General features: G+C 48.3%; 3 protein-coding genes across 3 annotated transcripts; all 3 read right to left on the bottom strand.

Moving 5' to 3' along the window:
• Positions 1-12,752: 12,752 nt before the first annotated feature.
• On the bottom strand, positions 12,753-23,275 carry DNAL4 (dynein axonemal light chain 4). The gene is made up of 4 exons (XM_063076209.1): positions 23,196-23,275; positions 15,859-16,068; positions 14,159-14,242; positions 12,753-13,095 (listed from the first exon to the last, which is right to left on the bottom strand). The coding sequence occupies exons 2-4, from the start codon at positions 15,925-15,927 to the stop codon at positions 12,931-12,933; spliced, it is 318 nt and encodes a 105-aa protein (XP_062932279.1). The 5' UTR covers positions 15,928-16,068; positions 23,196-23,275; the 3' UTR covers positions 12,753-12,930.
• A 19,234-nt stretch (positions 23,276-42,509) lies between these two features.
• On the bottom strand, positions 42,510-81,599 carry NPTXR (neuronal pentraxin receptor). The gene is made up of 12 exons (XM_063115626.1): positions 81,539-81,599; positions 81,341-81,448; positions 81,030-81,126; positions 79,720-79,893; positions 79,233-79,442; positions 76,189-76,224; positions 62,198-62,597; positions 61,329-62,084; positions 48,258-48,483; positions 45,936-46,183; positions 43,167-43,346; positions 42,510-42,806 (listed from the first exon to the last, which is right to left on the bottom strand). The coding sequence occupies exons 1-12, from the start codon at positions 81,597-81,599 to the stop codon at positions 42,582-42,584; spliced, it is 2,721 nt and encodes a 906-aa protein (XP_062971696.1). The 3' UTR covers positions 42,510-42,581.
• Positions 81,600-82,134: 535 nt separating this feature from the next.
• On the bottom strand, positions 82,135-88,510 carry CBX6 (chromobox 6). Its single transcript, XM_063075870.1, has 5 exons — positions 88,432-88,510; positions 88,211-88,254; positions 87,997-88,062; positions 87,792-87,858; positions 82,135-83,133 (listed from the first exon to the last, which is right to left on the bottom strand). The coding sequence occupies exons 1-5, from the start codon at positions 88,498-88,500 to the stop codon at positions 82,135-82,137; spliced, it is 1,245 nt and encodes a 414-aa protein (XP_062931940.1). The 5' UTR covers positions 88,501-88,510.
• Between the last annotated feature and the right edge of the window lie 44,522 nt (positions 88,511-133,032).

Raw genomic sequence — 133,032 nt, 5'->3', positions numbered from 1 at the left:
GCGCCCCCTTCTGCCTCCCTCCCTAGGTTCCAACAGTCCCCTTTGGGTGCCCTCAGCACGGCAGCACCTCCTCCTCCTGGCCAGCCAGGCCCTCTGCCCCCGGCCTCTTCTTATGCTACTGTCTTCCCGGCCAGCCCTAGCTCCAGAACTTAACTCTGGGTGATTCCTGCAGATTCCCAGCTGCCGCCTTCCCTCCCCTCTGCTCCAGCCTCCACAAAGCTGCCAGGGGCTGGACCTGGTCACCTACCTCCAGCTATCACCCGTCCATGGCTCCAGCACCCTCATGACCAAGTCCACGGCCTAGAAGGTCCCCTGTGATGTAGCCTCTATCTGTCCTTCCAGCCTTGTGGCCTCCGCTCCCCTCCTTATCCTGTAACTGCAGAAAAGAATGAAGTAGCAGACGTGAGGAAAAGGCCTGCTTGCCAGGCTAGCCCTCAGCTGGCATCTGGGAAGTTGGATTTCGGGGGGATTCCCACTATTCCCTAATAAGATGGGCCCACTGCACCAGAACCATTTGTACAAATAACGTGCATTATGACAGACACCTGCTCTCCTCCTGGGATTTTGATGCATGCCAGGCAGCAGGTGCCCACGTGACTAGCTCCCAGTATAAACCCTGGGCACTGAGTCTTGACTGAGCATCCGTGGTGGACAGCATTGCACATGTGTTGTCACAACTCACTGCTGGGGGAGTTAAGCCTGTCCTGGGAGAAGATTCTTGGAAGCCTGTGCCTGGTTTCCTCTGGACTTGGCCCATGCACCTTGTCCCTGTACTGATGGTGAATCATGGAAACTGAAGGTGGTCTTGAGGACCCCTGACACAATAGCCCTTCCTCAGATGATCCATAGACATTCACTCACTCTGAACCTTTGGTCACGCTAGTTCCGCCACATGAGCTGAACTTCCTCCCTTGTCTGCCTGGTAGACCTGCAGGCCCCAGGGCAAGGCCACTTCCTCGGAGAAGGTGGAATCGGTGGCTCCCTCCACTGAGCTCCTGCAGGCCTCTGCCATGGCATTCGTGACCCTGTGCCACGGGCAGTGGTTGACAGGACTATCCCCACTAGTCTGTGCTTCACCAGGGCAGGGACTGCACTCATCCACGGAGCACACACAGGGAGTGATATGAGGCCCTGTGAAGATCTGAAGACTTGACAGAGACATTTCAAAGCTGCAACAGGGGGCCCAGGATTGAGGGTTCCCTATCCTAATTCTTGGAGTCTCTTGGTAGAGATGGGGGACTGATTTCCTGCTCCAGGAGAGCCAGGATGGAGAACTTGTCACCAGAGCATCGGCCAAAACTGCCCAGCAGAAAACAAGGCCTATCAGTGGGGATATGGGCTTGTGGAGGGGGGGATGTGGTATGGGATGGAGGGTTGGGGGGCCTCCAAGGGTCTGAGTATGGCCAGAAGAGCCCACCCTACCAGTTGCTCCATGAAGGGCACAGGGGGGCCCAGGCCCATGCTTGTCTGTTATGAGGATCCATAAGTCTTTAGGGGGTGGTCATTCCTTTGTCAAAGCTTCTCTATTTGCCCAGGAGAGTAGAGGGAAGGTCGCCCCTCTTCTCACATTGTCTGTCATTAGCAAGACTCTCAAGCATATTATAAACGAATGACTGATTTTTGCACAGTCTTTTGGGGGGTCCTCCTGTCCATGAAGCACGGTGAACCTGGGGGTCAGGTGGTGACAACTAGCAGGAGACCTGTCCTGGTCCACGTCTGGGTGACAACACTCTGCACTGGACAGGGACTGGGGACACCCACTCCTCCCATGCTCTTGAGCGGCTGGCAAAGATGCTGGGCTGGGCCACCCAGCCCACTGGAGGGAGAACCCGAGAGGGGCTGAACACCACCCTGGATTGGGCTGTTAAAAATGCCTCCTGCCCTCTAGTCCTTGGGCTGGTCACTGCTGTTCCAACCCTCAGGAGGGAGGTCACGAGGCTTTACCCTGGCCTCGCTCTAATGCCCCTTTGCCCCAGGGAGCACTAGAAGGAGACTGTCCCTGCAGCAGAATGTTACCTCCAAGCCCACCCAGCCAGCCCCACAAGCAGGGTCAGTTGTGGGGAGCCCCAGAACCTGCCATTTGCTTGTTATGGGAACTTGTCAAGCTGGCTCCTCTCTCGGAGGACAATAATGGTTTGTAGGGTTATTGTGAAAGTTAAATGAAATGACTTTTATTTCAAATGGTTTAAAAAATCATTAAAAATGTTATGAATGAATTAATGAATCTGTGCTGCACATTTTAGATCAAGGAGGGGTGGGCTGTGCATCTCCTGGGTCCCTCCTAGGTCTAAAACTTGGCATCTGTGTCTAAAGTTCCAGGAACCTCAGTTGTGGTGGTTCACAGCCGATTCAGAACACAGATGGCGACAGAGGGCAAAACACCCCGGGGACGGCCCCCACGTGCTCTCTCAGCACTTGGGAGAGAAAAAGGGGGCTTCCATTCACCTCCAGACGTGCACACAGGCACACAAGGCACACAGAGACACAGACACATACAGAGACACACAAAGACACATATGGACACCACAAACACACAGCCCCCTCGCCCCCCCAGTCCTGAGGAGCACCTGCTCATCCTGGCCTCACCCCAGCTGCTGTCCAGGTGCAGCAGAAAGTCTCAAGATGGCGCTGGTCTGGTTTCCCTGAGGTGGGAAATATGGCAGGGAGGAGAGAAAGGATCTCGTGAGGGCTCTCTCCTTGGAGCTCTGGAGGTTCCTGGGGAAAAGGTAGGAAGGACCTGGGGGCAGGGGCTTCCCCAGGCCATTTGCGGTAACAGTGGGTGGGGGGGGGTTGCCCATTTAACCCTTGCAGCCACTGGCAACCTGGAAATGCTCAGGTTGGGGAAGGTGCTCTAAGCCTGGGTGAGGGGGCCACTGGGGTTATAGCAGGGGCCTATGTATGCTCAGGGATGGGGAGCCCACAGGGCCTACCCACTGAGCTGGGAGTCAGGGGTCCCGGATCCCATCCAGTGCTCCAGGGCAGGCTTGGAGGTAGGTGGTGCTGGATGCCGCCAGGCTGACCAGCTGCTCAGAGCTCAAACCTCTCTGAGTTTCACCGGCCCGCGTACGGGAGGAGATGGCCAAGACAGCAGGCTGCTAAAACGTTCCCTAGGATCCGAGGAGGGGCTCCTCGGCAGCCCTCCCACTCTAACTCGAGCTGCTCTGCTCTGTCTGTTTGACCACTGGGGTTCCCTGGACCAGTTTGTTTGAAAAAAAGGAATTCAGCTGCCAAAAAAAAAAAAAAAAAAGGCCCAGGCCAACTGGCCTGCCCAGACACCCTGCAGCCCCGGGCCCTGCGGCCTGCTGCCTGCATCCAGGACGGTCATATCAATGAGGCTGAGCAGCGCGTCCTTTGGACCCGGGCACAGTCGTGTGGGTCTGTCTCCCACCTGAGAGGGCAGCCCAGAAAGGGGAGGGCAGAGCTCGGCTGAGCAGCTCCACGCCCACCGCAGCACTAGGGACATGGCCAGGCCAGGCTGGGCTCAGGGGAGGAGGGCAATGACTCACAGGCTGTGGTGTCATGGGAAGGGCTGAGGGGGTGTCAGCAGACCTGGCCCCAGTCCCACTTGTGCCCTTAACTAGGGGAAGGATGTTGACTCTGTCCCTGTCCCTCTCTGGGCCTCAGTTCTCTCCCAGTAAAGGGGGTGGCCATTGACTAGTTCAACTAAGTTGTGCCACGCATGGGGCTTCCAGGGAGCAAGACCCACGGTGCCTGTGCTCCAGCGCTCGTCCTCTGGTGGGGAGCTCAGAACTGCCCTGCCTTAGGCAAACCTTCTAAGTGAAGAGTCCAGAGGGGCCTAGAAGGGAAACGTCAGTGCTCTCGGGGTCTGCGAAAGCCTCCTTCTGTCAAACACTTCCCAATTGGATTCCATCACCTTCACCCCGGGGAGTAAATGGGAGTCAGTCAGCACCAAAATGGCTCCCAGAGGAGGCGGTACAGCGTGGCGGGAGGTTCCAAAGTGCTGGCATTCTGGTGTCCAGGTGGGAGCCTGTGGAATTACCTGCTGGAAGAAGGGGGGGCGGAGTGTGGAGACAGGGGTGAGCAGGAGGAGGAGGTGGGTGGTGACCTTCCAACAGGGTCCTCAGGTCCCAGCTTTCTGCCCTGGATCAGGTCCTGAGCACTTTCACCTCTGTCCTCACGGCAACCCTGCGAGGTCAGGAGGATTGAGCTGGCCACGTGGCACTCAGAGCCTGAATGGAGGTGGGCAGCCTGGCGGGACGGCACTTCAGTGCGGGTGGGGACCTGGCCACCTCAGCACCTACACAGCGTGGGCACACAGTATGTGCTCAATAAATGTTTGTGACTGAAGAGCAGAAGGAAGTCAGGTCTGACTGACTCAAAACCACAATACCTTTTCCCAGTTGGGCCTGATGCACCTGAAGAGGTGACTTGTGGCCCACTGGGCCTCTGAGAAAGTCAGGGTAGACCCTCCAGCCAGCCCTCCTACATGCCCGCTCCGTCCTCCCAGTCCTCCCAGTCCAGCCCTCCAGCCCCATCCCCCCAGTCCTCCCAGTCCTCCCAGTCCAGCCCTCCAGCACCCTCCCCCCAGTCCTCCCAGTCCTCCCAGTCCAGCTCTCCAGCACCCTCCCCCCAGTCCTCCCAGTCCAGCCCCCCAGTGCCCTTCTGCAGGCCCTGGCCTGGGAGGCACTGGAGAGCCATGTTGTGCCCACATGTGACCACGAGAGGTCGCCTCCCACACTGCTTGGGTTGAAACAAGCCATTCATCAGGAGGTAGAGGAAGCAGCTCATCTTGGAGAAATAGCAGGATTGAGCCAGGGCAGGACTGGAGATTTGTATCATCCAGGGGGTCAGGGCTGCAGGGAGCCCCAAGAGCCAGCTGAGCAGTGCAGCACAAAGGGGGCCCTTGGGGCACAGAGGAGGGTCAGGCCCAGAGAGGGAGTGGCTGGCCCTGGGGGTACACAGCTAGCCAGTGGCAGGGCCGTGAGGGTCCCCTCACCTAGGTCCTCACCTCCTGGGCTTGAAGAGGGCCTGCCCATGGTTGGGGCACATCATGGTTAACTTCAGATTGGTCTCCCAGACCTCTGGACTGCAAGGTCCAGAAGTCAGAGAGGGCAGGAAGTGTGGGTTGTGAACACAGGGGTGGAACTGGTGGTACCTGAGGCCACAATCTCCTCCCCCATTAGGGTAGGCCCAGCAGATCATGCCGGGCACAGCTCATCCTGGTTGATGTGGAGGTGGAGCCAGATGGGGGAAGTAGCCCAGGGGGTCTGGCTTGGTGGCTCTGCCAACTTGGCTTGGACCTTGCTGATCCTGGGACTTCAGATCTGAGGGTCAGAGCTGGCCCTGGATGCACGGGCAGCTGGGCCCTGCTGGGAGCAGGACATGCTGGGCCTTGCAGGCCAGGCTGAATGGCTTGGTTTTATTCAGGGACAGTAGGGAAAATTTGGGGCTGGGTGTTGAGCCAAGTTAAGCAACAGGGTCCCTCTGGTTATGCTGGCAAGATGCAGGTGGGGAGCAGGGAGAGCAGGCTGCTGCCCTCCCATGCCCACGGCCCAGCTTGAGGCCTATCTTCATCCTGACTAGCACAGCAGGTTACTGGCCGTCAGAGCTAACAAAAGAGGCCCAGCTCTATGTCACCACTTTCCTGCAAGAAGCCCTATCCTGCAAGAGGTGGCTCCCTACTGCTGGTCCAATGACACGTGTGCCCCGTCTTCAGCTCTGCCCACTCTCCACCATGGCTCCTTTGGCTGCAATGTCCAGACCTCTCCTCACCTCCGTGGGGGCTACCGAAATCCCTTCCAGGCCCAGCTCAAATGTCGCTTCCTCTGAGAAGCCCTCTCGGCCAGTCCTGGGCATTGAGGACTCCCCTTGTTTGAGCTCCCTGGCACCTCCAGCCCATGGGAGCTCAATGCTCACCACATGAGTTGGGTTTGTGGTCAGGTCCCTCATAGGGAGGGAGCTGCAACTTATGGCAGGGACTGGCCCTATCCCGCTATCGCAGGGCCCAGTGGCATACGCAGCATCCAGAGAGGGATGGAGAAGGAGGGAAAAGGAGGACTTTGGGACAGAGGGGCCCCGAGGGCATAAGAAATCAGCAGAGGCCCCATCCTGGAGTCCCTGAGTGTCCAAGCTGTGTGGGCCTCATAAGCCCCCTTACTTCTCACTCAGGTGCGGAGGCGACAGCAGCTTGCTGTCCAGCCCATTTACACAGCACCAGGCCAGGGCTGGCCTGCTCGCCCCTTAGCAAGGGAAATCAGTAACAGAATGCTGCCCTGCCCTGCCCCAACATCCAACGATGCTGGCCCATCACCAAAGGGGTGCTGCCCTCTCCCAGCTCCTTGGGGGCCCTTAGCTGAAGGTGGGGAGAGAGCAAGGACCACACAGCCCAGGACTGGATACCCTCCCCTTGCATCCTCGAGGCCCTCTTTCCACACCAGCATTCCCAGCATTGGATGGGTCACCGCACACTGCCACCTCCCCTAGTTCAGCACCCCTCTCTCTGTCCTGGTGCACCCCCCAGCTTGCCCTCCATGGGGCAGCTGGACCTGTCATGTGGATGTTGTCACCTCCTTCAAAACTGCCCATTCCCAGTCCTTACCTTGGCGAATGAGGTCCACAAGGTTCTGGCCCCCGCCGGCCTCTCCGGAGCCATCTCTCATTATCCCCTCACCAGCTCGGCCCCCTCAGTCCAGCTTCCCCACACGGTCCTGTTTTCTGAAAATGCCATGCTGTTGGCCTCAGGACTGTGCACCGCTCTGAGCTCCTCTTGTTTTCTTCCTCTCGGTCGAACTCCCAGTTCCTCATAATGATCCAGTTCAAATGTCCCTCCTCTGGCCTCTGCCCACTCCTGGCACCCTCTGACCCCTGAATATGGCACCCTGCACACACAGCTGTCCTTGTTGTCTCCCATGTGTGCCTAACTGCAAGGTTCTCACGGGTAGCCACCTTGTCACATCATCCTGTATGCCTGGCCTGAAAGGTTTGATGAATGAGTAAATGGATGACAAGGGTATTCACTCAATAAACATTTATTGAACACCAGCTGTGTACATAACCCTGCACTAAGCCCTGTAGAGGGATACACAATGCAAAGCCCCTCTGCTTCGGTGAGTGCTCCAGACTTCAAGAGACTTCAAAACAGGAGGTTCTGGCCCCCACCCTGATGCCCCCCGGGTGATCAGGGAGGTTTCTGAAGCCTTCACAGAGGGCTGCTGCTGCGAACACACTCCTGAGCATCTAGCTGCCTGGCTTCCCCATGGTTCTGCCTGCATTCCTCCAGGAAAACCCGAGGCAATTTGTGATGGGCCTGGAAATTTGGCAGAGGGCAGCAGAGATCAAAGGACAAGGTCCAGCCCCTGCCGCAGGCATCATTGATGTGCCTGCTGTCAAATGCCCTGCTGCTCATGGAGGGGTCTTTTCCACCCTGCCATCCATCTTTCCATCCACCCACCCACCCATTCTTCACTCACCTGCTTGTCCAGGTGCATTCTCGATGCACATCAGGCCCTGTGCTAGGCTTCAGGGATGCACGGAGAGTTAAGACACAGTCCCAGCCATTGAGTAAAGTGCAGCAAGTGTAGGCAGCATGACAGAGACATGGCACAGTGGGGACACAAAGTGACTATCTATGTGGGGTATCCAGAGGCTACAGAGGGAAGGTGTTCTAGAAGAGCAGGTGTCACTCCTGCCATGTCTCTGAGTTACTGGTGTGCAGGAGAACCTTGGCCCAGGGCCAGCTGCCACTCTGGCACGTCACAAGTTCTCTGTGAAGCCACTTCCCCTCAGTTAGGGTAGGGAGGATCCTCAGGAACCCACCCAGCCCACCTCACTGGGCCCTTCTGAGTCTGGAAGGACAAACACAGTGTGGACCCTGCTTGGTCAACAGCAAAGGCCTCAGACACGCTTGCTGTTGGGATTGTCTTTCCCAGCTCAGGATGAAACGACGGGGTCTGGCTGCAGCTGTCTGGGGCCCTTGGTCACTGGACAGGGTGTGTAGTCACCTACCTCTCCTGCTTTGGCTCTGTAAGGCCCAGCTGCCTCCAGGGGCCTAGAGGCGATAACCTACTTGTCCCGCTCAGCCCCACCTCTCTGACTTCCAAGCCTTGTACCAGGAGTGGGGACCCGAGGTGGGCCTCCCCAGACTGGCCCTGACCCAAGTCCTTGATCGGCCCTGCCAACTTTAAAGCCCTTTCACATTCACAGCCACTGTCCCCCTGGTGCCTTACAGTAACTCTGAGAAGGAGGCAGGGCAGGAGCTGTGAGTCCTGCTTGCATGTGAGGAAACTGAGATCTGAGAAGCACAGTGGCTTGTCCAAGCTGGCAGGCAGAATGCTGGAGAGGCTCTGGTGTCACAGGCCTACAGTAAATCTGGCTCTGCCACTTGGTCGCTGGGCCTCACCCCTCATTTGTAAGGGGGATACAAACAGTACCTGCTCCCAGAATGAATGTAAGAATGAAACAAGATTGAGTTTGTAAAATGCTTGATGCAGTGCCTGGCACACTTGGGGCTCCTAATAGCTTGGGGATATTAATAATAATTCAAATCTTGTGCCTCCTAGGCTCCCTCTCTCCAGCCCCCACCGCCTTTCTAAGGTTGAAGACAGCAGCTGGCAGTGGGCGGTGGTTGCTTTAAATATGAGATGAGGAGAACAAAAGGAAAATAGAACAGGGAGGTGGCCGTGGCTACACTTTCTCAGTCCCCTTCCCAGGCTTGGGGGAGGGTCTGGAGGACACGATCAGAGTCTGCCTGCTTCCTGTTCTTAAGGAACTGAGCCTCTGCTTTGCAGCCTAGCCACTCCTGTGGGGTGTGCGGGGTGCTGGGACCCCTCAACCCAAGGAGACACCCCCTGCCTGCCTGTAGTGTCTGTCCTCTGGAGCAGCAGGAAGTAGGTTAAGTGAGATCCTGGAGTTTTCTCTGTACCTCTTCCAAGGCAACATGAAATATTCACCAGAAGATTTCTCCACAGGTCCCACAGAGGGCTTCGAAGGCAGCCCTTTGTCGCCATGGGGTCTCATTACCAAGTCCTGCCCTTCGCCTCCTCATGCCCACAACTCGTGCCGCTCACCCACGGCCCCCGCTCTGGGTGAGGCTTATGGCTCTGGAGTCTGTGTGGGGCAGGGTTTTCTCCTCCCCGGCCTGGCTGGGGCACTCACGGCTCTCTCAGGCAGAGGGACAGGGCCCTGTGGCCTCCTGATGTGCCCCTACAAGGTAGCCGACTCCCCCCACTCTGACTCCAGCTGGGCCAGCAGAGGGGACTGAGGTGTCAGTGGGGTGGCCCGGTTCAGGCCTGGGGCTGCTGCGTCTGAGCAGAGGGCAAGTGAGGCCTGAGGAGGCAGGAGGCGGCTAGGGATGGAGGATTGAGGTGCCGCCAGGCCGTGGGGCCCAGCTCTCTACGGGTGGGAGGGAGACAGAAGGCCTGAGGCTGTGGGTGCATCTGGAGGAACAGGGATGACAGAGGCTGGCAGCCGGGGTCGGGTCCCAGCTGGAGTCGCTTCCTAGCTGGACCCTGGGCAAGATAGCTCCATCCTCCCAGCCTCAGTTTCTCCATTTGGAAATGGGGACAGTGAGTCCTACCTTGGAGGTCTGTTGAGGATTATACGACATCATGGTCCTGAGGGAAGGGGCCCAGTGCCTGCCAAGTGAGGGGCCTCAGCAGAGGAAAGCTGCTTTCCTCAACCCCAGTGACGCCTTCACCCTCAGCCCCATTCTCTCCCTCTCGCCTCTCGCAGCCACACCACCTGCTCCACTCCCCTGAATGCCTCCTGAGCTTCCTCGAGCCACGCTCTGTGCGGGCTGTTGCTCCCTCAAACCATGGTGACCTTCCCCCTCCCCATCCCCTCATCCCTCCCTGGAAAATGCCAAGGCCTAGTTCAATGCCACCTCCTCTGGAAAGCCTTCCTCAGTCCCCTAGGCAGTGACAGATGCTCCCTTCTCTGAACCTGCCTTCTTTCTTCTAGCAAATTACTGCACTGTTGGGCCTGTCCCCTCCACCGACTGTGAGCCACTGGCTGGTAAGGAAGGTGCTTTCTTTTCTGTTAGGTCCCTCTTCCTCTCAGCCCATCAGCAAATGCTTGTTGAAATAGTGACCATGAGCAGTGAGGGCCCCGAGAGGAAGGCCAGGGTGACCATGGCCGGCACAGCCCCCAGGGAGTGGAGGGAAGTAAAGCCACTGGGGCCAAGGTAAGAACCGCTGGGAAACACACACACGCCATTGTCCCCAGTCACCTGATCCACACAACAGTGACCATACCACCCTCTGGGAGCAGGAGGGGCAGGCTGTGAATGATCCATTTCCGGAAAGACAAGTGAAGAGGAGTTTGCTGCAGTGACAGAAGTGACTAGGGTGGGAGGGGTGCTGCCTGCCAGTGGCACCACTCCCCGCATGTGGTGAGGGCCAGCACTGCACAAGCCGGGTTGCGTAGCATCTCCACCCAGGCCTGGGGAGTCAGCTGTCAGCACCCCATCCACAAGTGGCAAGAGAGGAGTGCTCAGCAGTGATACAGCACACATCTCTGGGGTGTCACCTGTTCCAGACACGGTCTTAAGACTCCCCCCAAAGCTGGTGCTTTTTACCCCCATTCTACAGACAGAGCAACTGAGGCCCAGAGAGGTTTGGAAGAGCAGGGCTGGACCTGATGAGATCTGTGGGCCTCGGAGCCCACGCTCCTACCCGCCACCCCACCACCGTGTCTGCAGGCTGAGCCAGCCTCACTTTGGGCACCCACGTGCAGCAGATGAGAGGAGGAAACAGGTGCAGAGCAGGCGGCTAATGGAGCGCTGCTATTCCAGGCCAGGCGCCCCTCTCTACCTCCTGCACCACCCCCGCTCTCTCCTGCCGTTCCCATCTGCGCGGCTCGCCGATCTCTGGATCTCTCCTGTAGCACCTGGTGTGGCACAAGGCTCTGTCCAGGGCTGGCCCAAAGCCAAGGAGCTGCCCCACCCAGCAAGGACTGGAGGGCCAGGACCCGCTCTGAGGTTAGATCCTCAAGCCACCCGACCAATGGCCAGCCTTGGTCCAGTGGCTGAGACTTCTCGTTCTTTCCTTCGTTTGTCCCACTGCACTCAGCTCAGGAGCCAGCACATGGCAGCGATCTCCCTCCTCGGCCACAATGGTCTTTGCCTGAGCAAACTTTATCTGCCTGACACAATGCCACCAAGCAGATCTCATTATAACCGGACACTCAGGCTCAGAAGTGTGGGACTGGGCCTCGGGGCTCCCAGGCCTGAGTGTCCTGGGTGGGCCATCTCAGGAGGGCCCTGTGAAACTGGGGGAGACAGGCTGCCCAGCATTTTTCAGTCTGACACTTGGAATCCAGGGCCAACCCCTGTGCTGAAGGGGCTTCTCAGTCCTGCAGCGTACCCCCCCCCCACCAAACCACCTCTTGTCTCTGTGCATTTACTTCTATTGTCCCTTGGCTGGGAGCAGCCCACACCTCTAGTAAAATCCCACTCTTCCTTCAAGTGTTGGCTTTCAGACCTCACCCCACCAGAGCCCCCCTTATTCCCTAGGCTGGGCTTGGAGCCCCTCCTTCCCTCTCCCAGAATGTCCTATCTTTTCTCATGTCACTTTTCACAACTGGTTGAACCCGAGTGTTCCTCCATAGTAGACCGTGAGCTCACTAAGGGCAAAATCTGGGGCTTTTCTATCTTCAGATCCCCAGCTCCTGGGCCCTGGCACTCAGTAGCTGTTCAATAAACATCTGCAGAGCTGAGCTAAATTACATGGGCCTGAAAACGTCTTTATAGTAGCGCTATCTGGCCACCAAGCTTATCTCAGCGTCCACATGGACCCTTCCAACTTCTCTTGGTCCCCAGCTGTGATGTAGTGGTGAGAAGGGCAGGGCCAGCCTGAGTGGGTGGCACCCAGGCCTGTGGCTTCCTGCAGCCTCACCGCCTCTTGGCTCCCAGGGTCCACCCAAGACAGAAGACACTGATCGTGTCTTCCCCTAACCTCAAGAGGCTGTAGATCAAGGTAATTTTTTGGTCATTTTAATTGTAAAAACCAAGACATTTATATAAATAAGACTGCTGTGTAAAATATGATTCACCCTTCTACTAAAACCCTTCTCCCCACACTCAAAAAGAATATAGAAAAGCCAGCAGAGAGATAAGAAGTACAAAGTAGCATGCGGTCCCTGATGATAAGTAACTGGCAGGCCAGGTTTCCCTGCTGAAGCGGCCTCGGGGTGAGAGCGCTCCTGGCCCAGGCGTCTCACCGGAGGCTCAGTGACACCTCGAGAAACTGCATCGCAGCAGTTCTGCACCCCAGCCCCTGGCTCTCAACTGCGGGTCGAGGCAGTGTCAAAGGTTCATGTGGCCTGGTGGCTGGGGAGGAGGAGAGGATGGGGGAAGGCTGCTTGGTCCTCATGCCAAAGCTGCGGGCTGTGGGGCTGTGGGTCCAGTGAGATGCGGTGGTGTTTTCAGCCTGGGTCGAGTTGGGGGAAGGGACTTGGAGCAGGGAGTATCAGTAATTCCCCAGAAGACAAGGAGAGAAGCTGCCTGTGTCCCTTGAGAGGAGAGGCTCCTTCACATTTTCATGTGGCCACTAATGACAAGGACAGCGGACACATCCCAGCAGTGCTGGGGACAGAAGGGCAGTGGGGCTCCCGGGATGTGAGGGGAGAGCAGCCCTCGAGAAAGGTAGGACTGGCACGTCCTTATGAGAAAAATCCCATCTCCCCACCTCCTCTACCCTGTCACCCTTCCCTACCCACCCCTATGGAGAGACTGCTGCCTGCTGCCCCGCCAACACCCTGGGACTCAGAGTGAGATGACAGAGAGCCTAGGAACAGAGATGTCAACAAATTCACACACTGGGCATGGCTCAGGAAACTGGCAGACAAGGACAAAAAGAAAAGACCCCAAACTCTCCTGGGAAAAACCAGGACCTGCCTGGGGCTGCTTCCCACCCCACGAGTGGCAGGAACAGGCCCTGCACAGGATGGGGGGCAGGGGCAGGGGACAGAGTGTCAGGAGCACTTCCAGACACATACAGCCAGGGTCCCCCCAAAGTACAGGTAGAGGAGGTTCTTCACCTCATGTGTGATCTCAAACCCAAAGCCCTCGCCGATCACCACGTGCCAGGAGGAGCCGAACTTCTTGTCCATGGTCTCTTTGATCATCTTGGCGGCACTCTGGAACGGAGAGGGGAAGGAGCGGGCAGGGGTCAGTGCCCCGTCTGGGAAGGAGAGGTCAGATAGCGAGTCTTGGCAAGAGAAAGGCCTGCTGTCTTATTATTATTGTTCTCCTGTTCACGGAACTGTCAAGAAAGGATTTCCAAGCAAGCACCTCCTGCCGGGGCTATTCCACAGGGACAGAAAACTAGCCATCACCTCACTGGAAACTGGCTACGGTGGGAAAAGCAAGCCGTGGGTCTGAAGACAGCCCCAGGTCTGAGGCTCGCTTGGCTTAGTGCGGCTTCCTGGGTCAGGGTCAATTTCCTCAGCTGTAAACCAGAGAAAGGGTGCACGAGGCTGCGCTGGGGACTAACTAAAGGAAATCACAGCCGTGAGGCACTCTGCAGGCTGTGAAGCACTGTCCCTCCCTAATGGGTCAGTGGTCTCCAGGGAGAAGCCAGACTGCTTCTCCCAGTGATGGCAGCAGCCTGCTCCGTCCTGTGCTCGCTCTTTCAAGAAGCTTCCCCCAATGTGAAGAGGAGTCAGGAGGGGTTGGGCGCCTGGCCTTTGTAGGGTGAGTCCCCTGCTCAGGCATCTGAGGCACCAGCAGCACCCACCGCTGCTGCAACACTGACTGCCTTCTTGCTCTCCGCCAGACTGATGGAGGACATTCCTGGGTTGATGCCTACTGGCCATATCGCCAGCACCCAGAACAGTGCCTGGCACAGAGATGGTTATTTAGTATCTTTCCTGAATGGATGAATGAATACATGAATGAATGCCTGGGCCATGGGGAAAGGTGCCCTATTCAGGAGCCCACTTGAGGTGGGGAACATGGGCAGAGGCGTCGTGGAGCCCCCTCTGGCTTTTCTCCCTCAAGGGCTGGGTGTGACCATCAGTACTGGAGTCAGCACCAGCCTCTCTTCTCACTGGCCTTCCCCAGACCATGACTGCTTCCAAGGAAGGCCCCAGACTAGTCCCAGCAGGACTCTCTGGAGCTGGCTGCAGGGCACTGAGAGCATGCTATTCACCCACAGCGGTCACCAAAAGCATGAGGGGCTGCCTGCACTGATGGCAATACCTCGTTGTTGTTGGAGAATTTTTCACAGGCTGTGACACATAGCTCCATGGTCTCCACTCGCATCTCCTCTGGCATGTCCGAGTGCTAGAGACAGGGCAGGTGTGACAAAAAGAGAGAGGCTTAGCCCATGACCTGGCCTTCCTGGTGGCCTCTCTGTCCCAAGCTTAAGGCATGGGCACCATGTAGCTTCCCTGGCACAGCTAGGCCTTCCTGATGGAGGGCCTGCAGTTGGGGTGAAAAGGGTGTGGAATCAAGCTGTATCCCAGGAGCTCTCAAGCCTGGGCCTCTCTGCAAGGGCACAAGGCTTCACCATCACTATGTTCCAGCTAACAGGCATGGGAAGAAGGTGACCCAGGCATGGAGGGAATGCTGGCTATGGAAACAGTTTATAAGCGAATCTCACCCGAGAGACCTAGAGACGGCACGGCCACTCTTGAGGGCTCCTGGTCCTCCTCCTGCCTCTCTGGCTGCTCTTTCTCGTGGATTTACTGGATCCCCCGCCCAGCTACTGGAGGGTCCCTCTCCACCCTCTTTCTTCTCCAGCTATTCCAGCTCCAGGGGATCTGCGCACTTTTTATCTGCGGAGGGTTCCCACATTATCACCTCTGGCTCTAACCTCTTCTTTGGGCTCTGGGCTCCTATATCCAACTGTACATTTGACAGCCTCACTTAGATGTCTAGAAAATACCTTCTAATTCTCCCAGTAAACCTATTCTTCCTCCATCTTTCCTTTCTCGGTAACTAACATCATTTTTTCTCCCACCGTTCAGGAAAAAACAAACGCTAGGAGTCTCCTTCCTCCATACCCAGCATCCAGTCTGTAGGTGAATCCTATGGCCTCTACCTTCAAGGTACATCCTGAATTGGCCCACGTCTCACGCCTCCCCTCTAGGCTTGACCCAGCCATCTGCATCTCTCTGGGCCTCCAGAATAGCGTCCTCACTCGTCTCCCCATTTCCACTTTTCCACCCTAAAATCCATTCTCCTCACAACAGCTACAGTGATCTTTTAAGAACATAAAAGAGACCACATCACTCCTCTGCTCCCCTTTGAACTCAGGACAGCATCCACATCCTTTACCACCTGCTTCGCTGTGACCAGCCAGGCCTGCAAGGTCTGGCCCTGCTGTCACTCTGACCCTTGCATCCTGCCACCTCTCAGCACTCCATTCCAGCCACACTAGCCTTCTCTCTGTTCCTCCAAAATGCTAAGCTCGTTTCCCACCTCAGGCCTTCTGTGCCTGCTGTTTTCCCTGCTTGGAATATTCTTCCCCAGATCTTTTTGCAAGTCTTGCTCTCTAACTTTACACAGGTCTCTGATCTGAGAAACCTCTCCAGGAGCTAACCTCTGCTCTCTGGCCCCTTACACCAGCTTTATTTTTCCTTTATAGCACTTAGGCCTGCAATTATGTTCTTTAAACATCTCTTTCATTGAAGCCAGGCCTTCATCTGTCTTGCTCACCATCTCCACAGTGCCTAAAATAGCACCCAGCATACAGGAGGTGGCCTAAATAAGTACTTGCTGAATGAATGAATGAATGAATGAATGAATGACTATCAACTCCTGGATATCTAGAGCTGAGTCAGCAGGGCCCTTCTTAACTTCTTCCCACTGCCATCCTGCAGTAGATGAGCTCCACCCACCTCTCTGCAGGCTGGGTGAGCCCTGCTGGTGCCCTGCCTCCCTCCCCTGGGGCTTACCCTGACCAGAGGGAAGGTCTGCAGTCGCTTATAATCAGCCTCATCTTTCTTCCCTTCTGTTTCTCCCATGATCCTTCCACTGTGACCACTGGAGGAGAGAGTGGGGCTTTCAGGAGATGCTGGGACTGGCAATTAAGACACACCCAGGAAAGTCAGGAAGCAGGCCCTGCCAACTTGGTGGGAGAAGAAAATGTCTTTCCCCAAGGGGTGCTGTGGAAAACAGGAAAAGTAGGAGAAAAGAGTTGGCTTTAAAACCATACATCACAAATTAAGAAATGTCTCAGTAACAATTTGACACCTCCCCGTCTTAACTCCTCCGCATCCTTTTCCAAATGGCCAGCAAGTCTGCAGACAGGAGGATGAGTCAATGTGAGATGCTGGGACCCGGTTAAGAACACACTGGTATGATGCTGCAAGCCCACACTGTCATTATCAAGACAAATACTGACTGCGGGCCAGGCCGGGGATGCAGCCTTGAGCTAGCAATTAACAAATGCAGTTTCTGTGCGTGCCCACTACCTACATGGTCCTTACGTCCCAGCAGACATGGTTAGCAAGTTAAATGTTCAGGTTGCCGTTGACAATTTGGGTTTATTGGCAGGCAAGGGCCTCCCTCTGCAGGCCCCTGATCTGCAGGAGAATAGGAACAGCACTACCCCGTGCCCTCCTTGGCACTCCAGGCTCCCTGGCTGTTCCTGCTACTCCTTCTTGGCCCAGCTGGTTCTGTCTGGCTGTCCCAGGAGTTGGGAGGCCTAGGCACTGGTGCCGGTTCAACCACTCACCAGCAGTGTGACCTTGGGCCTCAGATTCCTCACTAGTAACATGGAGAGAGTCCCATCTATCTCATGAGGCTGTTATGAGAATTCAATGAGACAACATATGTAAAGCAACTAACACAGAGCCAGGCACATGGTAGGCGCTCAATAAACTGTTGTTCCCTCCCTCTGGCTCCCAGGGGAATCAAATGAGAGGATGCATGTGGGTATGACTGGAAAGTTACAAAACCTTATATACATGTAAATGTCCCCCCCCCCCATCTAGTTATCTAATAACAGATGGGGCTTTTCCTAAAGAGATGCGCCTGGATCCTAAATGGCTGGGGGCATACGGCTGGGAATCCTGGTGTTTCTCTTTTATCCTACAGTTCAATTTATCCTATAATTCAAAGGCTTTTTGTCTCAGAAGTACTGATATAAATGAATACAAAGCACCACATTGTTAAGCCCTTTTTAACAATCTATATTGGGCAAATACAGCCAAATAATGTTATTCTGGAATTTCTCACGTTTCCAAATAAATTGACTTTCATTGCACAAACACTGACACCCAAGATGCTTAGCACAGTAACTACTGGGCAGGTAATGACAGGTGATGTTTATTAGGTTTCCTGTGTGCCAGCCAGTGTTCTAAGCGCTTTGTGTGCATTTATGCAGCTCATCACTGTAACCACCCCAGCAGTTAGATCCTGTACGAACAGAACCACAAAGCTATTATGTTGTTGGCCTTAGGTCACTCAGCCATTAAGCAGCAGAGCTGGGGTGTGAGTCCAGACACTGCCCCTGGCATGGGCACTCCTAACTCGAGTCATACGGCCTCCTCACAGACACACAGTAGGCACTCACGACACATTTGTGGAACTGATCACTAGTGTGGCTCATATGACCACAGCAGTGAGACAAATGTTTGATCTTCCCTTTCAGTCGCTGCTGTTCTAATGTTAAATTGACCCCAGTTTGGTCAAGCACTGAGCTTTCTGTGCACTTTTCCCGCATTGTGCTCTCAATTTTATCGCCCTCTCAGATGCTTCAGAAGACCTCAGTGCCACTATGTTTGGTCGGCTCCCTTGAGCGAGGCTGGAAGCCTGGCACAGACTCCACCATCCCACACTGGTATTTTCTGATTTCCTGGTGGACAGATGGCTCTCTTATCTCATCAATTCTGGATACTTGCACCATTCAAGATATTAGTAGTTTTTGTTTGTCGCTACATATAAGCTGGCAAATTACCAAGCACAATCTCATTGTACTTTCTGGTCAGGTTTCTTATTTCACAAAAATCCAGTGGATCATGTTGTCTTTGCTTATTAATGTTGAGGCCCATCTCCAACTCCATCCTGTCCTAGCTTTAGTAACGGCCACTTTATTGCCTCCTCTTCTACATTCATCAAGGTGTGACAGAAGGTGGCAGCTACACTGATGATAAAGGATAAGGGCTTTATGATTTGTTTATATCTGTGAATTTCAAATGGGGACAACTTAAAATGTGGAAGCAACTGCTTAGGCACTTTCTACCTAAATATTTCGATTTGATTCAATTCATTCATGAGGCTAAAAAGTGCAGGCATGTAGGAGCCTGGAAGGGAGTTGAAAGCCAATTGTGCACATGCCACCCTTTCAGAGGTCAGGATCTGTGACAGCTACTTAAACTCTGCTTAAACATACCGAATCCCTCTGAAATGGCACCAGGTATTATCAAAGCCTGAGGTATTATCAAAGCCCGTTCTTCAGGAACAAAGGGGAAAAAGGCACTGGGACAGTTGTCAGGGAACTGTGAAGGACTACAAGCCAGAATATTTAGGCATGAATACCAGTTCTATGACAGAAATGACTTCTGCTCATTTCCTTGCTTTGTAGCCTTGGGCAAGTAATTTAACCTCAGCTGTGGCTTCCTCCTCGATGAAATGGGATACTAAATCCCATCTTGTCATTCTCAGAAAGCTGTTGCAAGCACCAAGCATATGCACGTGAGCATTTTGAAGTTTTAAAGCTCTCTGCACGATTATCAACACACTATCGCCATAACATCTACTATTGCCATGTTATTAGCCAGGACCTGGTCAACATTATTCAACCAAGTTTATTAAGGACCACAATAGCAAATAGCTTTTCCTAACCACTACATATACTCCTGGGGATCCAAAATGGATGAGACTTACAGAATAAAAAAAATTAGTTATAGATGACGTGTTTCCAAATAACGAAAGGTAGGAGAATTTTTTATGATGTGGTGTCATTATAGTACAGCTACATTCATTCAGCCACGATTAAAAAACCCTGCTGAAAGAATGCTACCAAAAATAGCAGAACTAGAGGTTCTAATAACCTTATCAATCTTCTATGCAAATGAGCATGTAGCTAAAAGCTTCAGGCCAGAAAGAAGTCGTGTCGCGCCTGAAAGAGCCTTTTAATAATGTAAGTGTAGCCGCAGCCATGGTACATGAATCTGCCGGGTACCGAAGCTCAACCCATCCCATCTGCCCTCCTGCTGCACAGAGCCAGGGGCAGCCTTGCTTCTCTCCCTCTGCCCTTTTCCTTCTCCTCACCCAAGGCCCCTCTGCGTGTACAGATAGACAGCCTCGCCCACATCTGATGTGAGGCTTCTCCTAGGCAACAGGGAGCACAGAGAGGGCTATTTATCTCATTGCCTTGTCAAAGCCAGTGGCCCTTGTCATTTTGTCCCTCATCCTTTTGTGGCACTGACCTCAGTCACTATTTATTATTTAGCTTCTTAAGCATTTAAGAAGAATCCTTAAGAGGGATAGAGTATGTGGGAGGGATGGGGAAAAATTAATCAATTTGGGGAAATAAGGCCAAAAGGGTCTGCCAGTGCCCTGGGGGGCTCCAGCCACTCAATGCTTGGAACATTCCTGGCCCTTAGATCATGGCTCGCCACCCTTTACAACCTGCTATGCATCTGAGAGGTTAGAGGACACACTAGGAGCACATCATAGCAGTTCTGAGAGCAGACTCCACAGACAGATCTGAATTCACATCTCGGTTTTGTTCCGGACAAGTGCTTACCTCTCTGAGCCTTGGTTTTCTCATCTGGAAATTGAGAATAAAAATAGGATCTACCTCACAGTAAGTATCAGCCCCTTTCACTGGTGTAGTAGGAAGGAGAGCTGCAGTATCCCAGTTCTCAGACAAGGAACCTAGAGCTCAGAGAGGTTTTGTGGCTGGCCCAAGGGTGCACAGCCAGCAACGGCAGAGCCAGGATCAAACCCACATCTATTTTTCTGACTCTACCTCTGTGCTTTTCCCCTTGGCACAAATAAGTAGGAGACAAGACAGTAACACAAATAACTTCAATAACTGGCATCCGCCAGTCCAGCCATCTGTCTAGGCCTGCCTCCTGCTTCCGGCCACGTCGGAGATGCACACTTGTGCACCTCAATCATCCCATGCCTTCTAGCAAACACATGAAGAGCAAAGCTGGCAAGGTGAAGAGAAAGGATCCTAAGGACTTTGTCGTATTCATCCGAAATGTCAGTAGAGAGGTCAGGAAACGATGCAGAAGATGAGGTTTCCCAAAGGCCTGGGTTTATTAAACCAGTTTAAAATGGGGGGAGCAAACACAGGGTTGCCATTTAAAAATTTTGCTAAGTAAGAGCATTAAAAAACACATCTACCATAAAAGAGGAAAATTTAACAGTAGGAAGGAGAAAATTGCAGAATAAAGATCAATCCTTTTCAAGAAAAGACAGTTACCTTGCATACACACACACAAGGATTTTTTTTTTTTGTTTGTTTGTTTGTTTTTTTACATGGTCCTTATTGTTTCTCATTTTACTGAGGTCTAGTGAAAACTTGATATGTCTTAGGCCATAGGGAGGGAGGGAGGCAGGGAGGGAGAGAGAGGTGGGAAGGAGAGAAGAGAGATGTGTTCAGTCTAGATATGCAATTCTCAACATTTTCTTTGTGTCTACTACCATGTGATAAATGACAGCGACTTGCATGGACATCCTCATGGACATATCCAAGTTTGGATGAAATCCCAAACATTTTTGTCAAGATACAAAGTATAACAAAAAGTCATAACCATCACAGCTATTAGCTCTCCACAAGAATAGCTGCTTACTACACACAGCAGCTTATGCAATCTCCCACCCCACTTCATTCCCCCTCAAGAGAACAGATTTGAACATAAGGGACTGAGAATGACATTATCACAGAAATAAATTGGACTCAGCACTGATTTATTTCATAAAAACTCATTCACAATTACTAATTACTGGTGATATCTCACAACGGATCATGACTTAACCGTGTGTCACGAGTCCAGACAACCTCCTGGGGCTGAGGAACTTTATTCTCCTCTAGATGCCACAGAACACAAAATCCAGTGTCTGGCATATGGCAGAAGTCCAAAATAATATCCAAACTGTAATGAAATTATACTTAATTTGCCCCTGGGAAGGGAGAGAATCTATCAAATCCATTCCAATAACATTTATTGAACACTGATCTTGAGCCAGACACCAGGATAGGTGTTCTACATACAGGATCTCATTTACTCCCCCTAATGACTCAGCCAGGCAGGTATTGTTATTTTACTGATGACTACACAGTCTAAGAAAAGGAAAGTAACTTTCTACCCAGCTAATAAATGGTCCGCCTGGATTTGATTCCAGGTATATTTGACTTCAAAGATTATGCTTTTCCCAACTACTCCACTGTAAGCAAGAGATAGTCCCTACCTCCAAGGAGCTTACACTCTCACATGGAGACCAATACACATACACAAGGAACTAACTATGGTTCATGGCAGGAAGTACTAAGTGCCACAAGACAGATGTAGAGATAGAGGAAAGAGGAGAATTCTGGCCAGGGTGAGGAGGGTAAGAGAGGACATCAAGAGAAGCTTGGTGGCGGGCACGGCACTAGAGTCAGGCCTTGAAAAGTGAGTGAAAATCCTGACAGGGGAGTGAGGTGAGGAAGATCTTCCAGGCAGAAAGGTGAACAAACACATTTTTTACCATGGCAGAAAACTCAACGCATTTTCTGGGAAAGTCCACCAGTCCAATTTGGCTGGAGGATAGAATTTGGCAAAGAAGGGAAAAATAAAGCTGGGAAAAAAGGCTGGGGTTTGGTTGTAGAAGTGTAGAAGGGCCTTAAAACCCAGGCTTAAGAAGCGTGGATATTTTTCATGGGGAATGGATAACCCTTTGGGGGTCTATTGGTGGTTGGTGACATAGTTGTATGTTAGGAAAATTATTCTGGTGAGCTGGGTTGACAGGAGGAGAGACTGGAAACTACACCAGTCAGGAAACTACAGCAATGGCAAAGGTGAAGGCATTAAAGACTTGATCCAGGGTGGTGGCTTCAGGAGTGGAGAGAATGTGAGGTCCTCACGGAGACACAATCAAAACAATGTTAAAACTGTGTGAGTGGAATGGGCATGGAAGAGTGACATATGATGTCCCAGGAGAAGGATGCCATTGACAAAGAGACAGGGAAAACCAGGTAGGACAGATGGGTAGGTAGAAAAGCAGGCCAGTTTGACTTTAGAACTACTGTGTTTAAAGTTGCTGGTGAGATATGTAAATGGAGGTAACAATTCCAGAGCAGGACATCACCAAATCATGGATTATCAGGGACAGAAGAGAAGCCATTGAGTGTAACTATCACATCAATATATCAATCTCTACCTGCCTCCCCGGCCACCCATAAGTATCACTAACCCTGGAGGCACAAGAGAAAGATCAGAGCTGGAGATACGGGTCTGAGAGTCCACTAGAGAAATGACAGCTCATGCTAAGGGTCTGGTTACACTTCCCAGAGAGGGAAAATGCAGGGAAGAGACAAAGGAAGTAAACTAACAAATACTGAATCCACACTGGACTGGATTTTTGTACTTCAATTCATATTATCCTCAGAATTCCCAAAGGAGATGCGCTGTAGTATACTGATTTCATATATGCACAGACTGGAGCCCTGGGAGGTTACATAACTTGCTACGGTCCTGCAACTGAAAACACAAATTAGGTTTGCCAAGTTCTTCTCACTACAAAGGATACATCCCACGGGGAGCACATCCTCGGGGAAGTCTACAGTTGGGTCAAAAAATAACAACATCCTACAACGTCAGAGTCGAAGAGGTCTTAGAGATCACTCAACCGAACTTGTCGTTTACAGATGGGGAAACTGAGGCCCCCAAAGGGAAACGATCAGCCCCGAGTCCCAGTACGTCGCCAACTCTCCAAGCCAAGCTGTCTGAGCTGAGGCAATGACGACCACCGGCCCAGCCTCGGGAGGGAGGATTACTCTGCGAAAAGTGGGGAGATCAAGGTGCTGGGGGGAGTCAGATCGGAGAGGACGCGGGAGCGCCAAGCTGGACTGGGCCTCGGATGGGTGCGGAGTTGCGATGGCGAATTTATCACGACGTAGCTCGCAAGTCCCCAAAGTGGGGGTGGGAGGACCTGGGGCTGGGGAACAGCGGACAGGAGACTGAGGTGGGGCCTCGGCTATGGGAGAGGCCTCTTCCGCCCGCGTTGCCTCCCGCCCTCCCTCTGGGCCGGCCCTCCCCGCCTGGCTGTCCGCCGCGCCCCGGGGCCTCACCTGCTCCCGCGGGGGCCAGAGCCGGGGCCGCAGCCTGCGCACCCCAGCCAGGGTTGTCAAGGAGCGAAACAAGAGTGTCTTAGCAACCAGCAAGGAAGTTCTGCCCCCTCGCCGGAAGTTGACGAAAAGTTTACTTATTATTGGTGGATATAAGTGTCAATCAGCTTTGAAAGACCCTACAAAGCAGGGTTTGCATGGAAGGGGGCGTGTTTTAGAGGCTAGGGAGGCGGGGCTTCACTGATAGTCGTCTTAAGTGTGCCGGAGGAGCCGGGGATATACTGAAGTTCTCTTTTTAGAGAAACAAACTTCGAAAGCGGTGTTCCTTCTGGTCATTTGAAATGACAAATGCAATTTGTTGATGTCGTGACACTGAGCTGCTATTTCATTAGGATCTCAAAAGCCTGACAGTAACTAGCATTTATGTAGGGCTTTACCGTTAATATCTCATTTGATTCTCACCATAGTACTTCTAGGTAATAGGATTTGTACTCTCACCTGAACTAAAGTTCAGAGAGGTTAAGTAACTTGTTGAAAGAAAGAAAGGTAAAGCCCCTGGAGACAAAAAACCAGGTGCTCTTTCGCTGCGCCACACCAAGTACAGTCGCCTGGCCCTAGTCGCCAGGAGACATTTGTACCATCTACTTAAAGATACAGCTGTCCAAAGTCTGCCTTTTCTTCCCCGTGGAAGGGAAAATTAATCTGAAAGTATTAGTAAAACTGGGGAGAAGGGAAAGCGGGAGGGGGAAGAACCAGCAGATTCCATTATTGGGTTGGTGGATGAAAGGGTCAGTGGGCTACAACATAATTTAAACTTTTATTTTGTGATGAGTACTTGGGTGAAACCCCACTGCCACGTTTACTGGCCCCTAATGGGAGCTCAGCCCTGGCCAGGTGCTAGTGGTTCAGAGAGGAGTAAGATGAGGTCCTTGATCCCAGGGAAGGCACAGTCCAGTGGGGAGACAGCCACCTGAACAAATAAATACAGAATAATTCATTCTACCAGTGCTATATTAGAGGTGAGGGCAAGATGCTGGTTCTCTCCAAGGAGGGAGTAACTAACTTCCAGAGTGTGGTTCTTGAATGGACTGTGTCTAAGATGACCAGCAGACTAATGAGAGTGGGACAGCACAATTCACTGGGGAACTGTTGGTGGCTCCATGAGGCCTGGGTGAATGAGGTGTAGGTGGGAGGTGATGGGGGTGAAGATGCAGAGGGAAGTAGGGATCACAAGAATCAGAAGGGTTTTAAATGCCAGGTTCAAGGACTTGAGTGTGTCCTGGGTTGAGGTGAGAATGGGGGATGGTAGCTATTGGAGGATTTCAAGGGTAATCACATTTGCTTTATGGAAAGGCCACTCTGATGGTGAAGACAGTGCACTGGACTTGGAGTGGGTAGACAGAAGGTAGGCACAGTGGGTTTAGTTTTGAGACTTGGCAGTTTGAAGTGTGCCAGGCCCTTGCCGATTCCCAACTCGCCTCCCTGGTGCGTTCGAAGGTTCGAGGAATGTCTGACTCAGCCTCCAGATTTCCTTAATCCTCTTTGCCAGCTTTCTCCAGGGGATGGAAGGTGGCCTTTGAGGGGGATGATGCTCTCGCCTCCGCCTCTCTTCCAAACTTCTCCCAAAAGGGGTCCACACTTGCTGTCTTCTTTTTCTCACCTCCCATTCACTCTTCAGCCCACTGCAATCTGGCTTCCACTCCCACAACACCACCGAAATTCCCTCTTCCATGGTTACCGGTGACCTCCAGAGCAGCAGAATCCAATAGACCCTGTCAGTCTTTATCTTGTTGGACCCATCCCCTCTGCTGGCAAGAGACTGTTGATCACACCCATCTTCATGAAATTCTCTACCCCAGAGGTAGGTACCTGTAGAACTCCTTGCAATGTAGATTCCAGGCCCCACTGCACCCAAATGGTGAGGCGCAGGAAGGTGTATTTTTCATAAGCACCCCTGCTGCACACGACAGTTGGGAACTGCTGCTCTGTCCTAACACCCAGGGCAGCCCACTGTCCTGCATCTCCTCCAACTCTCTTCCATTTTGGCCTCTTTCTTGGGCTCTTCTTCCATTGCTCTCTGTGCCTACTGTGACCCTCTTCTCAACAACGGTCTCAAATTTCTTCCTACCCTAGGTTACGTCCTCATCAGTAACAGTGTTTCCCTCAGTCTCCTTCTCTGGGGTATTTACTGGAATTGAGGGTGGGGTATGTACTTTAGAAAAGCTCCCTGGTGATTCTCAACACTGTCAAGGAGTTATGCCACCTTGTGCATAACTTGTTGAGAACTGCTGCCTTAAATACAGTCCCTTGGGGATCTCATCCACTCCCATGATTTCCATTGTCAATATTCTTCTAAATTCTGATGGCTCCTGCATTTCTCTGTCCAGATTAGGCCTCTTTCTGGAGCTCCAGAGTGAAATATCCAACTGCCTTCTGGCTATCTCCACCAGAATGTCCCACAAGCCCTTCAAACTCAATGTGTCCCAAACTGAATTAATCAATCATCACCCTCCAACATGCTCTCCTTGCATTCCCCATCTCAGTAAGTGGCGTCACCGCCCACCCAGGTGCCTCCATCAGAAACCAGGGAGTCGTCATTCTCACTTCTGCCTACCACTGCCCACCTCTAGCCTGCCCATTCTCACTCCCAATTGCCTCCTGACACAGCCCTCCTGGCATGCTCATGTCATTCCCCATGTGCATAACGCCACAATCCCATCTGTATTGTGGCAAGAACTTCCTAATGGGACTCCCTGTCTGCAGTCTTGCCCTTCTCTAATCCATCCCCCATTACACAGTCCATGTGATCCTTCTAAAACTCAAATCTCACACTGCATTCCTCTGTTTAACAACTCCTTCCCTCCCACCATGGTTCCCCATCGCCCACCAGGTGACATCCATGTGCCATGACCTGTCATTCAAGGCTCTCCATGGAGTGGCCCGTGGGCTCTTCCATCTCCTTCTCTCTGCTCCTTGCCCTGTACTTCATGCCCCAGCCACGCCAACTCACATGGCTCCCCACACGCTCCAGGCTGTTTCCACCTCCCTACCTTTGCTCGCTCGTCCTCTCTGTCCACACTCTCCTTCTGCTCTTTCTTCCTCCCTGCTGTTTTTATGAGCCCACAACTTTTGGCCTGAGCTTGTGCACTTTGGGATTCCATCACTTGCAACCAGGAGAGTCCATTATGTTCCCATTTCATCTGGTGCGTGCTCCTGTCACTGCCCTTCTCCACAGTTTTGTACTTGAGTTTAATTCTCCGTCTCCCTCTGTGAGCTCCTGGAGATCAAGGACCCTGCCTGTCCTATTCATCTTTACATCCTGTGTTCCACACAGGACCGAACAGAGTAGATGCTCAGTAAATGTTTCGTGAACGATGTATGAGTGAATTAATGAGGGGGATAGTGCCCACCCCTACTTCCTCAGACTCAGCTCCTGTCAATCCCCAAGACTCAGCCTGTGCTCCAGCTGTGCACCTTTATGTCCTGCTCCTGTTGTTTAGAACGGTTGATGGTGGTCACCCTGGAATCAGTTAGCAATTGGATCAGCTGCAAGTAACAGATGGGAAAAATAGTGGTTTAAACAGTTCTAAGGTTTTGTTTTTCTCATGAACAAGAAGTAATTCAGGGCTGGCTGGCGTGGGTCTCAATGACCTCATCAAGGACCCTGCTAAGCCATCACTGGTACACTGCCAGCTGGTACACTGCCAGCATCTCCCTTGCATTCCAGGCTGGAAAAGGACAAAGGACAAAGGGCACGCCAGTGATTACCAGCTAGGTCACTGCCCTTTAAAAGGGACTTCTTCTCTCATATTGGAGGTCAGAATGTTCTCTGGCTGCAAGGAAGGCTGGAGAATCTATTTTTAGCTGGGCATATTTTTGCCTCCAATAGAATTGGGGTTCTGTTTGTAAGGAAGCAGAGAAATACAGATATTGAGTCCGTCCACCCACCCAACAGCCATCGCCCCAGTATTGTTTGCTACAAGAGTTGCTGTCGAGTATGGGTATTGAGTTGCAAGCACTCAGGGAAGGCGGGCCCAGCTCCAGCGGACGAGTCCTGCCTAGCTTAGACAGTCCTGGCGTTCCCACTCCCTTTGCCTGAGATGGTTTGGCGTGAGCATGTGACCTACTTCTGGTCAGTGAGACATAATTGCCTGCTGGGAAGCTTCTGGGAAAGTTTTCCTCCCTCACAGAAAAAGAGGCGAGACAAGGTAATCGTCTCCCTTTTTTTCTGTCTTGAACACAGTTGGGTAATGACGTGATCCTAAAATGACCTCGGTCAGAGCCACAGGGAGCCCAGGTGCTGAGGATGGCAGAACGGGAAGATGGGAAGATCCTGGCTTCTTGAAGTCTTTGAGTGGCTGAATGGACCAATCTTGAAACTGCCACTTCCAGACTTCTGGTCTAAGCCAAAGTGTAGTCCTATATTCTGTTACTTGCAGCTGAAAATACCCGATATGTGCCGTTTGCCTGTCTACACCCCTCCCTTTGGGGAGTAGCACCTCCTCTTCTGGGAACTTCTGTCCTCACTCAACCCTGGTGCTCCAGAGGGGGATGGTAGTCATTGTACCCCATTCTCCTGGCCACGGGGGAGGACGCCTGAGCCAAGCTGGATCAGCCAGAATCCTTCCCTGAGATTTCGTTCTTACACAAAAGGGTAGATGTGAGCCTCAGAGTGGCCATTGTCCATGGTTCTGGACTCTTAAAGAAAGTCAACCTGGGAGGAATGCACTGACAGTCAGAGAACAGGACAGACAAGGACTGAGAGTCTCACTGGAGGTCCCGAGGCCAGCTGTTCCCATAGGTTGCTTATGAGAGCTCACAGATGTCCCCCTTTGTCTACACTAGTTCAAGTTGACTTTCTGTCACTCCTGACCCACACCAGGGCCTGAACCTCCTTCTTCTTCTACCTAACTCCTTTCCATTCTTCAAATCTCCACTTGGTCACCTTTTTTTGTTTTTTTAAAATGAATTCCTGGCTGGAGTCAGCTGCTGGGGGACACAGGGATAATTAAGACTCAGTCCCACAAGAAAAGAAAGAAAAAAAAAGACTCAGTCCCCCATCTAGTATAAGGAAGACAGATATAAACAATCACGATGCCATGGGGTAAGTACTACCTGTCAGGGAAAGCTCAGGCCAAGACGACTGAGCCTGATTTATTTTTAGAGCTCCAGTGCCTTGCAAAGGGTCTGGCACAGAGTGTCGGCTTGATGAATAAATGAATGAATTTGATGAGAGAAGAAGCCCTTATGGTCAATGCTTTCATCCCTAGGGACTTGTTCTGATCCTCATGACCCAAGCAATTATACTACCATGTCCCCATCCCAGGCAGCAGGATGGAGGAAGGGAGGGATGGAAGGGAAAGGGCATGCCCTCCCCTTAAGGATTCAGCTAGGAAGTCACACGCATCATTTCTGTCCCTCCCATTGTCCAGAACTTAGTGGCTGCAGGGAAGGCTGGGGAATGTATCTTTATCCTGAATGGCTACGCTTGTGCCCAGCTAAAAACAGGACGTGTGGGGTTGTATTTCTATGAACGAGACAGGAGAGCAGATGTTGGTTTCCAACTAGCAGCTCTGCCACAGCGCAGCTTTGGAGTAAGGCAGACTTGAGTCCAAATACCAGCTCTGTGATCTTGGCAAGTCACTTGACCTCTCTGAGCCTAAGCCTCTTCCTGTGAAGTAGGAATTGCTGTGCAGAGGTGTGATAACTTGCAGGCAGCATGTAATGGGGGATTAAATGTTCATCTCTCTCCTCCTCTTCCTCCAGGGCAAGGACTCATGCCTCATTCTAGCCCTGACCGTGCCAGTGAAGCTCTGTGTGGCCTGGAGTCCCAGGTCTTTTCACAGGAGCAAGGTATCCAAGGCTTGGCTGGAGGATCACATAGCAGGAAGCTGAGACGGAGATTCAAGCATCACATTGGGGGTTTGACTCAGAGATCTAAACCTGAGATTCTAGGCACAGGTTCTTGACGCCTGCAAGGAGTGTGTATTGTTTATGGAGCTTCTCTGCAGTCAGCCTACACACATATGGCCCTACTCAGGACAAACAGATAGACTCAAAGTTCCTCTGTTCAGGTACTGTAGGAACATACCCACAGTCCCACGACTTGAGTGTCACCTATTTGCGTATAGGTGCCTCTTATATGGCTTATTTGTGCATCTAAACGGCTGCCTTGTCCTAGACTGAGAGCTTCTTGGAGGCAAGAAAAATAATTATATTTATTGAGCAGCTGTTATTTGCCACTTTTATTTTCTTGTTTAGTCCTTACCACCACCCAGCAAAGCGGTTTTATTGTTCCTATTTTGCAGATGGGGGAACTGAGGCTCTGAGTTTACCAGGGTCACCTGCCTCTCAGTAGCAGAACCAGGATCTGAGCCCCAAACTGCATCATGACCGAGTCCACGTTCTCTCTCCCACACCTTGCTCGCATTGCGTCTTTTGTTTCCAAATCCCCAGCTCTCAGTACTGTTTCTAGAGCACAGGAAATGTTTAATGAATTTTTAAAATAGAGAACCTTACATGGGGCTATTGTCCTGAGCTGAAGTTGAGGGGTTAGGGGCAAGGTGTTGGGCCCTTGTACCCCATCCCTTGGGGACCTCGGGCTCTAGGGCTGACCCGGCAGTTCTCCACACCCCCTCGTGGTTTCTCCGTGCTTGGCCTGCATGACCCAAAGGTGGGGAATGTGATCCAGCTCTGGCTTTGGGCTCTGTGACAAAGTCTCTGTCACAACTCCCTGTGGCTCATCCTTGGTGGCTCTCCACGCTGGTCAGTCCCTCAGGTAGCCTGCTTCATGGTTCCCAGAACTTTTTCCTTGCCTTTTTCTTCTTTCCACTTCACTGAAACTTACCCCATCCTGAGTCCTTGTTTCAGAAAGAACCAACTTTTGGCTTTATTGGTTTTCTCTATATTTTTGTTTTCTAGTTTATTAATTTCTGCTATGATCCTTATTATTTCCTTCTACTTTCTGTTTTGATTTGCCCTTCTTTTCCCCTCTCCTTGAGATGACTTAGTCGACTGCCAGACTTCCTTCTTTCCCAGCTATACATTTAAGGCTATAAACTTCCCTCTCAGCACAGCTCCAACTGCCTCTCATATTTTGCTATTCCATATTTTTATTATCACTTAATTCACATTATTGTCAAATTGTTGTCTAGTCAAAGATTTCTTCTTTGATCCATGAGTTATTTAGGAGTGTATTGCTTAATTTGTAAACATTTAGATATTATCTAGTGTTTTAAAAAATTATTTCTGGCTTTATACTCAGTCTGCTTTCATTCTCTAATATTCATTGATATTTGCTTTTTTAAAAAAAAGATGACTGGGGGCCAGCCCCGTGGTGCACTCGGGAGAGTGCGGCGCTTGGGTGCGCAGCGGCGCTCCCGCCGCGGGTTCAGATCCTATATAGGAATGGCCGGTGCGCTCACTGGCTGAGCGCAGTGCGGATGACACTAAGCCAAGGGTTGCGATCCCCTTACCAGTCACAAAAAGGACAAAAAAAAAAAAAAAAGATGACTGGTAAGGGGATCTTAACCCTTGACTTGGTGTTGTCAGCACCACACTCTCCCAAGTGAGCCAACCGGCCATCCCTATATAGGGATCCGAACCCATGGCCTTGGTGTTATCAGCACTGCACTCTCCCAAGTAAGCCATGGGCTGGTGCTGATATTTGCTTCTTATTTAAGTACATGATCAGTCATTGTATTAGTTTCCTATTGCTGTTGTAACAAATTACCACAAACGTGGTGACTTAAAACACACACTTGCTATCTTACACTTCTGGAGGTTAAGTCTGGGCTAAAATCAAGGTGTCCCCAGAGCTCCTTTCCTTCCTGAGACTCTAGAGGAGACTCTGCTTCCTTTCCTTTTCCGGCTTCTAGAGGTTTCCTGCATTCCTTGGCTCGTGGTCCTCTCCCATCTTCAAAGTCAACAGTGGCGGGTTGAGTCTTTCCCACACTGCCTCCCGCTGACACTGACTCTTCCGCCCCCCTCATCCACATCTAAACAACCTCGAGATGACATTGGGTCCATCCAGATCATGCAGGTTAATCTCTTTATCTCATGGTTATCTGATTAGCAACATTAATTCCATTTGCAACCTTTTTTCACTTTGCCATGTGACTTAACATATTTACAGCTTCTGGAGATTAGGATGTAGGCATTTCAGGAAGAGGCATTATTCTGTTTACCATAGTAAATTTGGGTAAATTTTTCATGTGTGATTGAAAAGAATGTCTATTCTGTAGTTGCTCTATTAGGTCAAATTCATGAATCATTTTGTTCAAATTTTCTGTACCACACTGAATTTTTTGTCTGCTTTTCCTACAAGTTATTAGGAGAGGTGCATTAAAATATCGCACTATGATTGTGGATTTGTCAATTTTTCCTTTTGGTTCTGTCAATTTTTACTTTATATGTTATAAAGCTATGTTGATATGTGCATACAAATATTTATATTTATAATTGTTATATCTTCCTAACAGATTAACTTTTTATCATCATGGAATGTCTCTTTTATCTCTAGCAATGCTTCTTGCCTTAAAGTTTACTTTAAACATAGTATATATTTTTCTATCCTTTTAATTTCAACCTTCCTATTTACTTACTTTTAATCTAGATTGACAATATTAATATTTTAATTGGAATATTTATCATTTTGTATTTAATGTAATTACTCATTTACATTAAATTTATGTTTGAATCAGCCAACTTACTATTTATTTTCTATTTATCCTGCCCTTTCTGTGCTCCTTTTTCTCTTCTTCTTTGGCCTTCTTTTGAATTATTTTTATTAGTCCATATTTTCTCCTGTAGTAGCTTGTTAATTACAAGCTACTTTTACAATCCTTTTAGTGATTACCCTAGGAAAATATAACGTTGATCCTAGACTATTAAAGTTTAATGTAAAGTTAACACTTCTACCACTTCCAGGACAATGCAAGGACATTAGAAAATTTTACCTGCATTTGCTTCTTCTCACCTTTTGTTTCTATCGTTGTCATGAATTTTAAGCCTCACAAGACATAATTCCTTTTATTTTTTCCAATCAAGATTAACTTAGATTTATTCACATATTTACCCTTTCTAATGTCCTTTGTTGGAATCTCCATTCTTCCTTCAGGGATCATTTCCCTTCTCCCTAAAGCACTTCCTTTAGTATTTCCTTTTGGGAAATTCTGTTGCTGACAAAAACCTTGGTGATAAATCCTCTCAGTGTTTTCTTTGCCTGAAAACATCTTTATTTCATCTCCATTTCTGAAGGATGTTTTCACTGAATATGGATTCTGGGTTGGCAGTGATTTCCTCTCAGTACTTTGCAGATGTCACTTTGTCATCTCCCTTTCTCCATTTCTTCTATTGAAAAGTTAGCTGTCAGTCTTGCCAATGCTCCATTGGAAGATAATGCATCTTTTTTCTCTGGATGCTTTTAAGATTTTTCTCTATCTTTGATTTATGACTATTCACTATCAGGGGCCCGGTTGTGGTTTTCTTTGCATTTCTCATGCTTGAGGTTTCCTGAGATTCTGGAATCTGTGGCTTGATGTCTTTCAATGAGTTTTGGAAAATTCTCAGATATTACCTATTTGACTATTATGTCTCTCCACTTCTTTGGGGGCTCTTTACATAATGGACCTTTTCACTATGTCCCATATTTATATTATGTTCTTTTCTGTACTTTCTATTCTTTTCCTCAGTTTTTATTCTGGACCATTTCTTTTGATCTCTCTAATAGAGTTCACAAATCCTTTTTCAGCTGTATCTGATTTGCTTCAAACCTATCTTGAATTCATAAGTTTGGTTATTTTGGTTTTCAGTTCTAGAATTTTCATCTGATTCTTTTTTATAGTTTACAGTTCTCTGTTGAAGTTCTCCTATTTGTCATCTAATGTCCTGAATATACACACATGGGTACTTCAAAAGGTTTGTGGAAAAATAGAAGATAATATGAATCTTTCCATAAACTTTTTGAAACTTCTCATATTAACAATAATTATTTTCAAGTCTATGTCTTATAACTTCACTATCCGGATCTCCCATTTTGGCTTTTTTTTAAATAAACTTTTTATTCTGGCAATTGTAAATTCACATTCAATTGTAAGAAATAACACAGAGATTCCACATACTTTTACTGAGTTTCCCCCAACGGTAACATCCTGCAAAACTAGAGTAACATATCACAACCAGGATATTAATGTTGATACAATCTTATTCAGATTTCCCTAGTTTTACTAGTACTTGTTTGTGTGTGTGTGTGTGTGTGTGTGTTTATTTAGTCCTATGCAATTTTATCAGATGTGTATTGGTCTATTGGCCTTTACATGTTTTCTCCTCTAAATTTTCAGTTATCTAGTTTGTCTCTATATACATCTGGAAATTTTTTATTGAATGCCAAACCTTGTGTAATAGAAATACAACGTGAGAGTTTGGATAATGTTGTTCTTGTTCTTTTCTTCCATAGAGAATTTACTTTTCCTTCCGGCAAGCTGTTGGTGAAGGAACAGACACCTTAATTCAGTCAATACATAAGAGGATTGGAAGCTGGCATTCTACATGTGGGAGGGCTGGAGTATTTCCAATTTGCCCTACTCTGAGAGTGTTACCCTTTGTGGTTCCACTGAAAGCCTGTGTCATCTACCAGAGCTCCTCCTCCCGAACTAAAATTTTTAGCTGCAAACTCTATTTCTATTCTACTTCTATTTTTCATCTAATTTTAAGAATGTATCAACCAGCAGGTGAAATTAGCCATTTGTTGTAAGTGGGCAGGTGCAGCACCAGAATTCAGACTCATCTCTCTCAACTTCTCTTCTGTCTGGGATCTTTGGCCCTCAACTCCAGCCTGTCCTAGTACCTCTCAGATGCCTTCCTTGGACATCTTATCTTTTTCGTGACCAGCACTCAGCCAGTGAGTGCACCAGCCACTCCTATATAGGATCCGAACCCATGGCGGGAGCGTCGCTGCGCTCCCAGTGCCGCACTCTCCTGAGCGTGCCACGGGCTTGGCCCTTCCTTGGACATCTTAAATATGTAGTTTGGCTTTTCTAGGTTTCCTCAGTGGGAGAGTTGGTTTGCAACAGAAATCTCCTGCATCAGCCTTTGCTTCTAGACCAGTGTTTGGACATCCCTGCGGGGCTAACCCCAAATCACAGTCTATGTAGTGCAGCATATGAGTGCATATTCTGGAGTCAGACTGGATTAAATCCCAGTGTTGTCACTTGCCAGCCATGTGATCTTGGTGAAGTCACCTCTCTTCACCAAGTTTTCTCACAGTACTTCCCTCATTGGAGTAGAAAAGCTAATATAGGGGCTGGCCCGTGACGCACTCGGGAGAGTGTGGTGCTGATAACACCAAGGCCATGGGTTCAGATCCCTATATAGGGATGGCCGGTTAGCTCACTTGGGAGAGCGTGGTGCTGGCAACACCAAGTCAAGGGTTAAGATCCCCTTACTGGTCATCTTAAAAAAAAAAAAGTAAATAAATAAAAGCTAACATATGTGAAGTGCTCAGAGCAGTGAGTGCCTGGAGCATAGTAAACACTCCATATGTATCAGTTATTTGTATTCAGAAAATACTTATTAAGCTCCTACTGTGTGCCAGGTGCTGGAGCAATATGGTGGTAAAAAAGACAAATACAGTCCCTTCTCTTGTAGAGCTGACATTATATTCAGGAGGACACTCTGGATGACTTACGATAAAAAGTAAGTGAACTAGATCATTATCAAAGAAAGGTGCATACTGTGGTGAGAATTAGAGAGGATGATACAGCAGGTGACCCTGGCAGGTTTGGGCCCAGGTTGAGTGGGAAGGGCTTAGTTCCCAGGTCTGGGGTAAATGGAGAGCACATGGTGGATGGGAAAGTGACCAGACAGCTACCGACCAGGCCATGTGGTCAGCAAAAACTTCTGTGATTGCTGCACGTCAAGCTGAGTCCTCAACGACAGGAAGGATCAAGTCTGCTGAGAACCGGGGGAAGGAGCATTCCAGGCTGAGAGAAGAAGTGCAAATTCCCTGAATCTGGCATGTCTGAGGGACAGCAAGAAGGCCAGAGTGTTAATGAACAAAGGAGAAGGGCTACTGCGGGAGATCTGGAAGGTGGGTAGGGGTGGGGTCGCAGATGGATTTGTAACTAAGAATGAGGTTCTGGATTTTATTCTAAGTGCATCGGGAAGCTTTGGAGAGTTTTACTGAGAGGATGACAATATTTTGATTGCACACAATCATTCTAGATGTTGTATAGAGAGTGGATTTTAAAAGAGGACATTGCAGTTGTGTAATCGAGAGACAATAGTGGCTTGAAACAGAGTGGTAGCAGAGGAAGTGGACAGAAGTGAACAGGTTCAAGATTTGTATCAGTGGTGGAGTCAACAGGTGATGGATTGAATAGAGTGGACGGTGAGCATCTGGGGTTAAGCCTGCTTATTTGTGCCTATTTATTGAGAAGTGGAAGACTAGGGTAGGGGTAGAGGGGGATCGAGAGTTTAGTTTTGGATATATGAATTTTCAGATTCCTATTAGGTAACCTGGATATGTAAATGTAGAGTTCAGGGAAAGGTCTAGGAGGGAATTAATGTTTTTTATTTGTATTATTATTATTTTTTTGGCAGCTGGCAGTACAGGGGTCTGAATGCTTGACCTTGGTGTTATCAACAGTGTGCTCTAACCAGCTGAGCTAACTGGCCAGACTGGGAGCCATAATTTTGAGAGTCAGATGATAGTTTGAGCCTTGGGCCTCCATGGGATTTCATAGGGATAGTGTCTAGGCAGAAAGAATAAAGAGACCCAGGATTGTGCCCTAGTGTACTGCAGGATTTAGAGGTCAGGGAGATGAAGAGGAACCAGAAGGAGCTCGAGAAAGAACAGCCAGTAAAGTAGAGAGCAAGTATTTCTCAAAGTGTGGTCCCAGGACCAGCAGCCACAGGGCCACCCGGCACTAGCTAGAGATGCAGAATATCAGGCCCCACCCCAGATCTGCTGCCTCAGAAACTCTGGGGGTGGGGCCCATCAGTCAGTGCCTTAGCCAGCCTTCCAGGTGATGGTGATGCAGGCTACAGGTCAAGAACCACTGGGGTGGAAGGAAAACCAGGAAAGGGTGTTTTGGAAGGCAAGAGAAGTATTTCAAGAAGGAAGGAGTGGTTAAGCATGTGTCAGTGCAGGTGAGAGTTCAACTAAGATGAGGACAGAGACCTGGCCATTGGATTTTGTAACATGGAAGTCATTGTTGGTCTTGACAATGGTGGTCTGGGTGAAGTGGTGGGGCACTTCAAACCCTGCACCTGAAAAAGACCTTGACCAGCTCCTGGTAGATAACCTCTAAGCCCTTGGAATATCCTGCTTAATGAGAGTGTCTTTGTATACTTTGGGCCATACTTGATAGTTATTGCTAATGAAGTCATTTATGGCAAATGTCTATTTTTATTTGCCTGGGGTGCTGGGTCATGCTGTATCAGTTTGATCTCTGGGGATGGGAGCTGGAGACTGAGTAGTTGAGGTCAGTCATGCAGTGCTCTCTGCCTATGTGGCTGACCACCAAACCCTGGACAAACTCTGAACACAATGCTCAGAGGAGCTTCCCTGGTTGACAGCTCTCTGCACACGTGTAACATGTCGTTGCTGGAAGAATGAAGCACTGTCTGTAGGGCCCTGGGAGAGGACAGCTGGAAGTTTGCTCCTGGTCTCTCCTGGACTCCACCCTATGTACCTTTGTCCTTTGCTGATTTTCATCTGTGTCTTTTGATGTAGTAAACTGTAACCACGAGTATAACAGCTTTTCTAAGTTCTGTGAGTCCTTCCAGTGAATCATCAGACCACATCAGACCTCATCAGAGGGTGTTCTTGGGGACCCTTGACTTATCCACTTTTCCAAGTTTTGCAGTGGAAGGAGCAAAGAAATGGGTGATAGCTGGAGGAAGGCTGTTGGTTTAAGATGGGAATTTTGTCAGGGAAGGAGATACTTGCCAAGGAAGGAGATACTTGGGCAGACTTGCCTGCCTATTGAAATGACAACATAGACAAGGATAAGTTAGTAACTCAGGAGAAATGTTCTTGAGAAGGTAAAACGGAAGGGATCCAGTACATAGTGCCTCTGACAGAAGCAAGGACAGTTCATTTAGAGTAACAGGAGGAAGCCAGAGAATATGGGGACAGTGCAGTTTTGGGGCAGACTTGGTGGGGTGGTGATGCGGGAAGACTGATCATTTGTGTTCCCTCAATGAAGTAGGAGGTAAATTCACCCTGAGTGTGCAGGGCTTGGGGTGGAGGGCTCTAGATTTGAGGTGAGAGAGAGGATATGATATGGTCATTCTGGAGAGCAAGACCTCAAACAAGGAAAATGTGCTAAGATTGCAGGCAGGGTGAATCGCCTTCTGGAGATCTGCAGCCATGATTCTAAAATGAGAGTCAACACACACCGGAAGCCTGTGCTTTTCTGCATTAGCCTTCAGCTGTGCAGGTGCTGGCATGAAGTACGTAGACAGCAGGATTCCACCAGGGTTGGACATTGCCAGCTAAGTGGGACAGAGAGAAGGTGTTTGCAAGTAAATCAGTGTAAGAGGGGATACGCAAGGCGTATTTGCCTGCAGCTGAATTTTGTTCAGTGGTAATTAAAGGTATTTTTTCTTTTAAAACTAATCTGGATTCATTCTGGAGTAGAATGAAAAAAGCAAATGAAATTTTCAGATAACTTAGCAGACTTCGGTTATGGTTTTCTTCTTGGAAGTGCCACTTCCAACTATACCTACCTCCCGGTCCTCATGGGGTGAATTCACTCTTTCTGGAAGTTTGGGAAACTTTGGAAAAGTCTGGGAAGCCCTGTGCTGCTGGTGTGATCACCTGACCCCTGACTAGCCCCCTGGCTTTTCACGGGGGTCATCTTATGACAGGATTCAACTAGGAACAGTGACAATATTGATATAATGGGATGGAGACTTTGTGCCCCTAAATGGTGCGGACAAGGAGGGCGGGGGACTAGCTCAAGACCCTTTCAGGGATGGGTTGGGCACTGGAGGGGTGGAGCAGGGGTAGCAAACCCTGACACTGGTCTGAGAGTCCAGTATAGAGGCCAAACATGTCAGGGGAGACCAGGCAGACCATAGGGATGAGAAAGGTTGAAATACAACAGGATCCTTTCCTCTTCCCTACCCCATGTCCCCAGAACCCCCCAAATGCAACAACTTGGGTCCAGGCAAGTGACTCAAACAGATTGGGTGCCAGGAAGTGAGTCAGGGACCCAGATCCCAGAACTGGGGCACAAGGTGTTAGGAACGAGGTCAAAGCCCAGTTATCAGAACTGGGACACTTTCCATGTGGGATTTGTCTTCTTTACATCCTTCCCGCATAGATCCTGGGAAACAGAGTGTCCTTGAATTTGGGACCTGGCAGAACCTGTCAAGTGTGTGTGGGGGGCATATTTGGGGTTGGGTGAGTCTTTGGGGCAGTCCAGGAACAGGCACCTCCTCTGCCTTTATGTACTGCCCTGCCCAAAACAGCTGCCTCCTTCCTGCCCAGCACCCCCCACCCCAGGGCAGCCCCACCCCTGCAAAGAAGATCCTCAGAATAAACAGCATGTTTATTTTGAACATTCAAATTTACAAAAACAAAAAGGTAACAAAAACCATGGCATGGGTCATACACACACACACACACACACACACACACACACACACACACACACTGCATCTCATGTCACTTTATGTACAAAATAGGGCTAGGAGAAGGAAGGGGGTGGGGCGGCTGGGGCGGGGCGTCAGTAGGGTGCACTCATTTCACAGTGTTGGACAACTTGACATGCTCACTCACTGCTCAGCCTGGGCCACGTGAGCCCCTTCCCCATCCAGCAGGGTCAGGGGGCAGGGTGGGAGGTGGGGTCTGGGTGGCAGGCAGCTGGAATAAAGGGTAGAGAGTGATCCCATCTCTAGGAGGAGGGTCCCTTCCCCAGTTTGCTCAGGTCAAGGGTGCTGGGCCACATAGACCAGGAGGGACCTAGTTCTGGGGGAGAGGGGCCACTGTGTCATGGAGAGAACTGAACACAGCCAGAAAGCTGGGCCTACTTGTCTCCACGTCTCAGCTGGGTGGCCTTGGGACTCCCTCACCCTCCCAGTCCTCAGTGTCCTCATCTGTTCAAGGAGGGCTTTGGCCTCCTTTAAGAACACTTCTTGCCCAAATCTGTGGTCCTAAGTCATGCACAATTGTGGCAAGGGGACATGTCCCCTTGCAATGTTGGTGGGGGGCACCACATGCCACAAAGGTGGGAAAATCTGGCAGATAGCAGCTGTGAGGCACCTGGTGCAGGGCGTGGCCCAAAGCAGGAGTGTGAGGGACAGCAGTTTCCCTCCCCGCCCCTGCCTGGGGCTCTCGGGAGGCATTCGGCTCCCTACTCCCTTTCAGCTCTCCTGGAAGACCCTCCCACAGCCTCATCAAGGGGACCCTGGCCCTGGGGCCACCCATCCCCGTGCCTCGGTTCCTCCACCTCAAGCCCTGTAGGGTGGTGAACAGGGTCAGGCACATCCCTTCAGGCCAAGGCACAGCAGGAGAAATGGTGCCCAAATCCCACTCTACAGAGTTGGGGGTACTCATCCCCTTGGGCTGAGGGCTGGGCTCTGGATGTAACCTGCTTTGGTTTGAAATTTGGGCTCCATCTCTTGCTGGCTGATTGACACTGGGCAGCTTCTGTCACGTCTGTGCCCCAGTTTCCTGAAGAACAGTCCTAACTCACAACTGTGTTGCGAGGATAAACACGATCTGGGTGCCCTCATCACTATCAGCCGGGGCACCTGGACGTGTCTGGGAGTAGCAGAAGATATCAAAACTTGAATCCAAACAGCAGGCGCTCAGTAAATGTACACAGAATGAGAAATAGATGAGGGACTGGTGAGGGCTTTGGAAACAGGGAGCTAGGTCCCTCATCAGCGACCCAGACTCAGAGCCCGCACCCCAACATCTCCAATTTGTTCCTGTTCCCTTTGGAGGGCTGAACGGGGTGACTCAGCATGGGAACAAGGCTCAGAGTCAGATGTCTCCTCATCACCATGACAAAGCATAAAGGACTCGGGATGAGGCATCTGGGTGGGCTCAAATGACCAAACGAGTTCTGTCACCTCCCTCCTAAGACCATAACCTTCTCCTAAGGCCTCCACAAAAGCTACCTCCTTCCAACAATAACAGAAACATAATAAGGCTCAGTGTCCCGAAATCTAAGTTCCAAATTCTGCCGTCACCCCAGCAACAGCAGATGTCATTATGATGAGACACTTGACCCAGCACTTGGGCTGATGTCATTGGCTGTTACCCGGGCAACCTCGATCTCAGCAGGTCTGCCTGAAGCCCACATCACTCTTTCCTCCAGGGGGGTTAGACCGTGGTGCTGAGCAATCTCTCTGTGCTCTGGAAATGGATAAAAGGATCTGGGGGCTGGAGGCAACAAGTCTTGGAGAAGCTTCCATGGCACAGAGCCCCACAGCCTATAGCCCTAAGTCATGTCTCAGGCTAAGTGGCCATGGGGATCGGAGACAGGGAACCAAAAGGGGGGCAAGAGGCACCAATGCCCACTTGAGTCAGGTGGCCTGCAGCTGCTCAGACACCTGCTGGGTGATTGGCAGGGGAGGGACATCCTCCCCTGCATCCTCCGCTCTCCATTCTACCAGAGTGCCCAGGAATCATAGCCCTCCTGTGGGTTTCTGAGATGTTTGGGTGTTGCATAAAGGAAGATGTCTCAGGCGTCAGGTTGGAAAGCATCCTGACCTCTCAAATGTCCACACTCTTAGGTGCAGGCTGGACTCAAAGACCCTCCAGGGCAGGCAGTATGGTGTGGGGGAAAGAGCACTGAAAAGGGAGTCGGAAGCCCTGGGCTTTCGTCCTGGCTCTGCTCCATTGTACTGTGTGAGCCTGTGCAAGTCACTCGCCCTCTCTGAGCTCTTCCCCAACTCTCACACGCAAGAGGTCAGCTCGAATGGCTTTTCTCAGCTCTGACATTCTTCTGCTCTCTTGGGGGAGCTGGAGAGGACTCAAGGGTGGGGACCAGGAAGCCACCCTTTAAGACATTCTCTGGGAAGCCCTTTGAGACACTCTGATAGGTAAGTATGCCAGGCTGGGGGGATCTACAGGGAGCTGGTTTTTACAATCCATGTGTGAGGTTGGTCTGCCTTGAACCTTGCTCTTGACCCTGACTCTCTGGAGCCAGCTGCTAATCCTAACCCATGCCCAGCCTGATCTCCTCTGCTGCCCAGTCCCAGGACCTGACCCTGCTAAGCCCCTGGTCAACAGGTGGGTCCTCAGGCCTTCTCCACCTGATCCACCTGAAATCACAGACCATCTCACATTCGATCTGGAGAGCTCCTGGAAATGACCAAAGCAAGGGCCTCAGCTCACAAATGAGGAAGGCCAGGCCCAGAGAGGACAGGGACTCATGGAAGGCCACAGAGCAGATTAGTAACAGGGCTGGCTAGCAAGCAAGGGCTCCACCCTCTCAGCCCAGTGCTCTGCTCACCACTCCATGCCTTTCCTCACCCTCTTAGCTTCTTCCTTCCTTCCCCAGGGCCATGCAGAGGGGTTAGGTAATGTGGCTCTGCCAGAGGCAGGGTCTCCAGGGTCATGGTGCCTCTGTCTTAGGCTGTTCCCAGCCCAGGCTGAAGTGGCCCAGGCTGTGTCCTAGGCAGGGAGGAGGAGGAGTGACCCTGACAGTGGGCCCAGCTGTGAGTGGGCACAAGGGATGACTACAGCCCTTCGGCCTCCTGGGGTTTTGGTCCTTAGTCCTCCAGGCTGGAGCCGGGGAGGGAAAGTCCTGGAAACTGAGGCGAGGCTGGGCCGGGCGTGGAACCAGCATTCGAACCATGGCACACAAATGAGGAAGGAGGAAGGAGGAGGATGCGGGTGGCGGGGTGGCTCCAGCAAGAGCCAACTGCCTTTGACTGGCAGCTGGCAGAGAGATGGAGGAGAGAGCCTGATCTCCCACACCTCCCTCATCCCCTTCTACCGCCTGTTGTGGCCCTGAAGGGGAAGGGGCCAAGCCTGCAGCATTGGGAACGGTGGAGGGTCACGGCCACCTCCACCACTGAGATAGTGGGACCTCCTCCGTATACAACCCCATGGGGGATACTTTCAAGCTAGTGGGACAGGGTGGGGTGGCATGAGAGACGACTCCAGTGTAATGCCAGGAGGGCGGCAGAGCCTGAACTCACCCTAAGCTCAACCTGTTGCCTTGAGATGCTTGTCCCCATTCAGGTGGGGTTAGGGGACACCCATAGCAGCGCATTCTGGGGATGTGGGAGGGGAAACGGAAGGCATGAGCAGGAGTGGGGCAGGAAGGAAGGCCAGTGCGTGGGCAGGCTGAGGAGAGGATGTGCCCCCATCAAGATCCCCGAAGTGGCAGGCAAGGGAGGGGCCCTGGACGAGGTGGCCCCTCATGCCTTGGCCCTCCCCTTGCAGACATCAAAGGAGGCCTTCGTTGCACCTCCAAAGGCTTCCACCAGCTTGTCTTCCCAGGGGAGCACGTTGCCCTGCAGTGGCCCAGTGCAGTTGGCAATGCCCAGGACCTGCGCAGGTGTCAGGGCGTGGTCCCATAGGTTAAACTGGGCAATGTCACCGACGAAGGCCTGAGTGGCATCAAATCGGCCACCCAGGGTATCCTGGGCCAAGAGAGCAGCAGAGAAAGGAGGGAGACATGGCATGAGGGAGGAGAAAAGACAGGCAGGCAAATTCAAGAGTCAGGTCCCTGTCCCGGCTGAAGTCCTGCCCTAAAGTTCTAGTCCCACCTCCAAGGTTCTAGCCCCACCCCCAACTTCTGGCTCCACCCCAAGGCTCCAGCCCCTTGGGCAGGTCTCTGCTATTGCTGGGCCTCTCAGTCTGCCCACCTGCAGAATGGCTGGGTCAGACTGAATGATCATTGCTGTTTTCAGGTTCCCTCTGCTCAGCCCCCCCTCCTCAGGGGCCCTGGGTGAGTGGGATAACCACTTGGCCCTCCAGCCCCAGTACCACCTGAGCCTTACCTGTTCCTGGCCCAGGATAAGGATCCCATGAGGCTTGATGGGGTGCCAGGCAGCCAGGTTCTCACCGGAGCCCCGCAGCTCCCCGTCCTGGTAGGCAGACCACAGGCCATCCCTCGTGGTCCAGGAGATACAGATGTGGTGCCAGCCACTGTCCTTCAGGCTCAGCGGCAGCTGGGCTACCTGGACACAGGTCCCCCAACCCCAGGTCAGAGGTGCCACAAGGCCCAAGGCTGGAGCAGTGGGGTGGGGGGTGGGAGACCCGTGTCCTTCCTTCCAGAGACTGACCCAAGGTCCAACCCTCCCCTTCCTACCAGCCCAGTGTCTTTCCCAACCTCTCCCTCCCCTTTCCCGTGACCTAACCAAGCAGCTTCACTCATATCACAAGGGACTATCCAGTTTGGTTTTCAACTGTTTCCAGGTAGTTTATTCACTCTCTAGCAGACCTGTGAGGTCATACAGGGTAGGAGAAGTGTCTCACAATCCTACCTGCCCTTGAACACCTCACACAGTGCCCAGCACACTGCTGGGGCTCAGAAGTACTGGCAGTGACAGAATGAGCCTTGGACTGAGAGTCTGAGCACTGGCATCTGGCCCTGGCTCTACCACCAATCCCCTGTGTGGCCTTGGGGGGGCTGCTCTCGCCTCCCTGGACCTCGTTTTCCTCATCTGTAAAGCGAGGTGTTCAGACCAGGAACAGCAAGTACTCAGTCACACCTGCTCCTCAAGGCAGACATGGCTAATCCATTATGATCCTAGCTAGACTAGCCTCAGACTCTCTCTTGTCACAGTGCTCTGGGAGGCACTGCTGATTGATTAGAGTTGGCCTGTGAGATGAAAGGTGCTTGCTGTCTGTGGATTTGGTGCTCCCAAAGGGCTCTTTCATCTAGCAAGTTCTCTGAGATCACAATTTAATGTAACATTCTCTGAGGCCTACTTGGTGCCAGGTCTTGTTCTGGACCCTGGAGACATGGGCCTGGTCCTAGTCTTAAATGAACTCAGCCTGCACAGGAGGGAAGGATTTGGGGGACTACGAGATATAATACTACAAGAAAAAATAACAGGGGCAATATAGGAGGAAGAGAGGCTGCAAAGGACCAGAGGAAGAGGGGGCTATGGGAAAAGAAGACATGGTGTCTAAACACATCTGGAAGGACAATGGAATCTGACCATTCCATTGTCATGCAAACCAAGTGGCTGGCACAGCAGGAGCAAAGGCTTAGAGGCTGGAATAAAAGGGGACCAATGAGCGGCCTGTGAGGTTGCTCCAGAGGTTCCTGGAATAGAGCTGCTCGGCGGCCTGTGAGGTTGCTCCAGAGGTTCCTGGAATAGAGCTGCTCGGCGCCCTGTCCAGGGTGCTGAATTTCTTCTAATGAGAACTGAGTAGGCAAGGCCAAGGATGACAGCCGCGGAGTGATGAAAGGAATAGGGTAGCGTGATCTAGATGGAGTCCAGCTACCCTGGTGGTCTTAGGGCTTATTGGGTCGCAAGAGAAATTCACTGCCCCCTGAGTCCATCTCCTTTCTCCTTGTCCTGCAGGACACCCATGGAAGGCGCCTCCTGCTGAGCTGGGTTGTGATGGCTGTCAACCTCTCCTAGTGGCTCTATGCGGCTGTGGGCTGGTCACAGGTGGGTGCTATATGTGGTGTCTGCATATTCAGGCAGTCTCAAAAGACCACCATGCCTGCAAGACCCAAAGCAATGTGGCAGGCAGGGGGAGGAACTTTGGGGAGGGCAATGGAAGTGATAAGATGCCCCCACCCAAGGCCTGTCTTTGTCCTCCCTTCCAGCCAGGCTGGGGGAGGGGCATGGGGGTGGAGGCCTGGGCATGGGGAAGATGGGTGGCCCAAGAGCAGAACGGGGGGGGGGTTAAGAGGTGGTTTCTGGACCCCAAATCACATCATCACTCTTTCACCAGCTGTGTGGCCAGGGTGCACTATTCCCTCTCTCTGAGCCTCAGCTTCTCCATCTGCAAATGGGGATAACGAGGGTACCTACCTCCCAGTGCCATTGGGAAGGTTAAGGGTGATAATGTAAATAAATACTTATTAGCACAGTGCCTGCCATAATAAGAACAGCTGCATTTATCGACGCTTGCTAAATGCTAGGTCTGCTCAAAGCCCTCTGCATGTATTTAAGCCACTTATTTCTCACTACAATTCTATGAAGTAGGGACTATTATCATTCCTGTTTCACAGATGAGGAAACTGAGGACCAAGGTGTGTAAATGATAGTCTAAGGTCACAGTGAACCAGGACTCAAATCCAGCACCCAGCCCCTGAGGCCTGACGACGGCAACATTCTACAGTCCACAGCGGGGAGGAGCAAAGGGCTGGCCCCAGGGGAGTAGAAGGGGTGAGGAGTTCACCAACGTTTCCTCCCCCATCTGCAGGCAGTTCCTTCCTTCTCTCGGTGTCCAGGAGAGTGACCAGGGCCCTGGGGGCAGATACCTGCAGTCCTGTCCCCATAGCTGGGTCACTGGGGAAGTCACTGAATCTCTGAGAGCTTCACTTTCCTCCTCTGCAAAATGGGGACAACACTGTGCCTCTATTGGACATAAGTCCCTCTTCAGCCAGCCCCATGTCTGGCTTGTCTTTGTATTCCCAGAACCCAGCCTGGCACAGAGTAGGCATTTAATGGGTGCTGAATATGCAGAGCTGGAGAATTAAAGGTTGCAATCCATGTTTGGGGCCCAGTGTTGCGCAGGTGCTCCTGGAAGGGTAACTGTCCCCTGCCTCCCTGTCCCTCCTGCCCTGCCCAGCCCCTGCTTACCTTGTCGTTGATCAGCAGCTCCATGGGGTCATGGCCCGCCTCCAGTAGCACAATCTCATTGGCTTGCCCGGGCACTGAGTAGGAGAAGGGGGTGCCCTGGCCAGTGCCACCTGACCTGGAGCGCAGCCACATGCAGGCAGTGAACGCGTAGAGCTCGGGCAGCGCCTTCCGCACGCGGGCGTACATGTAGTTGTTGCGGATGGAGATGCTCACCTTGAAGGCATCTGGGGGGTTGTAGGCTGAGGACCCTGCAGGGGTAGTCAAGGCAGACATGAGGGGGGTTAGTGGCGACTGACAAGGGGGGTGGACAGGGCACACTCCCAGAATGAGGGCCGGTAGCTCCTGGGCTCCTGCTATGTGCCAGGTGCCTTTATGTCCTTCTCTACTCTGCCTCTGTGTTGAGGGGCATGGTTAAAGCCCAAGGGCTCTGGACCTGAGACGTCCTGAGTTCAAATTCCACCTCCCCCTCCCAGCTATGTGACCTGTGACCTTCAACAAGTTAAACTTAACCTCTCTGGGCCTCAGTTTCCTCTCTCCCAGTATTGTGTGAAGGTTGAGTTGGACAGAATATGTAAAGGGCCCTGGTGCATACTGAATGCTCCATAAATGTTAGCTGTTATTATTGTCATTTTTCAGAGTTCTTTGCCTACTTATTTAACAAGATTATATAGTGGTTTCTATGTGGCAGGCACTGTTCTAAGAGATTTTACATACATGGTTTCATTCCCCATAATAACCCTACAAGGTAGACGCTATTATAATCCTCATTTTACTTATGAGAATGTCAAAGCACAGAGAGGTTAAGTAATCTTCTCAAGGCCACACAGCTAGTAAGTGGCAGAGGTGGGATTTGAGCAAAACCATCTTGAGACTCCCTAATCTTTAAAGTGTCTTCCAACTCAGAGTTTCTGGGATTCTGTGTCATGAATATCAGAGGACTTTCTGTAGGAGGTAGACTGGGGAGTCACTACCTCCATGGGAAGGAGATACAACACCACACCTATTACCTGGTGATTACTGATTCCTGGAGAATCCCTCTCCCTCAGCTGGTTGGTGAGGGCTCAGGGTAGTGGTCTAGGGCTGGGTATGATGGACTCAGGGTTCCCAGACCTGGTTGGGGCTTGGGGTGAAGGTTGACATAATCAATCATGGCAAGAGAGAAAGGGGCTCAGTGACCACCTCTTTAAACCCATTTCATAGAGGAGAAAGTTGAGCTCTAAGAAGACAGGTGACTTGCCCATGGACACAAAGATGTCCAGCCAGGTTATCTCCCTCCCCTCTGCTCTGCAGGTTTCTGAGAGGGCATTTCTCCTGATCCCTTAGGAGACTTGGTGTACAGCAGTGAGTGGCAGGACTGAGTAGGGATGGAGGTTGCCTCTCCTGTCCCTGTGCTCCAGCCACGATGCTGCCCTCAAGCCCACCATGCGCATCCCTCCCCTGCAGCTGTGCCCCTGCTATGGCCCTTTCACTGCAAGGCCCTTTGTTCTCCACCTCTGCTTTCAAGAACTTGCTTGAAGCCCACCTCCTCCAGGAAGCTGCGTGGATTTCCTTCTCCTAAACTCCTCTTCTTCATCTAAGCCAGTCCAGCCTACTTGCTCATGGTTTCCCCTGGTCTCCCGAACGTGTCTATAAGCCTCTTAAGGGTGGTCCTCACAAGGTCTCAAAGCCGAAAGTTCCCTGAGAGCTTATGAGTCCTAAACCCCCATTTCTCAGATGAGGAAAACTGAGGCCTGGGAAAAGAAGTGACCTTCCAAGGTCACAGACAAATCCAGTGACAGATGTCAGGTCTCCTGATGCACATACCTATATAAACACTGTCTATTATGTTTCTCTGACTCTGTGGCAGTGTCAGGCCCAGGTGTTAGACAAATGACAGAATCCTGACTGATTCATTGAAGGTGCTGTTTTGTGGTGGTTAAATGCATGACCATGGAGTCAGACAGACCCGGTTCGAGGTCTAGTTCCACCATTTATTTGCTGTGTGACCTTGGGCAAGTCACTTGACCTCTCTGAGCCTCAGTTTCCTCACCTGTGAAAATCCCTGTGCATATCGTGGTGATTAAAGCTGCTGATGTGTACTCAGCCTACTACCAGGATATATTCCAGAAAACGTAACTGTTATTAACTTTGATAATGATTAATAATATCTCCCAATTATTCTCTCCCCCTGTGTTCTGCGGCCTCCTCCCCACCATCCTGTCCAGCGTTTGCCTCTGGAGAGCATGAATGTGTTATTTGGGTGAATCTGTCCCCCACCCCCCAAGGCCACCTCTGAGACCCAAGGCCTGGCCCACTGTGCCCTGTGCGGGGCCCAGGACGCACCATGCTCCAGCTCAGCCACACGGTCCTGCAGAGCGCCCAGCTCCTTCTGCACCTCCTGCCGTTGCTGGTGGCTGCTGTGACTGAGGGCCACACGCTCCTTCTCCAGCGCCAGCACCTTGGCCAGCAGCTGCCCCTCCAGCTCATCCATCTTGGAGTGCAGGGTGGTGGGCACAGCGGGGGCAGGGGCTGGGGAAGCTGAGAAGTTCACACGGGCTGGGAGCTCCTGCTGCTCACAGGGCAGAGAAAGGGGCATGTGAGTTCATGTGAGGGAGGGAGGAAAGGCACGAGGCACCGAGATGCCCACCACCCCCACTGAGGGACCCCAGGTGAGCCTCAACTTCCCCATATGCATGTGCCTAGTGGGCTCTGTTCCCAGCACCAGTGCAGTGATGAGCAACAAGCAGAGCTGGCTCCTGCCCTTAAGGTCATCTCAAGACTCTCTGTGGGCACTGGGCAGACCCATGGGTGCAAACTGGGCAGTCCATGGGAACAGGACTTTGGTGGCATGACTGTTCCAGGTGGCGGTTGGTTAAGATCACAGATGCTGTAGTCAGACAGCTCAGGATTCAAATCCAGCTCAGAAGCCAACCTGCTACGTGGCCCTGGGAAAATCCCTTCACCTCTTTGAACTTGTTTACTCACCGGGACAATTGCACCTATTTGGAGGGCTGTGGAGAACGTTAAGTGGTAAATGCCAATAAACGGAGCCTAGTTACTACAATTACTGTCTAATGCAGAGTGTTCCAGAGCTTTCGAAGGGCATCAGTCAGCTGGCTCTCACACCCCCATCCAGAGCAGGATAAGGACAAACTATTTAGGGCCCTTCCCCCTTACCACTTCCTCCCTCCCCACCCTGCCACCACCGCCTTCTACCCTTAAGACCCCAGGGGGCAGGAGAATTGGGGCAGGAGGGGGAGTGTCATCTCTCCTTCACCCTCTTCTGCTGGAGGAAGCCCCTTCTGGGGTGGAGGAAGGCAGGTGAGACCACAAACCCAGACTCTTGGAGGGGGTAGTCTCTGGAACAGAGATGTCACAGAAGCAGCACTAGGACGTTAATAATTCAACGAGCTGCTAGGAGCCAAATTAAGCCTTCGCCATCCTCCTGGCTTCCTCCCTCTTCCACGTTCCCCACTGACGGGCGGATGCTTCTGCACTCCCCAGGGGCCTGAGCAGTTCCTGCTCAGCCTGGCCCTGGGCCCTGCCCCCAGGCTTAGGCCCCAGACATGAGCTCATTGAATCCTCATGATTCATTCACTGAACAAATATACAGTGAGCACCTACTATGTGCTGAGCACTGTCCCAGGTGCTGAAGATACAGCTGAAAGCAAAACAGAAAATCAAGGACACATTTCCTGAGTGCCCTGAGCCACGAGGGGACGGCCCTGCAGCTTGGGGCAGGTACAGGAGACCCTCCCCAGCTTGACTGGCCTAGCCCTGGGCTTGCTGGCCATCTGCTGGGGGACAGAGTGCCACTGCCATGCTCTGTGCCCGAGACCACTATAGGAGCCACCATCGTGGACAGTGATGTGACCTCACGCTGAGGAGTTGGAGGGACCAACACTTGGCCCTGCCACTGTGCTCCAAGAGGGGGCAGGTGGGCTAAACTCTCTGGTATCATTTTCCTCATCAATAAAATGGGGACTTGGAATGCCCAGTGTGCAGGGCTGTGGTCAGGACTGAATCCGGGCATGTCAGGGAAGGGCCCGCCCAAAGCCTGGCCAGAGCGAGTTCAAGGCCATGGTTTCAGACTCTTGGGGCAGGTGGGAAGACCTGCACTGGATGCTGTCAGTGCGCTCTGAGCCCCAGCAGGCATCTCATAAACATTCACTCACTGAATCTGCCTAACGTTGTGATGTAGGTTCCACCAGTGTCCCCATTTCATGGGCTGGGAAACTGGGGTCAGTCACCCAAGATCACACCAGGAGCAAACAGCAGACCCAGGATACGAACCCAGCTCTCCCATCCACGTCCTGCATCACTAGTCACATTGCTTCTCTCAGTACCAGCCCTGCAGCCCCCCTGGAAGCCCTTCTCCCTCTCTGTCCCCTCTGTCCCCAAGCTCTGCTGAGTGGCGCCCCTGGGAAAGATCTGATTTAAAAGGTCCGGGCTCTGGTACTGGCTCAAACTCCGCCTTCCCCCTCCCTCCCTCCATCTGCTAGCAGTGGGAAGGGACTGAGGATCAGCCTCCCCGTTCCAGGCTGTGAAATGGGTCAATGGGATGCAAGTCTCTGAGGCTGGCTCTAGGAGAGACCCCATGAAGCAGTGGGGGAGGGGAACTCTGACCACCTTTCCCCCCACCACGTCCATGTAAGAAGTCACAGCCTCCCATCTCTGAAGATGTCTGCTGGGCCCACCAGCCTGGGGTGAGGGCCAGGTGAGGGCCAGGTGGGGTGGACATGGGGATGGATGGAACCCACCCCCTCTTACACTAATCTTTGCTATCCTGAGGGCTCCTTCTAACTCCCAAGGTGCCTACAAATCCTGGCTCTGGTGAGGACTAACTACAAAGCCTCAGTTTCCCTTCCTGTAAAATGGGACAACAGGCCTCTGTCTGTGCCCAGGACAGATGGAAGGAAAGAGCAGAAGTGGCAGGTCCTCACACTTGCAAACTGTGAGGTTTGACTACACTAGCTGATGGGGCACTTGCTACCTCCAGAGTCTTCACTTAACCTTGATGTCCCATGGAGTGACAGGCCAGCCACCCACTGGGTTTGTGATGGCTGGACTTCCAGGAAACCTTGAGCTGAGGCAATTAGCTCACGGGTATATTCCATCTCAGGGCTGGAAAGGGCCGTGGCAGAGTCTCCTTGGCCCCCAGCACTCTCTGTCCTCAGTGCTCCACCCTCTGTGCGAAGCTTGGCACGAGAGACACACACTGAATGAGACCAGGTGCCAGGTCGGTCCTTGGCACTTCACACGTTTTTACTCATGAGTCTTAACAGCCATGCGTTGAGGTTGTGTTCTCGGTATTCCCATTTCACAGGTGGGGAAACTGAGGCAGAAGTCCTTTTGAATGGCCTACGATGATGGGGCTGGGCAAAGTTGACACCCTTGGACAACATCTCTCTCTAGCAAGTGTCCTCCCTCCCTCAGAGGGAGGAAGCCCTGCCAGGAGGAACAGGACGTGGAGGGCTCACACAGACGCTTTTTCAAGGAGAAAGCGTGCGGGCTGAGGGAGGCGGGCGCACAAGCTGTTCTTTTGTCGGATCCACCAGCTCTGCAGTGGCCAGGAAGGCCAGGGAGGGGGTGGGCTCACCGAATCGTGTGTGAGCCCCTCCCCACCCCAGACTCTGAATCAGAAGAACACGACTCCCTCACCCCCACTTCCCATCTGCTGCAGGCGTGGGCTCTGCTGCGTGGGCTCCCGGCCTGGTGCCAAGTGGGCCCCAGGCCCAAGATGGTGGAGGTGGGGGGATGATAACACCATCACCCCCTCACAGCTCCTGGTGGGGGCTCAGAACCCAGGGCCTGTCCCGCGGGAGTACGGGGTAGGGTCTGGTGTAAGTATACTGGGCCTGGAGCCAGAGCCCAGGGTTCTTGTCCTAGCTCAGCCGCTAATGTGCTGAGCTCATTAGCACTCACTAATAAGAATGCTACCAGCGGCAGCTGTCCCCATTGAGCCCTCACCGCGAGCGAGGCCCTGTGCCAGCGAACACCGTGCAAACATTTCTCAACCTCTCTCAACAACCTGGGGAAGTAAGGAGGCCCACCTTCCAGATGAGGAGCCTGAGGCTCCGAGAGGTGAAGCTGCCTGCCTAAGGTCACACAGCTGCAAAGTCTCAGAGCCAGGACCCCAGCCTGGGTCTTCCTGATTCCAGACTCTCTGCCCATTCGTTGGACCTACCTTGACAATCTGAGTCTCAGTTTGTTGGTCTGCCAAATGGGTACAGTGCCGGCTGCCCTGTCTGCCTTGAGGGCCAGCAGGAGAGGCCCTAGTGACCATGAGAAGCCTGGGAAGGTCCTGCAGGCTATGTCAGACTGTGGCGAGTGGCAGCTTCACAGAGGGGGCCTTGGAGGAGGGTCCTGCCAGTGTGGGGTGGCTGAGGCTGGGAGGATGTGGGGAAGACCTCGTGTCCACCCAGGGTCTCCTCCCTTCCTGCAGGGAGCAGAAGGCAGGTGCTGGACTTCAGGGTCAGGGTCTCACCCTCTGCACAGCCCACCCCTGCCTGGAGTAGCCCAGGGCCTGGCTCTAGGGACAGCAGGGCAGGGTGGGAATTGAGCAGAATTTGGGAGCAGCAGTGTGGGTCGCAGCTCCTCCCTTCCCCCATCCTACCATCCCACCCATCCCACAAGTCCTGAGTCTTGCCTGGGCTCATACCCTGGCTCCACCAGCTGAGTGACCTTGTTATGCAAGGTACTGTGCCTCAGTTTCCCTACTGGCATAAAAGGGTAAAATAATATCTCATAGCATTGTAGTGAGGATTAAATGAGTTAGCAGACATGATGCCCTTACAGTGGACTGGGCACACGAAGTGCTATATGAGGGTCAGCTGTTGTTATGACTAACACTACTTAAACATCTCTTGATATTATCCCTTTCTCCATCTCCAACCCTAAATATTTTTGTTAAATCATTATATTGGGGGAAAAAAGCAAGTCACAGAGCAGTTAGAGATCATCTATATAAAGTAGCACCATTCAAAATGACGTGATGTGTGGTTAAGAGCTGCACAAAGAGGGTAGAAGCACCGCAAATTCATGGGAGAGACCAATGCAAACTGGGTCCCACGGTGACCATTTGGGCGTGTGCGGCAGGGGGGCTGGGATTGGAGAGCTTTCGGAGGGCGTCAGCCAGCTGGAAACGTCTGGTTCTTGAGCCTCAGCGGGGACCTGGACGGTATTCTTTATGCCTTTTTGCTCATCTCAAATACTTCACAATAATTTTTTTTATTTTTTGGCAGCTGGCCAGTGTGGGGAATCGAACCCTTGACTTTGGCATTATAAGGCTGCACTCTAACCAACTGAGCCAGCCCAATTTTCTTTTAAAACCAGGAAGAAAAAAAAAAAAAAAAAAAAAGAGCCCAAAGCAGAGTCTCTAACGGTAGAAGCTAATCCTTCACCTGACCCGTAGCCTCGCACAACTCCTTTCCCTCTCCCTAGTCCAGGCAACTGCCCCTGGGCTGAGTCACAGCTTTGACTCTGGCCCTCCTCTACAGGGCAGCCACAGGCCACCACCTGAATGGCAAATCCGACCACGCTGTTCTCCTGCTTAAAATCACCTAATACCTCCTTCCCCCCACCAAGGAAGTCCCTGTCCCTCTGGCCTCTGCCCTTGCTACATGACCCACACTCACCCCCAGCAGGCTACAGGTCACTCCCACTGAAGGTTCCTAGCTGTCCCAACTGCCCCGAGCTTCCTCGCACCCTAAGGCCACCACAATGCTGTTCCTTCTGCCAAGAACACTCTTCCCGCCCCCACCCCTCCTCTGCCCAGTGCCTGCTCACCGTCCAGATGGCAGCTTCCCTGACGCTCGAGCTAAGATACTCCAAAGAAGGAGAAGAGGGCGCGAAGGGCTTCTCTGGTGGGGTTGCAGAGCACTCATTCATTCATTCATTCATCTGTCAGTGTGCTTCTTACCCTCTCTGAGCCTTGATCCCATATCTGTCAAATGGGGATGGTACAGTCCCATGGTTCATGTGGGATTCAATTATAAGGCCCTCAGACAGGCCTGGCGCAGAGGGTGAGCTCATCTGTGCTGCCTCTAACAAAGTGCCAGGTGCTGTGGCCCTCAAGGTGAATAAGGCCCCGTGACTGCCATAGGGGCTGCTTCCAGCTGGTGGGGGAGGCAGATGGGGCACATTGACAGCCAGAGCCCCAGGCATGGAGCTGCAGGAAGGGGTGGGTGTGGGGGTCAGGAAAGGCTTTGGAGGAGCCTGAGTGGGGAGCCCACGTCACCCCATCCTGCTGTCCTGCCTTCCTCTCCAGAAGCAGGCCCAGCAGGGCGCTCTGTCTCCATCTAACCCAGGCGGGGAGGGGCTCGCAGAGCAAGGAGCAGAGGCCAGTCTGGTTTTTATGGTCCTGGTCCCCCTGTTGCATTTGGAGATGTAATGAAGACAAGTGGGTGAAGGGGACAAGAAAGGGGGAGAAAGCCTCTCTCTAGGGGCTGGAGCAGGCCCCAGAGTGTATGTTAGGACTCCCCCAGCCCTATGCCCTCTCGCCTGTCCCTTCAAGTGCTCCCCATCAGCTGCTGCTTTGAAAAGGCCACACAGAATTTCCTCTCTGGGCCCGCCTGCCCACACACCTCTGGGCCCTAGCCAAAACTCCTCTGTAAAGACCGAGCATTCCACCTATCCCTGACCCCCACTTTTATTGGAAATCCTGGTTGAGGTCTTGGCTTAGCCTTTGCTGTGCATTGGGAAGGTTCCTCAGCCTCTCTGAGCCTCAGTTTCTCCAGGAGTAAGACAAGGGCTGTGGGGCACATAAGTGCTTCCACTTTGGGCTGCTTCCCTCAAATCCTGTCCCCACAAGTCAGTGGAGATGAAATGCCCAAGACCGTCCTGGGGAGACCTTACCACGGTCTTCACTTGGTGAGGAGCATTGACCTCTGACCTCATTCCACCTTCCACAGGCAAAGACTTCACAAAATGGCCAATAAACATAAGAAAAGGTACTCAACATCATGAATCAGCAGAGAAATACAAAGTAAAACCACAATGAGCCTGTTACACACCTACTAGAATGTTTTTAAAATGACCATACCAAGGCTGGTGAGGTTTCCGTGCAGGTGGGAGTGTAAACTCTTACAGCTGCTTTGGGAAAATGTTTGGCAGCACCTACTAACGCTAAATATAAATCCCTCCTGCAACCCAGGCATCCCACTCCTCAGGAGAAATGAGGGCTGATAGCCACCAAAGGTATCACGAGAATGTTCACAGCAGCTTTATTTGTTTTTTTGTTTTTTTTTTTTCACAGCAGCTTTATTTGTAATACCAGACACAGCCCAAACGTCCATCCCTAGAATGGGTAAATGAATTAAGGAACATCCATACAATGAAACAGCACACAGCAATGAAAAATAACAAGTCACTGATACATATAACCTGATTGGATGTCACAGACATAATGTTGAATGAAAAGCTGCCAGACACAAAGGAGTACAGAGTCCATTTGTATGAAGATCAAACACAGCAAAACTGACCTACGGTGAGAGAAGCCAAAATAGCGGCTATCCTTGAGGAAGTACTGACTTTGGGGGGCACAAGGGAGCCCCTGGGGAGCTGAAAATGTTCTGATTCTTGATCTGGGAGGTGCTTTCTTGGGTGTATCCATATATAAATTCTCATTGAGTTGTCCACTTGAGAGTTGTGTCCTTTATAAGTAAAATATGTGAGCTCTTACCTGTCTTGAATATAAGATAACCTCCCCCACCCCCCTCCAAAAGCCACACAGATAAGGCCTTGCCTTTTGCCTGAGCAGCTCCTGCCAGGCTTGGAACAGCAGGTAAGAGTTTCCTCTCCCAGAGGAAAGCTTGCCAGGGACTAGAGGCTTCAAGGGCACAGGACGACATGTCCCGTTGGGCAGTCAGAGAGAGGGGATCAAAGAGGAGAAGGAATTTTCTGAGGTCACAGCAAGCAGGCATAGCCAGTGTTTAAAAAGCCAGGTTTCTTGCTAAAACGAAGGTGCTGCCTCTGGCAGGAGTATGGGGTTAAGGGCCTGCCAGTGTGGGTGCCCCACTGTGACGTGGGGGGAGCCAGCCACGGGGGAGGGGACAGCAGGGTCTGCAGGTGGCTGCAGTCCAGCTCCCCCCATCCTAAAGCCAGCTGTCGTTCACCAAGTTTTTATTCCCTGCCAGACCCTGCTGACGGCTCTACTATTATCTCATTTAATCCCATGAAGGAGGGGCTGCTTTTTAATTTCCATGTCTCACATAGGAAACTGAGGCTGAGGAAGTTAAGCAGCTTACCTAAGGTCACAGAACTCTCAAATGACAGAGATGGAATTTGAACCCAGGTGATCTGGCCCCAGAGTCTGTGCAGGGAACAGTATTCCACACTGCAGCTCCAGAGGAGAACTGGGCAAAACCCCTCAGTCAGGGCTGGAGGGGACACAAGGGAGGGGAAGGACGCTGTGGTCCACATCCTCAAACAAAGGTCAGTAGGCAGAACATCTCTCCCACATTCTGCTGGCTCCTGGCCACTCCCTCCTCCTAAACTCCCTCCACTGCCAAAGAGGCAGGGTCAGGGGAACCAGCCCCCACTGAGGAGTAGCATCCAGAATGGGCAGCAATGTAAGAGAAAAGCAAAAGCAACCAACAGACTTTAGAAAAGGCACCAATAGATCCTCCGAGCCACTGTTTATCTGCAGATCTCCCTGAGAAATAAAGGTCTGGGAATGGGTGGATGGGGGCATAGGGGCCGCGTACACAGGTGAACCCTCCCCCCCACCCCATACAATTCCTATTCAGGAGGTACCTGCCCCAAAACTCAGAATTTAGAGCCCAAAGGGGCCAGGACCAAACGTTGCCTCTCCTCCTACCCATTTTACAGATAAAAAAAAAGCTGAGGCCCAGTCAGGGAAAGTGATTAGCCTAAAGTTGCAAGCAAGAACTGATCTCTATGCATCCCAGCCTTCCTATTTCAGAGACTATTTAGAGCTGGAAGGATGTTCAGGAAGCATCTGGCCTCTGGTCTTCTGTTTTATTTTACAGATGGGAAAAGTGAAGCCAGGGGTGGAGGGTGGCACTGATTTGCCTGGTTCTGTGTCCTTCAGACCCTCGTTGCCTCCACTTTCTCATCTGTAAGATGGGAATGCATATGGCCTTCTCCATAGAGCTGAAGACTGAATAAGCTTGTATGTATGAAAGTGCCTAGTGTTAGCTGCTGTTATTATTATCATCATCAGTAAGGGTCCGACAGTGAGCCTCCTGGTTATCTTGCCAGCCAGTAGGACAAATCTTTGAGGACTGGTTCAGAGAGGCTGAGAAACTGGCCCCAGGTCACACAGCAGGGGAGCCTCGATTTGACCCTGTAAGTGTCTGGCTCCAGAGCCCTTGCTCTTCATCATTAACTCTAGGCCCATCTGGAGGAGTCACACCTCACCCACCTTCAGGATAGTGAGAATGACAGGTGAGGGTAGTTCCTGTTGCTGGATCCTGCCCTAGGCCACCTCTGTCTGAAAGCACCCAGAGCGAGAGGGACAAAGCCCAGTCCTCAAAGGCTTGGTTTCTTTGTAAAAGGGGGATAGGCTAGTACCTCCCTTATAGAGATTTCATGGGGATTAAATGAAATAACGCACAGTGCCTGATGCATGGTAAGTGCTCAGTAAGTGTGAGCTATAATGGTTATTTGGCTCACACTCCAGGATGGGAGGTGGCAACCAGCTTGCCAGGCTGGGTTGAGGATGTGGTTTATGTCAAAGAAATGGTATTTAAATCAATCTTGAAATTTCATTGTATACATACATTAAATTAGTGCAAAAATGGAACACTGGAACATGCAGACACAACCTCTTGCCACAAAAATGGCCCTGCGCTCCTGGAAAGTGGTTCTTGGCCACAGCCATAAAAAGTCAATATCCTCTGACCCAGTAATACCACTCCTGGGAATTCAGCCTAAAGAAATAATTCAACAGACTTAAAAAGAAAAATCCAAATAACGCTCCGTATGACATTGAGCCTGCAATGAGCATCTAGAAGGAAAATAATTACAAACAATCTACATCTCCAGCAACAGGAGACAATCTAGTGAGTGATGGATGGTGGAGCTGGAGATGAATCCCAGGATATTACGGCCGTCATTAAAATGGTAATTACACAGCAACTCTGTAGCAATGGCTACATGCAGATAGGACTAAAGGGGGCTGCAACAAGGGAGAAAATGCGATTTCCTCCCCAAAACCTTTTGACTTTTTTCAACAAACAACAACGATAATAAAAATGTAAACAGAAAAGACAATTTCTCCCAAGCCCTCAAATGTGGCTCCGACTTGAGGCCTGCTGAGAGAGGACAGGCCAGCCTGCATATCCCTCCCCTTTTGTAGCTGGGTCCAGCAGGGTGGCGAGGGGGCAATGCAGTGATGTGCCTGGTAGGGATGGGCAGGGAAATGTGAGGACTGTGGGAGCATGGATGGGGATAGGAAGGGGACAGAGTATGATCAGGGAAGGCCTCTGGGAGGAGGTGTCCTCAGAGAAAACTCTTAGAAGAGGAGCAGGGGGTGGTCTGGGCAGAGGCAAGAACAAACTGAGAGAGGGATCTGGCCAGATCTGAAATGGCATCCTGGGATGCCTTAAGGAAGACCCCTGCAGCTGCTGGGAGGATGGAAGGAGGAGTGTGGCCGGAGATGGGAGACTAGCAAAGAGGCTGTCACGAGTGTGCACAGAGAGACGTGGCTGAGCAGCCCAGGAGGGGAAAGAGGAGACCAGGACGGCTTCTCAGAGCACACCCAAGAAGCAGGTTGGTGGAGGTACTAAGTTCAGGCTGGAACTCCAGAGGGAGAGGCTCAGGAAGCAGCTGGTCTATGGGTCTGGAGCTCGGGAAGGAAACGTGGGCTGGAGACAGATTTGGTTTGGGGCCCCACAGTGGAATGGGTGTTGGGAGCCTCGGGGTGTGGCTGAGGTCACCCAGGGAAAGTGAGAGGAGAGCCACAGGGGGCACACCTTAAAGGAGGAGGTCCCTACAGGGAACAGAGAGGCAGTGGTCAGAGGTGGGGGTGCAGGTGAGAAGTATCTAGAATCCAAGGGCATGGAGATCTATAGGAGGGAAAGATCAGCAGATGTCAGCGAGAGGTCCAGCAAGATAATGACTGAAAAGAGTCCTCATTCATTTGACCCACTTCGGGGACATTAGCAAGAGCACTTTTAGTGTGCCCTGGTGAGAGAGAAAGGAGACCCTGCAAATCTGGCGGCTTCTGAGGATATTGGATGAGAAGTGAGGGGAAAATTAGACAGTCACTAAAGGGTGCATGGGACCTAGCTGAGACCAGTAGTCTGACCCTACATCTGTTGGGCTCCAGACCCCAGCCCCTCCCAAAGGCCCCAAAGAGACTGGCCCTGGCTGCTGCCAGGCTCAGAAAGCAGACCTGATTGCCTAGTAGCCCCCTGCCTTCGTCTCTGCATGGCCACTGCACTCGGAAAACAGAAGGTGTACGTGGGGAAGCCAGGGCTCCCCCAGCCTGGAAGACTGACCTGTTGCCAAATCCCAGCCACCAGGATTTCCCCAACCCCAGCAGGCTAACCGGAGGGGAACCCACCCTGCCAAGTGCTATAGATGCTGGGGGAACAGGTCCAGGGCAAACCCAGCCCTGCCAGCTTCAGACATGGGAGAAGTCACCTCTGCCATCTGGGTATGGGGGCAGAGCTATGGCAGGCAAGAGGAAGTTTATTGAAAAATCAAATCTTTTTTAAAAAAACATTAATAAAATGTTTCCTAAAAGGAGAGTTTGTTCCCATTTTGATTTTTGGCTGTACTTACAAAATTAGCAATATTATAGCTTAATGGTAAAAATAGCAATCACTCAAATTGATTGAACCTACCTTTTTGTGCCAGGCACTGTTCAAGGCCCTTTACAGAGATTAATTTACTTAATCCTCCTAATACCCAATAAGGTAGGTGCTATTATTATCCCCATTTTACAGGTGAAGAAACTGAGACTCCCCTTCACTGTGTACTTGGAGCTTTTCCCTGATTATTTTCCTGCTCTCAGAAGTCTCATCCTAGAAACCCCCCAGAGCTGGAGGTGAAGAAGGGTGCTGGTCCGACTTTCCTCCTGCCTCTGACACTCACCTGAGCAGGTGCTGGGCCCAGGTGCACTCATCTGTAAGGGCAAGGGTTGGATGCAGTGGCCACCTAGCTGCGGCTCTGACACCCTGGGGTGGGTGCTGATGCCAGCACAGACTTTCTGGGGGGCTGCTGGGCCACGGGCATCCTCCCCCTTCCACACGGGCATCACCTGTGTTGCTTGCCCAGGGGTTTAACTACAGAACCATGGAAGGGGCAGGAGGGGCCTGCATTGACTTCCGGCCTCTCCCCTCCCCCCCTTGCCTGCCACACTCGGTCGGGGGGAGGCGGGGTGTGCAGGGGGCGAGGAACACAGAGGGCAGCCGGTGCTTTGGCCTCCTCTCCCCCTCCTTGCACAGATCTGATTTTGTTGCTAACCGTTCTCTTCCTTGCAGTCTGGAAATCAGTCCACGGCTGGGGATGGTCAGTGTCTTCCAGATGTTTGTCCTGCCCAATCTGACTGTCTGACTGCACTTCCGGGAACCTCAAGTTTGTTTTCAAGGAGAGGAAGGTGGCCGTGGCCATGATTTCCTTCCTCTGGACTTCAAAGGGGAAATGACTGGCCTAAGGTCACACCACAGCCAAGAGGGGGCGCCCCCCTATCAGACCCTCCTGTGTCTGACCCCAAGCCTGAGCCAGGAAAGTCTGGAAAAGGTGAGTGGAGGAGAAACTGGGATGGGGCCCTATTCTCCACCCAGCCCCCACCCCAGAGCTGTGGGCTCCTAGGTATCCGGGGCGGGACGTGAGCTGTGAGCTTCTGCCATCGGGTCTGTAGTCCAAGCCCAAGTGGGGGATTCAGGGGTGGGAGGCAGTGAGGGGCGCCCAGGTTTGTCTTATGGGGCACTCTGTCCTCCTCTCTTCAGCATGAGAGGAGGAACCCCTAGTCCCTTGGACAGCGCATCCTCTCTCCTAACCATGGAGAGTGGGTGCGGGGCTGGTGCTGCTTTGGGGTGTCTGGAAGAAGGAAATGAAAAGATATTTAATGAGATCCTAGTACGTGCCACGCATTTCCACATACCTACATTTTAGTCAGTTTCCACTACGAGTGGACACTGTTATACCCATTTTACAGACTCGGAAACCGAGGCTCAGAGAGGTGCCCGGAGAGGAAAAAGGATCAACAACAAGCCTTTCTGGCGCACCTCCCCCGCCCCCCGTGCTTCAGTCACTGTGCCAAATGCCTGCCTGCGTTCTCTGCCAGAATCCTCCCGCCTCGCCACCGAGGTGGGAACCATCGTCCTCTTTGCACAGACCGGAGGCTCGGGGACCCGCGGGGGTCCCCAAAGGGTCCCGCAGCCCGGCAGTCGGGCCGCCCCTCCCACCCGGGCGGCTCCCCCGACGGCGCGCGGCGCTCACCTCGATGCGGTCGATGCGGTCCCGGAGGGCGCGCACGGCGTCCTCCAGCTCCAGGATGAGCGCGGGCGAGTCCCAGGGCCCGTCGGCCATGGCGTCGCGGCGGGGCCCGGCGTCCTGGAGGCCGCGCGGCAGGCCGCTCTCGCAGCGGCCCAGCTTGCCGGTGAGCTCGCGGATGGTGTCCTGGTCGGCGCGGATGCGCGCCTCCTGCTGCAGCGCCGTCTGGCGCAGCTGCTCGGCCGTGCTCTGCAGCAGCAGCAGCTCCTCGCGCTCGCCGCCCGCCGCGTCCCCCTGCTCGGCCCCCGACGGGCAGGCGGCCGCCAGCGGCGTGCACAGGAAGCGGCTGAAGAGGGGCCCGGGCGGCAGCGGGTGCGCGCTGGCCGCCGGCGCCCCGGGCAGCGCGGGGGGCCCGGCCGAGCCGCCCGCGCCGTGCAGCGCGCTCAGGCTGCGCTGCGAGCCCGGGGACGCGGCGGCACCCGAGGCGGCCGAGGCGTTGTCGGCGCCGCCGGGCAGCGCCCGCGCCGGGCTGGCCGCCAGGGGCACGCTGGCGATGATGCAGATGACGGCACCGAGGAACGCCAGCATGCCCGCGGCCAGCAGCACGGCCAGGAACTTCAGCGTGAGGCGGGCGGCGGGGCGCCCGAGGCCCCCGGCAGGCGCGGCGGCGGGGTCGGGGCGCGGGGCCCGGGCGCGCGGGGCCGAACGCGGCGGGCGCGGGAGCCGGAGCTGGAGCTGTCGCCGCGGCCGCTGCTGCCGCCGCTCTGAGCCCGGGCGGCGGGAGGAGGAGAGGGCGGCGGGCGGCGGGGAGGGGAGCGGGCGCGGCGGCCCCGCCCCACTCGCTCCCCCGGGCCGGGCCTGGCCCAGCCCCGCACCCGTTCCGTGCCGGGCGCCGAGGTGCGGGCGCCGCCGGGGAGGCAGCGAGGGGCGGGGGCGGCGCCCGGGGCTTTATCTCGCCGCCGCCCAGCGCAGAGGGCGGCGACCCGGTGGGCGCCCCGCCGGGCCTCTGGGCGACCCTCGCCCCACCCCTCCTGTGCCCTGGCGCCCTCAGTGCTGGTGATGCGGAGGGCGCTTTGCTCCGCGTCGCGCTCTGTGCTGAGCCTGCTACATGCTCGGTGTCCATTAAGCCTCACCGTGGACACGCTCACAATACAAATGAGGAAACTGAGGCCCACTGAGGTCAGGTCGCTGCCCAGGGTCACACAGGTGGATGCACTGGAGCAGCTTTTGAGCTCAGACGCGTCTGCCTGGACCCAGACGATGGGATGGATGGAGCTGGGGTGGGATGGTCAGAGGAAGAGGAGAGGCCAGTGTTGGGGTGTGGGGAGGAATTGACCTAACCTCAATTTTTCCTGTGCCTGTCACCCCTCACCGCCAACCTCCTGAAGGAGTAGAGTTCACTCTCCTCCACCCCCAACAAAACAATCTTGTGGTCTCAGAGGTCACAGAAATTTCCTCCCCTGAATCCTCGGGGCCACAGAACATCAGAGGTCCCAGAGAAGACGCCGCCCATTGCAGCCTTCTAGGGTGGGCAGTAGCAGAACCCAGGTGGGCGTGCGAGCCGGCAGCGAGGAGCAAGCCGAGTGGGAGTGGGCTGTGGTGTGGGGCTGGCGGAGGAGCGTTTTACTTCTGTCAAACGTGCCTGTATATATATTGTTGAAAATTAACTTTGCAATTAAAAAAAAAACAAAAAAAACCCCACTGCCCTTCCCAATCCAGCTCCAGCTCCAGCTCCAAATTTCCACGAAGCCGTTCCTGGCCAATGTGGATTCCCAGCGCTGGAAGGACACTCAGGAGGCCGTGGATGTTCCCAGACCTGTCTCCCTTCCAAGCTTGCGTTCTTGACTTGAAGGGAAGGCTCAAACTAGGGTCTCTGGACCACCACGAGTGGGCTTTGCGTAGTGCTGGGGGTGACCAGAACATTTCTGAGGAGGCAGCAGCTCTGGGGGACCCTGTCTGACCACTGGGATCCTGTCCAATGGTCCCTGGGCATGTGCTCCACCTCCCTCCCCTCCACACCCATTGGGATGATGTCCACCCTCCTCACCCCGACTCTGGGAGATAGGGGTTTTGTCCAGAACTGAGTCGTAAGATAGGAGCACAGCAAATGCAGGCTCTGTAGACAGTGAACCCCCAGAGCTGTGTGTGCACGGATGTGAGTCAGAACCTCACTGAAGCAGGGTCCTGAAAATCCAGCCTAGGCAACACAGTTTGGAGGAAGCGTCTCAGGGACAGGGAGATGGGCCAGGCTCTCTGAAGACAATGGCAGGCAGTAGCCCCCCGAAGTCCTGGAGGTGCATGAGGCACCGGGACTCCTGGTGCATCTACATGTGTTTTAGAAGACAGAAACACACAGATAACAAACCTGGGGAGGAACTGTCATAGGAAGGCCAGGGAGGACAGGAGAGGCCGAGAGAGGGGGCACTGCCCAGGCCAGCAGAACCATTGTAATTTGGGCACTAAATGGTGCCACCTTTACATGAGCTGCCCCGTGAGAGTTTGGGGACAGTTGGATAAATGGGTCTAGAGGCTGAAGTTGAATCTTGTTTAAGCTAGTGTGCTTATCCGCTAGAATAACTTTTAAACCTATGATGTGAACGTGTCACTCTACAGCTTGTAAGCTGTAAAGGTGGCTCCCTATCCGTTATGGAATAAAGTCCAAACGCCTTAAGACACAGCATTGCCTCATGATCAAGGGCATGGGTTCTGGAGCCAGAAGGCCTAATTCAAATCCTCTCTCTACTTGTTACCAGTTGTGTGGCCTTGGGCAATGTTGCAGACAATTAATGGGTCTGCATATCTTGTGAGCTGAGGCAGTGACAGCTTTTGTTCAGGGCTATCCTTTCAAGGATGTTTGTATGGCAGACAGCCTTGGAAAATAGATAAGGTTTCTCTCTGGATTAGAGGGCAGGTTTGTTTGCTGACCAGGATAATGAAGTCGATGTCTCTGGGGCAAAAACTGGGCAGGTTTGCTTGTAGCCCACCATAAAAGATTGGGGTTTCCTAAGCTCATGGTTCCTGGGCTGTGATGCAAACCTACTGTGTGTGTCGGTATCCATCTAGGTTCATCTACATGGCCCCGTGGGCTATGGGGAATTAGTGCCAACCTGAAGTTCATGCCTGTGGTGCTGTGAGTAATAAAGTCTTTTGTCTCAGGAGTCTTGAGTCTTCTCCCGGCATCCATGAAACTGTGGTAGGCTAACTTTTTAGTTTGTTAGTAGGGTCAAATTGCAGGCCTTTCACAGTGCTTGACACCCTCTCTGTGCCTCAGTTTTCTCATCTATAAAATGGAGGATAACAGTAGCACATGGAAAGCTCAATAAATGCTGGGTCTTATTATGTTAGCTTCTCTTGGCTTGCAAGATTAGTGGATCTGAACACTGCTCACTCTTCCAGCCTCATCTCCAATCCCTTGCTGCCTGGAGCAATACTAAACTGTGGATAATGTCCCAAACACACCAGAATCTCTCTTCTCTCTGCCTTTGTTCATGCTGCCCCCCCTGCCTGGAATGTCACCCCCTCTTTCTTCCTTGATTCATCTCTATCCCCAAAGTTCAGCATGAAACCCACCCAGGGTTACTTCTTGGTGAATGTTTACTGAACCAATTTCCTTACAGGGAACACTACTGCTGAAGGCAGAGGCAGGAGGTGAGGGCAGAGGTTCTGAAGCCCATCTCTCTTGGGCTCTGGGAGATTAAGTGACCTCCCCTTTTAATCCTAACACTGAATTCCTCAAGGGATGTTGCTATGGCTTGAATGTGTCCCCCAAATTTCATGTGTTGGAACCAATCCCCAAATTCATATGTTGATTGGAGGTGGAGCCTTTGGGAGGTAATTAGGTTTTCACAAGGTCATCAGGGTGGGGCCCCCATGATGGAGTTGGTGGCTTTATAAGAAGAGGAAGAGATCTGAGCTCTCACGCACACTCTTGCTCTCTCCCCATGTGATGCCCTCTGCCATGTAATGATGCAGCAAGGACACCCTCACCAGATGCCTGCACCATGCCCTTAGACTTCCCAGCCTCCACAACTGTAAAAAATAAACTTCCTGTTCTTTATAAATTGCCCAGTCTGTGGTATTCTATTATAGTAATGCAAAAGAGACTAGGACAGATGGTCAGAAAAGTATTCTCAGGGGAACTTCCATAAGACTGGAATAGTCCCTACACTTTCCCTTTGAAGTCTCATGTCTCAGGTTTTTTATTTCTTCACTTTCATCTCATTCTTAGGGTAAGGGAATTCTGCTGTGATTAACAAATATAGTCATTCATTCAAAAATATGTTTTGAGACCTACTTTGTGCCAGGCACAGTGCCAGGCACTGGGAGAGCTGGGAATAAGACAAGCTCACAGAGTTTATGTTCTCGGAGAGGGCAAGCAGTAAATAGATGAGTAATTAAATAAACAAGTTAATTTACAACAATGATGATAACAACAAAGAAAATGTAAAAAGTAATATGATAGAAAGTTACAGGGGATACAGGGAGATGGGGAGGGGTTGGGAGATGGGCATTATTCATAAGGTTGTCAGAAAAGGCTTGCATTAGAGCTGAGATCTGAATGACCTGAGAAGCCAGTCATGCAGAAATCTGGGGAAAGATGGAGTGTTCTAGGCAGAGGGAACAGCTAGTGCAAAGGCCCTGAGGTGGAAATGAGCCTGGTATGTCCCAGGAACAGAAGGAAGGCCAGTGGGGCTGGAGCAGAGTGAGCTCCATGGCAGGGAGGAAGCAGGAGAGGAAGGCAGGCCAGGCCAAGGAGGGATTTACAGATTTGGGGAAAGGAATGAGTTCGATTCTAAGCCCGGTTGGAGAGTCTTAAGTGGGGAAGTGACATAACATGGTTTGTATTATTAAAAGATCACTCTGGTAGTTGTGTGGAGACTGGGACACAAAGGGCTAAGAGGGGAGCAGGGGGACCAGTTGGGGGCCATGCAACCTTCCAGCTGATTCTCCAAGGAGTGGGGATTTGGAGGTCGTGCTGATGGAGAGAAGTGGATGGATTGTGGATTTGTTTTCCAGGTAGCTTTTGTCAGTTGAGTCTTCCAGGAAGCAGACTCTGAGATGTGATTAGAAATGCAAGTGGTTTATTGGGTCCTAAGACCTGTGAAAGATAAAAGGGAAGGAAGCAGAATTGGGCAGGGCAAGCTTCAGACCACAATGCAGATCTAACAAGTCTTGGCCATCCCCATAGGGAGCTCTGGAGTCAAGACTGCCCATGAGGGAATTTTTGCATTAGGCAGAAATGGCCAGTCCCTAGCACCCTTTTCATACTTAGTCATTGGCTGGGAGCTGCCCCAGAAGAGCACGGCTTCAGCTCAAAAGCTGGGGTGGGTGAGGCTGAAGCTGGAGGATGTCTGCTGACTGCACCACATGCCGCTGAGCGGCCAGTTTGTTCTCAAAGGGACCCCTCCACGGCTGGGTGTGACTCCTCCGCAGCTGCCACATCCACCCCTTGCATGGTCAAGGTCCACTTCTCCAGACACGGTCAGGCAGCACCTTCTCCAGGGTTCCAGTGGGCCTCTCTTCCTGAGGGGACACTTGGAAGAGGGAGGCTAGTGGGACAAATTACAGCCCTCAGTTTATTCCCTCTGCTGATAAAAGGGGGGAAGAATATTCTTTCATTCCCCACAGCCTAGTAAAGTCCAAGGTGCAACACATCTGTTCAATAAATGTTTACTAAACTGAGATTTAAAAATGTTGGAGGAGGGAGGAAGTAGAATTGGGCAGGGAAAGCCTTCAGTCATAATCATGTCATTTTTAAAAGATGGAGATTGGCTGCTGATTAGGTAACTGGTAGTTTCTGCCACAGACACATGACAGAGCCAGGATTTGAAGGCAGGCCTTAGGGTGACCAACTCATCTCAGTTGGCCTAGGATTTTTCCCACTTTCAGCACTGACTGTCCCACATCTGGGAAACCTCTCAACCTTGGGCAAATTGGGATAGTTGGTCACCCTGGCTCTGTCCAAAAGCCCAGTGCTCTCCCCAATCTCCCGCAGTGCCAGTAAATACCCTCCACTCCAGCACTTCGCACTTCTCTTCTGCCCGCAGATCGTGAGCTCCGCAGGGGCAGGGACCAGCTGTGACATCCTCATCGCTGTGTCCCCAGGGCTGGCCCTTGTGGCTGCTAACTCCCACTGAAAAAGACAAACCCCTCTTGGGTGTGCTTGTGAGCAGAGGGACTTCTTTTCTCCAGCACACGGGGACAAAGAGAACTGTCAGTGTCCATCCTGGACATCCCCCCTCTGAAGGTCCAGTCTCTATGTAGGTCTGGCCTCAGGATCCAAGCTGCCTCGGTCTCCTCACCTGTAAGGTGGACCCAGTGATACCTACCTCACATGATTGCAATGAGAATTAAATAAGAGCAGATATAGTGTGTACAGTCTCTCTCAGGGCATAGCACAGTGCCTGGCACTTAGTAGGTGCCCAATACATGCCACCCCCTTCCTCATTTATTCCTTGCATATGTTAGGTGCTCAGGAAATGCTAATTTCCTTTTTTACTTCTTTACCTTTGATTCCCCAGGTGCCCACGTGCCTTACTTTGTAGCTGCTCTGCCCTGCCCTGCCCTGCCCTCTCTTGGCTCTCCTCCTGCTCCCTTTCTGAGCAAAGTTGGGGAATCATTCAGACTAAGGCTCATACACGTATTCAATCAACACACCCCAGACTAGGGACTTCTAAGGGGGAAGCAGGGCTCAGCTAAGGCCCAGAAGCCTTTGCACATTAGTGGTGCATGCTGGGATCAGGAGCCCAGACCCGAGAGGAGGGACAGACTCCAGGGAAGGGAGAGCTTTCCTCTCTGGGGAAGCCCAGAGATTTCCATCCAGGGTTTCTGCCTCCCTGGAAGCAGCAAAACGTGCCAACCCAGCTAGCGGGTCTGTGCAGGAAGCGAGGACATCTGTTCCCAAACAAGCTCAGGAGGGGTCGAGAACCAGAGAGGAAACGGGAGGAAACGTGTGCCCTCCTCGTCGGGGGCCTGGGAGTTGGCTGGGAAGTGTGGGCCTGAGTCCAGGCCAGGAAAGAAAGACCAGAAGGAGTGGCTGGCTAGTAAGGAGTGCCTCCTCTTCCTGGGGCTGGGGGTGTCCTCACTGCCTCCAGCACATCATACTACAGCCCCCAGCTGCTGGTCTGTTCCTCCTCCCACTTCGCCTTCTACTGATCCTCGCCTGAGGCACCTGGAGCTCCATGTTATAATCATGTTGATTTCACAGACGAGAAAAGCGAAGCTTGGAGAGATTCGGCCATTTGCCTGGGGCCCCACGGTCAGTGGGTATACAGCTGGCATTTGTACCCAGAAGCAGTCAGACTCCGCGTCTCACATTCTCCCTCTCCCCCTATGAGGAAGTGGCCAAGGGCGTTCTGGGAAGCTCCCCTCCTCCTTGTATCTTCCCTGACCCCTGGAGCCTGTGTAAACACGGCGGCCACTGCAGCCCCTCTTTCTCATACCAGTGGCCCTGGCCCCAGTTTCTGTTGCACTCCCCTGTAGCTTGGACTTGTTGAGTCCTGGCACCTTGTCTTCTTCATGTGTGGGTCCCTGGCAACCAGTGTGTGTCCAGGGTGTATTTGCCTTGTGCACGAGGGAACCTAAGGGCTGATGGCCACATCTCCAGCTCCTCTAGGAAAGGCAGTTTTCTGATGGCCCTGGGATTCTGCAGACACCTCACCTAGAGGCAGGGAAGCTGCTTCCTTTCCTAGTCTGTAAAATGGATATGCACAGACCTGTCTTGCCTACGGCAAGGTGGGGGCGGGGGTAGGCATGAGACCTTACCTGGGTGGCCATTCATATGTATCCAGTGAGGAACCAAGGATGCCTGGCAGTGACTCCTCAAATACCATCTGTTTCCTGATCGAGGTCAGAATACCCAAGGGGAGCCCTAGAAGGAGGGGGGTGCAGGTTGGGGAGACTTTCTCAGGCTGAAGGAACAACGTATGGGGCCAGAATAGGGTGGGAACCCTGCTGGCGGGGCCCCACCTTGCTCCTGTCCACTGAGCTTGCCAGCCCTCAGGCACAACGTTGGTGCGGGGCCGGGCGTGGGTCTCTCTCCTTTCTGCAGTTTGCCTGCCACCAGCACTTGCTGCAGCCACTAGCAAATTGTACCCACATACAACTTGTTTTTCAGATTCAGAAACTGAGAAGTAGGGAGGGAAGGGGACTTTTGCAAGATTGTGCAGCAAGGAGGTGGCACTGATCATGAAGAACGCTGGCTATGTTCCTGGCGCTGTTCCTGAGCGCTTTACATGGAATAATTCTCTTAGCCTCACAAACCCCTGGTGAAATAAGTTCACTATTATCGCCGTCCTCATGTTACAGATAGTGTTGCTGAAGCACAGAGAGGTTCAGCAACTTACTTCAGGTCACTCAGCAGCTGAGTTGAGGAGCTAGGATTCAAACCCAAACATTCAAGCTCATGACCACTAGAATATACTGTCTCTGGATGGAAGTCCAGTGCAGGGAAGGCTGATCCGACAGGCGTGAGCCCAGAGGACTGGGACGGAATTCAAGGGTAGGGCAGGAACGTCAGAAGGGAGTTAAGAGGGCCTGTTAGGAGGTGGAAGCAGCCGACAGACATACAGAAGAGCTGTGCCAGGCAGGCTGCAGCAGAAATAACTGTGCTCTTCCTCAGTGGCTGCCTCTTTAGCCTGTTGACCCAATCTTTCCTACCTCTGGATGAAATTACATCTCAGATTTTCACTCTTGGGTTTTACCTGATTTTTAATTTTTAAAATTTTTAATTAATTAATTAATTAATTGATTAATTTTTAAAAAGATGACTGGTAAGGGGACCTTATCCCTTGACTTGGTGTTGTCAGCACCACACTCTCCCAAGTGAGCTAACCGGCCATCCTTATATTGGGATCCGAACCCGTGGCCTTGGTGTTATCAGCACCACACTCTCCCAAGTGAGCCACGGGCCAGCCCTACCTGATTTTTTTTTAGATATCAAAATAGTCTAATCTAATAGCAAAGATTTAAGCTCTATTCAAAATCTTCTTCTCTCTCCCAGCTCAAAGATGGGTATTGTGGGGAAGGAAGCACAGTGGGCTTCTCCTGTAAAACTGCAACTTGATTCACCCCCTGTCCCCACTAGGTGCCTCTGAATTCTCCAGGGTTGGAGTTTGGGGGAGGGATGGATGAGAGAGAGGTGGATGGATGAGGTAAATCTGACTTGGCTTTTTCAGGTGTTCTCAGGTGGGCTAGGTGCCTGGAGGCTGGCTCTTTCTCATTAGCGGCACTTTTGTAGGTTCTGTAGAGACCCCCATCACTAGGCACCTCCCACCTGCAGTTCTACCTGGGCAAAGCCTCCTCTGGCTGGCTGCTTGCAATCCCTCTTCAGTACCTGTCTTCTGGGGGTCCACCCAACACGAGTTACTCTGAGAGGATCATGTGCCCCTGCCCTGCCTCACGACCCTCTTGGGGCAGGATCCTACTTCAAAATAACCCTCAAACCAGCCACATTCTGCAAGGCTCGCACTGTGGCCATGGGAAACACACTCGCATCCTGGCCCCTAAACGCTGGGAATGCAGGCTGCTCCCTAAGCACCCAGTCCCTGCCTCGTGGAAATGGTTTCTAGCCAGCCTCTCAGCTTTGTCCCTAGTCACCTCATCTCCCAAGCTCCAGTGGACACATGCCATACTCTCTGGTTCTCTGAAGGACCTCGCTTGGCTCAAGGTGAGAGGAGCAGCTGTCTCTAATCTCCCCTGCATGCATGGCTTCTTAGCCATGTGGCCTCAGACGGGGGAGGAACCAGGAGCATTTTTTGCCTAGTACCTTTGCAAGTCAACACTTTGGAATGGGTACTTGGTATCCATTGTCCTCAGCTTTGGGGATCTGAACATAGGGAGGCAGCAAGTTTGGACAAGAAGAGATGGATCGGAATGACATTCCACTCAGGGGTCAGTTAGTCACAAACGCTGGTGACTGGCCAGAAAGGAACGACTCAGAGGCAAGGCTCAGGGTTCAGGCCCCCATCGGGGGAGGGGGTGAGTCAGGCAGCCTGTGGGGGGCAATTTGCAGTTGGGAGATTGGTTTTGAATGTGGAGTTTGAGGGCATCACATCAAGGTGGAGAGTGATTGAAAAGATGGACTTTGAAGTCTGGGCATTTGGATTTCAATCCCAGCTGCCCGACTTACTAATAGAGTCACCTGGAGCAGGTGACTCAACCCCTCTCTCCAGTTTCCATGGCTGCACCATGGGAGATTCATGAAAGAGTGAGACTCAAATGTGCAACTCAGAGCCTGGCTCATAGGGCACTGCAAACCCATGAGGACGGTTTTACAGATGAGGAAACTAAGGCACAGAACAGATAGGCAATGTGCCCAAGGTCCCACACAGCCAGGCAGTCCAGCTCCCATGACTGTGCCCTTAGCCACCATGGTATGCACAGAACACGTTGGTATGGGGGTTATGTATGACTGCATGGGGTCACATCCTGGCTCTACCACTTAGGAGTTTCTGAGCAAGCTACTTCCCCTTTCTGTGTCTCAGTTCCCTCATCTGTATATTGTGGGTACTGTGCTGTCTGGGTTGTGGGGATTTAATGAGTCAATCATTGTAAAGTCCGCTCTGTATGTGTTGGCTATCCTCAGAGTCATTCTGAATTGAAAAGATAATTAGAGCAAGCCCTTTCCCCTATTTTATGGAGAAGGAAAGAGAAGTCCCGAGGGGCGACTGACTGGCCTGAGATCACACAGCTGGAAGAGCTGAGACTCAAGCCCCTGTTTTCTACCATCCTCAAGCTGTGACATGGGAGGAGGACATCAAGAACTGGTGAACAGAGAGCTGGGACACCAGAGTGCAAGTCAGAGGAGTGGCCAAGTGTGGACACATAGATCTGGAAGGTGTCTCTTCTTACCTGTCACTTCCTTCAGTCCTCCCAATTAAGTAGGGGGCCTGGTCTCCTTTACACCCAGGCCTTGGAGAGGAGAAATGACCTATGGGCCTCAAGCCAGGCCACCTGAGTCCTGGACAAGGGCCTCTTTATGGTGCCTGAGTTTAAAGGCAGGCAGGCGGATGAGCTCCCAGGAGGAAACCAGAGATGATGAAAGCGGCGAGCCATCCACTGGGACGCCACTGCCCAGAAACTGAGCCGAGTGCTGACAGGGATGGCGAAGGCAGCCGGTGAGAGGACAATCACTTTAATGACTTAGTCCACATTTGCCTTTTCCAAAGTGTGTCCCATTTCCTTGCTCACAGCTTGGATATCTGAGCCTTAACAGAGAACTCCTAGGGGCCTCCGAATCTACCCACAAAGAGCCTGTTGCTCCTGCTGGGATTTCAGACCGTGAGTCAAGATGGGCAGGAGAAAGCTGGCAGGGGGCTCATCTTTGTTTCACAGGCCCGAGGACCCCTGCCACCCAGCTTTGTTCCATTTCTATCAGCCCACGCTGGCTCTGAGCAGATGTTTCCCAGCCCTGTTGCTCATAAAGGCCAGTTGCTGGTGGCCATCATTTAAATGGAGGCTCATGTCTTTGTTATACTCTGAGCTCACTCATCCTTTGGGAAAGAGAAGACTTAGGTGTCAAGTTGCTCTAATGAGGGCTACATCCCAGCTAGAGGGCTCTGAGGGGGATCTGTTCCCATCCCACTTCAACTCAGATTGGCCGGACACCCCGTGTGTCTGCCTCATGTTAGGCATTTCACGTCCATCCTGGAATCTCATTGTCCTAAAGAGATTTCAGAAGTTTGCGGAGGGAGCAAGATGCAGGAGAACAAGAGATCTGGATTAATGTCCAAATATATGAAGTTCTGTGTTTTAATTATCTTTTTGCCATTGATTTTTTTTCAATTTCTTTTATTGTAGTAAAATACACATAACATAAATTTGCCATCTTAACTATTTTTAAGTATACAGTTCAGTGGTATTACATACTTTTATTATGTTGTGCAGCCGTCACCACTGTCCATCTCCAGAACTGTTTTCATTTTGTAAAACTAAAACTTCATACCCATAAAACAATAACTCCCCACTTCCCCTCCCCCAGCTGCTGGCAACCACCATTCTATTGTCTTTCTATGATTTTGGCTACTCTAAGTACCTCATATAAGTGGAATCACACAGTATTTGTCTTTTTGTGACTGGCTTATTTCACTTAGCATAATGTCCTCAAGGTGTATTCATGTTGTGACATATATTAGAATTTCCTTCCTTTTAAAGGCTGAATAATATTCCATTGTATGTGTGTGTGTGTGTGTATATATATATATATATAAAACCACACTTTGCCTATTTATTCATCCATTGATGGACATTAGGGTTGTTTCCACCTATTAGCTATTGTGAATAACGCCGCTATGAACACGTGTACAAAATATCTCTTTAAGACCCTGCTTTATTTTATTATCTTTTTGAAATTCTGGTCATCAGAATTTTTATTTATTTACTTATAATTTATTATTATTTTTTACATTCTAAGATGTTGTTGTGGAGCAGTTGGGGGAGGGGAGAGAAGGGAAGGAAATAGGGTGGGAGGAGTTGGAAGGAGGCTGGGCTCGGCTGAGGCCTGGGGCAGCCCCTCATTCTGGCAGGGAAGAGGAGGGGGCTTCCAGCGGTGGCTCTGTCTTGGTGGGCTGGGTGCAGATGTCAGGGGGGTGTGGCTAAAGCCCTGGGACCCTCACCGCCCCAGCTTGGGAGCTTGGGGCATTTCTGGTGGCGGCTCTGTGGTCATCACTGGACTGAGACCCTGCTTTAAATTCTTTTGAGTATATACCCAGAAGTGAAATTACTGGATCATACGGTAATTCTATGTTTAATTTTTTTTTTTTTTTTCCGATATAAAGATGACTGGTAAGGGGATCTTAACCCTTGACTTGGTGTTGTCAGCACCACGCTCTCCCAAGTGAGCCAAACAGCCATCCCTATATAGGGATCCGAACCCGTGGTCTTGGTGTTATCAGCACTGCACTCTCCCGAGTGAGCCACGGGCCAGCCCTATGTTTAATTTTTTGAAGAACTGCCATCCTGTGTTCCACAACGGCTGTAGTATTTTCTATTCCTATCAATAGTGTACAAACACTCCAATTTCTCCACATCTTTACCGTTTTTCTTTTTAAAATAATAGCCGTCGTAATGGGTGTGAAGTGGTATCTCATTGTAGTTTTGATTTGCATTTTCCTAATATTTAGTGATATTAAACATCTTTTCAGGTGCTTATTGACCATTTGGATATTCTTTTGGAGAAATGTCTATTCAAGTCCTTTGCCCATTTTTGGATCAGACGATTTGTCTGTTGTTCTTGAGTTTTAGGAGTTCTCTATGTACTTTTAGATATTAATCTTTGATCAGAGATATGATTTGCAAATATTTTCTCCCTCCTGTGGGCTGCCTTTCTACTCTTGATAGTGTCATTTGATGCACAAAATTTAAAAATTTTTATGCAGTCTAATCTGTCTTTTGTTTCTTCTTTTTTGCTTGTCTTTGGTGTCATACCCAAGAAATCACTGCCAAATCCAACATCATGAAGGTTTTACCCTATAATTTATCCTAGAAGTTTTATAATTTTAGGTCCTACATTTTGGTCTTTGATCCATTTTGAGTTAATGTTTATATATGGTGTTAGGTAAGGATCCAACTTCATTCTTTCGCATGTGGATATTCAGTTTTCTTCGCACCATTTGTTTAAAAGATTGTCCTTTTCCATTGAATGGACCTGACACCATCGTTGAAAATCATGTGACCACATATGTGAAGGTTTATTTTCTGGGCTCTCTATTCTATTCCATTGGTCTGAATGTCTGTCTTTTTTTTTTTTTTTTTAAATTTTATTTGAATGTCTGTCTTTATGTTAGTACAACACTGTTTTGATTACTATTTGCTATTGATTTTTAACATAATTACACATGATCTGTGATGCCAATTTCTTTAAACTTATTGAGACTTGCTTTATATCCTAGTAGAAGATATACATGATAAATTTTGGAAATCTTCAATGTGTGCTTGAAGATAACGTGTCAGGTGCAGGATTCTATACATGCTGTTTGCAGTTTGTCTTTGTGGCTTCTTTGTAAGTTTTGTAATTTTGAATTGAGTGCTCATGTTTACGAGTTTTATCTGTGAGAATCTCATGTGGTCTTTACTGTCGGTTTGCATTTGCTACTGCCACATGCTCTATGGTGTAACCCACAGTAGATTTTTTTGCTTTTTTTTTTTTTTTTTTTTTGCTTTTTAAAATATTAATTGCTAGATTTGGTAGTTCTGGGACCATGTGGGTAATACAAATTCAAGCCTTCGATTTGTGTTAAGGAGGGTCTAGAGCTACAATTTCTCAAGACAGACTTCATTTTTATTTTTCCAACAGAGCCAGAAATGAAACAGACAACTTCTTTGACATCTCCCCTTGCAAAAGATGATCCTGCCTACCCATTCGCTTTTTCATTGAGAACATGCGTCCAGTTTTATTCAGTCGTCTTGGTTCTAAATCTCTGTTGGCAAGGGCCCCAGGCCTTGTCTCCCATCCCTGTATAGGTGTAAAATTCAAGCTCCTTGGTTACCAAGATCGGCAAAGGCCAATACTGCCCCCCACCCTCCCCCGTGTCACCCATAGACTCACCACTCTGCAGGGTAGCTAAAGGGTCAGCATTTGCTTGTCACTTTGATTTTTGGCTTCCTCTTTGCTTTGGGTCCCTAGGGATATTTTTTTACTACCTTGAAAACTCAGTTGGGTATTTAAAAGGATGTTTGTTACATGTTATCCAGTGTTCCTAAGTACTGTATAGCAGGACTGAAGATTCCATGAATCTTACCATAGCCCTGGGTTCTACTCTCTCTGTCTCTGAGTGACCTTGGGGAGCCCCCCTCCCCCGACCTACTCCTGGGTCCCACAGCCTTACCTGTCCAATGGGATTAACTGTCTCTGAGCACCATGTCTCACCTCACCAGGCTGTTCATCAAGATGAAAGGGATGAGACTGGGGGGAGGTGGGGGTGAGAGGCAAGGGGCCCCTGGAACTTCCCAGTTGCCTCCACAGCTAAGCACCCTGGTGGTCCTTATAGGATGGCTGGTGACCAGTTCATCTCAGAGCTGAGGTGCACCCAGGGGCAGAGACTCTTCTGCATATTTCTCCAGCAGTACCTGGGTGGGCAGGAGCTTGCTCTGAGCCTCAAATCCGCCCTCCCCCCCCCACCCCCCGCCAACACACACACGCCCTGGACCCTCTGTCAGATTCACTCCCAAGGTGTCCCAAAATAAACTCACCTTCCCCCCCGAGCTGCCTCCGTTGCCAGGTTCCCCCACCCGGGAGTGGTGCCAACACCCACTCCCTCGCCTACCGCAGCACATGGGTGATTTTTAGAGGCTCCCTCTTGCAAACCCTCAAGGCAATTGATCATCAAATCCTAAACATTCCAAACATCCCTCAACTTTGGCCACTTCTGTTGTCCCCTCTGCTTCAGCCAGCATTCAGGCCTCATGATGCCTCACTAGGGCCATTTCAAGTCTTGCCCCGAAGTGGCCTCTGTTCCTCCTAGGACTTTCTTCTGAGCTCACAGCTTCCCCTGCAGATGCTCAGAGCACATGGCTGCTTGGAGGCCAGGACCGGGCCCGTCCCCTGCTGCTGCACTTGCGAATCCATGCCTGTGGAGCGGGTGTCCTGGTGCTCAACCTCTGTCAGCCATGAAGCCTTTTGAAGTGTAACCTCAGAAGTCAGCAGCCTGAATAAAGAGGACATAGAATCCGCACACAGGCTGGCTTTCTGATGCAGCTGCTCCTACCCCCTCTTTGTTCCGGGCACAGGCTGACAAGGACCACTCTTACCACATGCCTGCCAACTAGTTATTCTCGAGGTCCTGAGAAGTGGCCAGCACCGTGGTTTTCTTGCCTCGGTATCCTGCAGCCCTTGCTCAGCTCCTGAGGAGGTTATGAGTCAGAGCGGGTGTGGGAGGTGGGAGCTCGGAATGGGCTGGGGGCTGGCCAGCTGAGGGACAGGGCTCTCCTCTCTGCACCTGTCCCAGGAGAGGCACAAGACCACAGTAATAGCCAGAAGAAATGAGACAGACACCCCGCCCTGAGGGCAGGGCCTTAGCTTCGGAATGTGACAATTTATTTGGGGGTGAAAGAGGTGTTTCACTCCCCTTTCCTGGCATTGACACAATATTGAAGAGCAGCAGAGCAAAACGTACAAGACAGAGCAATCGGCACACACCCACCCCTCCCCCGGCCCAGAAACCACCAAATCCAGAACAACAGGACCGAAACCCACACCTAAAGTAAGTGGTCGTCTCCACCAGAAATCTTCCCCGGGGGAGGGGCAGGGTGGGCTGGGGGACCCACCCCCCATGCCAGGGCAGCACCTCCATTCCTTGTCTCCCACCAACCCTATTTTCCCATCTTTCACTACTGGAGGCAAAGTTTAGCCAGCTGGAGCTGGATGGTTGAACCACAGACAAAGGCAACAACACTTCATTTTAAAAATGAGAGAGAGAGAAAAGAGACAGTGCCCCTCCCCAAATATAGAGCTATATATGTATATTTTATATATATAGAATTCATTCGTGCACAATTCATTAAATGAGCTTTGCAGAAATTAAAAAAATTATAAGATACATATTTCTTTAGGCCTTTGTGTTTTTAAATTAAAACCAACAAAAAGAAGTCTCCATCTCCACTTGGCCCAACAGCAAGGGCAGGCCAGGACCCCTCGTTCCTTCTATGTGGCCTCTTGTGAGCAGTTTCCCTTTAGACCGTCAGTCCCCCTTTTGCCTAGCTGACACTCTGCATCCAGTAGGCGCTCACTCACTGTTGGAGCGCAGTGCTGACTCCTTCAAGGCTTTGGAGGGGCGGGGGAGACTGAACAGCCTGGGAGGTGGGGTCCTGGCTTCCACCTAACTGCCTCCCTATTTCCGCATCTTGGTGACTGTCAGCAAGGGAGGGGGTCAAGTGACCCTCTCCTGGAGTTCTAGCCCTTAATTCTGGGCTTTCTAAATCTGAGAGGAGATGCAGACAGAAAAAACTAAAACTTTAAACACCTTCCTTTTTTCTTTAAAAAAGTGATTCCTCAAACCATACAAGCCCCAAAGAGGCTGCCTTGGGCTAGTGCATGGGAGCCCGAAAGTGGGACTGACCGGGCGGGCTCCACCGTCCAGCGTGGGCGAAGTGCAAAACAAAAAAACAAAACAAAACACAGAAAAGTGGGAAAAGGGGGGTGTCCCCTTGGGTCCCCAGGGAGGCCAGAAAGGCTGGCAGGGCAGCTTCCTCCTGTGGGCTGACCCTGCAGCCTGGGGCAGCCCCGCTGGCTCTCAGTCAGCCCTCCTGCCTTGTGCGACTCCAGGCCTGGGGCCCCCACCTTTTAAAGGGCTTTTCCCAAAAGGCCAGGGCATCTGGGCTCTAGGCCTTGCCACGTCAGCCAGTGAAGCAGCTTTGCCTCTTGGAACCCATTTCCTCCTCTTGGAAATGGGGTGATCCCTCCCACTCTGACCACCTCACACGGAGGCTAGTGACTTGATCATCACCTCTTCCCAGATCAGAGCAAGGATGAGGCTCATTTTGACCTTGACCCCTTTGCAGGGTGAGAATAAAGAGGGGCTGTGGGTGGCTGGAGGCCCCAGGGCCAGCAATCTTGACCACCACCTGGTACTTGGCAGCTGCTCAGACACCAGCAGTGCTTCAGGAAGAGGTCTTGCTGCCCAATGCACCATGTCACAGAAGGGCAAACTGAGGGCCAGAGGCGGGAATGAGACAGCTTTGGGTTCCAACTTTCCATCTCAAACCAGAGACAACAGACCTCACCTGTTTCCTATGACACGTGAGTGGCGAAGGGTGCATTTAAGGGGAGATGACCGATGCCCAACCAATATTGAACATGGGAGGAGATCAGGCTTTGGGGGTTATTTCACATACAAAAATAAAGCAAACCAGACTGCAACTTCTGCTTGGTAATTAGGCAAATGGAAAAGCAGCAAAGGTGGAGGAGGGACCCACAGGCGCTGATTGGTGCGAGTGTAGGGGGCAGGGGTGTGTGGGCTGCTCAGAGCCCCCAGGAGGGAGAGGTAAGGTGGGCTCCAATTGCTCTGGGTCCCAGGCCCGCTCCGGCCCCCAGGGGAGCTGCCACCTTGAGGCACGTGCATGTGTGCCTCCACACGCACCTGAGGCTGGGCAGGGCCGCTTGACTTGGGGCTCAGGGGCAGAAATCTGCCCATGCAAAAGGATGGGCATTCCCTTCTCCCCCTAGTTACCCCCATCAGATTCACTGCCTAAGACCTCCCAGGGCCCACAGCTTTCTTTCTGAAGCCTGTGTCTCCTTCCTGGCTAGGGTCTTTGGGGTGATGGAGAGGGAAATGCCCCCCGTGGGGTGGCAGTGGTAGGGACTAGATGGCCCACTAAGCTGGCAAAGGAACGGAGGAGAGCAAGAAACCAGACTACCTACCCAGCAGCCTTCCTGGAGAAAATCACCAGCGATGGGTCTCACCCCTCCCAAGGCCCAGTTCCCTCGGCCTGCGTGTGCCTGGCTCTGCAGCTTCTGGCCAGCACCCTCGGCACCAGCTGGGCGTGGGAGTCTGGGCCCGGGACAGCAGGGAAGGCTGCAGGGCCCTTCTGGGCCAAGGAAGGAGGGCGGACGGCGGCTAGGCTGCCTCCACAGTGCCTGTGACACCAGGGGACCTGGCAGTGGGGCCCAGGCCTCTATCCCATTCCTAACATTGCCACCTCACCTGTGCAATCACTGCGTTACTATTTTTTTCTTTAAATATCTTTCTTCCCCCCACCCCACCCCTCCAGGAATCCCACAATTATTTTTTTCTATATCTTTTTTCTTTTTTTTTCCTCTTTTTTTGTTTTTTGTTTTTTGCAAAACTAATTCTTTCACTTTCCTGTCATAAAATCACCTCTGAAAACACAACTTCTTTACAAAAAAGGTCACGAATGACACAGACTCTCAGGAAAACACATTTCTATGGTCTCTGGAAACACCTGTAACTGGCACCCAGGTGGTCACTCACCTGGGGGGGAGGGGTTAGGGGGAAATCACCTCTCAGGACAGAGGAGAAATACCAGCCCTTATTTGGGGGAAAAGCCAATTGGCACTTGGACGGCCACAGAGCCAACACAAAGGGTGCGGGGAGAGATCCAGGAGGGGCGCCCTCCCTGGAACCCTGCGAAGGCTCCTGTCCTACATCCTGGGGCGGGGAGGGCCAGGGCCACGCTGCAGCCCCTGGAAGGGAGATTTGGAAGAGAGTCCTCCTGTACTTAGGACCGAAGGCGCTCGGTATCTGGCTGGATTCCCCTTCAGCCTCCCTCCTGCCTTCCACCATCAAGCTTGTGAGTAGAGGTACCAACAGGTGCACAGCAGGAAGCTGGCTCCAGCCACGCGCAGGAACACGCCCCCCAAGCCTGACTGAGACCCAGGCAGTGGCCCAGGGCTGGCCAGCAGGATCCCAAGCCCCACTCCTGGGACCAACACCCTCGCTCTCCTGAAGAGCACAGGAGCCTCTGGCCTGCCAGCCCTCCCAGTGCCCAGCCTAAAACTGGGGGCTCTGGTCTCTGCCACTGGTGCGCCGCCGCAGCTCCCTGGCAGCAGAGGGAAACAGAAGCTGCCCAGAGCACCGGAGGCCTCCCACTGCTTTGAGCAGGCTGGGCTGTGAGAAAGCCTCAGCCGGCAGAAGCAAAACGGAGCGGGTGGGAGAAGCTGGGAGACCCTAGGGATTGATTGCCAGGCTCCATCTTTCCTCTCCAAACACCAGGAGCAAGAGGAAGCTTGGAGTGGGGGTCTCCCCTCTCCACCTCAGTCCCCAGTGTGCCACATCTGCAGGGAAGGCCTGACTGGCCGGGCTGACCACCCCAAGGCAGAGGGCATGGGGGCACGGGGCCTCCAGCACACCTGGGCCAGGAGGAGAGGCCTAGCGGCTTCCACAGCAAACTCCCCAGACCTGAGCCAGGGCCCCAGGTCCCACTGAGGGGAGGGGAGCTTCAGGCCTTCAACAACCCTGTTCTGAGGAACTGTAAAGGGTGCCGCCTGGAAGGCCGGGGGCCCAGCACCCAGTGCACATACGGGTCCACGCACAAACACGCCAAGAGGGTGAGCGCACACGCACAATCGCAAGTGTCCAGCAGGTTCTTGTAGCACCTTTGGTCAGGGACTGAAGGGGCCTTTAGATGCTGGGAGGGTGCGGCCGGGCGAGTCCTCTGCCCGCTCCTCTCACCTTCAAGAAGGGGGCTAGGAAACAGATGGGGTGAAGGTGGGTCATGGGGTCTGCTTTGGCCGCGTTCAAAAGCGGGCAGGGAAGACCCACCCTTCTGGCCCAGTTTCTGATGCTTTTCTGATGGGGAAGGAGGAGCCAGGCCTGGCCTCATCCTCAACTTCTGTCTGGGGCTTTGCGAAACAGGCAGGAGGCCATCCCTGCCCCCTCCTGCCCAGGCATCTGCAGGAAGGAAAGGGACTGTGCCCACCGTGGGTGGGGGGAGTCTCCTAAGAGCCTCCGCAGCTGCCCGTTAGCACCGAGAAATCAGATGCTGTGCACAAGAGCGGGAAGCAAGCTGGGAAGAGACAGGGCTGGGATTGGGAGGGGCAGGTGAATCCCAGGTTCTGGGGCTCCCCAAAAACCACCCAGTGGGCTCCACTGTGCGTGGGCACGGAGGGTAGCAAGGGACAAGAGGGAGCACTTTTCAGTGCCCATGCCCGGCCCCAGCCCTAACCCGGTCCAGAACTGCCCCCGCCCACTGGCCTTCAGGGGCTCCAACTGCCCAGCCCCATCCCTGGGTCAACACTGAGCCATTTGAAACAAGCAAAGCACAGGCAGAGGGGTCTGAGGGCAAAGATGGGCGGGAGCAAGAGTGTGACTCTGAGCAGGAGGGCCCCCCCAAAACCCTCCTCCCTAGTAGAGCCTCCTCACTTGCCTGCCCCACTGCTGCCACCACCCCCTGTGGCGCCTGCTACCCCAGCAGCCACCTTCTCGAAATCCTCAGGGTTGCAGAATTCCTTGATAGTGACCGTCAGGAGGTTGCTGGTGACATCGGTGACAACCACATTGGAGCACGGTGACATCTCAGGGCGCCAATCCCCAGCCTCTGGCTCAGAGGAGATGCCAGTGGGCTCCGGGGCTGTGGGAAGTGCCTGGCCGGCAGTGGTAGTGACATCGGGGGCTGCCCGCTTGCTGGTGGCTGCTGACTCAGGAGGAATGGACAGGTCAAGCACCTCTGGCTCGTGCCAGTCGGGAGCAGATGGGCTCACGGTCTCGGGGAGTAGCTTGGGGGGCACGTCATCAGGGTCAGAGGAGGACTGTGGTGTTGGCGAGGGGCAGCCAGAGGAGCTGGAGCTGCGGGCGTCATAGGGGGTGGTGGGGGTGGCCAGGAGTAGCCCCGGGCCCGTGGAGGCAGTGATGTCGGCTTTGCCAGCTGGTGGGGGTGACAAAGGGGCGGGTGGGGGCTTGTACAGCGCGAAGGTGCCAAACTTCATGTGGCGGATTTGGGTGCGTAGGATGCTCTCACTGAACTTCTTGCTCTTGCCGATGACGCGGTTCCTGGAGGGGACTTTGGGGCGGGCAAGTGCCCCGGCCCCCTGCCCGGCGCCCCCTGCGCCTGGGCCCTTGTCAATCACCTTCAGATTCAGGATGATGCGGTTCCGCTTGGGCTCCCGAGGCTTCACCTTGCGGTTGATGATGCGCACCGTCTCGGAGAAGGGTGAAATGGGTGGGCGCAGGCCCGGGCTGCCCCCCTGGGGGTCTGGGCGGGGCAAAGGGCGGCGGGACATGCGGTGGCAGCGGCGGATGTCTTTCTTGAGCCGGTGCACGGCAGCGCTGGAATGCAGCTTGGGCGATGAGGCGCTGGCACTCGGCTTGACAGAGAAATGCACATCACTGATGCGGAGGGCCTCGGCCTGGGCCCGTGCCTGCGGGCAGAGGGGGGATGGGACCTCAGGGCTCCTGCTGACTCCTCTGGACACCCCTGCACCAGCCGCCCCTGAGCACGGCCTCTCAGTTAACGATTCTGAGAGCACTTAAGAGACTCAGTGGTGCTCGGGTCCCCGACTTAGAAAGAAAAGGAAACACAGGTTCAGGGAGGTGAAGCAACTTGCCTAAGATCAGAGCAGGACCCGGTGCAGGCCTGACTCCAAGAACCAGTCTCTTTTCTACCACTCACTCCCTCATTGGTTCAGCCCTGGGTCCTGGGGATAGACACAGCTCTGTGGCTGTCCTTGCTGACAAGGAGGAGTGTCAACAATTGGGACACTGCACAGGGAGGACATCCCTTTGCTCAGAACCCCCTCACTGACCCCTGCTCTGTGGAGGATCCCAGCCCAGCCTGGCACTCCTCCAGGGACCAATTCCCAGTGACAGAAAGGAGGGAGCGGGTCCTCCCTAATCCACCCCACACCCAGCCCTGCTGACCCACTTGTGGTGTCCCCAGTGCCCTCTCACCTCCCCAGCTGATCATCACTTCTAGGCAGGCCCTCGGCCCATCCTCTATGTTCCCAGTCCCCATACTTTCCCTCTTGGGGCCGATTCATTTGTCTGCCCAGTGCCTGGCTCGGAGTGAACTGATGCCAACGGATTCCAAAGTCTGAACCCCAAAGCCTGGGCTGGAATCCAGCCCGGTTGGACATGGCTTTGATGGAGATGGGCCTAGAGGTGGGACCAACTACTCCATACTCTCTGTGCCAAGATGGTCTGGGCAGGATGTGGAGCAGAGGCCTGTGGCCAGCCAGGGGTGCTGTCCTAGGCTCCTTGGCCCAGCTGTCCTTTCAGGTGTGCAATCTCTGCAGCAGCTCACCTGCTGCTTCAGGGAGGACATGGGGTATGGCACAGCCCTTGAGACCTCAGGTTCTTTTTTTTTTTTTTTTTAAAAGACGACCGGTAAGGGGATCCTAACCCCTGACTTGGCGTTGTCAGCACCACGCTCACCCAGTGAGCAACCGGCCATCCCTATATGGGATCCGAACCCGTGGCCTTGGTGTTATCAGCACCACACTCTCCCGAGTGAGCCACAGGCCGACCCCGAGACCTCAGGTTCTAGTCTAACCCATTCACTGTCAGATGACACTGAATGGAGAGAAGACACCAACTCCCAAGGCCATGCACGCTATCCTCCAGGGCTAGCCCTTCCTTCACTAAGACGGGAGCTAGTCAGTGAGGCGCCAGCTGCACAGGCCCACAGCCGGGACGCCTGCAGCCCACCTGCGGGGCTGCGCTCCGTCATAGGGAGGACAGCAGGCAGGTAGAGTGCAGAGTGATTTGATGCCATGGAGGAAGTTCAGGGACTTATAGGAACACGGACCCCAGTCTTGGAGGATGTGACATCAAAGCTGGACCCTGAAGCCTGAGTAGGAGAGAATCCTGGTCCTTACTGAGCACAGATTATGCCCTGGGCAGTTCCAGAGGCCAAGGAGGCCGGTAAAGATATAGGCAAAGAGAGCCCTATGGGCAAAGTCCCCATGTGAGAGGACACAGAGTGGTTATGGGACTGACAGAAATGGCCGGGGACAGACAGATTTGTGTTTTACAGACGCTCTGGCTCCTGCTGGGGCAGGGAGACTAGTTAGGCTGTGACTGCCTTGACCTGGGTGGGAGATGGTGGGGGTAGAGAGGAAGGACACATTCCCATGGTCAGTCTGTGAGGTCCTCTCAGGTGGGATCTTTGTTCTGGGGTCTCCCCACCTTCCATTCCCTGCAGCACTGGATACTTGGAGGTAGCCCACATGCCACTCAGACAGGACTAGATTGAATCTGACCACAACCCCCAGAAGAGGTATTTGCTGACTAAGAGAGAATGTCTTCATTTAGAATGTGGCCCTCACACCCCATGAGAGTGGGGGGTCTAGGGGGTCTGCTTGGTCAACAATCCTTGTGGCCATTAGGTGGCAGCACACAAGGCCTGGCCTGCCCATATCAATGCTGCCAGCTTCCACTGCTCCTGAGCCAGCTGAGCTCCCCAGGGCTGGGCCCCTCACACACCTTCCCAGACAAAGGCAAGGAAAGGCCCAGGCTTTCTTTGGCCTGGCAAGGAGGGCTTTTTGCAGGTTCATTCCCCACAGGAGCTTAGGGGATCCCCACTCTTTCCAAGCCCTAGGGAGTTAGCGTTCACTCCCTCTGCGTACTGTCTGATCTCCCTGACCTCTGTGATCACGGTTCTGCCAAAGCCCAGCGGTGACAGATGGTCCCGGGGGGAGTGGCAACAGGTGTGACAGCAGATCCAAGATGAAAGCCTGGCCCACCGAGCCTCCTTGGACCTCACTTTCCCTATCTGTACAATCATAATAGGACCTACTACAGGGAGCTCCTGTGATGATCAGACAGTACATGGCACCTGCTTAGCACAGTGCCTGGCAGCAGCAAGTACTCAGTTAATACTAGATTTATCCATGGGTGGTGGGCTTATCAGCAATAATCTTTTTCTAACGTATGTTTCCCAAATTTTCTACAAGAAACATTCCTTACTTTATAACTTTTAAACATTACTTTTTGAAAAGGGACTGTTTTACCCTTTCCTTCCCCTCTTCCCTAGATTGAGATTTCTTTGAAGGGAAGACCTGGGCCTCTGGGTGAATTAAAAATAACCAGAGCCAACATGTTTATTGTACACTGATTGGGTGGCAGGCGTGGCTCTGAGGGTGTGGCATGTACTACAGACAGCGTGGAAGTTAAAGCACCTGGACTCTACCACTGGCCCTCTCTGACTGTGGACAAGTTATTTACCCTCTCTGGCCTGTTTTCCCAGGTATAAAATAGGGGTAATGGAACCTACCTCATGGGCTCCCGCTCCCTTCAGAGATGTTCCTGGCAGAAGGTGCTACCTGAGTGCAATGTGCTGACTTTGTCATACTGCCTCTCAGTGAATCACAGAGCAATGGGTCCAGCCCAAGCTGATCTCCAATCCCTCAAAAATATCCAGATCACTCATGTGCTACCTGTTTCTTAAGGTCCAGATCAAGGTTTTACCTTCTGCCTCTCCACCTCGTGCCCCACCAGCTCTGCAGCCTTCAGTTTCCTGTGTGTGTACATCCACCTCCCCCTCTTAACCTGACATGTACTCCTCGAGCGACAAGATGAAGAAAGGAGATGGGATGAAGCCAGGAAGCTGGGTGGTGGACTCTCAGGTAAGTCACTTCTCTCTGGGCCTTGATTTTTTCATCTGTGAAATGGGAATAATACTCTCCACTTCATAGGGTTGTTGTGAAAATTAAAGGACATAATCCACGTGGGGGGCGCAGCACTGTGTTAGGCTCATTAGCCAGCTCAGGAACTAGAATTATCAAGAAAATAGGCATTTTGAGTCAGTGCTGACGGTCATTACTCGCTTCACCGCTAGAGGGCGCTCCAGCTGCGCCGAGCGGCTTCACCCAGCCCGTCAACCTTCCAGCTGCTCCGCCCCGTCCCTCCTCCGGAGAAGCATCAGGGTTAAGGTTGCTCCGTGGATACCCCAAGAGGTATGTAGGTTGGGGCGGGGGTTCTGGAAACCAACATTTCTTTCACTCCCGCCTTAAGTCCAAAACAAACCCTTACACATACGCAGTCATGGGGTGGGAGGGGCGAGTGGGCAGGACAGGCCCACCCCTCCCTCACTGGGCTTTGAGCCTTCTGGACAAATTGGAGATTCTGAGGTTCTGCATTCTGCACAGTCTCGTCTCCTAAAAGAGTCCTCCCTGTCCTTCCCTGCCAGTTGCCACAAAGTCACCGGCTGCCAGGTGGGAAGGGGCCCTGAGACATCCTCGGCACTATGGGGAGACTGAGGTGGTCCAGTGAGTCCCGCCTGCTGCCGTACCTGCCACCTCTACCTGTCACCTCGAGTCACCTCGCTCCTCCTTTCCCAGACACTGTTCTTCCTCACCAAAATGTTTAAAACGCCCCACCCCCCAATGGCTTCCTCTGGAGATTCTTCCCTTCCTTGCCAAGGCTGATATGCTTTGCTTTTACTGTCCCCAAACCCATTCTCATTAGAACCTCCAGAAGTAGCCAGGAGAGGGGGAAACCAAGGCTCAGAGCCCTGAAGCTTGTGACCCAGCCTGGGTGATAAACTCAAAGTGACGGGATTTAAGACCAAATACAAATTGGATCCCCAAGAGAGGAGCGGAGGCACGCAGAACAGATCCTAAGAGAGAACGTGGGGAGCTGGGGGCAGGGAGCCAGGTGGCCCCCAAATGCCTCTCTCTGTGTCCTGCCAGGTGGGACCACACTCACTCTCGCACAACAGCTCAAGGCTGGGGGCCAGGAGGGATCTCGCGTGCAGAAACAGCCTCCCTGCAGCCCCCTCCCAACGGCATCTCCCACCTGCCTCATTCACCCCCTTCTTGGAGCCCTGCAGGGCCCCCCATCCCCGGTTTCATCAGCGAGGACAATCCCCACTCTCAGGCCCCTCTTCCTGGAGCTGGAGCCGGCCGCGGCCCGCTGCCAGGGGCTCGTCGGGGGCTCACCACCACCCCCTGCCCAGCTGGGGCCCCTCTGGAAAGGCCCGCCCAAGCGGGCGGCCGCGGATCTGTCCCTCCCTTCCAGGACCCGTCCTGCGCAGGGGCTGGGGGCCCGAGAGGGGACTGCTGGGGCTGGGCCAGGTTACCTTCAGGAGGAAAGTTTTGGGTTTGGGTCCCCTCTTCTTGGGCCCATACAGCTCACGCTCTCTCTCCCTGCGGCCGAGAAATGCCAAAGGTTAAAACGAGCCCCTCCCCGGGCCCCCCTCCGCGCTGCCCTCCCGGCTCCCCCGCTTCCCCACGCGGCGCCCCAGCCGAGCCTCGGCCCCGCCGCCCCTGCCCGCCCCAACTCACTTCTGCTCGAAGGCTGCAATGAGCCGCGAGTCCAGGATGTTCTCCTCGGGCTCCCAAGTGCTGTACCTGCCCAGTCACACATGCGCAAGATACAAATGAAAACCCGAGCGGCGAAGACACGCGCGAGGCGGCCGACGCGCGCCCCCGCCCCCTGCCAGGCCCCGGCGCCCGCCGCCTCCCCTCCCCCACGCCCGTGGGGCCCCGTGACACTCACTTGATCGCCCACCCCTTCCATTTCACCAGGTACTCGATGCGTCCCTGAAAAACAGAGAGGAAAAAAAAGGGGTGTGGGGGTGGGGAGGATGCAGGGGCGCGAGGAGGCGGCGGCGCGGGGGTGGGCGAGCGAGCCGGGCTAGCGGGACCGCCTCGCCCCCAGGGCCCGCGGGCCGGGCACCGGCTGCCGGGAGCGGCGGCCCGCCCCGGGCGGCGCCTCACCTTTCGGATCCGCCGTTTGATGATGGATTCGGCCGCGAAGACCCGCTCGCCCACTGCAGACAGCTCCATCTTGCTCAGCGGCACCCACAGCCCATAATACTCCCTGCTCCCGCGGCCGGTGCTGCACCGCTCGCGCACGCGCCGCAGCGCACAGGCCCCGGCGGGGCGCGCGCTCGCGTTCCAGCTGCGGGCCGTCACGTGACCCACCCGGCCGGCGCGCCGTTGCCAGGACCTCCCCCTCCCCCGGGGCGGTTGCTAGGGAAAGGGAGCGCTCGCAGGGCGGGGGCGCGCGCTGGCTCTTAAAGGGGCCTGGCCCGGCGGCGGGAGCCGGGGCCCCGGAGACCTGTGGATGTCCGGCTTGTGCCAAGCCGGGGCAGGCGCAGTGCAGTCTCCCACTTTTCACGCCCCTCTCTGTCTTCCTGGCCCCCGATCGCTGACACCTTCTTCCCCTCCTTTGAACCTCCACGCGAGTCTCGCCAGGCCTCAGAAAAGAAGGGCGGTGGAGCCTCTGAGTCTCTGCAGCCGCTGCGCATCCTCCTGGCATAAGTTTGCAAACAGTTAAATATGATGCAGCAGAAATGCATTTGCTGTTGCCTTGCCAGGCCTTGCGGGAATTTCTTTAAAACGTTGCCCCCCCCGCCCCCACCCGTTATTTATGTATTCGTGGGAGTGTGGTTTTGTAACCAGTTCAGATGAGTTAAAAACGCCACCGTAGGAAAGGGGGGTGCGGTGACCCGGGCCGAGGAAGGCCGAGGTGATCCCGGGCATCTGCTCCGTGGCCATGGGCTTGGGCGGCACCTGCCTCCACCAGGAAGCCGGGTGAAGACCGCAGCGAGGACGCGGTGGCAGCGGGAAGAGGGCGGGAGAGGCCAGGTCGAGAACTGACGCCCCGCTCCCAGAGTGGGCCCAGAGCGGGTCATCTTTGGGTCGTCCGGCAGAGACCGCCCTCGCGACATGTCTAGGTTTTCCCATTTCCAGGCCCCTGGCTGCGTCGCTCTGCTGCCGCTGGAGCCTCCTCGGATGGTTCCACCACTGCCCGCGAGGAGGCCGGACCCCGCTTCCTACTTGGGCGGGGAGGGGCTGGGGGACCCGGGGCTGTCCTGGCATGGACACAAAGTGGCCCTGCCACACAAAACGCTCCATTTCTTTTGATTTGAAATTAATAAAAATTTATTTTCATTACGTCCAAGGTCTTGTTCTTTGTAAAACGATATTTTAAAGATACAGACAAGGAAAAAAAGCAACTGTCCATAATCTCCATAAAACCATTGACAACAGCCTCGGTTCTGTGCCTATGTAAATACACACATATATACATCGTCTATATATTTATTTTTTTAACAAAATAAGATCATACTATTCACACTGTTCTGGACTCTGCTTTTCTCCCTTGATGATGTAAATTGGACATCTTTCAGTGCCATTAACAACGTATCACCATCATTTTAGTGACTGTAGAGGGGTTGAGATGGGGTGCGAGGAATGCGGACGTGGCAAGGGTAAGAGCTGTCTCTTGCTCACATTACTCGTTTACTAAGAAAAAGGATTTTTAGCTTTCTCTGCTGCAACACCAAGTCAAGCTACCTCAGGGCTGGTTCCTTTTGGAGGCTCTAGGAGAGAATCTGTCCCTTGATTCTTCCACCTTCTGGAAGCTGCTGGCGTTCCTGGACTCCTGGCTTCATAGTTCTGTTTCCATCATCCCTTCACCCTCCCCTGCCCGCCTTCTGCCTCCTTTTTATAAGGACGCTTGTGATTACATTGGGGCCACCAAATAATAGAGAATCATCTCCCCGTATCAAAATCCTTAACTTCATCGTGTCTGCTAAGTCCCTTTTGCCATAGGGTAACATGTATAGCATGGAGGTATCCCATTCACGGGTCCTGGGGATCAGGACGTTGACATCTTTGGAGGGGCATTATTCAGCCTACCATGCAAAAGGTGTGTGCCGGATGCCCTGGCAGTCTAGATGAGGCAGTGACCCACCGCTTGGAAGAAGAGAGGCTGGGAGGGCTTCTCAGAGGCGGGGGCCTTTGTTTTTGGGGCTGGAAAGAGGAGTAGGAACTTTCCTGCGAGGGAAGAATGAGGAGGGCATCCTGGGGAGTGGGGCAGCTTGAACAAGCACTTGAGAGCATGAGTGTGCCTGTTTTGGGGGCCGTCTGCTATGGCATGGGTTGTGAGGACACAGCAAGGGATGGCACTGGGAAGATGGGCCGCACTATCTTGGGAAGGACCTCAAATGCTAGTTGAGTTTGGCTTTTGTCCCAAACAGTGGGAACCAGAGGGACTGCTCAGCAGAGGAGTGCTGAGATGAGATGACATGGGCAAGTGCACACCCAGATTTAAGTCCCTTCTCTTTGGTAACTGTGACATTGTGAAAGTCCTTTTCCCCTCTCTGGGTCTTAGTTTTCAACTTTCAAAATGGCAGGGTGGACTGGTCCTTTTTTGTGGACTGTAACAGTTTTTGGCCAATGACTATTTTGAGAATTTGTTGTGTCCCAGTTCATGTTAAAATTTTTTAAAAAATTTTTTTATTTTAACATTTACTTATACATATTTGTGGGGTACAGTGCATTATTTCAATACATGTGTATACAGCACAGTGATTCACTTAGGGTAGACAGCGTAGTTTGTCCACCCGATGGTGGACACCTCTCTTCCCCGCTGCTCGCCCTTCCCTCCATGATTCTACTCTCTATTTCTATGAGAATCACTTCTTTTCTTCTTCTTTTTAGATTCCACATATAAGTGAGATCATGTGGTATTTGTCTTTCTGTGCCTGTCTCACTTCACTTAACATGATGGTTTCCAGTTCCATCCATGTTGCTGCAAATGATAGGACTTCTTTTTTTACATATAGCTTAATAGTATTCCATTGTCTATACATATCACAGTTTTTTAATCCATTCATTCGCTGATGGGTATTTAGGTTGATTCCATCTCTTGGCTATTGTGAATAGTGGCTCCAAAAATTCTGAGAGCTTTATAGACCACCCCCCTCCCCCCGAAGCCCATCCCTTGGATATGAACCCCTGGAGAAGATAATCTATATTTTATGAGAAAAAGTTCCCTCCACCTCTAGTGGTCTGTAGCTCTGAGATTTGGTCCAATGCCACGAGGGAAAAAATTGATCTCCTAGCCTATGTGAGTTGTTGCCCAGAGAGGGGGTATTTCAGTTAGCCTGTGCTAGGAAACAAACCTGTAGTATGAAACACCAAAACCTAGTGGCTTAGAACACAAGCATTTATTATCTTTCATCATGCTGTGGTTGGCTGAGCTCTGCTGGATGTTTCTCTTTCCTGGTCTTGCTTACAGTCACTCATGTGGCTCGAGTCAGAGACAAGGCCAAGGGTTGACTTACATGTCTGGGGTCTCAGCACTGGGTGCTGGCTGGGCCTGTCTTTCCTCATGATCCCTCATCATCCAGTAGTCTAGTTCAAGGTGCCTTACGTGGCTGCAGAAGCCATACAAGAAGGTGACCACATTGCAAAGTCTCTTAAGGCCTAACCTTGGAAATTGCACAACGTCACTCCCATGGTATCCTATTAGTCAAAGCAAATCATAAGGTATGGGGGGCAGAGTTCAAAGCCTCCAAGGCCTGCCCCTGTATATACATGTCCTGTACAATATCCTCCCCTTGAGTGTGGGTGGGACTTATGGGATTTTACTTCTGTGAATAGGTTATATGAAAAAAGTAAAGGGATTATGCAGATGTAATTAAGGTCTCTCTAATCAGTTGACTTTGAGTTACTCAAAAAGGATTCTATCCTGGTCTGTCCTAAGCTCTTTGAAAGAGGGTCCAGGCCTTTCCTCAGGGGAGAGATTTGAAGCAGCAGAATTGCTCTTTTGTTGGCCTTGAAGAAGAAAACTGCCATGTCACAGAGAGGGTCATGTAGCAGGAATGGTGGGGGGTTTCTAGGAGCTGAGGACCTCAATCTCGTGATCACAAGGGTCGGCGTTCTGTTAACAACCCATGAGCTTGGAGGAGGACCCTGAGCTTTCACATGACAGAGCAACCCCGGCTGACACCTTGATTGCAACCTGTGAGATCCTGAACACAGCCTTCAGTTACACTGTTCCTGGACTTCTGACCTGCGGAATCTGAAATAATAAACGGTGCTGCTTTAAGCCACTAAGTTCATGGTAATTTGTTACAGAGCACTAGAAAACATATTCAAGGCCATCCCAGATTTGGGGATGGGCAAGTAGACTCTGTCCCTGAATACGAGGAGTGACAAGGTCACATTAAAAAGGGGACACGGGGGGCCGGCCCGTGGCTCACTCGGGAGAGTGCGGTGCTGATAATACCAAGGCCATGGGTTCAGATCCTAGAAAAAAAAAGGGGGGGACTTGGGGCAATTATTGCAATAATCTACCATGAGTGGGTCACCAATTGGGGCACAACTCATACTTAAAGCTGATGGGATCCTTGAAGTCAGATGCTCCTTCCATAGGGCACTGCAGAATTCTGGGCACCCTGCCTTTGTGACGTCTACCAGCTGGAGTGTGGTTGGGACTCATGGGCTGTGCTTCTGTGTCCCTGGCATCAGGCACACATGGGTACTTAGTAAATGTCTACTGGACAAATGAAGGAATGAATGTGCTGGAACCTGGGCAAGAAGGGGGTGGGGAGTGAGGCCCTTGCTAAAAAGGATTTGCCTGTGCTTGGGGAGGGAGGGTTAATGGATGTGGGGGAAGTAGCTTTGGCCCAGGTTAGAATGTCAGACCAGTGTGGTCGAGGCACTCAGACTGTCTTTTGAGGCTTTGAGCAATGTCAGAATTGGAGAGTAGTATCTTTAGCTCCTATCCCATTGAAGATCTATCCAAGTTAACTTTCTAGAGTGGACTGTCACCTTTTTGATACTACAAGGTAGAACCTTGAGCTTGGAACCACAGGCCACAGACCTTCATTCTATCCTCAGTTTGAGGTGCTGGAGTGCTGGGGTGTGGGCTATGATACAGTGCGGGGTAAAGCATCATGTGCCCATTGAACTCAACTCTGGGTCAACTGCACACCCTTGTCTTCATGATTTAAGACACGTAAAATGATGCTCTGCACATGTATTTATTACTCCGTACTGTACACTGCTGCAACATTACCCATTATGGGTTTGTCTTACATGCAAATGACTTGTTGAGGAAGTGTCCCCAGGGGACAATGCAATGAGTGAAGCAGGGCAGGAAAGGGGGAGGCCAAGCAGAGCACAAGGGTGGCATCTCATGTGAAGTCCTGCAGTGGGTGGCCCCAGCCTGATCCTTCGGGGGATCTGGAGTGTAAGTTACTTCTCACTGTTTGTACCCACCTGTCAGGCACTGGTTCAAGGCTGCGGGGGGTGGGGGCTGGTGTTAGGTGAGGGGAATGTCCGTTCCCAGATACTTACTTCTTTCTGCCTCTGTGTGCAAAGTGGCTTCAGTACCCTGGGGGTGGCCTATGGAAGGAGAGCCACTGGTGCTGGCTGCTGGAGGGAAAAGCACATGGATGGGGTTGAGGGGGACATAAAAAGGGATCCCAGGGGATCTGGGTAGAGAACAGATATTACTGTGCAGGGCTGAGACACAACACCATGTATATGGTACCTCATGGGCTCTGCAAACTCCAAGCTTGTTCCCACCCCAGGCCCTTGGCACTTGCTGTCCCCCCCCCTCAACACTCACATTTTCTCCAGATGGTTGCATGGCTTGGCTCTCCAGCTCTTTCAATCTCTGTTCAAATGTCTCCTTGTCTGAAAGATTTCCTCTGATCACCTTATAAAGGAGACTTCTATTCCTACCTGTCACTCTCTGTTCCCTTAAAGTCTCATTTTATTCTTCCTAACCCTTAACACTACCTGACATTATATTATCTACTTGTTTAATGCCTAAACCCCTCACTAGATGCCAGACTCCACAGGGGCAGGAACTCTGACCATCTGGTTCCCACTTCATCTCCAGTGCTAGTACAGGGCTCTGCACACAGTAGGTGTTCAATTAATATTTGTTGGATGCATGAATGGACCATTGAAGGAATTTCCAAGAACAATTTTGACCATTTGACCATAGAACACACATAGGGATTCAAACACTCATTGAGATTCTCCCTCCCTCCCTATGTTGGGCTCTGGAAATGCAAAGTGGAAAAGATGGGCTTCCTGCGCTTCAGGGACTGAGGTGCATGGAGAGCCAAATGTGCACACAGATGCAATCCTAGCTGTGCAGCTTTTAGGTGTCATCCTCTCTGAGCCTCAGTTTTCTTCATCTGTGAGATGGAGATAATCATTTCTATCTTGTAGGATTATCGTGAGGTTAAGAACATAACATGCGATGGCATACATAGGCTCATACATGAACTCTGTCCAGCACATAGTAGGTCTGTGATGGTGGAAGTGCATGTATATATACGCCCCAAGCCAGCTCATATCTCAAGAGGGACGGACATAACACACACACACACCCATTACACGCAATGTAAACACTTACATATTTTTCTTCCACTGAAAGTCAGTTTACTGAATCAATTCTAGAAACTGAAACTGTGTTGGCCAAAAATAACAGCTGACACTTTGTATAGCAATCATGTTTCAAGGACTCCCTTAAGTGCTTTACCTGTAATATTAACTAATTTAATCTTCAAAACAGTCCTACGAAGTACACCTTGTTATCTTACTCCACTTTGCTGTCGAGGACACTGGGTTTCCACCTAAATGTGGCAGACATGGAGATGAACAAAACTGAAACCTATGCCCATTTAGAAGCCCTTCCTCTCCTGCTGCTGCCTGATGACACTTGCCAGGCGATGTAATTTGACCTATGAAACTGAGGACAAAAAAGCCGGAGACAGGAGTTCAGGGGACAACGTGAGTCCCAAAGAATTGAAACGTGTACAGTTCCTTCTGGAATATCGCGCTGTGCGATTCAGTGCCTCCGAAGAAAGGCTAACTATTTTTAGAAAGAGGGTAGTGGAGTCGTTTGGAAATATGCCTGAATATGGTCATAATTGGGCAAGGGACACGGGAAACGCCAATTTTGGCAGAAGGATCTTTTAGAAATGCAGTTCTGACCAAGTCATTCCTCTGTTTAAGATTCTTCAACATTGAACGAGCCAAAATATCAACAATGGAAAAGCCTCTCATGGCTCGTCCCTGGCTGCAGAGGAAGCCTGGGCTCCTTCTCCTGGCGGAGACTCTTCCTGACATCCCCACTCCCCACCCCTGCCCTGCACACCCCGTCTTTGGTTCTCACTGAACCGCCTGCAGTTTCCTGAATGGTCTCTGCTTCTTCACATGCATGCACCTTTTGCTCACCTAACTACCTATTTCAAAACTCCATTCTGGGGTTTCCTTCTGCATAAAGTATATCTGGCCCTCCCCGGTATAACTGGCCAGACTTCCCTTGCCCCATTTGGGTGTTTGCAGAGTTCCAGGAATGCAGGAAAGTTCTGCATGGTCACTTGTTATCTCCTCCTGTAAAGCATGAGCTCCCTAGGGGCAGGGACCCCTGCAGCCCTGGTTCCCTGGACAGGGCTTGACACTGCAGAGCCAGGCCACTAATATTTACTGGGCTCCAGCACACTAGGCAAGGAGGTGATTTTCAGGCTGGGCATGTGTTGTGAAGAGACTGAGCAGGATTATGTGGTGGAGGGGAACAGGGTGCATGGGTGGTGTGCTCAGGTGGGGAGGTCAGGGCAGGCCTTTTGAGGAGCCACAGCTGAGATGAGACCCACATGAGGAAAAGGAGGCAGCTGCAGAGATCTGGGGGAAGAGCTTCCCAAGCAGGAGGAGCAGCAAGTGCAAAGGCCCTGAGGCAGGCACACACCTGGCATCCCTGAGAGACTGAAGGAAGCCAGTGGGGCTGGAGCAGAGCAGATAGGGAGACTGGGGTCGGCAAGAGAGGCAGAGGCCCCACATGTAGAGCCTTGCAGGTCATGGGGGAGAAGTTGGACCTGTTCCACATGCAGCAAGGAGGCTCACTGCAGTAGGAAAAGGGCCTGGCACAGCAAGCTTGATGCGAGGCAAAGCCTTGGGTTGTTGGTGAGGTTCCGAGGGCCTAGGGACGGCTGCTTCTCAAATCTGCTGCAGCCCAGCCCCCTCGATGTATATTCAGGGAGGCAGAGGCTCGAAATATAATGGAAAGAGCTATCTCTAGAAACTCCAAGCTTGGGCACCCTCTCACAGAGGGGCCAACAGGGTGGGGGTGAGGGACGCCATTTCCTCCAGTCTGCTAGTTAGTTAGGGCCAACGTCGAGCTTCTGTACAAAGACACTCCGAAATACAGTGATTTAGAGAGAGCATGTTTGTCTCTCGTACAACAGTGTGGCTTGTGGAGGCTGGGGACCCCCAGCGAGGTCGGCAGGACTGATGGGGGTGGTCAAGGCCACGGCTGGGAGAACTGACGCCTGGGTGGTCACAGATAAAATCCAGGGACACTTCTGCTCACGTGGGCCCCTCGCCCTGAGGAACCCGCCCTCTTACCAGTGAATGCAAAGCAGATGAGAAGAAAGCAAAGTCCTGTTCTGTCCTCTTTCATCTCCCAGCTCTGTGCAGACTCGTCCTCTTCCTGCTCTTCCTGTTTGGCTGGGAAACTTTATTTTTTTTTTCCAACTACTTTTCAGTGGTTTGGGGGGTGCTAGTGTTCTTTTTCAAGTAAGGAAAGGTGAGGGCAACCTGCTGGGTGGGTGCCGGGAGGCTGGTGCTCTCCTGGCTCTGTTCTGCCACATCTGTCAGGCAGTGTGGCCCCTGCCCCGGGGAAGGCTGGCTGAAGGCTGCCTCTCGGCATCCCGGCCTTGGTGCCCTGTTCCTGCTCACAGTGAGGACCAGTGTCACCAGGGCCAGCTGTCCTGGCTGGAGGAGGGGACCTCCCACTGCAGGTCGCATCGTTTTTGCCATTTCCTCCTCACCTCCTTCCCTCGGGTCTTGAGGGGCCCTGAAGGTGAGATAATATCGAAGGCTTACCCATGAGAAATATGCCTGCAAGGTTTTTGTTCCTGCTGTGACACAGCAGTTCTGGAGCTGTTTTAAAGGGTACAATGAGAAAGCAGACGTCTAATGGGTTCCTCCAGCTCTGCCTCCAGAGCACACACCCAGTAGAGAAGCTCTGAGAAAGTTCTGTGCGGCCCAGATACTGGGCTCAGGGACACACCTGGGCCTCCCAGACAGCACCAGGAGGGATTTTCCAGGGGTGTGGCACTCTCGGGTGAGCAGATAGGCCAGAGTCACATGACAAAAGAATGTGTCGGACTGATTATGTAGTTAGTTCTGAACCAACCTCCATGGTGGAAGTCCCCTGCTCTGGGGGATTGCCCTGACCTTTGTCACCACCTAACTTCACTGGTTTTTCTTCAGGGCTGTCAGAGAGTATTTCTAGCATTGTGTGTATGAATCCAATCTATAATTTATCCCCCACCGGCTGGGGGTGCCCCAACGAGGTCACTCATCCACCTCGGATGTCCTACTGTCCAGTGCAGGCATGACTTTGCCTAGATGAGGTGCCAAAGAGGACTTTGCCCAGGAAATCGCATCCTGATATTCATGCTCTGAGCCATGGCCGGAACCCTGGTGCACCCCAGCCTCAGACCCTGGGACAGGTCTGAGCCCCAGCCTCTCTCACACCTGGAGATAGGACATCCCCCGGGTGACACTCTGAGCCACAACCTCAGCCCAATATGGGTTGTGGACATTTCTGTCCTCCTAGTCCTGTGTGACCTGCAGCTGGTGATTGGTGTGTAAAGTAGGAAGAGTTGTGACCTATGCCCAGTTCCTGGGTGAATTTAAGGGGGTCAGGTGGTCAGAACAGGGGCGTGCTAGGAATTCGTCCTATTCTTGACCCCACCTGATCAGAAATAAGAGGTGACAACACTATCTCAAACAGCCTTAACTCCATATACACATTTATATCAACTGTTTTTGATGCCCTTAAAGGTGGTTTTGTGTGCAGAAGAGATTCAGGGGTTTGTTTAGGTTTTAAAGATTAATATTCAACTTATTAAAGTGATACACAAAAGGGAAAAAACCTAGTTTGTCCTTAAGCTATTAACTTATTATTTTAGTTATAGATCTAGTAAATTTTAACAAGTGCTCATAAGGAGACTTTGATTAATTTGGTCTCATTTACAAACTTAAACTCCTTTAAACATTTCATATTGCATTATCCATCACAAATATTGACTTAACTTCCTAAGTATAACTGGCTGACAAACTTTCTCAAGTACTTAAGCAATTCTTGTGAATGTAACATATGCTGAAGTTGAAGTTTGATTAGCTGTTTCAGTACTATGTAAAAAAAGCAAAATCCAAATCCACATCAATTACTCAATTACATATCTTAAATCGGAGTCACGAAGCAATCTGTTATTCTAGTAAACTGAGTTCCCTTAAACATTATAAGGATGTAAACTAGAAAAACTGCTTTAACATAAAAACATTAGCTTCTCTTTTTACATTTCTGTACTTGATTCAAATCTTCCTGGAGGTTACTTATTAAGGAAACAATTCAGTTATTTTAAGTAATTTTTGAGGATACCTACTCAGCATTTTAATGATCCAAGTGCTGCAGGCCGGATTCTTGTCTGTGACCTTGATGGGTCATTCTGGGGCCTGTTTATAGATGCTTATCTTGAGGCCTTCCATGTGGGCTCATCTCAGAGCCTTGGGACCAAGCCTGGTCCACAGCCTTGGGTTTCAGTCATATCATTACCCAATTCTTCCCTCTGTTTGTGGAAAACTGAACTCCTACCTTTGTTTCTATGTTGTTGATTGGATTTTGTATTTCTTTGCCTCTTAAGATATAAACGGTCTAAAGACCTTTGAACTTCACAATATTAATAGCTAATGTTCATTGAAGGCGGACTACGTGCTAGACATAGTTCTATGTGTTCTTCATTCATTACTTCATTCAATTCTAACGTGCCTTGAGGTAGATGCTGTCATTTTCCCCATTTTATAGAATGTATTAGTCCATTTCTGTTGCTTATAACAAAATATACGGAATTGGGTATTTTACAAAGAAAATGAAGCTTATTGCTTATAGTTTCTGAGCTGGGAAGTCCAAAGTCCAGGGAACACATCTGGTGAAGGCCTTGGTGGTGGTGACAGTGATGGCAGAATATCACATTGTGAAAATGGTAGAGCAGAGAGAGAGAGCAACCTTCCTTATTCACTTTCCTTTTAAAGCCCCAGAACCATGCCCCTGACTGCCATTATTAATCCATTTACTATGGCATGGTCCTGTAATCTAATCACATCTCCGAGGCCCCACCTTTTATTACCGTAATAGGATTTTCCACCCTTTTAACAGTCACGGTGGGAGCCAAGTTTCTAATACATAAAACTTGGGGGACATGATTCAAGTGTCAGTGAGTTTTGGGGGGATATTATTCAGTCCACCACACAGAATAAAGGATCGAAGCACAGAGAGATGAAGGAAAGTGTCCAAGGTCACATGGCCAGAGTCATGCTCTTACCTGGGACCCTGATTTTTTGGAAAAATCCTGGTAGGACCACCTAACTCTCATAACTATTAAAATACTGTAGTACGGGCTCTCTCAGGGCTCTGACTGTTCAATCACAACTTCACACACACAGACACACACACTTCCACACGGGCTTAACGTCTGTTGTTCAGACATGTGCCCGGGTGGCATATGCATTCTGTGTTAGCCCTAACAAGTTGATCTTTATGTTTTGGGAGATGGCCTTGCTCCTCAGTCTGAAGATATATTAGGAAAATATTTTAGCAAAACATAAACAATGGGGACATATCAGTAAGCTTTTGCAATGTAACAACCCTTGCCCCCAAACTCAGTGGTTTAAAACAGCAATCATGTATTTTTTTAAAAAATGGCTTTGTTGAGATAGGATTGACATATAATGAGCTGTATACATTTAAAGTGTGCAATTTGATGAGTTCTAACATGCGCATAGACCTGTGAAATCATCACTACAATCAAGATACCGAACATATCCATCACCCCCCAAATTTTCTCTTGCCTCTTTGTAATCCTTCTTTTGAAATCCATCCATATTGTTGTGTTTGCCAATAGTTTATACCTTTTATTGCCAAGTAGTGTTACATTTGTATGGATATACCACAACTTAGTTATTCATTTACCTGTTGATAGGTTAAAACAAGTTGCTCATGCTTTTGAGGGTCACCTAGGAGTTGGCTGATCCAGGTTGTACTTGGCTTCAAGTAGGAGCTGGGTCCAGCTCTGCTCCATGTGTCTCTCACCTCCTTTGGACCAGCAAGGCTGGCCACAGAATATTATTCCCTTGGTAATGGCAGAGACACAAGTGGATGAGTCCCACTGCACAAGCACATTTCAAGCCTTTCTTCCAATATGACCACAAACATCTCATTGGCTAAAGCCTATTACATGGCAAGCCCAATATCAATGGGTGAGGAAGTTTACTCTGCCCATGGGGAGAAACAAAAGGGCAATAAAAATTTGCTGAACAACAAGCCAAAACAATATCACTGGGATGTATTGCTCTCCTATCCCTTAGACACTCCCCAGCTGTCTCATTCTCAACCTTCTAAATATGTGGTTATCTTAAGTTCTTACTTTTACCCACAGTCAGTACCTTGGGGAAAAGCTTTTCAAGAATCTGCTTCAGAAAAAAGAGAAGGGGATCCAAAACAGGAGAAGACATGAGATTTAAGAATATGTCAGTAACTCAATGGTGAAAAGCTGAAATCTTTCCCCCTAGGATCAGAAACAAGACAAGGGTGCCTACTCTCACTACTTCTATTCAGCGTAGTACTAGAGGTCTTACCCAGAGCAATTAGGGAAGAAGAAGAAATAAAAGTCATCCAAATTGAAAGTCAGAAGTCAACCTATTTCTGTTTGCAGATGACAGAATCTTATATACAGAAAATCCTAAAGACTCCACCAAAAAACTGTCAGGACTAATAAATGAATTCAGTAAAGTTGCAGGATGAAAAATCAACCTACAAAAATCATTTGCATTTCTATATGCCTAAAACAATCTATCCAAAAAGGAAGTTAAGAAAATGATCTCATTTATCATAGGACTGAAAATTTAAAAAAAAAAAACACCTAGGAGTAAATTTAACCAAGGAGGTGAAAGATCTCTACACTGAAGGCTGGAAGACATTGCTGAAAGAAATTGAAGAAAACACAAATAAATGGAAGTATTGATATTGTTAAAATGTTCATACTACCCAAAGTGATCTACAGATTTAATGCAATTCCTATCAAAATTCCAGTGGCATTTTTCACAGAAATAGAACAAAAATCCTAAAATTTGTGTGGAACCATAAAAGACCCCGAATAGCCAAAACAATCTTGAGGAAGAAGAGCAAAACTAGAGGCATCACACTTTCTGCTTTCAAACTATATTATAAAACTATAGTAACCAAACTGCAGAAAAACAGACACAAAGGCCAATGGAATAGAACTGAGAGCCCAGAAATAAAACCACACATTTACTGTCAACTAAGTTTTGACAAAGGTGCCAAGAACACACAATGGGGAAAGGATAGTCTCTTCAATAAATGTATTGGGAAAACTGAATATCCACATGCAAGAAAATGAAATTGGCCTCCAATCTTGTACCGTATACAAAAATTAACTCAAAATTGATTAAAAACTTAACTGTAGACCTGAAACTGTAAAATGACTAGACGAAAACATAGGGAAAAATCTTCTTGACATTGGTCTTGGAAACGATTTTTTGGATATGACACCAAAAGTATAGACAACAATAGCAAAAATAAACAGGTAGGATTACATCAAACTAAAAAGCTTCTGCACAGCGAGCAGTCAATAAAATGAAAAGGCAACCTGTGAAATAGGAGAAAATATTTGTAGACCATATACCTGATAAGGGGTTAATACACAAAATATATGAGAAGCTTATACAACCCAGCAGCAAAAAAAAAAAAAAAAAAAAAAAGTAATCCAATTAAAAAGTGGGCAAAGAATCTGAATAGACATTTTCCTAAAGAAGACATACAAATAAATGGCCAACAGGTTTATGAAGAAATAATCAACATCAGTAATCATCAGGGAAATATGAATCAAAACCACAATGAGCTATCACCTCTCACCTGTTAGGACGGCTATTATCAAAAAGACAAAAGAAGAAGAAAAAAAGACAAAAGATTACAAGTGTTGGCAAGGGTGTGGAGAAAAGGGAACCCTTGTATGCTATTAGTGGGAATGTAAATTGGTACAGCCATATGGAAAACAGTATGGAAGTTCCTCAAAAAATTAAAAATCGAACTGCCATTTGATCCAACAATCCCACTTCTGGCTGTATATCCAAAGCCAATGAAATCTGCACTCCCATGTTCACTGCAGCATTATTCACAACAGACATGATTTGGAAACAACATAAATGTAAGCTGATGGATGAATAGATAAAGAAAACATGGTGTGTGTGTGTGTATATATGTATATGAATATTACTTGTCTTAAAAAAGAAGGAAACCCTGCCTTTTGTAACAACATGGATGAAACTGGAGGAAATTATGCTAAGAGAAATAAGCCAGACACAGAAAGACAAATACTGTATGATCTCACTTAAATCTGGAATCTAACACACACATGCACACACGCACACACACACACACACACACACACACGCAAGCAGGAGCACGCTTATTTATGAGAGGTGATGGATATGTTAATTAGCTCTGTTGTGGTAATAATTCCACAAAATATATGTATATCAAATCATCACTTTGTATGATTTAAATATATATAATTTTATATACACAATTTTTATTTGTTAATTATACCCCGATAAAACTGGAAAAAACAAATAAACAGAAAAGAAGACAAGGTATAATAACAATGACAAAAAAGAAGAAATCAGTGAAATATATAGTTAAGACCAAATAATTGATGGTGTGACTGACCGTGGATTTTAATAAAAAGTAAAATAAAAATGTTTATTGAGTGCTCGCCTTAAGCCAGGCATAGTTTTAAGTGCTTTTCTGTACCTGTATCAATTCATTAAGTCCTCACAGTAGCCCTATCAGGTATGTACTATTATAATCCCAAATTTAAATATGAGTCAGAGAAAATCATCTACATAGTATATTGCTAAAGTAAAATAAAATAAATAAATGAATAAGTCAGAAATTAAAAATAAATAAATACATACATATGAGTCAGAGGGTAGTTAATGGAGCTAGCCAGGATCGCAGAGCTAGTGAACCCTGGCCTGTCTGATTCCAGCCTTTGGCTTTTAACTGTTGCAGTATAATGCAATTGTTAAGAAAGAGTTCCCAAAACTGATGTGGCATAATTAAAACAAAAAATCTCAGACTTAAGCTCAAACTGATTTTAATGAAACCTATGTGGTTTGCTAATTCTTTTTAAACATCTCAAAAATGCCAACAGCACATTTTATTTATTCCAAAATGTGAATGCATTTGTTTTTCCTGATTATAAAAACAATGTATGCTCACAGTAAAAAATGAAACACTACATAAAGTCCAAAGAAGAAGGTAAAAATCATTCTAATTTCCATTACCCAGTGGTTACCTGTGTACGGTTTGGTGAATGACCTTCTAGACATCTCTTTATGCAAATATATACACACATGTTTATGTCTATGTGTGTATTTATGTATCTAACTCCCTGCCAATAAATGTAGATCTCCATTGTCCCTTTGACAGCTCTAGATTAACCCCCTGCATGGATGTGCCATTATTCATTTAAGAAATCCTAAATCGATGGACCTCTATGTTGGTTCCATATTGTTGAAATTACAACCAGGCTGTGATGAAGATCCTTAAGTGCATGTCTTCATGCACTTGTCTTCTCAGAATACGGTTGGTGAGCAGAGTTTAGGAAAACATTACAAATTTTAGGGGAGTGTATACTGCTGCTTTTGTCCTATCCAATCCAGCCATGCACTCTCATTTCTCTGCAAATCCAGGGGCTCCCCACCTCCACTGAACAGCGGTCTCATTCTGCTGGGTTCTCAAGAGGGTGCAGCACAGCCTCACACCTGTCCCTGGCCACCACTTGGGTAACTGGACAGGGTGGATCCTTTTCTCTCCTCCTCTGGGGAATTCCCAAACCCTGAAATTGCCGTGTCCAGACACAGTAAATTGTTTGGCCATAGGAATCTCTGCATCCAACCTCCTTCCCATCTGTCTGGGCCAGGCATGCATGTAATGTGTTTTTCATTTTGTGATGGGCTTGAGTATCCCTTTCTGAAAGAGGATGAAGATGGAAAAAGGACCTGGGCCCAGAGTTTTGCAGACAGCACCCACAAGGCTGTGCCAGGATAGAAGCTGTGACTTGATAGTCCACTAATTCCTACATTTATCCAACAAGCCAGGCTGGATGCTGGGACCCAGAGAAATTTGATGCAGTCTTCGTCCATGAGGAGTTAGCTGTGTAGTAGAGAGTGCAGACCCTTAAACGCATCATGAAGAGTTCTATATCAAGGTAACGATAAGCCCTGGGTGTTGTGGGAAAATGGAGGGTATGTTGGGGACGGGGGAGAGGCTACCCCATCATCACAGACTTCAGAGAGGGCCTTCCCAGCAAAAACTGCCACACAGTCTGTTTTTAAAAGTCCACTGATAAGTCACTCAAAACCGTATTTTCAAGTGTCTGCCACTTATCAGACTCTCTTCTGGGTGTTGGGGACTGACTTGTTATCACAGGAAGTGGAGTTATTATCACTGGAATAGGTTGGTGATGATGTCAGGCTTCCTCTGGCAGGACTGAAGCACTGGCCATTTGGAAAGGGAGGACACTTAGATGCCCTAGGACCTGGGCAAGGGGACCCTATGCTTCAGAGAGCCCCAAATCAATTATCCCCCAAATGTCCTTTATATCTGGCTTTATGAAGTTAGGATTCAGGACCCAATCTGTTTACATCTGCAAATCTCTTTTAATTTAAACAGTCCCTATTTTCATAACACAAATCGAAGGGACTAAGCTGCTGTCCTATAGAATGTTTTACTTTCTGTATATGACTGATAGGTTAAGCTGGTCCTTTTGTCTCCTGTCTTTCCTGTGTGTAACATACCTTGCTCAGTAACCCAATGGAGTAAGTAGCCCAAACAAAAATACAACAGCAAAAAATCAGTGAGGATAGAGAAGAGGAGAATTATGGAATTATAAGCTTCACTTATTGGGAATTTCTAGAACATCTCAGCAAGTAACTGCAGACATCACATGCTTTTCAAGTACACCTGAAACATTTATGAAAATTATTACCAGTTATCGCAACAAAAAGCAATCTTCTGTTAATGTCAAAAGATTGGATTGAAAAAATAACATTTTCTGACCATCATGTGGTTCAATAATAAATCAGTAACAAAAAAGTTTAGAAATAAAATAAACTGTAAATAATTCCTGGGTGAAAAAGAAAGCGGTTGTAGAATATGCTTAGAAGTGAACAATTAGGAAAATTCTACATATGAGAACGTATGAGAGGCTTATCTGGGAGGAAAAGGCTGAAAATCAATAATAAGCCAAACATTTAACACAAGAAGTTAGCTCAAGAACAGCTGAGTAAACCCTAGGAAAGGAGGAAAAAGGAAATGTTAAAGACAAGAGCAGAAATGAACGAAACAGAAAATAACTGTAAAACAGATGTGACTAACAAAGCCAAATTCTGTTTTTTTGAAAAGACTAAAAAAACTGGCAAATCTCTGGCAAGACTAATTAGGAAACAGAACTGGAACCTGTAAACCATGATAGGAATTGAAAGGAAATGTAACTTCAGACAAAGAATAAATTAAAAATATAATAATGGAATATTATGAGCAACTTTATACCAATAATGCTGAAAACTTAAATCAAATGCACAAATTTTACATTTGCAAGTAGTAAAATCTAGCTCCAGAAGAAATAAAAAAATTTAAACAATGTTTTAACCATTTAAAAAATGGAATTGGTGAGGGGGGCATGCAAGGTGACTGAATAGAGATACCTGGTGTGCATCCCTCCCACAGAGAAGGACCAGAACAACTAACAGACAGCTAAATGTTGACTGGAGCATCTATGGGAGAGAGCAGGAGTGCAGCAAGAGACTGCAAATATCCCCATGGAGCACGAAAGCCCAGGATGGCAGTGTAGAGAGGGGAGGGGGGCAGACTACCTCAGTCACCAAGTCTCCACCATTAGGATTTGCACAGAACGGACCTTCCCTTGTAGGGAAAAGGTAGGCAGAAGGCCCACACCAATCTCCATCCTCACCACAGAGGCCTGCGGTTCCTACTGCAGGAAGATTCCACAGCCCTTGCAAGACTGGAGCCAAGTGCAGGGAGCGTACGTTTAGCGCTCCCTCTTCACCCTCATGAACCAAGCTGATGCAGTACAGCACTGTACTGAAACCAGAGCCACTGTGGGAGCACTCCCTGCCCTGGGGGGCAGTGGCCACTGTGCCTCCCCAGCTTTAAGTCTCTGCCTTCATCCCAGTGCTCACACATGAAAGGCTATAATGCTCTGATCCCAGGGGTTTGGAGCCTGGGCCCAGGAGTGGCTGTGACTCTGGTCCTGCACGTCTGGGAAGCCAACCCAAGGCTGACTGAACTACCTCACCCCCATGCCCTGGCCAGAGATGAGACAGGCAGATCTGCTTCTGGCAGACTGCTCCCTGCTCCTCACCTGCCAGCTGACTGAGTTCTGTGTGACCATGCCCCTGACCTGGAAAAACAGCTCAAGGAGTCTTACCCTAATGAACACAGCCCTGAGCTGGCAGAGCTAAATTGCATCTGTGCTCTCCCAGAGAAGCAGCCAGGTGATTTTGCACTTGACAGTTCTGCCTTGTGACCTTGCCCACCACCCAAGAAGTGGCTGGCTTGTCTCCCTCTTGGAAGGCCTGCCTTGTGATGCCACTCATCACCCAAGAAGCAGCTTAGCAGCTCCACCCTTAGCAGAACCACTCCTGAACCATAGAGGGAAGCGTGACCTCACACTTGGCCCCACGAAGTAGCTCAGTGGACCAGCTCCTGGCAGATCCACACACAGCTAGCAGAGCAAAAGCGTGCCCATGCACCAAGCTCAAAGAAAGAGCCCAGCTGTCACACTTCTGCTCCTGAGCTATCACACTGCCACACATCTGAGTGAGAAACAGCCCAGCTGACATGCTCCTGGTGGGCCTACCCCGGTCATAGAATCAGCATGGTGACCCTGCCATTGATGTACCAGTCCTAGAGACCCTGACATGCCACACACCCACACCTGCAACCTGAGAATCTGCCCAGCAACCCCATCCACAGTGATCCAGCTTCTGAGACAACTGATCCACAACATGCACATGTACACCCTTAGCCTGAGAACCCACCCAGCAAGCCCATCCTTGGCAAAGCTGTGCCATCTCAGTCACAAACTTCCCAAGCCTAGGCCACTGAGATACAGACATATTGAACATGAATTACAGCTGAAGAAACTACAGAGTACACTATTGCATCTTTCCAGAAAAAAAGGCAATGTACCCTACCCAACTGACACCCTAGGATGCATTTGCAGATGAAAGCTTCCCTATGCAAGCCACTCTACAAAACTCAAAGAGGAGACTGCACAGATATCACCAGATTCACAGTTATCAATGTGGGGAAACAAGAAACATGAAAAAACAAGGAAATGTGACGCCACCAAAGAAACACAGTAATGCTCCAGTAACTGATTCCACAGAATCAGAAATTGCTGACTTGACAGAAAAGGGATTGAAATTAATAATCTTAAGGAAACTTACTCTGATACAAGAGAATATGGACAAATAATTCAACCTGAGTAGAAAACAATTTATGATCTGAATGAGAAATTTAACAAAGAGATAGGTATCATTTAAAAAAATCAAATAAAAACCTTGGAATTAAAGAATTCATTGAGTGAAACAAAAAGCACACCCAAGAGTCTCAACAATAGATTAGATCAAGCAGAAGAAAGAACTTCTGATCCTGAAGATAACTGTTTTGAAATAACTGAAGAAACAAACAAACAAAAAGGAATAAAAAAGAATGAACAAAGCCTATAGGATTTATGGGATACCTTAAGGAAACAAATATTTGAATTATGGGCATTCCAGAAGGAGAAGAAAACAAAAAAAATATCAAAAACCTACTTAACAAAACAATAACTGAAAACTTCTCTAGTTTTGGGGGAGATATAAACATCCAGATCCAGGAAGGTCAAAGGTCTCCAGATAGATTCAACCCAAAAAGATCCTCTCCAAGGCACATTGTAGTCAAACTGTGAGAAGTTAAAGACAAACAGAAAATTCTAAAAACAGCAAGAGAAAAGAGTCAAGTTGCATATAAGGGGATCCCCATTAGATTAACAGCACACTTCTCAATAGAAACCCTACAGGTCAAGAGAGAATGGGATGATATTTGCAAAGTACTAAAAGAAAAAAATTGCCAGCTAAAAAATTATGGCCTGAAAGGCTCTCATTTAGAAATGAAGGAGAAATAGCTTAAGGGAGGACTGCTGCTGCTGGCTGGTCGTGGGGGCTCAACGCCACTTTGCCCCCGGCAGGAGAGGCTGCCTCATTTACAGGCAACAGCTTTGAAGTGTGGAGCAGGAAAAGAACTGATTCTTAGCTGCAAAAGCGAGTCTTGAAACAGGGAACACGGCGCCAGGGCTGCTGTGGATGCAGCCAGGATCCCGGAGGCTGGGGCTGCACTGAAGGCGGCCAACTGCCCTATTCAGGATTCGAGGTTTCAGGCTGGCATTAAAGAAGATTCCTGGGAGCGCCCGAGCGGCGCCGCGACTGAACAGCCCGAGGCGGCAGCGCCGAGAACACGGAAGGCAACAAACCAGAGACAGAGCGAGCGCCCGACCTGGCACAGCACTGTGAGTGATCCCTGGCACAGCTCTGTTCGGGGGGTGGATGCCCACGCGGCTCCCGCCTGCACCACCAGGCCACTCACTGCCCCGGTGCTGCCTCCATTTTCCCAGGTGCGGGCAGCTCCGCCCTGCTCAGCCATCACTGAGCCCATTTGCTTGGCCTGGCGCGGGGCTTTCCGGACCCTGCGGGCCGGCCTCCTCTCCCACTCCCTCCGCGGTTCTCTGGCGGGGCTGGGGGTGTGGGGCGTCCCGACCAGTGTTGGGAGGGCTAGGAAGTACGGGCGGGCCGACTGTCACTCCACCACACCCTGGACTCCGGCCCCGGTAAACTTCCTGTCACTGGGAGGCAGATACCATCTCTGCGACCACCAGTTTGGAAAAAAGCCTAACGAATTTCTGGTTGAGAATAGTGTGGTAGGAGAGTTCCCAGGTCCGCTTGAACCTGCCGGAGAGCAGGCTGCAGGCGGGCACTAGACTCGGTTTATACCGGGGGGATACAAAGGTGAACAAGACCCGAGAAAGATCTACACAGTGCTACAAAGGCACCCAGAGAGACCGGTCGTCTGTGCCTAGCAGAAACCTGGTAGACTTCCTGGGCGAGGCGGTGCTGAGCAGGGTCTTGAAGGCCCAGCTGATAGACGAGGGGTGCAGAAGACACACCCCAGCCCAGCACAGTGTGCACAGAGGGGGGAGACGTGCGGCCAGGGAGGTGGAGACTCGACAGAAACCACACACCCGGTGGGGTCGCCACTGCACGATCTAACAGCCTGGGCCAGAGCACACGGAACGGGGAGAAGTCCTGTACAGAAAGTGAAAGCTCAACAGAGATCACACACCCTGTGGTACGTGATCCACCAGCCCAGCAGAGTCCAAGCTGACCAGAAAGGTGGATCCCCGGAGAAGCCCAAGACCCGAGGCAACCACACACACAAGACACTAGAGGCCAACTGAGCAGTCACGGCGGGAGCCATACCAAATTGGCAACCACAGCAACATCCTAGTTAGTCATTAGTCTCAAACCGGTGGACTGTGAAACCCCCTGCCACAATGAATAAACACCAAAAAAAAGACACCAGAAATACAAAAAATCAAGAAAGTACACCACCAAAAGTTAATAAATCTCATACTCTAGATCCTATAGAACAAGAAGCTCTTGAAATAACTGACAAGGAATTTCGAGTGATAATTCTAAGGAAACTGAATGAGATACAAGAAAACTCAGCTAGACATCATGATGAAATGAGGAAAAGTATACAGGATCTGAAAGAGGAAATATACAAGGAAATCAATGTCCTGAAAAAAAATGTAGCAGAACTTGCTGAACTGAAGAAGTTATTCAGCGAAATAAAAAACACAACGGAGAGTTTAACCAGCAGGCTTGTCGAAGTTGAAGAGAGAACCTCTGAACTTGAAGATAAGCTGTTTGAAATAACACAAGCAGACAAAAAGAAAGAAAAAAGAATCAAGGACATGGAAGAAAATCTGAGAGAGATATCAGACAACCTCAAGTGCTCAAATATCCGAGTCATGGGTATTCCAGAAGGGGAGGAAAATGGAGATTCCATTGAAAACATATTCAACAAAATAGTGGCAGAAAACTTCCCAGGTATAGGAAAAATCACAGATCTTCAGATCCAGGAAGCTCAACGATCTCCAAACGTATTCAACCCAAAAAGGCCTTCTCCAAGACATGTCATAGTCAAATTGGCAAAACTCAGAGACAAAGAGAGAATCTTAAAAGCTGCAAGAGAGAAGCGTCAAATCACCTATAAGGGAGCCCCAATCAGGTTAACATCAGACTTTTCATCACAAACCCTAAAAGCTAGAAAGGAATGGGATGATATTTTCAAAATACTAAAAGACAAAGATTGCCAGCCAAGAATACTCTACCCTGCAAGGCTATCCTTCCGAAATGAGGGGCAAACAGTATATTTCTCAGACAAACAAAAACTGCGGGAGTTCACTACCACACGACCACCCTTACAAGAAATCCTCAAGGGAGTACTGGGTTTGGTTCCTGAAAAATAACTACCACTGCCATAAAAACCTAAGAAAAATCTAAACCCGCTAGTACAATAAAAATGGCATTCATGAAGAGAAAACAAGCTAACAAAAACACTATCTACAACCTAAGGAACCAACAAACAAAGAAACCAAACAGTAAATCAGAAAGCAAGGAACAAAAGACACCTAAGACAACCAAACAACCAATAAAATGCTAGGAATAAATCAACACCTTTCAATAACAACTCTTAATGTTAAAGGCTTAAATTCCCCAATTAAAAGACACAGACTGGCTGACTGGATCAAAAAGCAGGACCCAACTATATGCTGCCTACAAGAGACCCACCTCACCCATAAAGATTCACACAGACTAAGAGTGAAAGGATGGAAAAAGATTTACCATGCAAACAGAAAAGAAAAACGAGCTGGAGTGGCTATTCTTATATCTGACAAAATAGACTTTAAACTAAAAACCATAAAAAGAGACAATGAGGGACACTACTTAATGATAAAAGGACTGATCCATCAAGAAGACATAACAATCATAAATATGTACGCACCCAATGTTGGAGCAGCCAGATTTATAAAACAAACTCTATTAGACCTAAAGAAGGAAATAGACACTAATACCATAATAGCAGGGGACCTGAACACTCCACTGTCAATATTAGACAGATCATCTAGGCAAAGAATCAGTAGAGAAACACAAGATCTAAACAAGACTCTAGACCAATTGGAATTGGCAGATATCTACAGAACATTCCACCCAACAACCTCAGAATATTCATTCTTCTCATCAGCACATGGATCATTCTCCAGGATAGATCACATATTAGGTCACAAATCAAGTCTCAATAAATTCAAAAAAATTGGAATTATCCCATGTATCTTCTCAGACCACAATGGATTAAAACTAGAAATTAATAACAAACAAAACTCTGGAAACTATACAAACACATGGAAATTAAACAGCATTCTACTTAATGACATATGGGTCCAAGAAGAAATCAAGCAGGAAATCAAAAAGTTTATTGAAACTAATGAAAACAATGATACATCATACCAAAACCTGTGGGATACTGCAAAAGCAGTATTGAGGGGAAAATTTATTGCATTAAATGCTCACTTCAGAAGAATAGAAAGATGGCAAGTGAACAACCTAATACTTCACCTTAAAGAACTAGAAAAACAAGAACAATCCAATCCTAAAGTTAGCAGACGGAAAGAAATCATTAAGATCAGAGCAGAACTGAATGAAATTGAAAACCAAAAAACAATTCAAAAGATCAACGAATCAAAAAGTTGGTTTTTTGAAAAGATAAATAAAATTGACAAACCATTAGCATGGCTAACAAAAAAAAAGAAGAGAGAAGACTCAAATAACAAAAATTAGAAATGAAAAACGCGATATTACAACTGATTCATCTGAAATACAAGGAATCATTCGAGACTACTATAAACAACTATACGCCAACAAATTTGAAAATCTGGAGGAAATGGATAAATTTCTGGACACACACAAGCTCCCAAAACTGAACCGTGAAGACGTAGAAAATTTGAACAGACCAATAACAATAAAGGAGATTGAAGCTGTTATCAGAAGGCTCCCAACAAAGAAAAGCCCAGGACCAGATGGATTCACAGCAGAATTTTACCAAACATTCAAAGAGGAATTGACACCGATTCTTTACAAACTATTCCAAAAGATTGAAACGGACGCAAATCTCCCAAACTCATTCTATGAAGCAAACATCATCCTGATACCAAAACCAGGTAAAGATATAACCAAAAAAGAAAACTACAGGCCGATATCCTTGATGAATATAGATGCAAAAATCCTCACTAAAATACTAGCAAACAGAATACAGCAACACATACGAAAAATTATTCATCACGATCAAGTGGGATTCATCCCAGGGATGCAAGGTTGGTTCAACATACGCAAATCAATAAATGTGATACACCATATTAATAAACTCAAATACAAGGACCATATGATCATCTCTATAGATGCTGAAAAAGCATTTGATAAAGTTCAGCACTCATTCATGACAAAGACCCTCTATAAGTTAGGTATAGAGGGAAAGTATCTCAACATAATTAAAGCCATATATGCCAAACCCACTGCCAATATCATCCTGAATGGGGAAAAGCTGAAAGCTTTTCCTTTAAGAACAGGCACTAGACAAGGATGCCCACTCTCACCACTCCTATTCAACATAGTGTTGGAAGTACTAGCCAGAGCAATCAGAGAAGAGAAGGAAATAAAGGGCATCCAGATTGGAAAAGAAGAAGTCAAACTGTCCCTGTTTGCAGATGACATGATCCTATATATCGAACAGCCTAAAACCTCTACAAAAAAACTCTTGGAATTGATAAATGATTTCAGCACAGTAGCAGGATACAAAATCAACACACAAAAATCAGTAGCATTTCTTTTCTCCAATAGTGAACATGCAGAAGGAGAAATCAAGAAAGCCTGCCCATTTACAATAGCCACCAAAAAAATAAAATACTTAGGAATTGAGTTAACCAAGGAGGTGAAAAATCTCTATAATGAGAACTACAAACCACTGCTGAGAGAAATTAGAGAGGATACAAGAAGATGGAAAGATATTCCATGCTCTTGGATTGGAAGAATCAACATAGTGAAAATGTCCATACTACCCAAAGTGATATACAAACTCAATGCAATCCCCATCAAAATTCCAAAGACATTTTTCTCAGAAATGGAAAAAACTATTCAGACATTTATATGGAACAATAAAAGACCACGAATAGCCAAAGCAATGCTCAGCAAAAAAAATAAAGCTGGAGGCATAACACTACCTGACTTTAAGCTATACTACAAAGCTATAATAACCAAAACAGTATGGTACTGGCATAAAAACAGAGACACTGACCAATGGAATAGAATAGAGAATCCAGAAATCAACCCACACACTTACTGCCATCTGATCTTTGACAAAGGCACCAAGCCTATTCACTGGGGAAGGGACTGCCTCTTCAGCAAGTGGTGCTGGGATAACTGGATATCGATATGCAGGAGAATGAAACTAGATCCATACCTCTCACCGTATACTAAAATCAACTCAAAATGGATTAAGGATTTAAATATACACCCTGAGACAATAAAACTTCTTAAAGAAAACATAGGAGAAACACTTCAGGAAATAGGACTGGGCACAGACTTCATGAATACGACCCCAAAAGCACGGGCAACCAAAGGAAAAATAAACAAATGGGATTATATCAAACTAAAAAGCTTCTGCACAGCAAAAGAAACAATTAAAAGAGTTCAAAGACAACCAACAGAGTGGGAGAAAATATTTGCAAAATATACATCTGACAAAGGATTAATATCCAGAATATATAAGGAACTCAAACAACTTTACAAGAAGAAAACAAGCAACCCAATTAAAAAATGGGCAAAAGAGCTAAGTAGGCATTTCTCTAAGGAAGATATCCAAATGGCCAACAGACATATGAAAAAATGCTCAACATCACTCAGCATCTGGGAAATGCAAATCAAAACCACATTGAGATACCATCTAACCCCAGTTAGGATGGCTAAAATCCAAAAGACTATGAACGATAAATGCTGGCGAGGCTGCGGAGAAAAAGGAACTCTCATACATTGTTGGTGGGACTGCAAAATGGTGCAGCCTCTATGGAAAATGGTATGGAGGTTCCTTAAACAATTGCAAATAGATCTACCATACGACCCAGCCATCCCACTGTTGGGAATATACCCAGAGGAATGGAAATCATCAAGTCGAAGGTATACCTGTTCCCCAATGTTCATCGCAGCACTCTTTACAATAGCCAAGAGTTGGAACCAGCCCAAATGCCCATCATCAGATGAGTGGATACGGAAAATGTGGTACATCTACACAATGGAATACTACTCAGCTATAAAAACGAATGAAATACTGCCATTTGCAACAACATGGATGGACCTTGAGAGAATTATATTAAGTGAAACAAGTCAGGCACAGAAAGAGAAATACCACATGTTCTCACTTATTGGAGGGAGCTAAAAATTAATATATAAATTCACACACACACATACACACACACACACACAAACCGGGGGGGGGGGGGAAGAAGATATAACAACCACAATTATTTGAAGTTGATACAACAAGCAAACAGAAAGGACATTGTTGGGGGGAGGGGGGGAGGGAGAAGGGAGGGAGGTTTTGGTGATGGGGAGCATTAATCAGCTACAGTATATCGACAAAATAAAATTAAAAAGAAAATAAATAAATAAATAAATAAAAATAAAAAAAAATAAAAAAATAATAAAAAAAAACAAGCAAACAGAAAGGACATTGTTGGGGGGAGGGGGGGAGGGAGAAGGGAGGGAGGTTTTGGTGATGGGGAGCAATAATCAGCTACAATGTATATCGACAAAATAAAAAAAAAATAAATAAAATAAAAAAATAAATAAATTAAAAAAAGAAAAAAGAAAAAAAAAAAAAAAGAAATGAAGGAGAAATCAATTCCATCTCAGACAAGCAAAAACTAAGGGAATTCATCATCACCAGACTGGCCTTACAAGAAAAGCTTAGGGGAGTCCTCCATCTAGAAGAGAAAGAACGATAACAACTGACATGAAAACACCTGAAAATATAAAACTTACTGGTAGAGCAGATACATAAATTAAAAAGAGAAAGGAATCAAAACTTATTAATACAGAAAGCCACCAAACCTCAAAGAAAAACAATAAGAGAGGAAGAAGGGAACAAGGGATACACAAAATAATCAGAAAACAACCATCAAAATGACAGGAGTAAGACCTCTCACATTAATAATAACCTTAAATATAAATAGATTAAATGCCCCAATTAAAAGACATAGACTGGCTGACTAATAAAAAAAAGTGACCCATCCATATGCTGCCTACAAGAAACACACCTTACCTACAAAGGCACACATATACTGAAAGTAAAGGGGTGGTAAAAGATATTCCATGCAAATGGAAAACAAAACCAATCAGGAGTAACTATACTTATATCTGATAAAACAGACTTTAAATCAAAATCTGTACTAAGAGATGAAGAAGGTCACTGTATAAGCTAAAGGCATTAATACAGCAATTGGATATAAAAATTATAAATATATATGCACCCAACACCAGAGCACCCAGATATATAGAGCAAATATTATCAGATCTAAAGGGAGAGATAGACATCAGCACAATAATAGTTGGGGACTCTAACATCCCACTCACAGCATTGGATAGATCCTTGGGACAGAAAATCAACAAGGAAACATTGGATTCAAATGGCACCATAGGCCAGATGGACCTAACAGATATTCAGAGCATTTCATTCAACAGGTCCAGAATATACATTCTTTTCATCAGCACATGGAATATTCTCCAGGATTGACCATATATGTTAGGCCACAAAATAAGTCTCAACACATTCAAAAATGTTGAAATCATATCAGTATTTTTTCTGACCATGTATTAGTCCGTTTCTGTTGCTTATAACAAAATGCCTCGAACTGGGTAATTATAAGAAAATAAAATTTATTGTTTACAGTTTCTGAGGTTGGGAAGCCCAAAGTCCATGGAACACATCTGGTGAAGGTCTTCCTTGGTGGTGGCTTCAGTGACACAGGGTATCTCAATGCCAGTATGGTAGAACAGAGAGAGAGAATGACTCTCATGTGCTCTCCTTTTAAAGCCCTCAGAACCATGCCCGTGACCACCATTATTAATCCGCTCACAAGGCATGATCCTCACAATCCAATCACCCCTTCAAGGCCCCACTTTCAATCACCAGAATAGGATTTCCTGTCCTCCCAACAGTCACAGTGGGGATCAAGCTTCCAACACACAAAACTTGGGGGACATGATCCAATCCATATCAGAGCATAATGGAATAAAACTAGAAATCAATAACAAGAGGAACTTGTGAAACTACACAAATACATGGAAATCAAACAACATGCTCTTGAATGGCCAATGGGTCAAAGAAGAAATTAAGAAGGAAATAAAAACAAATTCTTGAAACTTATGAAAGGCAGAAACACAACATACAAAAACCTATGGGATACAGCCAAGGCACCATTAAGAGGGACTTTTATAGCAATAAATATCTACATAAGAAAAAGGAAAGGTTCAAATAAACAGCCTAACAATCCACCTCAGGGAACTAGAAAAGCAAGAACAACCTAAACCCGGAAAAATAGAAGAAAAGAAATAATAAAAATCAGAGCACAAATAAATAAAATTGAGACTAAAAACACAATACAAAAGATCAATCAAATGAAAAGTTGGTTCTTTGAAAAGATAAACAAAATAGACAAACCATTAGGTAGACCAACCAAGAAAAAAACTGGAAAGACTCAAATAAATAAAATCAGAAATGCAAATGGAGACATTACAACAGATAGCACCAAAATATAAAGGATCATCAGAGATTATTATGAGAGGAAATGGATAAATTCCTGGACACGTATGACGTACCAAGACTAAACCAAGAAGAAATAGGAAACCTGAATAGACCAGTAATGAGTTATGAGACAGAATTAGTAATAAAAAGTCTCATAAAAAGAAAAGCCCAGGACTAGATGGCTTTACTGCTTAATTCTACCAAACATTTAAAGAGCTAATACCATTACTTCTTAAACTTTTTCAAAAAATTGAAGTGGGCAGAATTCTTCCACATTCATACTATGAGGTCATCATTAACCTAATACCAAAATGAGGCAAAGACAAAACAAAAAAAGAAAACTACAAGCCAATATCCCTAATGAACAAAGATGCAAAAATCCTCAATAAAATACTAGCAAGCTGAATCCAATAGGACATCAAAAAGATTATACACCATGATCAAGTGGGATTTATCTCAGGGACGTAAGGATGTTTCAGCATATGCAAATCAATAAATGTAACACATCACATCAACAGAATAAAAGAAAAAAATATGATCATCTCAATAGACACAGAAAAAGCAACATCCCTTCATAATAAAAAGCTCTCAACAAGTTAGGTATAGAAGGAAAATATCATAATACAATAAAGGTTATATATGGCATACCCACTGCTAACATCATACTGAAAGAGGGTCTGGGGGAAAGCTGAAAGCTTTCCCTGTAAGAATTGAACAAGACAAGGATGCCCACGTCCCACACTTCTATTCAACATAGTACTGGAAGTCCTAGCCAGAGCAATTAGGCAAGAGAAAGGAATAAATGGTATTCAAATTGGAAAGGAGGAAGTGAAGTTGTCCCTGTTTACATGTCCCTGACATGATTTTATACAGAGAGAAACCTAAAGATTCTACCAAAAAAACTCTTAGGCCTGATAAAAAAATTCAGTAAAGTTGCAGGACACAAAATCAACATAGAGAAGTTAGCAGCATTTCTATACACCAACAATGAACTTGAAGAAAAAGAAATCAAGAAAACTGTCCCATTTTCAATAGCATCAACAAAAAATACTTAGGATTAAATTTAACCAAGGAGGTGAAAGACCTCTACAATGAAAACTATAAAATACTGATTAAAGAAATTAAAGAAGACACACAAAAATGGAAAGACATCCCATGCTCATGTATCAAAAGAATTAATATAATCAAAATAACCATACCACCCAAAGCAGTCTACAGATTCAATGCAATCCCCATCAAACTACCAATGATATACATCACAGAAACAGAAAAAGCAATTCAAAAATTTATATAGAACAATAAGAAACCCTGAATACCCAAAGCAATCCTGAGCAAAAAGAACAAAGTAAAGGGTATCACACTCCCTGACTTCAAAATATACTACAAAGCTATAGTAATTGAAACAGCATGATACTGGCACAAAAACAGACATATAGACCAGTGGAACAGAACAGAGAATTCAGAAATAAATCCATGTACCTACAGCCAACAGATTTTTGAAAAAGGCACCAAGAACACACATCGGGGAAAGGACAATCTCTTCAATAAATGGTGCTGGGAAAATTGGAGATCCATATGCAGAAGAGTAAAACTAGACCCCTATCTCTCACCATATTCCAAAATCAACACAAAATGTATTGAAGATTTAAATGTAAGATCCAAAACAGTAAAACTTCTGGAAGAAAACACAGGGGAAACACTTCAGGATATAGGTCTAGGCAGAGATTTTATGAATAATGCCTCAGAAGCACAGGGAACAAAAACAAAAATTAACAAATGGAATTATATCAAACTAAAAAGCTTCTGCACAACAAAGGAAACAATTAACAGAGTGAAAAGACAACCTGCAGGACGGTACAAAATATTTGCAAATTATGCATCTGACAAGGGAATAATGTCCAGAATATACAAAGAACTCAAACAACTCAATGGTATAAAACCAAATAATCTGATTAAAAAATGGGCAAAGAAGCTGAATAGATATTTCTCAAAGGAACATACAAATGGCCCACAAGTATATGAGAAAATGCTCAACATCACTAATCATCAGAGAAATGCAAATCAAAACCACAATGAGAAATCATCTCACCCCAGTTAGAATGACTATGATCAAAAAAGACAGAAAATAACAAATGCTGGTGAGGATACAGAGAAACGGAAACTCTTATACATTGTTGGTGGGACAGTAAATTAGTACAGCCATTATGAAAAACGGTATGGAGATTTCTCAAATATGATAGAACTACCATACAGTCCAACAATCACACTACTGCGTATTTATATATATCCAAAGGAATGGAAATCATCGTGTTGAAGGGATACCTGCACTCCCTTGTTTATCCCAGCTCTATCCACAATGGCCAAGAGTTGGAACCAACCTAAATGTCCTCAATGGATGATTTGATAAAGAAAATGTGGTGTATACACACAATAGAATACTACTCAGCCATAAAAAAAGAATGACATTCTGCCATTTGCAGCAACATGGATGAGCTCAGAGAAAATTATGTTAAGTGAAATAAGTCAGGCACAGAGGGAGAAATACTACATGTTCTCACTCATATGTGGAAGCTAAAAATGTTGATCTCATAGAAATAGAGAGTAGAATAGTGGTTACTAGAGACTGGTGGGGGGGGAAGGGGAGAGGGTAGTCAGTGGATACAAAATAGTAGAGCGAAGAATGGGATCCAGGGTTCCATGGTAATATAGGAAGACCACAATTAACAACAAAGTACTGTGTATCTTTGAATAGTTAGTCAGATGATGTTGAATGCTCTTAACATGTCCAAAGAACAAAGAACAGGTGGGGAGTTTTATGAGAGAGAGAAGTGCTACGAATTGTTTTGAAAGAGAGCTCATTGGCCCTAGTGAAGTTTTTGGAGTTGGCAGGCTTTGACTGGTGAATGTTCGTGGTAGGTAAAATTAGTCTTAGAGTCATGGCAGGTTGTTTTACCAGGTACTAGGTAAAACTGGTCGTAGGGTTACAGCAGGCCATTTCAGTAGCTGGGCTTGTAGAAAATTCTTGGAGCAGGTGCTATGTGCCCCAAGAGCTTTTTCCCTCCGGCTCCTCAACTCTGATTTAGTTTGAGTATGACAAGAATGACCCAATTTGTATAACCAACTTCCACAAATACAACAGAGAGTCAAGTAATGTAATTCATCATATATATACGTAAAAGGAGAAAATATACATAATCATCTCAATTAGATGCAGAAAAAGTATTTGATAAGATCCAACTTCCATTTATGATTTTAAAAATTCTTAGCAAATTAAGAATATAAAGAAACTCTCTAAAACTAATAAAGCGTATCTTTTTTTAAAAAAAAAACCCTCCAGTGAAAACCTTAGTAAATGTTGAGATGTTAAGATCAGTAACAAGGCAAAGATGCCTACTTTCACCACTTCTATTCAACATTATAATAGGAGCAGCAAGAAAAACAAACAAAGAATATAAAATTGGAACAGAAGAAATAAAGCTATCATTTACAGATGATATAATTATTCTCTCCTATAGAGAAACTGTTTTTTCTCTATAGGAGACACACAGCAGACACTCAAAAAATATTTGTTGAATGAATAAATGCATGACTGGGTGAAGAAAATGTGTTGAAACGATCCACTCTGATAGCGGATTTATCTACTTCTGTTTGTAGTCCTGCCTATTTTTGTATTATACATTTTGAAGCTATGTTGGCTTTCAAAGTTAGAAATTTTATATCTTCCTGGTGAAACTCTTATTATGTTGGGATTTACTTTATCTTGAGTTATTTTAGGTATTTATTTGTGCCCTGAAGTCTTTTTTTTCTCTGAATATTCAAATATGTATATCTGCTTTCTTTGGGTTAGTATTTGAACTTAGATTTTGTTTTTATATCAAACCTCCCAAATCCTTTCCTTTTTTATTGACGTGAAGTTCTCATAACATAACACTGACTAAAGTGAACAATTCAGTGGTATTCAGTATATTCAATCTCTACCTCTATCTAGTTCCAGAACATATTTATCACCCCAAAAGGAGACTCCGAATCCATTAAAGCAGTTACTCCCACTCTTCCATCTCACAAGCCCTGGCAACCACAGAAATGTTTTTATGTCTCTATGGATACCGATTTTGGATATTTCATATAAATGTAATCATACAATATGTGATTTTGTGTCTGACTTCTTTCATGGAGCATAATGTTTTCAAGGTTCATCCATGCTACCACGTGTCAGTCCTTCATTCCTTTTTACAGCTGAGCAGTATTCCATTGTGTGTGTGTACTGCTGTTTGCTTAACCATTCATCCATTGATGGACATTTGGGCTATTTCCACCTTTAAGCTATTGTGAATAGTGTTACTATGAACATGTGTGCACATGTGTTTATTTGAACATCTGCTTTCAATTCTTTTGGGTACATACCTTGGAATGTCACTGCTCAGTCATACAGTGATTCTATGTTTAACTTTTCGAGGAGCTGCCAAACTGTTTTCCCCAGCGGCTGAACCATTTTACATTCCCACCAGCAGTGTATGAGGGTTCCAGTTTCTCCACATCCTTTCCCAACACTTTTTATTGTCTATGCTTTATATTATAGCCATCCTAGAGGGCGTGAAGTGGTATCTTATCGTGGTTTTGATCTAAATTTCCATAATGACTAAGAAGCCTGAGCATCTTTTCATGTGCTTATTGGCCATTTATATATCTTCTTTGGAAAAATTTATTCCTTTGTCCATTTTTTAAATTGGGTTGTTTGTCTTTTTGTTGTTGAGTTCTAAGAATTTTTAATATACTCTGGATACTAGACCCTTCTCAGATATATGATCTGCTAATATTTTCTCCCGTTCTGTAGTTTGTCTTTTCACTTTCTTTTAAAAAATTTTAAAAATATTTTTATTTATTTATTTCTTATTGAAATGTAAGTGATTATACATATTTGTGGGGTACAGAATTGACTATCAATACTTGTGCACCATATGTGGTGGTCAAATCAGGGTAATTAGCTTATTCATCATTACAATACATAATCACTGTGTGTCCAGTAACCGATTTCTTGCTGACTGCCCCCCCAAGCCCTTTCCCATTTCTAGTAACTCCACTTCTGTTCTCTCTTTCTGAAAGTTCCATGTACTGTTGTGATTGCTTTCTCTCTCTCTCTCTCTCTCTCTTTCTATTTAATTTTTAGCCCCCACTTCTGAGTGAGGACATGCAGTATTTCTCTTTCTGTGCCTGGCTTATTTCACTTAATATAATTTTCTCCAAGCTCATCCATGTTGCTGCCAATGGCAGAATTTCATTCTTTTTTTTTTTGTGACCGGTAAGGGGATCGCAACCCCCGGCATGGTGTTGCCCACACCGCTCTCAGCCAGTGAGCGCACCGGCCATCCCTATATAGGATCCGGACCCGCGGCCTTGGCACTCCCAGTGCTGCACTCTCCCGAGTGAGCCATGGCGTTGGCCCAGAATTTCATTCTTTCTTATGGCTGAGTAGCATTCCATTGTGAATATATACCACATTTTCCTTATCCAGTCATTCACTGATGAACATTTATGTTGGTTCCATAGCTTGGCTATCGTAAACAGAGCTGTGATGAAAATGGGAGTGCAAGTATCCCTTCAACATGATGATTCCCATTCCTTTGGGTGTATACCCAGCAGTGGGGTTGCTGGCTAGTGTGGCAGTTCTGTATGCAGTTGTGAAGAAACTCCATACTGTTATCCATAATGGCTGCACTAACTTACAGTCGCACCAACAGTGCAGAAGGTTCTCTTTTCTCTGTACTCTTGTCGACACTTGTCATTCTCTGTCTTTTTGATAATAGCCCGTCTGACTGGGGCAAGATGATATCTCATTGTGGTTTTGATTTGCATTTCCCTGATGATTAGTTATGTTGAGCATATTTTCACGTGTCTGTTGGCCATTTGCATGTTCCTTTGAGAAATGTCTGTTCAGCTCCTGTGCTGATTTTTTAATTGAATTATTATTTTTTTTATTGTTGAGTTGTTTGAATTCTTTGTATATTCTGGATATTAATCCGTTGTTGGATTGATAGTTTGCAAATAGTTTCTCCCATTCTGTAGGTTGTCGTTCATTCTGTTGATTGTTTCCTTTGCTGTGTGCAGAAGCTTTTTAGTTTGATATACTACCATTTGTTTATTTTTTCATTTGTCCCCTGTGCTTCTGAAGCATTATTCATATAATCTTTGCCCAGTCCTACATCCTGAAGCATTTCTCTTATGTTTTCCTCTAGGAGTTTTATAGTTTCAGGTCTTATATTAAGTCTTTAATCCACTCTGAGTTGATTTTGGTATGTGGCAAAAGGTATGGGTCTAGTTTCTTTCTTCTCCATATGGATATCCAGTTTTCCCAGCACCATTTACTGAAGAGACTGTCCTTTCCCCAGTGTATGTTCTTCATGCCTTTGTCAAACATCAGTTGGCTCTAAGTACATGAGTTGATTTCTGGGTTCTCTATTCTGTCTCGTTTGTCCGAGTATTTGTTTTAATGCCAGTACCACAATGTTTTCATTTTATAACTTTGTATTATAATTTAAAATCAGAAAGTATGATTCCTACAGCTTTACTTATTTATTTAGTTTGCTCAGGGTTGTTTTGCTATTTTGGGTCTTTTGTTCCATATGAATGCGAGGATTGTTTTTTCTATTTCTGTGAAGAAAGTTGTTGTTATTTTGAAGGATATTGCATTGAATCTGTAGATTGCTTTGGGTAGTATGGACATTTTCACACTGTTAATTCTTCCAATCCATGAACATAGAGTGTCTTTCCATCTTTTGATATCCTATTTCATTTCTTTCAGCAGTGATTTATAGTTCTCATTGTATAGATATTTCACCTCCTTGGTTAAATTTATCCCTAGGAATTTTATTTTTTGGTAGTTGTTATAAATGAGCTTGCTTTCTTGATTTCATTTTCTGCTAGTTCATTGTTGGAGTATTAAAATACTACTGATTTTTGTATATTGATTTTTATATCCTGCAATGTTACTAAATTCGTTTATCAGCTCTAAGAGTTTTTTGGCAGAGTCTTTAGGGTTTTCTGTATGTAGGATCTTGTCATCTGCAAGAGGGGCAATTTGACTTTGCCTTTTCCAATTAAGATGCCCTTTGTTTCTTTCTCTTGTCTGATTGCTCTAGTAATCTTGTTCCTGTTCTTAAAGGAAAGCTTTCAGCTTTTTCACATTCAGTATGATATTGGCAGTGGATTTGTTATATATGGCTTTTATTGTGTTGAGATACTTTCCTTCTATACCTAATTTGTTGAGAGTCTTTATCATGAAGGGATGTTGAATTTTGTCAAATGCTTTTTCTGCATCTATTGAGATGACCATATGGGTGTTGTCCTTGACTCTGTTGATGTGGTGTATCACATCTATTGATTTGTGTATGTTGAACCATCCTTGCATTCTGGGATGAATCTCACTTGATCATGATGTATATAATCTTTTTAATGTGCTACTATATTCTGTTTGCTAATATTTCTTTGAGGATTTTTGCATCTATGTTCATCAAGGATATTGACCTGTAGTTTTCTTTTTTGGTTGTTGTATTTTTGCTTGATTTTGGTATCAGTGTGATGCTGGCCTCATAGAATGAGTTTGGGAGAATGGCCTCTGTTTCAATTTTTTGGAATAGTTTGAAAAGAATTGTATTAATCCCTCTTTAAAGGTTGGTGGAATTCAGCAGTGAAGCCATCAGGTCTTGAGCTTTTCTTTGTTGGAAGGCTTCTGATTACTGCTTCAATCTCATTGTTTGTTATCGGTCTGTTCAGATTTTCTGTTTTTTTTTCTGGTTCAGTCTTAGTAGTTTGTATGTATCCACAGATTTATCCATTTCCTTGAGGTTTTCAAATTTGTCACCGTATAGTTGTTCGTGATAGTCTCTAATGATTCTTTATATTTCTGTGATATTGGTTGTTATGTTTCTTTTTTCATTCCTGATTTTTTTATTTGAGTCTTTTTCCTTCTTTTTTAGTCTGGCTAATGGTTTATCTATTTTGTTTATCTTCTCAAGAAACCAACTTTTTGTTTCTTTGATCTTTTATGTCTTATTTTTGGGCTCTATTTCATTTAGTTTTGCTCTGATCTTAATTATTTCTTTCTGTCTACTAATTTTGGGATTGGAATGTTCTTGTTTTCTAGTTCTTTGAGGTATAACATTAGGTTGTTTATTTGAAGTCTTTCTCTTCTTTTGATGTAAGAATTTATTGCAATAAACTTCCCTCTTAGTACTTCTGTGAGAGAGGAGTCCATCTTTTTTCTTTTGCATGGGGTTATCTACTTGTCTTTATATCATTTGTTGAAAAAACTGTTCTTTCCCCATTGGATGGGCGTGGTCTTTGTGGAAAATTAATTGGCCATAGATATATGGGTCTGTTACTGGACACTCAACTATATTTTATTGGTATACATATCTTAATGCCAGTACCACACCCTTTTGATTACTGTAGCTTTGTAGTAAGTTTTGAAATTGGGAGATGGTCCTTCAGCTTCCTTCTTGTTCAAAATTGTTTTCACTATTTGAGGATCCTTATAATTCCATATAAACTTGGAGATAAGCTTTTCTTTTTCTGCAGAAAAGACCATTTGAATTTTGATAGGGATTGCATTGAATCTATAGATCACTTTGGGTAATATTAATAATATTTAGTATTCTATCTTAATAGTATTAAGTATTCCAGCCCATGAACATGAATGTCTTTCCATTTCTTTAGTTCTTTAATCTCTTTCATCAATGTTTTGTAGTTTTCAGTGTACAAATCTTTCACCTTTTTTGGTTACATTTATTCCTAGATATTTTTACTCTTTTGGATGCTATTGTAACTGAAATTGTTTTCTTAATTTCCTTTTCAGATTGTTCATTGTTAGCATATAGAAACATATATTATTTTTGTGTGTTGATCTTATACATTGCATCTTTCCTGAATTTGTTAGCTCTAGTAATTTTTTTGTGGATTCTTTGAGATTTTCTATATACTGGATGTTGTCATTTGTAAATAGAGATAGTTTTACTTATTCCTTTCCAATCTGGATGTCTTTTATTTCTTTTTCTTGCTTAATTGCTCTAGCAAGAACTTCCATATAATGTTGAATTGGAGTGGTGAAAAAGGACATTCTTGTTCTTATTCTTAGAGGGGAAGTTTTTAGTCTTCTACCACTGAATATGATGTTAGTTGTGGGTTTTTCATAAATACTCTTTGTCATGTTGAAGAATTTCCCTTCTGTTCCAATTTTTTTAAGTTTTTTTTTTTTTTTTGTAAAGATGACCAGTAAGGGGATCTCAACCATTGGCTTGGTGTTGTCAAGTCAGTGAGCTAACCGGCCGTCCCTACATAGGATCCGAACCCATGGCCTTGGTGTTATCAGCACTGCACTCTCCCAAGTGAGCCACAGGCCAGCCCTCTAAGTTTTTATTTATCATGAAAGGGTGTTGGATTTTGTAACACTTTTTCTGCATTAATTGAGATGATCATTATGTTTTTCTCCTCTTCATTCTGTTAATGCAATGTATTACATTTATTGATTTTCTTATGTTGAACCACTCTTGCATTCCAGGGATAAGTCCCAGTTACTCATAGCATCCTTTTAATATACTGTTAGATTCTGTTTGCTAGAATTTTGTTGAGGACTTTGTATCAATATTTATGAGGGATATTGACCTATAGTTTTTTTTGTGTGTATTTGGTGTCTTTCTGGCTTTGGTTTCAGGGCAATACTGGCCTTACAAAATGCATTAGAAATCATTTCCTCCTCTTTTATTTTTTGAAAGAGTTGAGAAAGATTGGTGTTAATTCTCATTTAAATGTGTGGTAGAATTCACCAGTGAAGCCATCTGGTCCTGGACTTTTTTTTCCCGTGGGAAGCATTTTATTACTGATGCAGTCTCTTTATTTGTTATACCTATGTTCAGATTTTCTATTTCTTCTTTTTAAATTTTTAATAAAATATTTTATTTAGCTTGATATATCCAAAATATTATCCTTACAACCTGTAATTTGTATTTTTAAAGTATTCTGGGTTTGGGGTTTTTTTGTTGTTGTTGTTGTTTTGTTTTTTGTTTTGGTATGGAGTCTTTGAAATCTGGTATAGATTTTATAATTCAGCACATCTCAGTTATGATACTAAATTGTCAATTGTTGAAGTAAAATATAGTCCTGCCAAATCAGAGAAGTGGCTTTTAATGGGAAAAGTATTTTACACTGCTTCAGTTTTAAAACCTAAATTTCTATTGGTGAAAATTAAATTAAATTAAAAATTGGGGGTTTTGTCCCACTAGCCACATTTCAGGTGTTCAGTAGCCACATGTGGCTGGTGACTACTATATGGCACAGTGCATGTCTAGCCAATGCACAAAATAAGCTGAGAGGATGCCTCCTGAATTTATCTCCTATTCTCACCAGTTCAAGAATCCATTTCTTTCTTTCAAGAAAGATCATACAGAGCCATTCCAGGCTTTCTCCTGTCCCAGTTAGCAGTGCTCCCCTGGTTCTGTCTCAGAGACCAAATTCATCTTCCATATTTCACTCTTCTCTTCTTCACTCAGTTCCTCTTTGTTTAACCATTTTCTTGCCTCCTGGCATATCAGGTACTTCTTGGAGGAGACCTTCTTGGTTCACTAAGAATATGAGACAAATTCAGCTCCTACTTCTCCCAGGCATTTCAAATCAGTGCCTTGCTGTGTGGTTCTGGGTTCCTTGCTCAACCTCTCTGGACTCTTTCCATTTCATTCTATTCTCTACTGCCAGATAATCTCCAGGCTGTTGGTAGCTTATACACCAAAGAGGAATTATTTTAAGTGACCTGAAAATGCAGTAATTTGGCTGTATATCCTTAGTGGGATATTATCAGTTCTGTAAGAAGGAAGTCTGAAATCAGAGTGTTGTCAGGGTCATGCTCCTGAAGGTGTAGGGAATAACCCTTCCTCCCTCTTCTAGCTTCTGCTGTTTTCTGGCAATCCTTGGCATTCTCCTTGGCTTGTAGATGTTTCACTCCAATTTCTACCTCCATTTTCACATGGCTTTCTCCCCTACGTCCTTCTATTCCTTCTTGAACCAGTTCTGACAATTTGTGTTTCTAGGAATTTGTCTGTTTCATCCAGGGTACCTAATTTGTTGGTGTACAATTGTTCATACTATTATCTTAAAATCCTTTTTATTTCCACAAGTTTGGTAGTAGTGTCTCCACTTTCATTTGTGATTTTAGTTATGTGCAATTTCTCTCTTTTTTTCTTAGTCTAGCAAAAGATTTGCCAATTTTGTTGATCTTTTTAAAGACCAATTTTTGATTTTGTTGTTTCCATTGTTTTTCTGTTTTCTATTTTATTTATCTACCTAATCTAATCTTTTATCTTTATTGTTTCCTTCCTTCTTCTAGCTTTGGGTTTAAATTGCTCTTCTTTTTCTAATTCTTTAAGGTATAAAGTTAGGGTGTTGATTTGAGATCTTTCTTTTTAAATATGTGTTTACAGCTATAAATTTACCTTTGAATATTGCTTTTGCTACATGATGTTAAATCTTTGCCTGTTACCAGGAAAGTTTAGTCAATTCATATTTATTATTATTACCTAAATACATGGATTTATGGCTACATATTATTTTTCATTTATCTTTTTTCTGTTATCTAAACCTTGCTCTTTTTTGAACTGTAATAGATGAGGATTTTCCCTTTCATTTCTGTTTTTCACTTTGTGGGTTTGGAATTTATACCTTCTGTTTTTATTCTCTCAGTGACCACTCTGAAATTTATCATATGCATTCTGATGTTAACCAATACTTTTTCTCTATCTTACCTGTAACAAAAGTTTTAAAGTTATCTTACTCCCTTTGTACATGGAAAATTACATATGTACACATAAGTAAGAAACAGTATCATGGCTGAGCCCGTGGCGCACTCGGTAGCGTGCTGCGCTAGCAGCGCGGCGACGCTCCCGCCGCGGGTTCGGATCCTATATAAGAATGACCGGTGCACTCCCTGGCTGAGCGCCGGTCACGAGAAAAAAAAAAAAAAAAAAAGAAACAGTATCATGAACCCTCATGTACCAATTATTTGGCTCCAACAGTTATCAATATTTCACCAAACTTGTTTCATCTACTTTCTTATTTTTTACTTTTCTTTATTTTCTGCAAGATTATTTTAAAGTAAATCTCAAACATCTGTATCATTTCACCTGTAAATACGTCACTATGCATCTTTAACTCATAAGGACATTTTGTTTTGACATAACCACTTTCTCATCATTATATTATTTCTTACTGTTATTTAAGTTCATATTCAAATTTCTCTGTTTCAAAATCTTTTTTTTTTTTTTCCAGATCAGGATCTAATGGCCATGCACTGTATTTTATTACTGTCTCAAATCTCTTTTATTCTATATGGAACTTCCTCCTTTTGTTTTCCTGCCATGGATTTATTGGACGAATCTAGTCATTTTTTGGGTAGAATGTCTTATAGTCTAGATTTAGCTGATTGCTTCATTGTGATAGCTTTTAACTTGTTCTTCCATCCACTATATTTTCTATTAACTGATATTTATGTCTAGGTAATTTACTTCAGGTTTATTTATTTAGGAAAGAACACTTCACAAGTGATGCTATGTACTTCCTATTTCATAATAATGTCTGGTTGTCTCAATTTTGAAATGATAACTTTCATAAATGGGTCAGGTGGTGTCAGCCTAATTCCCCCCCTTACTGAGTTCCCCATTCACCTTTTGCTTAAAGGGTTATCATCTACTGATGACCATTGGCTACATCCATGGTGTCATTAAGGATTGCAAAATAGTGGTTTTCTACTATTTCTTCTGCATTTATTAGCTGAAATTCTTCTATAAGAAACTTCCCCTCATGCACTATTTGGTTACTGTGAAATTGACACACCTTAGTCCAAAAGGAACACCTTCAAGTTGGCTTCTGTGTCCTCTGACACGATCCCAGCAGTCTGCGATAGCTTTCTTTCTATCTAATACAAGATATTTTAGGCATATCTTTTATGATTCCTGTACCAGACCTGGAACAGGCCGTTTTGTTAAGAAGCTCTGTTACCTTTAGTGAAACATGATATTTAAATATTTAAGAAGAAAGATCTCAAATCAACAACCTAACTTTATACCTTAAAGAACTAGAAAAAGAAGAGCAATCTAAACCCGAAGCTGGCAGAAGGAAGGAAACAAGGAGTATTCATTGCTAGTGGGTTTTCATGCCGCCTGGGACTTTTCAGTGCACAGATTAGGAAGAATTACATTCGAAACGAAGAGAGTTATGAGTTCGTTCTTATATTTCCAATGCAAATTTACAATATTTTTACAAAAGGATTTTTACTCAACGTATTTGATTTAATACTTGGGTGTGTTTTTTCTTTCACTGAAAAATCTTGTTTTTTAATGAGCTTATTCTACAATATACATACAAATGTTCCAAAATTAACAGTTTTCAAACCACTGCTAATGACAAGACACTAAATGTAGTTTGAGATTTCTACACGGTTCTTTTTGTTCTTAGATTATCTCCTGCTAAGGACATACAGTCAAAATATTGTGTTTTAAAGTCACATGAAATAATCTCTTTCGATGGGTCTATGCTACCAACTTAAGATATTTTAGGTTAGCTTGTTTAAGGGATCCTTTTATTCTGTTTTGATTTATCTTTATTTCCTATTTATCAAAAGCTTTACTTTATTCCAAAATAAAAACTATGAAACAAGATATATTCACAGTTTTCTTTCCGTTTTCCTTTGCTCTGTTCACTCCCTTTCCCTTCACATTTTACAGATTTTTCGTTTATTCTTACCTTGCATTGCTCCTTTTCTGAAGACACATAATCTCTCTTTAATCATTTATAACATATCTTCATCAACTCGACACATCGGATTTTGTATTATAACATCAGAGCTTCAGCCTCTAAATCTAAATTATTCTCCCCAGTAGCATCATATCATCTAAATCCAAAACCATTTAGATTCCTTACCTCCCCTTCCCCCTTAGAAGAACTTAAAAAAGACGACTGTACTTAAACGTTTTGAATGCTGTAGGTTCGTACATGCAAATATTTAGGTTTGGTCTAAAATCTTCTAATTTGGGGGTCAAAATGCATATTTCACTTCATATGTGTTTGTATTTTAATTGCAGATAATCTTTATGTGGAACTTCCAATTTATTGAAGAGCTTTTGATAAAACCAAATATCTATTTACCCCTAATGCTTAAAACCCAAATTCTAAAAGCGTGTTAAGAAATATGGCCGAAATATATTCAAATAAGCTAAGATTAAATTAACAAATAATTATCGAATAAAAATATTGTGCCTTTGATTCTTCCCAAAAGTTCTAGTGGAAATTTTCTAGATGTTTACATACTTTTCAGTAAGACCAATTTGTGAGAGACAGTAGATGTTATAATTGTATCACATTCCATTGAAACATTTCACTTGTGATCCCATGATTATATAACATTTGAAAAAGGTTTTATCTATTTCATTTTAGTTCAGAAATTCAGATTTTTGCACGGAATCAGGCTCTGCTATGCCTTCAATTCCTAATTTTGCATTCTGTAGTAGCTGCCCTTTACCTTATGGAAACTAACAAAATTACTAAGTTTTAAAATTAAGATTAAATTTAAAATTTTGGCTTTCATTATACATTTCTTACAACTGTTTATGACTTAGAAGGCATTTGCTATAAAATCTCTAAAATTTGAAAAAAATTAGAAAAACAACAAAATTCATATATGATTGATTGATTGATTGATTGATTGATTGATTGATTGATTTGCCTTTAGAAGAAAGGGAGTGGTTGGTCTGACTCCCATCTTTTTGTTTATTTTAGAACTTCAGGTTATGTTTTTAGGCACAATTTTAAAATTGCCACTTAATTTTTCTTTGACTTTAAAGATCTTGGTCTTAGCCTCAAGTCTGTTGCTTATTTATCATCTCCCCCAAAATTATTTGTTTAAAAATCCTTTAAATTCATAAGATATTTAAGTTCATGCAAACCCACTTTAATAATTATATTTTCAGAATACATTTATATATATGATATTCAAACATTCCTCCCTCCTTTTTGCACTTTGAACAAGAGAACTTCCAAATATTTAATCAAATATTTTAAATTGATCTTTGTAGTGTTTGTAAAAATTGATTTGATATTTTATTATTTTTTATCATTTGTTTGGAGGTGCCTTTTCAAACAGAAAATCCCATACTTGAGATCTTGAGATTGTCTTTCAAATTTTAATATGCCAAGCTCTTTTCTTGAGGAAAAATTCTCTAGCCATAAAATAATCTTAAATAGGAGTTGCTTCCAATCAAACACATTTGTGTATTTATTGTCTCTTGGTAGACTGGGATTCTTCATTGGAAATATGAAAAATCTCTCCCTATTTTTGGCTGAGTTTAACATGAGGAGAAAAATATTTATTTAGATTAATTTCTGATTTTTCAGGT

Source organism: Cynocephalus volans, chromosome 12 (genome assembly GCF_027409185.1).
Source record: "Cynocephalus volans isolate mCynVol1 chromosome 12, mCynVol1.pri, whole genome shotgun sequence".
Taxonomy (NCBI): domain Eukaryota; kingdom Metazoa; phylum Chordata; class Mammalia; order Dermoptera; family Cynocephalidae; genus Cynocephalus; species Cynocephalus volans.
This window is presented reverse-complemented; position numbering and strand designations above follow the sequence as displayed.

Bases quoted from the DNA above. Each gene is read 5' to 3' on its own strand.
- CBX6 (XM_063075870.1), bottom strand. From the start codon at position 88,500: ATGGAGCTGTCTGCAGTGGGCGAGCGGGTCTTCGCGGCCGAATCCATC. The intron at 88,255-88,431 runs GTGAGGCGCCGC...TCTGTTTTTCAG, and splicing joins TCAAACGGCGGATCCGAAAG to GGACGCATCGAGTACCTGGT. The intron at 87,859-87,996 runs GTGAGTTGGGGC...TCTCGGCCGCAG, and splicing joins ATTGCAGCCTTCGAGCAGAA to GGAGAGAGAGCGTGAGCTGT.
- DNAL4 (XM_063076209.1), bottom strand. From the start codon at position 15,927: ATGGGAGAAACAGAAGGGAAGAAAGATGAGGCTGATTATAAGCGACTG. The intron at 14,243-15,858 runs GTAAGCCCCAGG...CCCTGTCTCTAG, and splicing joins AGACCTTCCCTCTGGTCAGG to CACTCGGACATGCCAGAGGA. The intron at 13,096-14,158 runs GTATTGCCATCA...TCTCCGTTCCAG, and splicing joins AATTCTCCAACAACAACGAG to AGTGCCGCCAAGATGATCAA.
- NPTXR (XM_063115626.1), bottom strand. From the start codon at position 81,599: ATGAGGCCAGGCCTGGCTCCTCCTTCCCCATCAGAAAAGCATCAGAAA. The intron at 62,598-76,188 runs GTGAGACATGGT...ATCCCACCCCAG, and splicing joins TTGATGAACAGCCTGGTGAG to CTCCATCCATCCCATCGTCT. The intron at 42,807-43,166 runs GTAAGGCTCAGG...CTCTTGGCCCAG, and splicing joins TTATCCTGGGCCAGGAACAG to GATACCCTGGGTGGCCGATT.